The sequence below is a fragment of the Schistocerca cancellata genome, chromosome 5 (assembly GCF_023864275.1).
Source record: "Schistocerca cancellata isolate TAMUIC-IGC-003103 chromosome 5, iqSchCanc2.1, whole genome shotgun sequence".
Lineage (NCBI taxonomy): Eukaryota > Metazoa > Arthropoda > Insecta > Orthoptera > Acrididae > Schistocerca > Schistocerca cancellata.
Window position 1 is genome coordinate 427667714 of NC_064630.1, and position 125846 is coordinate 427793559.

At 42.0% G+C, this 125846-nt stretch overlaps 1 protein-coding gene across 1 annotated transcript; it reads left to right on the forward strand.

Moving 5' to 3' along the window:
• The first annotated feature begins 11195 nt into the window (after positions 1-11195).
• LOC126188581 (pyruvate kinase-like) lies at positions 11196-69660 on the forward strand. Its single transcript, XM_049930183.1, has 2 exons — positions 11196-11759; positions 68659-69660. Exons 1-2 carry the CDS (start codon positions 11196-11198, stop codon positions 69658-69660), a joined length of 1566 nt encoding a protein of 521 aa, XP_049786140.1.
• The last annotated feature ends 56186 nt before the right edge of the window (positions 69661-125846 follow it).

Sequence of the window (125846 nt, forward strand, 5' to 3'; positions counted from 1 at the left end):
GGAGAACAAAGAAGTTGCCAGAAGGATGGAAGAATACCAACACATGAGAAGGGGTACAAGAGAGAGGCAAATAACTACAGAGGAATATCGCTACAGTCAGATACAAGGTGCTGTCAAAACTCTTGCTCAAGAGAGAAGAAGAACAGGTAGAAAGTACAGTTGAAGACTACCAGGAGGGATTCAGGAAGGGATGAGGATGTATAGAACAGATATTTACCCTGAAGCAACTGATAGAACACAGGGCCTTAAAAAACAATAAGACAGTAATAACTTTCGTGGACTTCACAAAGGTGTATGACTCCATTGGCAGACAGACTCTTGTTAGGATCCTGAAGAACACAGGACTAGATGGAACTACACAAGAACTAATAAAAGAAATTCTGACAGAGACAAAAGCAAGGGTGAGATTCAGAGGAGCACCGTCAGATGAATTTGAGATAAAGACTGGTGTTAAACAGGGAGATGGAGTGTCACCATTATTGTTCAATATAGCACTGGATGGAGTGATCAGGCAGTGTAGAGCAATAAATGAGGAAATGGGAATACCAAAAACCGACGTGGGGGACAAAATGGACGACAACAGGGCTCAGGTGGACTGCCTAGCCTTTGCAGACGACATATCAATAGTAAGTGAACCAGAAGAAGAGGCAAAGACACAACCCGACAACTTAAGTAAGGTAGCCAGAAAGGTGGGACTGAGGATCGCCTATGAAAGACAGAGACATTAAATACCACTTCAGACTGGGAAACACCAGAAGGCACTGTGCAAATGGTGGACAAATTTAAATACCTGGGAGAATTTATAACAGGAAGGAACAGGAGCAAGGAGTGAATAACAGAGAGGATAAAGAAGATGAGGTCAGCCATCTGTATGATGAGAGAGATATACAATAAAAAGAATATATCCACAGAGGCAAAGAAAAGCCACTACAATGCAGTGGTGAGGAATGCAGTATTATATGCTACTGAGATGATGACACTAGGAAGAAATGGGGCAGAACAGCTAGAGAAAGAAGAGAGAAAAATACTGAGAAAAATACTAGGTCCCACAAGAGGTGGAGAGAGATGGATGCGAAGACGTAGGGAAGAACTGTATCAGAACATGAGAACAATATCTGGGGAAATCAGACTCAAAAGGGCAAGGTTTGCTGGACGTGTAATCAGGTTGAATATGGACAGAATGATGAAGAGAGTGTGGGAAACAACAGGGAGGGCAAGGAGAAAGACAGGAACCAAGTGCGTTGTTGAACTTCGGAAGGACTTGTAGGAATTGGGAATCAAGATCGAAGGAAAGGAAAATTGGAGGAACAAATATACCGACCAATATGCCAGAGATCATTTTGGAAATTTGTGATAACGTCTTATGGGACCACACTGCCGAGGTCATCGGTCCCTAAGCTTACACACTATTTAATCCAACTTAAACTAACTTATGCTAAGGACGACACACACACACACACACACACACACACACAAAATGCCCGAGGGAGGACTCGAAACACTCACGGAGGAAGCTGCACGGGCCGTGACGAAACGCCTCAGACCGCGCGGCTACCCCACGCGGCACTAGAGATCAACGACAGGGTCCCACACAGGCTGTAACGCAAGAAGATGAAGAGTAAAAAGAATAAGATATGTCAATAATTGAAATCTATCAGTGGCTTTGTTGGCTTTCGACAATACTTATCCCGTTTTCGTCGTATAATTGAAAATCAAAATATCTTTCCTACATGGCACTTAGGTGATAGGTATAGTCGGAACCCCTTGTACCCCTCCCCCTTCCCCCCTTTGGCTATGTCCTTGACTCGTTTCGTAAACGTATGGCCAAAGAGCCCTACAGTTTTACGCCTTCATTGCGTTGTGGCTCGATATTAATAAACAATAACTCACGTCCTGCTAATATGATAACTGTGATTACACATTTGCGCTACTTTGCTATGGAATGTAACTTTTCCTCCTATGAAGTACTCCGATTTGCATCTGCGGCAGCAACAACTCAGTACGATTGTTGTTACTAATAAATAAATGTGTGAAAAGAGATTATTACGTGTAACATTAAAGTTTCAGTATAAGTGTAAACAACAGTGTCATAACAACACCAAAGCCTAACTGTCTGGGTAGTTTTCTCTTCAGGTAGAGTTGTGGTAGATAATCTGGTGTAGTAAGTTAAATGATATAGGTATTGCATTCCATGCAAGTTTCCTACGTTGCATATCCACTGATTTGACTAGAAATGTAGTAAAGAAAATTTGTTGAGTAGATGTACAACGTCTTTCTGCAAAAGGTCAGGTCTTCTGCTATCTACTAGCCACTTCGTTTTGTTTTTGTTTTCTTAAAAGACGACATTCTTCAGCGTCACCTCCCGTGATCCTTAGAAAGACAAATGTGGTGTCATTTTTAGTTAGTGCCGATTTTTATGGCTCTACGTACGGTTCCTATTTTAAAACCTATGTTACAAATCAATATAAACGATGCTATGTTCGCGCTCATCCGCTATCATATTCAGAAGTGTAGCTTTCTGTTCGCTTGGAGCGCTGTTGTCTCAGTGTACAACAAAAACGATCAAGAGTGCCTTACGGGTCGTTTCAACTTGATAGGTTGCCGTGTAAACGGCGCGGGGTTCAAGGCTGTCGGGTAGGAACTTTTCACATCAATACGGCTACCGTGTAAACGGTGCGGTTACTTACGCTGTCAGCACTGAGAGACTGTAGCGACTGCAAGACGTTCAGAAGATCCTAAAGTTGAAAGCAGAACTAAAAAAATTATTTTATATTCGCCTGAACAAAAGAAGAAATAGGACACAGTGTCTTCATCCAATCAAGACACGATCTCTGGACGTTCTTTATACTTGTTGAAGAATTGGAGAAATAATGGTCATAAAATTTTCAGCTATTTTAAGACAGGTGTATGAACGTTTGATGATCTGCATGTAAGAATAAGAGATTAAATCCAAAGCTGCAACACATCCTTTAGAGAATGTGCCCAACCTATACACTTACTGGCAGTCACAACCAGGGAAAAAATAAACATTTTAAATTTTATTGTTACTTATACTCCTGTTTCAAAGACCTCTAATATATTTTACAGCATTATGTATATGAAAGATATTTAACAACCTAGCAGACAAAAATCATAAATTTAAATGTCTAAGAATTTTTTTTAAATATTTAGGTTAGATATTGAATGAATTCAGAGGTGAGGTTTCGGAGTGGTCTGAGGCAGCAAGAGATGTGCACAGTGCCCCTGTGAAGTCTTGATTAACGGGACTGTAAAGTATAGTAGTGGTTACCCCGTGCTGAATGGTGTCCATGGGATGTGCGACGATAAGCAGCCATACTTGCATTTCCTGATTTTTTGCGTTTTTTTTATTTCGTAACCGATTTGTAACACTCTCTGCTGGAATTTCACTAATTCATCGTCGTCAAAACCGCCCAAGGACGGAATTATCCCACTGAAAAACGACGTATGTCGATCTGGCTTTTGCTTCAAGGCACCAAGTAATTCAAGTTCAACTGGTTCTGGTTTTCTTTCTTTCGTTTTTAGTGATGTTTTTTAAAATATTTCAACATCCAACATCATGAAAACAGCTAACAACAAGACATATAATTTCACACAAAAGCTGGCCAATGTGGCCGAGCGGTTCTAGGCGCTTCAGTCTGGAACCGCGCGACCGCTATGGTCGCAGGTTCGAATCATTACAGAGGCCAACCGGCTCTCTGACCGAACACGCTGAGCTACCGTGCCGGCTATAGGTTAGTTAGGTTTAAGTAGTTCTACGTTCTAGGGGACTGATGACGTCAGATGTTAAGTCCCATAGTGCTCAGAGCCATTTCATTTCATTTTTCACACAAAAGAAACACAGAAGTGTCGCAGGCTACAACAGACGTCAAATACCCGCAGGTGTGAGCGCCATCGATGGCCCATAATCCCTGTTCCATTGGTTGGGACTACTGAAGAAGGAGGCGACCAATGCGCCTTGGTTTGCCGTCACCGGCAGCTGGCTTCCCATGGCAGCCATGTGCCGTTTAGCCGCTGCCGGGGAAGTGTAAAATGTCTCACACAGCGGTGTCCGACATGTATGAAAAGACGCAGTTATGTGGTAGACTGAGTTAACACTATGTGACTTTTTCTGTTTTCGTTCCATAGATATTCCTCTTCTATGATTCCCTCCACAGATATTCATCCTCTATGAGTAGAGAGGAAACGTTAGCAACAGCCCCGGACATTTGCACAAGCCCCGTCCATTTACCCCCCTCCACACCAACCAAGAGCGCATCAATATGATCTTTGGTAGTCTCGTCGCTTCGATGTCGCGTTTTTGTTCGTCGTTTCTTGTTTCACCGCGGTTGTTCGTACTAGCAGTATTGTCCTGTTAGTACTTCTTAGCAGTTTGTGTAATACTGTCAAAATGAAACATAGGTATGCACTCTCAATAAAGTTATCATACACAAGGTACCCAATCTTGACTGTTGTGGCCAACTGCTGTCAAAACTGATATCTAACAGACATTAAAGTACGATAAGATGTGTTGGAATGACACTGACGAAATTATGTACATATGTTTAACAATAGGCAGCTCTAAAGCTCTCAACACTGAAGAAGAACTCAAAGTAATCTCGTGTCTGCTATAAGCAAGCAGTCATAACAGTTCACAAGTAAAAATTCACCCATTACACAGGCAAATATTAATGAAGAATGTCACTGAATAAATATCTGACTGCTTGCATTACGCATTTCTAAAGTATCCCTCTCTTATATTCTTTAGTCTTAATGAGGTAATCAGAAACAAACCAAGACATCGACTTTGCCTTGTTTATGCGCAACATTGACTTTAGACAATCGAGATAATGGACAGCATCCTTGGCGATACTACCAATTAATATTTCCCAACAGAATTTCTTACTCTACGCGAGCTGATAGAAATTTGCACTCACTGCAGTTAACAAATATCAGATTTTTTGATATAGTGCAGATGAAAGCTCATAAAATAAAAAAGACAGTGTGGATACCATTTTATTTTTATTTCTTATTGATGATTTTTCAACTCGCATATTCAATGAACATATTTCTAATTCTTTTCACAATGGTACCGGAAAAACTGTATTTCGTACTAACTACTGATTTTCTCCCTTGTTATGACTGGCATATCTGTGATACGAACAACTTTGATGTTGGAACATGCGGCAGACCATGGGCGGAGCTTAGGATATGGATTGGTGTGGAGGGGAGTTATTGGGCGGGACTTGTGCACCGTCTGGGGCTGTCGCTAACGTTACGTGAGTAGAGTACATGATGTCCATGGAGGTAGAAAAAAGAAAGGAGGTGGCTCCACAGACTTACACTATACGTTGTTTTGAAGCCAGAATGGGCGGGGCCTGCCGCCGCTTTAAATACACCAAGACTAGCCGACTACTGTTTACGATTGCTGCTTGTCCGTTATTTCTGTCGTGTGCGCGCAACAAAGGCTTTAAGTACCAAAAATTATAGAGATTACGTGAACAACAAAGTGTCAGAAGGCAATTTCGAATGTTTTTCTGTTCTTGAATGTGTATTTGCTCTTGTAATACGACACATTCGGCCTCCTTCACGTATCTTGTTTTTTTTGCTGCTATATTTCGAATAACCAGAAACAGAAGGAAGTGATGAGAAAAGCGTGCTTTCGTAGTCCATCGAATTCCACTTTTACTGTATTTGCATCGATAGCAAATGAAATTGGAACTCCGAAACCAATGATTGTTTGGTTACTGGTATCGGTACTACTTTTTGTTCATTACATTTTCAGCTTTTATCTCGTATGCACAACATTTTTAGTGTTCACGTTTGCAAAAAAACTTACCTACGTGTTCTTCGCTGGCCCATAAACGTGTGCAATGAGGAAAGAAGTAAGGCATTCTATCGTATCTTTTGTGTGCCAACAAAATGAATAATTATTGAAATATCAAAGAAACAAAAACTGCATGGAGGCATACCTCCATGCAGAAGAGAGCTCTTATTTTATTAGATTGTCAGTGCATTAGTCTTGCTGTAGTTTACCAATCTTCTCACTTTGAAATCTTACCCGAGATGCGTCATTCAGTATGTGGCTAATAATAGCAACTTACAGGGTAAAAAAAAAGATATAATTTTTAAACATCTTCCAGCATTATGGAATCCTATAAATGAGATTAAGGGAATAGTCTCAAACGCTTAAGACCTCTTAAAATGGATATTTTGCGTTAACATGTATGCGAGTAACGTTTTAGTAACGATAGTCTAGCATGTGTAAGAAGTACCCCCACCTCTTCAACAATATTTATCGTCAGTCACTGTGTCAGTTTTTCAGGAATAACCAAATATACTACAATTGGAATGTACGCCTACTTAGATCATCTACTTGATTTTACTTTTGTATTTCATTTTGAGGTTTTCAAAGTAAGTAAGTCTATATAATGCTTTGTGACATACCAATAGTTAGTTTGAAGTTCAATGTATCATTCGCAGAATAGAATGTAATGATATGGAACGAGTCGTTATACACTACTGGCCATTAAAATTGCTACACCACGAAAATGACAGCTACAGACGCGAAATTTAACCGACAGGAAGAAGATGCTGTGATATGCAAATGATTAGCTTTTCAGAGCATTCACAGAAGGTTGGCGCCTGTGGCGACACCTACAACGAGCTGACATGAGGAAAGTTTCCAACCGATTTCTCATACACAAAGAGCAGTTGACCGGCGTTGCCTGGTGAAACGTTGTTGTTATGGCTCGTGTAAGGAGGAGAAATGCGTACCATCACGTTTCCGACTTTGATAAAGGTCGGATTGTAGCCTATCGCCATTGCGGTTTATCGTATCGCGACATTGCTGCTAGCGTTGGTCGAGATCCAGTGACTGTTAACAGAATATAGAATCGGTGGATTCAGGAGGGTAATACGGAGCGCTGTGCTGGATCCCAACAGCCTCGTATCACTAGCAGTCGAGATGACAGGCATCTTCTCCGCATGGATGTAACGGATCGTGCAGTGACGTCTCGATCCCTGAGTCAACAGATGGGGACGTTTGCAAGACAACAACCATCTGCACGAACAGTTCGACGACGTTTGCAGCGGCATGCCCTATCAGCTCCGAGACCATGGCTGCGGTTACCCTTGACGCTGCATCACAGACAGGAGCGCCTGCGATGGTGTACTCAACGACGAACCTGGGTGCACGAATGGCAAAACGTCATTTTTTCGGATGAATCCAGCTTCTGTTTACAGCATCATTATGGTCGCATCCGTGTTTGACGACATCGCGGTGAACGCACATTGGAGGCGTGTACTCGTCATCGCCATACTGGCGTATCATCCGGCGTAATGGTATGGGGTGTCATTGGTTACACGTCTCGGTCACCTCTTGTTCGCATTGACGGCACTTTGAACAGTGGAAGTTACATTTCAGATGTGTTACGACCCATGGCTCTACTCTTCGTTCGATCCCTGAGAAACCCTACATTTCAGCAGCATAATGCACGACCGCATGTTGCAGGTCCTGTACGGGCCTTTATGGAGACAGAAAATGTTCGACTGCTGCCCTGGCCAGCACATTCTCCAGATCTCTCACCAATTGAAAACGTCTGGTCAATGGTGGCCGAGCAACTGGCTCGTCACAATACGCCAGTCACTAGTGTTGATGAACTGTGGTATCGTGTTGAAGCTGCATGGGCAACTGTACCTATACACGCCATCCAAGCTCTGTTTGACTCAATGCCCAGGCATCTCAAAGCCGTTATTACGGCCAGAGGTGGTTGCTCTGGGTGTTGATTTCTCCGGATCTATGCACCCAAATTACGTAAAAATCTAATCACATGTCAGTTCTAGTATAATATGTTTGTCCAATGATACCCGTTTATCATCTGCATTTCATCTTGGTGTAGCAATTTTAATGGCCAGTAGTGTACACTGATATCAATTTTTTTTATAAGTATGCCTACATGCTGAACATTTATTAGTTTTTACGTTTTTTAATTAAAGACAGAGAGTGTTAGTAAGTAATTCCTACCCATCACCATTTACACAAGTGATCAAAATTTTTGATTGCAGCATAGTGAACCCCTGTTTGCGCTACTGACAACTTTAATGTGGTGCAATGAATGTCATTTTGTTCTTCTGGTACTGTAATTATGTACATCATTGTTCCTTTGAAGTGCAGTGGATTATTTACAACGAACTTCAGGAAGGAGTAACTATACTGTGAAACGGATAGATTGCAGCTCACATGCCTACTACAAGGTAGGCACGACGAAAAGAGTGTGTACATAAATTTTCAGCCAAAGCCTTCTTCAGAACAGGAGCACAGCACACATACACATCCGTACAATCATACACACAAAACTCACGCATACATGACTACTGTCTCCAACTGCTCTAGCCAGAATATTTTTTAGAGGGGAAGAAATGTGGACAACGAACAATAACAACTATCGGAGAGGAATTCAGAACATCACATACTCCACAACTATCAGCGCGGTTACGTAGCCGTGTGTTATGCGATGACGAGACCGTTGATACAGTGTGGTTCGGATGTCGGAGCGTTTGCGACTTGGAAGGCAATGACAAACACAGGAAAGAGGAGAAAGAACGGACACTGAGTACTATAAGGCAAATCCAAAGTCAAATGACAGAAATAAAACCATTACAATAAAACTAAACAGTGCAACAATAATTCATGTATATAAAAGAAAATATTGCTATAATTGCTCTAGTTACGAATGAAATGTGATTTCTTTAAACTTAACATTACGATCGGATCGATTAGTACACCTCTAAACAACGTAAGCTGGCATTTTTGATGAAACAATTACGTCTCCATACAGTAAAAGCACCCAACACTCGAAATTGGGTACGGGCACATCAGAGTGACGTCACAGGAAAGTTTCAGCGCGATGAACCTAATGTTTTGGACTAGTTGAGATTTGGACATCGGCTTCAAGTTTCTTTTTTTACCTCCGTGGTGATACCCATAGACCATACATAACAAGACCGGGCATGCTCCCATCTCTGGCGTGTTAAGGTTTGAAACTAACATCTAAGTCACATGACTCAGGGTAGAAAGCCGAGTTCGTGTCTGTACGCGCTGTATGAAGTGGAGCAGACAGTTACAGTTTCTCTTATTTATAACTGAAATCAAGCATTGATTTTGACAATTCAGTGACCTGTAGTACAACTGTTACACATGTAGTAGTGCAGTTAACGTACTTTCTCGAAAATTCCTGATAATAAAGCAATCGTTACCGTTTTTACAAGTGGTCTGTTTGAAACATATTGACAATTCTTTTTAACAAGCGACAGAATAATTGTTATTTAGTGAATACTCTTTCTTGATACTGTGAATTCTTGTAATTCATCACTTGCACAGGAGTGGAAGACAAAATATTAATTCCGCGCGCAGCATTGGTTTTCTAACGATTCCACAAGAATGTGTGTGAAATGATACAGGCTTTTGTAAGAAAGGAAATACGTTTATGTGCATAACGTCAGGTATTTACATAAAATAATGACACATATTTTCTGACTTTTTCTCAATCCATTACAGTTACCGAAACGTTATCACGATAGGAAGTGTAATATATTACAAAACGTTGATTATACTTGTGTAGTGAGCTAGTTGTTAACAATATGTCGTCTTAAAATCAAGTTTTGCATCCAAGGACCAACATCCATCCTAACTTTCAATTCATGGAAATATCTCTGCAAATATTTTGAAATAGTTCCCTTTCACAATTGAGATTTTCATCAGTTCGTGGAGAGTGTAGGGTCAAAACAAGACTTCTCTGGGCATATATTCACTGAAGAACTGTAAACTGACAGTCAGTACGTTTCACCTGGCCACACTAAAAACGATAGCCTTCGCATTAATTTTCGGAGAAATCAGACAAACTCCACTATATGTGTAATAGCAGTAAGACAAATTATTTTCTTGTTAAAACTAATGCTTCATTTCAGCTAAAATGAGAAAAACTGGGTAATTTCCAAGAATGATTGCCTATCGGAAGTCGCTGGGTCCAAACGAAACATATCGAACGTGCTATGGTAAATCGATCATGCGACCCCGGTGACGGGCGTTGTGATCAATTATTTGTGATCGTCATTTTTATCTGTTTTCCGTCGTTCCCTTACTTGCTCTAAATTACATACCTCCGCGAATTATTTGTGAGTTGCCAGGGAGACCCAGACGATTTATGTCGTTACTGAGTGGAATGTCTGGTGTTCGCGACGTTTCTTCGGTGGATTCTCTCACATGGAAGAATCTAATTCCATGTTTATGCAGCGTAGAAAATTGTTCGACTTTTTGTAGCACTACCAGACATGGAAAGAAGGGACTGTGTAGACTGTGGTGGTGCGAAGTGTGTAAAACTCCGTAAGAACAGTTTCGATGCTGAAATACCGTTACAATTTCATTGCTGACAGTGCGGAAAACGAACGAGTATCAGGAAGAATACATAGTTCGACTCTTCCAAATTATCCATCCAGATCACCGTAATGGACTTTCACATGACGACAACACCGACGTCGAGTAAGGTAAGTCGTCTCCTTGTAACGCTCTTCTTTTGTCGTTGCTGTAGTGACCAACGTAAACATACTCAACGCCCGCCAGAGTCGCACGATCGATTTACCATCGCACGTTCGATATGTTTCGTTTGGACCCAGCGACTTCGACAGGCAATCATTCTTAGAAATTACCAAAAACTGTGTCAGCTCCACCCCATACAGTGCGTAATAACGGAAACTCGACGTCCTGTCCCGAGTCACGTGACTTAAATGTTGTTTTCATTGTATTGTCGTCACGCGCAGTCTATGCTATCTGTGGTCTACGGTGATATCGATTGACAGAATAATTATATTCGCCTCATCCAATACTATCATAAATATTCTTTGTGCCACAGTTGACACTTTTCGACGAAGAATGTGATTTCTGAGTTAGGTTTCTAAGAAAACAGTTCGATTTTTCAATTCTTTCTATCATATTTTGTAAAATCGTTCACAGGTGGGGACAGTTTGTAGCATAATCTCACGCTCGGATATATAAGATCTGAGAAGTACGGAACTTGCAAACAACGTCTCGTGTTTATTTAGGCAATAGAAACATCCCAGTGGATCTGAGCAAATGAATTGCCACTATCCGAAATTGAGGTTCTCCGAAAATAAAAGTGAGTGAGTAGTCGAGAGTGACGATGGGGGACGAGCCGCTGCAGCCGCCGTGGTTGTCGTCGGGCGACGGGTGCGCCCGCGGCTGGAAGGACGCGGCGACGCAGCTGGAGCACAACGCGAGCTTGCGGCTGGGCTCCCTGGAGCGCGCGCGGCGCCTCACGGCCACGGTGTGCACCGTGTCGCCGGAGTGCGTCAACGAGGAGGAGATGGACCGGCTGGTGGAGGCGGGGCTGACGACGTGCCGGCTGGACCCGAGCCGCGGCAGCCTGGAGCAGCTGGCCGCCGTGCTGCAGGCGCTGCGCGAGGCGGCGGCGCGCCGTGGAGCGCGCCTCGGCCTGCACTGGCCCATCTCGGCCGCGCTCGTCACGAGCGGACCCGCCATCCACACGGGCCACCTGTCCGGCGGCTTCTCCGCCGCCATACACCTCGACCCGGGAGACGTCGTCACGCTCACCACGGACAGGCAGTACTCCGAATCCTGCTCTGCCGACAACCTTTACGTCGACTACGAGAAGATTACCAGTGTCGTCAACGTCGGAGACACGGTGTTGCTCGACGAAGGGCGCATTTCGATGATTGTCAAAGAGGTAGGTATCGTACACAGTCTAGCGGAACAGTCGTGACCGAGCCCCTACCACGCCGTAGCGGAGAAGCGAGGCAACTGTATCCCAATTGATGGAGCTGATCGCCGCCATTTGCAGGGATGAATCCTAGTACAGTGTGTAAACTTTTAGATGGCAGACCTTTCCCTAGTCCTGAATCGGTAGAAGTCGGTAAACGTCGGGAGGCTTCGGTAGACACGCAGTTGCGACTGCTGCCAACATTACGTAGCTGACTGTGTTGTACAAGGTAGCCATTGTCGTCTGCTTCGTTATTGTTTTGCGCTGTACTGTTCTGCGTGTTTTTATCGTGCAGTTGTGCTAAACATTATCAAAATGAGTGAAGACGCAGTTGCTGGCCCATCTCGGGAGTCGCCAACAACCCCTACCGGTAGGCCTACGGTTAGAAGGAAACCAGTATTACGTAGCGATGCTCGCAAAATTATATTGCGTGTGATTGAATGCTGCGAAAGGGAGCAGAAAAAATTGCTTCCATTACTCTTTTCAGGCGTTCGGAGAACAACTCACCAAAGTTTCATTATAATCGGATGAATGGTTTGAGAATGCATAGTAGACAAACATACATACATTCATTTATGTATATATATATATATAGATTTTAATATACATGACGATTTCAGTTTCGTTTACGAACAACATTTAAAGCGAGTTTTACTTCCAAGCCTTTCGTATGCTTCACCCCCCCCCTCCACCCCCCGGCTCCACTCACCGTGCCAGCCAATGCTTGCTACCTCCTCTCCCCGCACTCCCCACACAACTCTGCCGTCTTACAGTTAACACACTGTACTGGAGTTGTGATTTGAAGTATATGAGACGCAACAAGAGCAAATTGAAGCACAAATTAAGCACATGTTTGTTTAAAAAAATACTAAGTATTCGAGTCTATTTTAAAAGTATACTTAAATGAATGAAGTTACCTAATTTCCGAAATACGCCTGCATAGAGACGCGAAATTTAAGAATGTAAGGCTCTTTCCTGACAAGGTGGAGCGAGTTTACATCGAGCTATTTGCATTAGATAATTACGTGAAACTTTTAAAGTACAGTACGATTATTATTTAATTCACATAATTTTCCTGTCAGTTCCTGTTTGCTTTTTGCCGACTACTGTGTACATTTTGCACGCTTACTTTTGTTTATCACAGTATTGTCTACACTCGAATATTGGTATGATTAATTGTAATAACCCATATCACTTTAAATACCGTAGGAATTTCATTCGCACTGATAGCACCTCTGAAAGTGGTTGAGTTTGCAACATTTGATCAAATATTTGACCATTGACGAAGTATAATCACCACCTGACAACACATGCTAAGTATCTAAACGCAATTATTCGACCTACCTATGATTCATACTTAATATATATTTGATTAAAAATCTAAATACCTATCATGTGCCTAGTTCTTCATTCAGTTCAACTTAGTACATTAACCCTCATAGTATTTTTAGTAATTTATGTGCAAATACAATATAAGTACTTGACATGCAACAAAGTACCTTTGTCTGTAATCTAACACTGCAACTTTTTCCGTATGTAACTTGCAATTTTTGCAGCAGAAAGATTATTAGATACAGTATAAGGCATAAATATAGACATCAGGTTAGGCGGGTCTAGTTTAGCAGGGGATACAACCCGTCGGCTTTGACCAATGATATCAGAATTGGCCAGAGAGCATGTATTACAAAGATGAAAGAGCTGAGAAGAATGTTCAGAAACAAAGGAATGTAAGACAGAAAAACTGTACTTCACATATATAAGGGCCAGACGCATTTTCACGTTAACGATATCGAGTGTTTGTATCTTAGTATTTTTCCGCAAAATACAATGAAAAGAAATGAATGAAATATATTACTAGCAAAGAATACATTGCGTTACGTGTATGTCAGTTGTATCTCGAAACTCTTTAGAACTGTATTGCTTAAGTGCAGTACGGGATACAAGTTCAGCGTACGTCGATTTCTTAGTTTCAACTAGCATTGCTGTCCTGTTGTTCACTTGAACTATGTATCCCCTGCTTCACTAAACCGTAAAGGAAACAACGGATACAAATTAAAAGCTCACTCGAAGTGTGTTGGTTAAGTACAGTACGGAATATGAGTTTGTCGTAAGTCGATTTCTTCGTTTTCACTAGCATTACTGTCCTGTTCTTCACTTGAACGACGTATCCTCCGCTTCAGTAAACGGTAAGTGGAACACGGGATACAAATTGTAGATGTGTTGTTTATTTCGTCTCTGCTATTACTAACAGTCCTTTCTTACGTACATATCAGTACTACTGATGACAGAAGAATCTATGTATGTAATATATGTATACCAGACTTCCGTTGACCTCTATACAGGGTGTTACAAAAAGGTACGGCCAAACTTTCAGGAAACATTCCTCACACACAAAGAAAGAAAATATGTTACGTGGACATGTGTCCGGAGACGCTTACTTTCCATGTTAGAGCTCATTTTATTACTTCTCTTCAGTTCACATTAATCATGGAATGGAAACACACAGCAACATAACGTATCAGCGTGACTTCAAACACTTTGTTACAGGAAATGTTCAAAAGTCCTGCGTTAGCGAGGATACATGCATCCATCCTCCGTCGCATGGAATCCCTGATGCGCTGATGCAGCCCTGGAGAATGGCGTATTGTATCACAGCCGTCCACAATACGAGCACGAAGAGTCTCTACATTTGGTACCGGGGTTGCGTAGACAAGAGCTTTCAAATGCCCCCATAAATGAAAGTCAAGAGGGTTGAGATCAGGAGAGCGTGGAGGCCATGGAATTGGTCCGCCTCTACCAATCCACCGGTCACCGAATCTGTTGTTGAGAAGCGTACGAACACTTCGACTGAAATGTGCAGGAGCTCCATCGTGCATGAACCACATGTTGTGTCGTACTTGTAAAGGCACATGTTCTAGCAGCACAGGTAGAGTATCCCGTATGAAATCATGATAACGTGCTCAATTGAGCGTAGCTGGAAGAACATGGGGCCCAATCAAGACATCACCAACAATGCCTGCCCAAACGTTCACAGAAAATCTGTGTTGATGACGTGATTGCACAATTGCGTGCGGATTCTCGTCAGCGCACACATGTTGATTGTGAAAATTTACAATTTGATCACGTTGGAGTACATACTAACGAAACTACACTCCTGGAAATGGAAAAAAGAACACATTGACACCGGTGTGTCAGACCCACCATACTTGCTCCGGACACTGCGAGAGGGCTGTACAAGCAATGATCACACGCACGGCACAGCGGACACACCAGGAACCGCGGTGTTGGCCGTCGAATGGCGCTAGCTGCGCAGCATTTGTGCACCGGCGCCGTCAGTGTCAGCCAGTCTGCCGTGGCATACGGAGCTCCATTGCAGTCTTTAACACTGGTAGCATGCCGCGACAGCGTGGACGTGAACCGTATGTGCAGTTGACGGACTTTGAGCGAGGGCGTATAGTGGGCAAGCGGGAGGCCGGGTGGACGTACCGCCGAATTGCTCAACACGTGGGGCGTGAGGTCTCCACAGTACATCGATGTTGTCGCCAGTGGTCGGCGGAAGGTGCACGTGCCCGTCGACCTGGGACCGGACCGCAGCGACGCACGGATGCACGCCAAGACCGTAGGATCCTACGCAGTGCCGTAGGGGACCGCACCGCCACTTCCCAGCAAATTAGGGACACTGTTGCTCCTGGGGTATCGGCGAGGACCATTCGCAACCGTCTCCAGGAAGCTGGGCTACGGTCCCGCACACCGTTAGGCTGTCTTCCGCTCACGCCCCAACATCGTGCAGCCCGTCTCCAGTGGTGTCGCGACAGGCGTGAATGGAGGGACAAATGTAGACGTGTCGTCTTCAGCGATGAGAGTCGCTTCTGCCTTGGTGCCAATGATGGTCGTATGCGTGTTTGGCGCCGTGCAGGTGAGCGCCACAATCAGGACTGCATACGACCGAGGCACACAGGGCCAACACCCGGCATCATGGTGTGGGGAGCGATCTCCTACACTGGCCGTACACCACTGGTGATCGTCGAGGGGACACTGAATAGTGCACGGTACATCCAAACCGTCATCGAACCCATCGTTCTACCATTCCTAGACCGGCAAGGGAACTTGCTGTTCCAACAGGACAATGCACGTCCGCATGTATCCCGTGCCACCCAACGTGCTCTAGAAGGTGTAAGTCAACTACCCTGGCCAGCAAGATCTCCGGATCTGTCCCCCATTGAGCATGTTTGGGACTGGATGAAGCGTCGTCTCACGCGGTCTGCACGTCCAGCACGAACGCTGGTCCAACTGAGGCGCCAGGTGGAAATGGCATGGCAAGCCGTTCCACAGGACTACATCCAGCATCTCTACGATCGTCTCCATGGGAGAATAGCAGCCTGCATTGCTGCGAAAGGTGGATATACACTGTACTAGTGCCGACATTGTGCATGCTCTGTTGCCTGTGTCTATGTGCCTGTGGTTCTGTCAGTGTGATCATGTGATGTATCTGACCCAGGAATGTGTCAATAAAGTTTCCCCTTCCTGGGACAATGAATTCACGGTGTTCTTATTTCAATTTCCAGGAGTGTAAAATGAGCTCTAACATGGAAATTAAGCGTTTCCGGACACATGTCCACATAACATCTTTTCTTTATTTGTGTGTGAGGAATGTTTCCTGAAAGTTTGGCCGTACCTTTTTGTAACACCCTGTATATGCACACTGGTAACGAAAAGGTGGAAATAGACGTGTTACGTTTGCAACCTGTACCATAACTGAACTACACGGAGACAAAAAGACGACACAGGTAGAATTTGTATCCCGTACTCCACTATAGGGTACAGTTTTCTTGTTGCCTTGGACGCTAATAGTATCCCATTCGTTACTTGAGCTATATAGCTATACGCAACATTTGTATCTTGCTCGCCAACTGACATATATAGTGTCGGTGTAAAGGCGAAGTGAAGGACGGGATACAAATTTCAGTTGTGTCAGGGGTTTCGCCTGTGATATAGCAAGTAGACATTCGAAAATGTCGTACTGATGCTAGTGCTGGGAAACGAAAGAAGATCGTCAGCTGAGAAATTTCTATTACGAACTTCACAACACGAAAATAGACATATTTGTGGAATAAAACAGTGAAATATGTCAAAATAGTGAAATACAGCGAAAGAAGCGAATGGTAAAGTGAACTTACCGTGTGCATGGAAATATTGAGGAATAACTGAAGCTCGCCTAAACAGACATCAACGAAAATTACATACCCACAAAGAGACAAATCCATTCCTATAAAAGAAAATAAGACAGTATAAATTGTTCTACAATAACAAACTAATACTCCAAATTACCTCAATATCATTGCGAATAATTTTAATGTACAATGATAGCGCTTATCCGGAACACAGAACTGTTTTATTATCTATGACTCGAAGTGAAGACATTACTATCTATGACTAATGTATGACGTCATTGGTCAAAGCCGACGGGTTGTATCCCCTGCTTCACTAGACCTAGTTAGGCTGTAGAACAATCTGCTGTCACCTACATTTAGCATTTGCATTAATTGTCTTTGCAAACACTATACCTTTTTCAAATGAGTTGGAAATCCAAATACTGTCGATATAGCATCGTCCTTCAGTTGACTTCTGTTTACATAATTTTCCATACATAATTTTCAAAATGAAGAGAGCACAGCAAATGATTTGCTGTCGGTTGGAAGTTCTCTCTCCGAGTAGCAACAATCTGTTTCCGATTTAGAAAATCATTTGTAAGGGGAATTCTAAACAAAAACAAACGATCATGATGTGTTATTTCTCCATGAAAATACTATATACAAGTAATAGAAAGTAACAAACAACCAGAAATGACTGACATGTGAGATGTAACATAGTTTCCATCTTCGTATTTGCTTCCATTTTTACTGTTGCAATTAAAAGCAGCACACGAACGAACCATGGTTACGTACTGTTTCCCTGCACATGGCGGCTTCTGTCACGTTCAGTGTGAGGACGCGATACTAGCGCCAACGTGCGGTCTAGTCTATGGGCGTGACACTCCGTTTCGTTTTTGTTACCACGGCGATAGCAGCGTGCCAAGTGGCCGGCAATCGAAACTTCTGAAAGCGATATCGGATGAGTGCGAATGCTATCGTCTATAATGATTTTGTAACATAGTGTAAAAGCTGTGGCTACTTTTTATTTTACAGGTTACTATTCCTTGCCGTGGGGGCCGTGATTTTTGATATTTTTGTCTAAACCAGATGACTGTTATAAGAGTCGAGGGACATGAAAGGGAAGCAGTGGTTGGGAAGGGAATGAGAAAGGGTTGTAGCCTCTCCCCGATGCTATGCAATCTGTATATTGAGCAAGCAGTAAAGGAAACAAAAGAAAAGTTCGGAGTAGGCATTAAACTTCATGGAGAAGAAATAAAAACTTTGAGGTTCGCTGATGACATTGTAATTCTGTCAGACAGCAAAGGACTTGGAAGAGCAGTTGAACGGAATGGACAGTGTATTGAAAGGAGGGTATAAGATGAACATCAACAAAAGCAAAATGAGGATAATGGAATGTAGTCGAATTAAGTCGGGTGATGCTGAGGGAATTAGATTAGGAAATGAGACACTTAAAGTAGTAGAGGAGTTTTGCTATTTGGGGAGCAAAATAACCGATGATGGTCGAAGTAGAGAGGATATAAAATGTAGACTGTCAATGGCAAGGAAAGTGTTTCTGAAAAAGAGAAATTTCTTAACATCGAGTATTGATTTAACTGTCAGGTAGTCGTTTCTGAAAGTATTTGTATGGAGTGTAGCCATGTATGGAAGTGAAACATGGACGATAAATAGTTTAGACAAGAATAGAATAGAAGCTTTCGAAATGTGGTGCTACAGAAGAAAGGTGAAGATTAGATGGGTAGATTACATAAGTAATGTGGAGGTATTGAATAGAATTGGGGAGGAGTTTGTGGCACAAGTTGACTAGAAGATGGGATCGGTTGGTAGGACATGTTCTGAGGCGTCAAGGGATCACCAATTTAGTACTGGAGGGCAGTGTGGAGGGTAAAAATCGTAGAGGGAGATCAAGAGATGAATACACTAAGCAGATTCATAAGGATGTAGGTTGCAGTAAGTACTGGGAGATGAAGAAGCTTGCACAGGATAGAGTAGCGTGGAGAGCTGCATCAAACCAGTCTCAGGACTGAAGACCACGACAACAACAACAAACCAGCAAGGCAAAACAGAGGCCACTACTTCCACCACATCAAGTTGATTTAGTGCTCACGTACTCACACGGAGCCGTGAACACTTCCCAGTTTATCAATGGGGAATAGTTGAACATGATTACTACTGCTATCAGTGCCATACGTGCAATGGTCGTGCCAGGCGCGTATATCGAATCTTTATACTATCGTTAGTGGCGCGAGACCTGCACGACCTTATAGCAACCGTTATAGTTCCGCGTTATTCTGTTACACTTGGGATGAGTTCACGTATGGAAAGAGGGAGAATGTAAGATTTACGGACTCATTTATTGAACAGTTGAGAATCGAACAATAATACAACCAAACTGGGGGTGGGGGGAAGAAAGATTCGAGTTCAGCAGCCTGCCCTAACGTACGTTCATAACACGCCACGATAGCAGGAGGAAGGGAATTTCAGTAACGATCGCCGTATTATCAAATAGAATCCCATTTAGTAAAGGAAGGGGTTGCAGACGTGCAACGACCACCACCAGGAATTAGCCAAAGACTAAGAAGATGCTACTGTGCGTGAATCGCTCGGTAGCCTCCCGTACTAAAGCAATAAAACCCGCAAGACGCGAAACTATTCACAATGACCTATCAGGTTCCCGCTGGGCCGCAGGGCGCGAATCTACAGTGCACGTCGGCGCTCATGCTTACCGAACTTCATCTCCTGGAAGCGGCACCTCCGATCTCCGGCACGGTCACACTAGAGAAGGGGCGGGCAGGAATCCTGCACGTGTGCGGTGCACTTGCACGCGTGCAGTTAACAGTCGTTCTGCGTGCACACAGGGGCAAGCTGGCCACCCGCTTATCTCCCCTCCCCACCATATCTTCTGTCCGCTCCTTCCCCTGCAATGCGTTTTGTTTCCTAGCTTGCTTTATTGAATGAAGGAATAAGATTAGTAGGAGTGCTTGAAAGATATCGTGGTTTGAAAGAGTACCTATTACCTACGATACGTTTTATTTAATTATCACAGTTGGAGTGGAACAAAATAAGGTTAGTAGGAGTGCTTGAAAGATGTGTTTTGAAAGAGTACCTATTGCCTACGATACGTTTTATTTAATTATCACAGGTGGAGTGGAACAAAACTTCTACATACAGACAAACGCAAACAGTTACTTAAATTTTCATCACTGATGTTTCCTCTTAACCGACACTTACTAATTCAGCAAATGGTTTTCCGGCTCTCGCTATATTAAGCGTAATCTTATAACTTGCACCTACCGCTGGGCTATTATTGTTGTCGTCCTGAAAAATTGAAAACAGTGCTCCATAAAATGTTAAATCAGTTAGATGAGAGACATGACGAAAGGATGTCGCAGATCCCTCGTGATCACAGCAACTACGACAGATTCATCTAGTATCGTCAGATCGCTCTTCTTAAGCTCAGTCAATTTCCCCATCCGCTCAGAATCCGACAATAAATTGTACTCGTCCTTCTGAAATTTGTTATAATGGCCTTCAATACTAAACTTCCGCTGACCAGCGAGAATACTGCCACATATTAAACATTTAGAATTTTCACGTTCTTGCACAAAGAAAAAATCATTCTCCCATTACTTTTTAAAAGATAGCAAATCTCCGCTTCTCCGTTTCCTTGTTTCACTCTGCATTTTCCGGTTCTTGAAATACAACGTTCACTACGTGGTGGTCGCTACGCAGCGACGTCCGCAACTTAGCCTGGTACTACACTGCCGCAACCTGCCGGCTGTCGCCACTGCCCCATTCGACGATTGCACGCGAGCAGCACACGTGCAGCGCTGTGTGCTCATGAGCCGCGTGCAACGTTTGCCCGCCCCTGCACTAGAGGCTGCCCTACTGCCCCTTTGTCCACCACCCATCCACGGAGGAGCGGTTGGCGCCCGCCCGCGAAAAACGGGCGCGCACCTGAACTGGCCACTCATAGGACCGGAATTTCACAGGGAGGCGACCTCGCGACGTTAAAATTGAGCAGAAATAGCGTTTACAAGGTTGGTAAGGCAGGTTGGGGAACTGAGAACAGGAGAAACTTTGACCACTACTGAACATTCAAACGACACCATGTGCTACCCTTGCGATCGGAAAAAGGATAGGAAACGGGGAGCCATAATGGCTATTAGGGAGACTGCTGCCCTCGCCCATAAATAAAGAAAATTCCTGGCGCCAAGCTCCTCTCACAGATCAGCGTGAGACAAACTGAATTATTACTTTCCCGAGTACCAGAATGCTGGGATTAGATATATGAAATACGAGCACTGAATGGTGAATGAAGTGCACGTCTTTCAATAATTTTTACAATAAGAGCATATGTAGTACCATAAAGATCGACAATAACAAAAAAATGACACCATATTTGTCATTATTGAGTTTTCTAAGGACCGTGGAATGTATAAAGCAATACATTACAGGACAATTTATTTACGTTTCTCTTGGAACGTGCAGATATTTGTTGAAGTATGTCGTTTACTGATAATAACCAGAAATTGCTATTAAACACTAGAAGACCAGACCATCGGCTCAAACACACAGTATATCTACCCGACAACGTGAAGTTTTGGTCGCTACAGTACCTGCCGAATCAGTGACTGTGGAACGTAGGAAATCTGGATGGAAAATAATTCCTGCATTATTTAACGTATCAAATATGCCAAAACATCTATAGCTGAAGGGAAAACCACATAGATGTGATACTAAAAAGTGAAAAGCAACAAAACTTGTTTCCTAACGCAGATGAAACTAATTCCACAACTTCGGTACATCTTAGCAACAAACAGAAGGAATCTTCAACGCATTCGCTTTTGAAGCAAAAGTAAATACATGTACAAAAATGTCTCTGTATTAGAAAGTCGAGTGATGTGTAAGAATGGACGCATCACTGAAGTCCGAAAACAATTTTTAGGTGTCAAGGAATGCCTGACATAAACATGCTTCTCACGCATGAAATATGTGTTTATATTCTCTTGTTTTCGGCGGAGCGAGCTGCAATTATACTCACATATTCGAAAATGTTTCTTCAACAATAAATTGTAAATTGTGTCACTAAATCAGTGAGTTTTGGCTGATTTTACATTTATTTGACGATAATTCATTTCTCTTGGTAATTTACTAATGCATGGAACGTAAAACATAACTAGTTCGTTAACTAGGTAGAAATATAATTAAAACCTAACATTATTCTTACTACCTATGTCTCTGCTTTCTCACCGCTTGGTGCGCTAGATTCGCTCCAGCTGTCAAACGGTAAACTTTCGCGCTAGAGAATGAGACGACTGTATGTATTAGACTGCGGTATTATACACTGTTTTTCGGATGAAGAGGAAATTGCAATACTAGCCGTCGGTTTAGACCAGTGACGTAGTCACAGTCTAATACACACAGTCGCGACACCTTCTGCTGCGAAAGTTGTTACCGTTTGACAACTGTAGCGACACTAGCTCTCCAAGCGTTGAGGAAGTAGATACATGTGTCGTAAGACTAATGTTACGTTTTAACTATTTTCTGCTTAATCAACGAAATACTTACGTTTTTCTACGTTCCATGCATTAGTAAATTAGCAGGAGACATGAATTTTTGTCAAATAAATGTAAAAACAGCCGAATCTCACTGATTCAATGACATAAGCTACAACTTACTTACGAAGAAACATTTTCGAATATGAGTATGACTGCAGCTTACTCCGCAAAAAACAAGAGAATATAAACACATATTTCATGCGTGGGAAGCATTTCTCACTGTTTTTGTCTGTTCTTATTACAATACGCACTTTTCTTGATACTTAAAATTGCGGACTTTAATGATTCATCCATTCATACACATCTCTCGACTCTCTAAAACACACGAAAATTTTTGTAAATGTAATAACCTTCGCTTCAAAAGCGGAGATTCCTTTTGTTTGTTACTAAGATGTAGGGATAGCTGTGGAATTAGTTTCATCTATGTTGGGGAACAGTTTTATTGCTTTTGACGTTTTATTGTCATATCTATGTGGTTCTCCCTCCTGCTACAGATGTTTTGGCGCGTTTGTTAGGTAAGTAATGTAGGTGTTTTATGCCATCCAGGTTTCCTATGTCCCACAGTCACTGATTTGGCTGGAACTGCAGCGATCAAAACTACCCGTTGTGGGAAGTGTAGACGATAATATTCGCACTCATCATATTCAGAAGCGTCGCTTCCTGGGCGCTTGGTACGCTGCTATTGCAGCGGCTAACAACGAGACGCAATGTCACGACTGTAAACCGGCCCTAGACGCTTAATAACATTGTGCAATGTTATTGACGTTCTCTCTATACAGCTCAATAAAATTGTGCAATTAAACAGTGGTTCGAAAATGTTGACGATAAAGTCGTTGCTGCTGTGATAATTGCTCTACTTCATTGCAAGCAGAAGTCGAAGATCACTCAGCTTACTGAGAGATTTGAGGCTGAAAAAAAAATCGCAACTTTTTGTGTGTTGACGGCCCAACATCTGATACATTACTGAAAATGATTGTCAATATACGTAGGCGTCCCCATACATAGGCAGCCCCCCCTCCTCCCCCAACCTTCTCCTCCCCTTGGAATCTGCTGTACGACCTATTTTTATCCATCGCAAAATTTTTATACACTACTAGAAGTGATTTCCCATGATTCTGCTAAAATTCTCGCTTAGCCAAATGTAGCACCACGTGACTGAGTCTGAGACAATAGTATTATAGCTTTAGCAGTTGCTATAAATTGTTTGTTCTTTTAAGTACAATATTTAAGTAATGTACTTGTAGTAAATACTGAGTGGATAACCGCCTTGTCTCTGGGATATAATGAGTAACACGGGACGAGTAACACGTCCAAAAACCGACCAATTTATTTACATCAGAAATAGAAATTTCAGAGTCTTGCAGTCACTCCCCCCCCCCCCCCCTCACGCTCCCACAGAGGTCAGATTTTTGCGGATGTTCAGATCCCTATTATCAAAAACCAAAACTGTATAGCGAGAGACATAATTTCACGAAGTGTTCGTTTACCTATTATGTATTATGATACAATGTATTGCATGTGGCAGTTCTTTCGAACACTTTAAATTTACAAGTACAGGTTCACCTTATAGTTATGGAAACTTGTCACGCAATAGTGCATGTACTAAACGACTGTTTTCAGATAGGTAATGTATGCACACACAAAAACATCTATATATGCTTTGTAATAATTTTGCTTTAATTATGTTTTAAACATCGTCCTTCGTGGGCTTTCCCTGTATTTTTTGAGCAGCAAATCACACGATTCATTATAAGCATTTCCGTTTTTGTACTCCTCTGCATTAACATCCCATAATGCCGGTAGTTATTTATACATTTTGATGCTCTATAAACATATTGCTCTTTCGTCTTATTTTGAGCTCATTTTCAGCACCGTAACAACAACAAACAATGATATCCCAGAGTCTGTAGCACGCGAGAGACTGACAAGGATATTTGTTAATATTGCCCACAGCACAATATTTCCAGGCAGTGAAAAATATTTGAGAAGTTTTTAAGTGTTATCAATATTATTGCGCAAGCTCTCAGTCTCACCCCTAGACGTTAAATATCGTTGTGCTTCAGGAAAAATAAACTCTACAATATTACTGACCGTTTACGGAGCGCTTCATATTAGACTGTGACGTAGTGAAAGTGCGACAAACTTCATAAACAACACGGTGGCCATAACGTCATCTTGAAAGGTAAAATGCACAGACAGTTTCGACCACGAGTATTATCTGAAGTAGGAAAAAATAGTTCTAACTCCAACTAATATACTCAGTCTCGTAAAATACCAGAAACAATACGTGGAAATAAAACGAATCGATATTGTAAAAACATATTCTACAGATGTAATGGCTATCATGACACACAGTATGGACTAAAAATTATTGTAAATGAATCGTAGCTACTATCGGGAAATGTGCTTTAGCTATACAGCTCAAATGGAGACTCTGATACGCAGTTTCAATGCGTTTACTTGTCAGTGGCAAAATCGAAATAGTTATAAGAAGTATAATATTTATGTATTTACCGGAAAGAACGCGAATCGAGTGTTGCAAAAAAAGTTCTATATCTGTAGGGGAAACCTCGATAGCAGTACGAAGTGAAAATGAAATGTGTATCGTAAAGAAATCGGGTCAAGAGCAAGGTCCGATTCCACCCGTTTGCTTTCACGTCCCGTATGACGTCATTAGTTTACGTTGCGAAGGATGTAAGCGAACTGTTATTAAATATTATCTGCACTTGTATTAGTTTCCTGTGCTATCTATGGTGTTTGTAAACAGGAAGCATAGCTTTAATTGGCGGTGGAGTTAGCGGTTATATTTTTATTTTTTACACAAATACGGAGCGGTTTATGTCTGAATTGAGCACGATTTCCGAGCGTAAGGTTACACAGGAATCTTAGAGCAGAAATTAAATTGCTGCGAGTGAAACAATCAGTGTTCACTGCATTTTTTCGGTTTATTCTGGAAGAATCACCGTACGTCGCTTTTCGATTATGTAATTTCCTTGCAACGTGGATGTCTGCTATTGTTACCTTCGTTTGAGTTATATAACCCCAGCGTATATTGAGATTCCACTTGAGTGGTTTTTGTACATTTTTGTTCGCTTCCGTGTGGGGGAATTTGTTTTTGTTGTTCGTCGAATATGTCGTGGTGCTTTTGTGGCTCTGTGGTTGGTATCGCTGTATTCCTTTGAGCTATATAGGTCTACCGTAAGATGCTATGCCACTTGTTTGCTACTAATAGTGACGTAAGTGCGTTATTTTTGCGAGGCCCACGGGAGAGACCAGCGGTGGCGTGCATGTCACAGCACCTCATAATAGGTGTAAAACAAAGCATAGGACTATGGATGGAGAGATGATGAATGAAACGCGTTTGGATTTAAAGAGAACAATGCGTGAAACCTTCAGTGACTATCACAGCAGAATATTGTCAATCGATATTTCACAAAACCCAAAGAAATTCTGGTCGTATATAAAGGATGTTAGTGCCATCAAAGTTAGTGTCAAGTGTCTAGCGAATGAGATAAGAACTGGAACAGAGGATAGCAAAGTAAAAGCTGAAATGCTTAACTCCGTTTTCAAGAGTTCCTTTACAAAGGAAAACCCAGGAAAATTGCCGCAATTTAATATTCTTACAACTGAAAAGCTGAGTGAAAACAGTATTATTGTCAGTCGTGTTGAAAATCAGTTGAAATAGTTAAAGCTGAACAAAACTCCAGGGTCCGATGAAATCCCTATCAGATTCTGTATTGAATATGCGGCCGAGTTAGCCTGTCTTCTAACTATAATCTACTGCAGATCCCTCGATCAAAACACAGTGTCCAGTAGTTGGAAGAATGCACAGCTAACACACGACAACATGAAGGGTGATAGAAATGGTCCACGAAACTACCGTCCAATATCCTTGACATCGATTTGTTGTAGATTCGTAGAACATATTCTAAGCTCGAACTTAATGAGGTATGTTGAACAGATTAACCTTCTCCACGCCAACCAGCATGGATTCCGAGAACATCGGTCATGTGAAACCTAGCTCGCACTTTTCTCAAAAGTCATAATGCAGGTTTTGGATCAAGTCAGTCAAGTAGATGCAGCATTTCTTGGTTTTCTAAAAGCATTTGACTTAGTACAACACCTACGCTTATTGACAAAAGTCCGATTTTATGGGGTATCAAGTGAAATTTGTGACTGGACTGAGGACTTTCTGGTTGGGAGGATACGGCATGTTATCTTGGATGGAGAGTCATTGTCAGATGTAGACGTAACTTCAGTTGTACCCCAGGGAAGTGTCTTGGGACCCTTTTATGTTAATGACCCTGTGGAGAACATTAACAGTATCACATACTTTTTGCAGATTATATAGTTTTGTGCAATGAAGTGCTGTCTGAAAGAAGCTGAAGCTGCATAAATATTTAGTCAGATCTTGATCAGATTTCAACGTGGTGCAAAGCTTGGCAACTTGCTTTAAATATTCAGAAATGTAAAATTGTACACTTCACCAAACGAAAAAACGTAGTATCCTATGACTATGATAAATACCTGGACGAAATACTTTGAAAGGATATGAAATGAAATGATAATATAGGCTCAGTTGTGTGTAGAGCAGGCGATAGACTTCGGTTTATTGGTGGGATACTGGGGAAGTGCAATCAGTCTTCAAAGGAGACTGCTTACATATCACTTGTGCGACCCATTTTAGAAAATTTCTCAAGGGTGTGGGAGCCGTACCAAATAGGACTAACAGGGGAGATTGAACATATACAGAGAAGGATTGTACGAACAGTCACAGGTTAGTTTGACCCGTGAGAGAGTGTTACAGCGATGCTGAAGGAACGTAACTGGAAGACTCTTGAGGATAGACATAAACTATCCCGAGAAAGTATACTAACAAAGTTCAAGAACCGGTTTTAAATGATGACTCTAGGAATATACTGCAACCCCTTACGTTTCGCTCACATAGGGGTGGTGAAGAGAAGATTAGAATAATTACTGCACGGACAATGGAATTCAAAGGATCATTTTTCGTGCGCTCCATACGTGAATGGATCGGGAAGAAACCCTAATAACTGGTGCACTGGGATCTACCCTCTACCATGCACTTCGTGGTGGTTTGCAGAGTAGGGATGCAGATATGTGATACTGCACGTCTTAGCCGGCCGAAGTGGCCGTGCGGTTAAAGGCGCTGCAGTCTGGTACCGCAAGACCGCTACGGTCGCAGGTTCGAATCCTGCCTCGGGCATGGATGTTTGTGATGTCCTTAGGTTAGTTAGGTTTAACTAGTTCTAAGTTCTAGGGGACTAATGACCTCAGAAGTTGAGTCCCATAGTGCTCAGAGCCATTTGAACCATTTTGGACTGCACGTCTTACGAGTGCCAGCAGCCATATCCTTTGGGGGGCGAGTTATTATTTCAGGCGAGCTTAATAATTCTTGATTGCGTGTTTATGCATGCCAGCTCTCGATACCACACTACAAAGTTAAGTGTGTGTGTGAAATCTTATGGTACTTAACTGGTAAGGTCATCAGTCCCTAAGCTTACACACTACTTAACCTAAACTATCCTAAGGACAAACACACACACACCCATGCCCGAGGGAGGACTCGAACCTCCACCGGGACCAGCCGCACAGTCCATGACTGCAGCGCCTTAGATCGCTCGGCTAATCCCGTGCGGCTACAAAGTTAAGTCCTTTAGGGGAAACGTTTTCGACTGCATATTAGTTTCACGTGAGCCCTGGAGTGTGGCAGACAAGCCGACTAGCATGTCACAAGTTCGTTGCGAGGCCTCAATTTCTCGTGAGCCCCGATTTGTTGTATGAAGTCGTGCACGCTCGATGTTCGAGGGTTACTCCAAAAGAAATGCACACTATTTTTGTAAAAATACAGTTTTCATTCTGCATGTGTGAAAGTTTTTCAGTGTGTAGATACATCCTTCCCACTTGTTTTCGAACTTAGTTCAACCTGTTCCCGTGAGTGGCGCCATCACAGCATGTCTTCAAAATGGCTGCTACACTTGACGTTCGTCAAGAGCAACGTGCTGTCATAGAATTCCTGTTCTGTGAAAATGAGACAGTGGGAAACATCCATAAGAGGTTGAAAAAGGTGTATGGAGATGCTGCTGTCGATTGCAGTACAGTTAGTCGGTGAGCAAGCAGGTTACGTGATGGAAGCGGGCACGGCAATATTGAGGATTGTCCACGCAGCGGCAGGTCTCGTACTGCACACACTCCAGACAATGTGCAGAGAGTTAACGAATTGGTGACTGCTGACAGACGCATCACAGTGAACGAAGTGTCACTCTATGTTGAGATAGGCAAAGGAAGTGTTGCAGATTACTGAACATGTTGGCGTTAAAAAAGGTTTGTGCCAGGTGGGTTCCCAGGATAATGACAGTGGTTCACAAAGAAACAAGAAAAACGGTATGCAGCGAACATTTGGAACAGTATGAGAATGTTCTTGGAAGAATTGTGACAGGTGATGAAACATGGCTCCATCATTTTTCACCAGAGACGAAAAGGCAGTCAATGGAGTGGCATCAAGCAAATTCACCCAAGAAAAAAAATTCAAAAACACACCTTCTGCTGGAAAAGGTATGGCTGCGGTGTTTTTCGGTTCTGAAGGACTCTTGCTTTTGAACATCATGCAAAGTGAAACCACCATAAATTCTGATGCATATGTGACGACACTGAAGAAATTTCAAGCTCGACTGAGTAGTGTTCGACCACATCGGCAAAAACAGGATGTTTTGCTGTTGCACAACAATGCACAGCCACATGTCAGTCAAGAAACCACGGAAGCGATAACAAAACTTGGATGGACAACACTGAAACACCCGCCTTACAGTTCTGACCTGGCTCCATGTGACATCTCTTTGGGAAGCTGAAAGACTCTCTTTGTGGAACAAGGTTTGAAGATGATGACTCCCTTGTGCATGCTGCCAAACAGTGGCTACAACAGGTTGGTCCAGAATTTTACTGTGCGGGTATACAGGCGCTGGTTCCAAGATGGCGTAAGGGAGTTGAGAGGGATGGAAATTATGTGGAGAAACGAAAATATTGTTCCTAAAGGATGTATCTACACACTGTAAAACTTTCAACATGTAGAAAAAATGAATTTTAAAAAAATAGTGTGCATTTCTTTTGGAGTGACTTTCGTATTTCAAATTTGCTTTCTGGAGTAAATGGGGACTTACTATTACGTTTGAGATTTCATCTGTAGAAGTTGTGTCTAGTCTCTCGCAGTAATATGTAATTATGTATTTCTTTCCTTTTGACTTGTAAGCTCTGGTTTTCGGTTTCTTCGTTCTTTGCTTCTTGTTTGTTTTCATATAATTTTCCCTTTGATTTGTGTTAAGAGTGTGTCGCAATATCTAGTACCGTTTGTTTTGTGACGTTGTTCGCCATTTAGTTTGTTTCTTATTTTTTTATTTTTCCTTTTTTGTTTTATATATTTTGAGTTGTCAGTTTTTTGTCGGCAGATTCTGTTTCTCTGAAATAGAATCGTCTGTGTTTACCGTTTGTGTGCATTTTTTTCCCTTGGAGTTGCACTTCTCTGTTGATTTGCGTGCAGATCGGTTTCATTTTGGAGATTTTTGTTTTGATTTTAGACAGTATTTTTCATTCGATAGTTTTCCTTATTTACTTATTTTTATTCTCGAAGCTGCTGGTTTCCGTTTAAAGTTTATTGGTTATTTAATATCGGGTATTTGCCGTGTATTCGTAGGTATGCAACCATCTGTAAAAATGAGTTCGAGATCTCTTGACATTGCTGTGGGCGAAGACGTCTATAGTAACATTAGATTTTCAGTCTGTTGGTCTTATACCTGAACACGTTAGGTGTCGGCAGTGTGGCGAATTTAAGAAGTTGTCTCGAGCCCCTCCGTATCGGACCAGGGCGCGTCAGCGCGGTAACATCTGGAGATCCATTCGCCGAGTTTCGTGGTTCGCGAAATCTATGTTGCCATTGTGTGAATTGTGCGAGTGACGTATTGTTGGTCGTGTGGGTATCCTATATGGTCGTGTTCCCGTGATACAGGAGTGGATCTAAGTTGTGTTGATGATTGGTATTCTTTCTGTAAGGAAGTTTGTACTGACTTTACTAAGTATAGGGGATCTTCGGTGGGGGCTGACTGTGTATGTCGAAACTGAGGAAAGTCAATTTGCTAAGAGAAAATATGGAAATGAGAACAGGCTTGTGGGAGGTTGTTGTTCGTGGGGTGGGTGTTGCTGGTCGATGCACAAAATCGTGTTTGGTAAGACAAATTGAAAAATTTGTCGAGCTGGGGTCTACCATTATTTCTGATTGTTTCTTCTCTTAACATTGTTTCTTTTCTTGGGGCGTCGAACTTACGACCATCTTATCGTCAACCATACTTTGTAATTCAAAGATCAAGAAGTGGGGGCTTGTACGAACACGATCGGGGGTTATTGGCACGCTATTAAAGCCATTGTTGGTAGGGGGGAAAGATGCATTTCTACGTTACAATCTCCCCTAGATGAGTACTAATGGAGGAGAAGTATGCCTGAAAATTTCTGTCCTTTCCAAGCTTTTGTGAGATGAGTTTGTAAAATATAAAGGACGGGGAGGTTAGTTACGGGTTTTAAAGAAGTTGTACCGGATGGGAGGTGGATGGCCTTGGGTTGTGATTTACAGGACCCGCTTTTTTCAATTTTTTCATTAATTTTTTTTAAGTGCAGAGTTTCTTTCTGGGGAAGATGTTTCATTGGTTTTTATGTGTTGCCATCCTTTGTTTTTGTCGTTTTGTTTAATCGTCATGTATATCGAACAATAGCTAAAGGAGCTCTCATATCTCAGTTTTCTTATACGCAATCCCGCATTCTCAATACTCGACGGTGGTTGTCTTGCATCGGGCACGTACATTACACTAGCTCTTTTGGAAAGGAGTGAAAGTTTGCTATACTTCCTGGTACCAATGCCCCTAACTGTGTTAAAGACAGCCACCACTTGGTACGGCTAGTCACACTTGACAAGGACGACATGTGGACATGCTAGCGTTGGTTTTCGCTGAACCTACACTTCAGTATTACAATACCTAAAAAAAAAAAAAAAAAAAAGGCCGTTATCCAATTTAACGTCTGCTTCGTATGTGTATAGCAAGCACTGTAGTTATAAATCGATGTTTAGCACCGACAATAGATCAGTCATATGCTGCAAGACATGATACAACAGTGTCCCGATTTCCTCGTTAAATAATGAAAACTATAGACAGGTAGATAATAATTTGTATTAGATACAATGACTCTTTTTCTTAAGATCTATGATATTGCTTGACGGCATTGTGGTTTAAAAAATATGTTTCTCCTGTTGTTTTAATGTAACGCTTGCGTAGTGGCTTAGGCACTGGCTTACACACGGCGGCAGACAGAATGTTCTGCAGCAAGCTGGGGCTTACAACTGTATTTAGGCAATACATTTAGCAATCACCTATTCGGCAGAAATGCGTGTGTATAGGGACAGCATAAATGAGAGCTGCCTTATCACTACGTATGACGAACAAATACTCTAACATGAACGCCAGTGGTTCAATCTGTCTGTAGGAATCATTAGTGCATAGCATTCGAATATTATTCATGTAAATTCAGATCTATAAGAATGAACGTATTTACACATTAGATAATTCTTTTGTCTGGTACATCTGCATTTTGACATACAACTTTTACCAATTTTCAGCATTGGCGTCGTACCAAATTGCCAATTTTACAAACAATTTGCAAATTTTTGTGTTTGGTAGTTTACCATATCACCAGTCTTACAGCCAATTTACGAATTTCTGGATTTGGTATCCCATCAGTTTGCCAATTGTACAGCCAGTTTTACCAGTTATCGGATCTAGCATCCTACCAAATTGCCAATTATTAGCTAATGTGCCAATTTCCAGATTTGGTGATCTACCAGTTTCGCAGCCAGTTTTGCCAATTTCCGGATTTGACACTCTGCCAAATTACAAATTTTCTGCCAGTTTTACTAATTTCTGCATATTGTGTCCTACCAGTCTGCCAATTGTACAGCCAATACTAGTAGTTTCCGGATTTGGTGCCGCTCGACTAATATATTGCAGATTATGCTAAAACATTATTTCCTGCCATCAAAGTATGCCATGCCAGCTCACCATTTTTAACTCTCCTTCTCAATACAGTGTCATGTAATTCGAATAACAAAAAAATTGTTACAAGAAACACCAACAACCCAGTCCTCTCATGTTTCATATCTTACGAGAGAATGTTCCAATCCGACATGTCGTGAACTATCCTGAAATGTTTTACGCAGGTGGAATACACTGAAAGAAATGTGCTGTCAAAATTTTATAAGCTAAGGCCCACTGCAAATATTTAAAAAAGAGTTGAAGTTACTCGTTTTTGCAATACAAAGAACAGCTTATAACAGCGGTTTGTACAGCTTTTCCTGTCTAGTGCTCGAATCGGCAAATAAGCAGACGTGGCCTTGACGAAAGAACGTAGTGCTGCGAAGCCGAAGTCCAAAGTGCACGCACGTGAACTTTGGACTTTAAGCTCTTAATCCATACCAAAAATGTCTCACATCATTAATTTTTTGAATAACTTGCAGTTACTAACGACATCTTAACTGTTGCAGAAGTAATTGTTACAGACGTAACTAGCAGAGGACAGAAAATCAAGACAGTGTATGATGTTACATTACAGACTGTTTACATCATTCGGGAATTTTAATTGTTGACATTACATGTTTTATAGCAATACCTGTTGCACAGCTCTTATAATTTTTGATTAATGTATATTTTGCTACCAGTGGAACAGTTCCTCGTTTATTCCCTGTTGTCAGCACAAAAATGCGAAAATTCTCTCCCAATTGAATGACGAAAACAAACGTTTTCCTTACATTAGGCGCAGCTGATAAAAGAAATATTAATGCATTCAGGCACTTCCCCTGAACACAGTCAATTCTACGCATTGTGCTGCATATCAGGCATACTTGATTTAATTCTAAAAATGTAATGATGCAAACTGGCAACGCAGAAATTTCTGAAGGTTAATAATACTGTTCCGCTGATAAACCTGAAATGACAAAGAGCTATCGGAAATTACATTGTCCGACAGTTATTTAAAAAATGCTTTAAACTGCTGAAAAATTCTTTTATCGGGAGGCTGACTCCAGGTGGAATCCGAATTGCGTTGACAGTCTTTTTATCGTCCTGTTAAAGACAAAGGTGTCATTATGTCCAAGCCAAGAGTCCAACAAAAGCAATCAATGGACTCCTATTCTGTGCAAATGGTGAGAAGACGTTTCGCATGCTACACTGAAAATTAATCTTTCCCAATTTTTCCAGATTTTGCCGATTACAAGACTTTTGCAGATAAACAGTCCTTTTTTTTTAACTTTTGGTCCAAATTTGCTCGATGTTGCTGAAGAGAGAGAGATATAAGTTGCGGAAACAGTAATCGTCTGATACTTATCACAGGCATTGCTCTATATACGTGGTTCCCAAAGTGGCCTGGGAGACCAGGCGTGGGACCACGTTGGCGGAAAAAAAAAAAAAAAAAAAAGAAAAAAAGAAAGAAAATGGGGGTTCACAAGTTGTAAGTGGAGGTCCACGAAAATTTAACCACCTTAATTTTTTTGAGTACCTAGTGTATTTTAAGGTCAGCGACTGTTACTTGTAAAAACAAGCATATTCGATATTCAGTACAACGCATGTAGAGACTTGCAAAGTGCCGCCCGTGTAAGAGACGAAATACCACTTGTGCTGTACTTGCAAGCTTCACTAATATAAGCATGAATGTCAAGGACAAAAAGTTACTCATTTGTTTCCGTAATTTTGAGAATGAAAGTGTGAGTGAGTCTATTTCAGTGTTGGCCAGTGCCGAAAAAAGGAAGTATCTGCCCATTTGTTAGCGATATAGTAAATTTATAATAAATAGCTTTTCAAGCTTCTCAGCCTTATTGTTTGTATTAACAATAAGAATCAGTACTGACCAATAAGGCGTTGCTCACATTGAGAGCAATACAACTAAATAATAATACAGTCCACTAATAAAGAGAATCTATGCTTATGATAAAGATTTCCAACGATTGCTCTTACATACTGAAGTGCGCTGGTTGTCGAAAGCTGCATATTTATCTAGATTTTACTCACTTTTCGAATAGGTTATAGAATTTCTGTAAACTAAAGATGCAGATTTAAAAGAAAATCTGATGAAATTTAAAACAGACATAGAGTACTTGACGGATTTGTTCAACAAATTAAATGGCGTGAACTTGCAATATTACAAGGGGACAGCCCAAATTTAATAAAAACAAAGGGTGTAGTTTCGGCTTTTCTTGGTAAATTGAAATTTATGAAGCAAAATATTAGTCGGCATGAATTCTCCCAGTTTCCATATTTGTTCATGAAATGGTTGAAATGGCTCTGAGCACTATGGGACTTAACATCTGAGGTCATCAGTCCCCTAGAACTTAGGACTACTTAAACCTAACTAACCTAAGGACATCACATTCATCCATGCCCGAGGCAGGATTCGAACCTGCGACCGTAGCGGTCGCGCCTAGAACCGCTCGGCCGCACCGATCGGCTCCATATTTGTCACCAGCAGAATGTCTTGATGAGGATATTCAGACATATGCTGAACATGTAATTAGTCTGCTACATGACTTCAAAAATAATTTTAAAAAATTCTGACGATGGAAATACCACCATGGAACATAAATCCATTTGATGAAACTGAAGTGGCGAATGTGGTATTACAAGAGGAGCTACTTGAGATTAGCCCAATGAGGAGCTGAAGGTGAAATTTAAGAAAGGCTATCAAACATTTTGACTACAGGCAGAAATCCCGAAAAATATCCTGGGCTGTGGGCAATTGCGAGAAAATTTTTGGGTCTAGTGAAGCAGGGGATACAACTCGTCGGCTTTGAACAATGACATCATTCCTTAGTCATAGATAGTAATGTCTTCACTTCGAGACATAGATAATAAAGCAGTTCTGTGTTCTAATAAGCGCTATCATTAAAATAATTGAATGTGAATCTAAAAGCGATCGCTTGATATTCGCTAAATCATTAAACGTGTGATTTAATTAAGTTAATTGTTTGTTTCTTATTCAGAGGTTGCAAATGTAACGTACGTGTATTTCCACCTATTCGTAAGTAGGATCAGTTTATTCTATCTCGTGAGATTTTTTTTAAAGCCAAAAAACACTTATCAGCTACTGAAGCATCTGTATCTTAGGATCAGTTTATTCTATCTCGTGAGATTTTTTTTTTAAAGCCAAAAAACACTTTTCAGCTACTGAAGCATCTGTATCTTAGGATCAGTTTATTCTATCTCGTGAGATTTTTTTTAAAAAAGCCAAAAAACACTTATCAGCTACTGAAGCATCTGTATCTTCTAATGGGTGCGGGAGTTCAGACTCACACCCACCCACCTCCCCAGGAGTCGGGTGACTAAGCCCAAATTTTTGATAGCGTTCTCCTCGTCATATCTTGTCGAAAAAAGTTTGTGTCGTTACCAGCCTATAAACAAAAAAAATAGGAGCAGATTGAACATCAAAGAACGTGGAGATCTGAGGTTATTCCTTACGAAACTGAAGCCAAATATTGATAATTTGCTGTCAGTTCATCAAGTGCATCCGTCTCATTAAAATTATGACTATTTTTTAAATTGTTTATTTCCATTTTAGAGTTGATTGTTGATGTTTCGTCGATTGTTCATTAGTACGTTATCAGTGTTTAAGTATATAATCATAAGTATTATTTTAATAAATAGGACACAAGAAAATGTGCTATTTTTATTTTTAGCACTCCGAATTTAGGGTTTGAACTCGACCGTGACATATTTTAGAAGCGTTGGGAATATAGTACCGGGTGATCAAAAAGTCAGTATAAATTTGAAAACTAAATAAATCACGGAATAATGTAAATAGAGAGGTACAAATTGACACACGTGCTTGGAATGACATGGGGTTTCATTAGAACCAAAAAAATACAAAAGTTCAAAAAATGTCCGACAGATGGCGCTTCATCTGATCAGAATAGCAATATTTAGCATAACAAAGTAAGACAAAGCAAAGATGATGTTTTTTACAGGACATGCTGTATCATCGGAGTGGTAAAAATAAAAATAAAAATAACACATTTTCTTGTGTCCTATTTATTAAAATAATACTTATGATTAAATACTTAATGTGATTAAAAATAAACACCATCATTCCTCAACAATAGCTGTAGTCGAGGAATGTTGTGAACAGCACCGTAAAGCATGTCCGGAGTTATGGTGAGTCATTGGCGTCTGATGTTGTCTTTCAGCATCCTTAGAGATGTCGGTCGATCACGATACACTTGCGACTTCAGGTAACCCCAAAGCCAATAATCGCACAGACTGAGGTCTGGGGACCTGGCTGGCCAAGCATGACGAAAGTGGCGGCTGAGCACACGATCATCACCAAACGACGCGCGCAAGTGATCTTTCACGCGTCTAGCAATATGGGGTGGAGCGCCATCCTGCATAAACATCGTACACTCCAGCAAGTGTTTATCAGCCAGGCTGGGGATGATGCGATTCTGTAACATATCGGCGTACCTCTCACCCGTCACGGTAGCAGTTACAAAACCAGAATCACGCATTTCCTCGAAGAAAAAAGGCCCGATAACGGTAGATGTGGTAAATCCAACCCATACCGTGACTTTCTCGTCGTGCAATGGAGTTTCCACGACCGTTCTAGGATTTTCGGTAGCCCAAATTTTGCAGTTGTGGGCGTTGACAGGCCCTCGGAGTGTGAAATGAGCTTCGTCGGTCCACAATACGTTACTCAACCAATCATCATCTTCCGCCATCCTTTGAAATAATAAAGCAGTTCTGTGTTCTAATAAGCGCTATCATTAGCAAATGCCCTCCACACAGCAAATGCCCTCCACTTGCCTAAATCGCCAGGTAACAGTTCATTATGCCGATGGATTTTGTACGGATAGCACCGGAGGGTACGCCTCAGTGCCAACCAAACAGTATTGTATGGAATGCCGGACGTGCGACTGCACGAGCGCTGACTTCCCCGTGCATAGACGAACCCGCTACAGTCTCCATTTCTTCCTGAACTGTCTCAGCAACATTACGCCTTGTGCTCTGTCGGTCACTATGGGGTCTATCGTCTAAACAACCCGTGACTTAGAACTTCGAAATCATTCTCGCCACAGCTGCATTTGTCAACGGACCTTTACCCGTTCGAATCCCCTTCCTATGGCGATAGGATCGTAGCGCTGAATTAGCACATTCCCCATTCTGATAATACAGCTTCACTAAAAGCGCCCTTTCAGGTAACGTCAACATTCTGCGACTGCTGGCGCATCTGATTCTCTCTCTCATTACAGCTCCTTTTATACACTATTGTCATGCGCAGTCACTGACGTTTTGCTGTCCAGCGCCATCTGTCGGACATTTTGTGAACTTTGTTTTTTTTTTTTTGGTTCTAATAAAACCCCATGTCATTCCAAGCATGTGTGTCAATTTTTACCTCTCTATCTACATTATTCCGTGGTTTATTAAGTTTTCAAATTTATACTGTCTTAATGATCACCCGGTAGAAATGTAGCAGCAGGGGATCTACCGAAAACAATAAAACTTTCAAAGTGGTCTAAGAGAAAAAAAAAGTTTGGAAACCTCTGCTCTATTCGATGTGTCATAGCATTCATTGACTGCACAAGCGAGTATGTCTTTTTTTTTTTCCCCTCTCGAAATGATGCAGTGCGGTTTGCACGAAACCTGACTGGATTTACACACAGCCTTTAGGGGATAACAAGAAGCGTCGTCTTCACCTCGGCTACTAATTTCCCTATAGTATTTCCTACTAATGAAAGTCCTCTATACGTTTTCTAGAGGTGAACATGGTAATTTTGTAACTTCCTTTTCTTAGTAATTTCCTGAATTTGTTTAACCTGGTTGAAGAAGCCTAGAAATCATTAATGTTCATCTCATTTGCATTCAGAGTGTCCGGTCTCGTAGATCTCCCTTCGAAATGGTGCACTGACTCATATGATCAGCTCCAAATCTTTCCAACAGTTTTTTCACACTTTTGCAGTTTCATTTGGGCGCAATTTTGTACTTCCTGTAATCTTACCAAAAAATATACCGCCTTTTTTCATAATTGTCACTGAAAGCTGTTACCGTCCAATTTTTCTTTGGGCTTGGAAGGTACTCTATTTTTGTCCTGGACTTTATTTAGCACAACAATGATCTTTCCAAGCACAGTTGTCAATAGTTACTTCCTGTTTCTTCTAATGTTACCACAATTTCTAACGAAATGGCGACATCATTGGAAAATATGCCCAAGAAATTAACTAATAAATGACACAAACGTAGGTCTTCAGGAAAAATAGCTGAATTCAGTTACATACCACATTCTTCACATTTTTCTTTGCAAGGTTGAAAACATTAATTGGATTCAACGTTAGCGTGAAATTTTGGAACTTGCACAAAGACAGCTGCTATTAGGAAGCATATACCAACAAATCTCAAAGAAAATTAATTTTATCTTCGTTGTTAAGACTTAGCGATACTTCAAAGGCAACTGCTAATTATTATGGACATTAAATGAGTTGCAAATTCAAGCCAGTAGTAACTGCGAACAATAATGTCAGAGGAACGATCAGCAGAAACTTAAATTCTCTTTACAAATTACGATCATGTAGTTCCGTGTTGCCTGTTTACCGATGTGCCGTCAATGAAGGAAATGCGAGCCGGCCGTTGTGGCCGAGCGGTTCTAGGCGCTTCAGTCTGGAACCGCGCGACCTCTATGGTTGCAGGTTCGAATCCTGCCTCGGGCATGGATGTGTGTGATGTCCTTGGATTAGTTAGATTTAAGGAGTTCTAAGTTCTAGGGGACTGATGGCCTCAGATGTTAAGTCCCATAGTGCACAGAGCCTTTTGAATCATTTTTGAAGGAATGTGCCCGCCGTGTTATGAATGCGGTCTTCTACAACTACGCAGGGATGTACATTTCGCCAGCCGCCTGGCGAGCTAGGAATTTCGTAAATTTCAAAATAAAAGAACAAATACTTGCAGTATTCCTTAGCAGACAAAAATTTGACATTGTGTTTCTTTCGGTATATTCTTCGGTATAAAAAAAAAAAATCAAGGCAGTTTCGACGTGTCGAACTGGACAGTTTCTTGTTGGTTTCATTAACACGATAACGGTTGTATGTGCATTCTTTCCATGTACCTTGCAAAGTTCAAGCCCATGGCGGTGTGTGATACGACGATAGGTATGAGTACAGGCAGCAGTCATATCAACCACGGCCTCAATAGCAATAGTACTGAAACTACTGGGTTGTGAGACTACCCATATTGTATGTTAAAAAGGATTTTATAAACTGCAAGTGCGTAATTTACTACTAATAACTCAGAACTTAATTTGTTAAGTTAAGAGTTCAACTGTTGGCACACAGATTCACCGGTAAGCGTCAATGTATTTCTTTTTGAAAAAGAAGTATAGGTAGCTGGCTAGGACATGGGGGGAAATAACAACAATTTTTTTTGTTGGGGATGTATAGTTTTACTTTACTAACTTAAAATTGTTGCATTGTAGCACAGTGTTCTGCAAATTTGTCTTCCACACTGAGGTGACAAAGTCATGGGATACCTTTTTAATATCGTGTCGGATCTCATTTTGCCCGGCATAGTGTGCTGTGTGCGTAGTGGTCGGTGACGTGGACTCAACAAGACGTTGCAAGTCCCCTGTAGAAATATTGAGCTATGTTGTCACTACAACCGTTCATAATAGCGAAAGTGTAGTCAGTGCAGGATTTTATGTCTTGTAAATGTTCGAAGGGATTCACGTCGGATAATCTGGGTGGTAATATCGTTCGCTTGAATTGTCTATAATGTTTTTCAAACTAATTGAGAACAATTTTGTCCTGCTGACATGACATCGTTGTTTGGGAACATGAAATCCATGCATGGCCTCCAGGTAGCTGAACGTAACCATTTCCAGTCAACGGTCGGTTTCATTGGATCAGAGGGGGATCTGCGCCACACTCGAATCCTACAATCAGCTCTTACTAACTGAAATCTGTACTCATTCCAGCAGCTACTGTTTTCCAGTTGTCTAGGGTCCAACCGATATGGTCACGGACCCTGGAGGGGCGCTGCAGACGATATTGTGCTGTTAGCAAAGGCAGTCGCGTCGTTCGTCTGCTTCCATAGCCCATTAAAACCAAATTCCGCCGAGCTGCCCGGTGAGCACTGACAACTCTACGCAAACGCCGCTGTTCTCGGTTGTTAAGTAAAGGCTGTCGGCCACTGGGTAGTCCATGGTGAGAGATAATACCTGAAATATGGTATTCTCAGTATTCCGAAATGGAATGTCCCATGCGTCTAGCTCCATCTGTCATTCCGCTTTCAGAGTCTATTAATTCCCGTGGTACGGCCATAATCTTGTCGGGAACCTTTTCACGTGAAATACCTAAGTGCAAATGTCAGTTCTGCCAATACACTGCCCTTTTATATCCTATGTACGCGATAATACCGCCGTTTATATACGTGCATATCCGGGGCAGACATAATTTTTTTCTGGGAGGGGGTGGGGGGGGGGGGGGAGGGGGCTCAAGGATTAGGACGGTGAATAGGTCCTTATAGGCTTTGTGAAACTATTTGAAGACTAGAAGTTCAAAAGGGGCTAAGTTCCATTTATGTGAAAAACAAGATTTTGCTGTCGATAGGAGGTACGTGTCAAGGCCATTTACCCGACGATAGGTGTTATGTCCGCAGGTCCTCCCTTTTATGTGCCTGCTCGTAGATGGCGTTAAACCCATGAGGAGTGTTGGTATGCGCTAAGTCGACGTTATACGACTGGTACTCTGCTGCCCATCAGTTGACGTTTGTTAATGAAGATGGGTGAGGTTATGACGCGTTGTGAGCCTGAATACTGTGGTGGTTCAAAAGCAATGAAGAGACAATGTGAAAGTGAAAGTAAGAGAGTGATGGAGAAGAAAAGAAGTGTGTGTACTTTATCATGCAAGACAGGAAAAGGAAAAGAAAGACCTCCCAAGCAACAGCCAGACACATTGTTATGGGATCAGCACATCAAACGTTAACGCTCCACAATAAAAGTATCTACTTGAGAGTCTAATGGTTGAAAACAAATAATGTGATATTGTACTATTATAATGTGTTGTCACCGTCACTCCTCAGCCGAACATAAGACCAACTTGTTTCCTACGCTTTACCAGCAAGATGAGTAGGCATAACATACATTCTTAATGGGGCTCATGGGCCTTATTCCATTAGAACGTCGTCGAAATGCAAAGTACACCAATCCAACGGAGTTGCCGCAAGTGGACATTGATTTTTATGGCTCCTGCTGGTGAGGGTGCACAAAAACAGGTATGTAAAAAGACCTTTGTGGATTTTCTCGGTATTTCAAAGAAAAAAATAGAGATAATGGCACAGAACAAAAAGATAAAAGAAGAGGATCATTTAATAGAAAATACACAGATGAAGATTGGCAGATTGTTCGTGTTCACATTCACGTGTTACCTAAAGATATGACTCACTACAGTAGAAAGCGCTCAACGAAGTAGTACTTAAGCCCCGATCTCAATATGAACAGGCTCTTCACTGCGTTCAAAGTAAAATATCCAGACGGTACTGCGACGAATAAATTTTACAGAAAAGTTTTCCTTGAGGGTTTTCCGCAAGTACTCTTCGGGAAGCCACGATCAGATACTTTCCGAACATGTGACCAATTGGTTCCAGAAGGTAAGGTAAATCACCAGGATGCTGACAAAGCTAAGCAAGAACTTAAACTGCACCATCGCAAAGTCGAAAGGGCGTATCACAGTTAGGAATTGGTGCACTTGCTGCAACGTTACCAGATAGTGATTCTTGCACGCTATTCATAGATCTCCAGCAGATTATGTTCGCACCTTTCCTTACACATTCAGCTATTTCCTAGCTGAGACAATTCTAATGTTACAATTTCGGTGTACATATGCGTGACACTGATGATGCAACAATGTGTATCTGGAATGAGACGGAAGGTGGCAGGGGAGCTAATGAAAACGCATCCTGTTTATTTGCACTTCTCAATCAAGTACCTAGCTTCATAATGAAGAAAAAACTGTGTTTATGGAGTAACAACTGCTGCACGCAAAATAAGAACAAAATTCTTATATTCGTGTACAAGTTTCTAGAGCTTTGCGGGATGTTGGATTGTGTTGACTATAACTATCTCATTTCTTGACACAGCTTCGATTGATTGGTTGATTGATTGATTGATTGATTGAGAGAGTATGGCACCAAACGGCGAGGTCATCAGTCCCGCAACATAGCTTTTCTGGCATGCGATCGAGGTTTTGCAACCAACGAAAAGAGAAAAAAAGACAGTGAAATGTTTTGTTCTGTTTTAGATTAGATTAGATTTACTTTCAGTCCAATTGATCCGTAGTGAGGAAGTCCTCCAGGATGTGGAACATGTCAGAAAAACAACAATACATGACAAATATTTACAACTAAAACAAGTAAGCTAATGTACCATTCCACAGGTCCCAAGTGGAATGATCGTCATTTAATGAACACTATATGAAAGAGTCATTTTACAAATACTAATGCACTGAACCCCCCCCCCCCCCCAACAACCATGGACCTTGCCGTTGGTGGGGAGGCTTGCGTGCCTCAGCGATACAGATAGTCGTACCGTAGGTGCAACCACAACGGAGGGGTATCTGTTGACAGGCCAGACAAACGTGTGGTTCCTGAAGAGGGGCAGCAGCCTTTTCAGTAGTTGCAGGGGCAAAAGTCTGATTGATTGACTGATCTGGCCTTGTAACACTAACCAAAACAGCCTTGCTGTGCTGGTACTGCGAACGGCTGAAAGCAAGGGGAAACTACGGCCGTAATTTTTCCCAAGAGCATGCAGCTCTACTGTATGGTTAAATGATGATGGCGTCCTCTTGGATAAAATATTCCGGAGGTAAAATAGTCCCCCATTCGGATCTCCAGGCGGGGACTACTCAAGAGGATGTCGTTATTAGGAGAAAGAAAACTGCCATTCTACAGATCGGAGCGTGGAATGTCAGATCCCTTAAGCGGGCAGGTAGGTTAGAAAATTTAAAAAGGGAAATGGCTAGGTTAAAGTTAGATATAGTTGGAATTAGTGAAGTTCGGTGGCAAAAGGAACAAGACTTTTGGTCAGGTGAATACAGGGTTATAAATACAAAATCAAATAGGGGTAATGCAGGAGTCGGTTTAATAATGAATAAAAAAATAGGAGTGCGGGTAAACTACTACAAACAGCATAGTGAACGCATTATTGTGGCCAAGATAGACTCGAAGCCCACGCCTATGACAGTAGTACAAGTCTATATGCCAACTAGCTCTGCAGATGACGAAGAAATTGAAGAAATGTATGATGAGATAAAATAAATTATTCAGATAGTGAAAGGAGACGAAAATTTAATGGTCATGGTAGTAGGTGAATATGGATTGGGGGGAAGAAATGAAAGAGGAAGCCGCCTGATAGAATTTTGCACAGAGCACAACTTAATCATAGCTAACACTTGGTTCAAGAATCATAAAAGAAGGTTGTATACATGGAAGAGGCCTGGAGATACTGACAGGATTCAGATAGATTACATAATGGTAAGACAGAGATTTAAGAACCAGGTTTTAAATTGTAAGACATTTCCAGGGGGGAGATGTGGACTCTGATCACAATCTATTGGTTATGAACTGTAGAGTAAAACTGAAGAAACTGCAAAAAGGTGGGAATTTAAGGAGATGGGACCTGGATAAATTGAAAGAACCAGAGGTTGTACAGAGTTTCAGGGAGAGCATAAGGGAACAATTGACAGGAATGGGGGAAAGAAATACAGTAGAAGAAGAATGGGTAGCTTTGAGAGATGAAGTAGTGAAGGCAGCAGAGGACCTAGTAGGTAAAAAGACGAGGGCTAGTAGAAATCCTTGGGTAACAGAAGAAATACTAAATTTAATTGATGAAAGGAGAAAATATAAAAATGCAGTAAATGAAGCAGGCAAAAAGGAATACAAACGTCTCAAAAACGAGATGGATAGGAAGTGCAAAATGGCTAAGCAGGGATGGCTAGAGGACAAATGTAAGGATGTAGAGGGTTATCTCACTAGGGGTAAGACAGATACTGCCTACAGGAAAATTAAAGAGTCCTTTGGAGAAAAGAGAACCACTTGTATGAATATCAAGAGCTCAGATGGAAACCCAGTTCTAAGCAAAGAAGGGAAAGCAGAAAGGTGGAGGGAGTATATAGAGGGCCTATACAAGGGCAATGTACTCGAGGACAATATTATGGAAATGGAAGAGGATGTAGATGAAGATGAAATGGGAGATACGATACTGCGTGAAGAGTTTGATAGAGCACTGAAAGACCTGAGTTGAAACAAGGCCCCGGGAGTAGACAACATTCCATTAGAACTACTGACGGCCTTGGGAGATCCAATCCTGACAAAACTCTACCATCTGGTGAGCAAGATGTATGAGACAGGCGAAATACCATCAGATTTCAAGAAGAATATAATAATTCCGATCCCAAAGAAAGCAGGTGCTGACAGATGTGAAAATTACCGAACTATCAGTTTAATAAGTCACGGATGCAAAATACTAACCTGTATTCTCTACAGACGAATCGAAAAACTGATAGAAGCTGACCTCGGGGAAGATCAGTTTGGATTCCGTAGAAATATTGGAAGACGTGAGGCAATACTGACCCTACGACTTATCTTAGAAGCTAGATTAAGGAAAGGCAAACCTACGTTTCTAGCATTTGTAGACTTAGAGAAAGCTTTTGACAATGTTGACTGGAATACTCTCTTTCAAATGCTGAAGGTGGCAGGGGTAAAATACAGGGAGCGAAAGGCTATTTACAATTTGTACAGAAACCAGATGGCAGTTATAAGAGTCGAGGGGCATGAAAGGGAAGCAGTGGTTGGGAAGGGAGTGAGACAGGGTTATAGCCTTTCCCCGATGTTATTCAATCTGTATATTGAGCAAGCAGTAAAGGAAGCAAAAGAAAAATTTGGAGTAGGTATTAAAATCCATGGAGAAGAAATAAAAACTTTGAGGTTCGCCGATGACATTGTAATTCTGTCAGAGACAGCAAAGGACTTGGAAGAGCAGTTGAACGGATTGGACAGTGTCATGAAAGGAGGGTACAAGATGAACATCAACAAAAGGAAAACGAGGATAATGGAATGTAGTCGAATTAAGTCGGGTGGTGTTGAGGGTATTAGATTAGGAAATGAGACACTTAAAGTAGTAAAGGAGTTTTGCTATTTGGGGAGCAAAATAACTGATGATGGTCGAAGTAGAGAGGATATAAAATGTAGACTGGCAATGGCAAGGAAAGCGTTTCTGAGGAAGAGAAATTTGTTAACATCGAGTATTGATTTAAGTGTCAGGAAGTCGTTTCTGAAAGTATTTGTGTGGAGCGTAGCCATGTATGGAAGTGAAACATGGACGATAACTAGTTTGGATAAGAAGAGAATAGAAGCTTTCGAAATGTGGTGCTACAGAAGAATGCTGAAAATTAGATGGGTAGATCACATAACTAATGAGGAGGAAATGAATAGAATTGGGGAGAAGAGAAATTTGTGGCACAACTTAACGAGAAGAAGGGATCGGTTGGTAGGACATGTTCTGAGGCATCAAGGGATCACCAATTTAGTACTGGAGGGCAGCGTGGAGGGTAAAAGTCGTAGAGGGAGACCAAGAGATGAATACACTAAACAGATTCAGAAGGTTGTAGGTTGCAGTAGATACTGGGAGATGAAGAAACCTTGTAACCTCCCCACAAAATAAAATAAATATTATGGATAATGATTCTGATTTAGTGTAACCTCCCCACAAATTTCCATTCTTTCACATTTGTAACCTCCGTATAGAAATTCATTCACATTTAACCTCCACACAAAATTTCTTTCCCATTTAATGTACCCACAAAGTTCTTTTCTCATTTAATGTAAGCTCGAAACAGAAAAATTCCTAAACCTGGTAATAAAAAATAAATTCAGTAACCTGGTAATAAAACAATGTAATTAACCTCTCAATTAAATTATCGCTCAGTTATGACTTTTCAATAATTCACTGTGAATTTAACCTGGTAAATTTTGAACGACAGCAGTGCTGCGTCATGGCCCTGTAGGATCATTCTGAATAAAAAAGGAAAAATTCTTACCTCAATAAAATTGCCGAATATATCTGCTCTTACAATAAATTTTTCCGGTACAGCTCTGTGCAATGCTGGCCGATAGATTTGTCATTTATGAAAGGAAGCAACTGATTTTTCTTTTGAAACAATCGGAATGATCATGGATTGGTGAAATTAGTAAATTCTTTAAATTGAAATGAATGCTTATTAAAAAATTACTTTATATGACAAAGATTATTATTAGGACATTTTCAAAACATTTACGTGGGAGTTCAGATAACATTACTAGATATGCGCGACGCTGCTTTTTACCTTATACAATAATGCTCAGGCTCCGGCATCGCTGCACCGCGACCGGCCAGCCAACACGATACACCATACCAGACCAGAGCAGACTAGCCACTAGCAACAACTTACTGCTACAGCTACACAGTTCCTACTCAGTCAACACTGCTCTCTGGTCAGCGATTCTCTTATACCTTGCATATCGCAGGCAGCGCATGAGCAATACATCGAAATTACATCTGCTCGGACCTCTTACATAACCCTCCACTGGGGGGGCCAAAATTTGGCAGCGATGATGAGTCAATTGGACTTGCCATGAGCAACACATTTTTCTTAATTAACTAAGTTTACAGTCACAGAGTATATACATATATATAAGTGCAGAACATAAAATGAAATAAAGTGCACATGCACTGAGTACAGAACATATCAAGAAATTACAAAATGTATATGCAATGAGTACAAAACATATTAACAAATGACATAAAGTACACACGCACTGTATATATTTCTACCATTTTACAAGAATTAATATAGGAAAGGGAAGGATTGCATCATGGTTGTGGCACAGTAGGTTGCACGTAGCTGCACTGAAAGTCCATATCTTTCTACAGAAGCACAACACGAAGTGAGACAATCTGAAGTTCTCTTCCCTGAAGTATTAATCAGTGTAGCCAAGACACTGAAATATCGTATTAATATTCAATGTTATCATTTTGGTAGTACATTAGGTACACCAAACAGTGGGACCATAATAACATCTCCATCGTTCAAGGTGGTGGACAGCATGATGTGTCAACACCACACTCTTTCACCAATGTAGAATTAGTGCAAAAACCAAATATGGTGCTCCATGATCATAAAGATGGACAGGACAAACGGATATTGCAGTAATTTCTGATAATTAGGTCAGAAGGTGGAGAGCATTAAGTCGTATGCTAGTCATAATTGAGAATTACACTAGTCTATCAACTGATTTGAGTAATTGGTGGCACTCATTGCGTAGTTACTAAACACTTGTGTACTATGTATGAAGTATTACAGGATATTATTCATAAGTCATCTGATTACAGTGAACATTGGCACTCATTGGCCAGTTACAAACCATTTTTATGCATTATTCAAAAGTGATCATTCAAAGCAAGAGTTAATTAATGGCATACCATTTACATAATTCATCTAGTTATAGTAATCATTGGCACTCATTGGTAGTTACTAAACATTTTTATTCATTGTTCAGAAGTCATCATTCAAAACAAGAGTTAATTAATGGCATAGCATTAACATAATTCATCTAGTTATAGTAATCATTGGCACTCATTGGCGAGTTACAAACCATCAGAAGTCATCATTCAAAACAGGAGTTAATTAATGGCATAGCATTAACATAATTCATCTAGTTATAGTAATCATTGGCACTCATTGGCGAGTTACAAACCATCAGAAGTCATCATTCAAAACAGGAGCTAATGAGTGTAGCATCAAGCTACTGGTATTCATATATAATAGCATGTAAGTGACATAAGACAAATTTAAAATATAAGAAACAGTGGCATTCATTGGCCAGTTACTAAACATATAGTTAGTATTGAATATTACAAAACATTTTTCATCATTCAAGTGACATAGGACATATTTAAAATGTAACACACTGTAACTATTACTCAAGGTCTGTGGTTAGAAAACATCATTCAGTATTACTCAGAACTCTCTTGACTGGTGGCATTATTTGGGACTGGTAATACATTTTTTTGTGCTAGCAATGCATTGCGTTGGGATCGATAATTAATTGCTGGGGCATGAAAATATTTGCTTTTGACTTATTGCTGCAAATAAGGATTAGTAACGTCATTCGTCATGAGTCAGCTGTAGCAAGGTTATGAAACAAGTAGAGTATATGTGATCACATTCATGAATGACACACACAAATGGGTTAAAAAATGCAACTACTAGAACAAGTTTAATGACTAACTGCTTATAGCACATTAATTTCATGAATAACTTCTACTGGGAAAAAAAATACAAAATGGATTATTCAGTTGAAAGAAGAAACGCATATTATGCTGAAAAGTAGTGAACTTCGAATTAACAGGTAATGAAACGTGTACTCTAGCTGTCCTTTCCAAAACATTCAGTCATTATACCTTGTGACATAAGACATACTGTCAAAACGAACTGCAACAAATACTTAAATAACTACATAGCATTTCTTAACTAACAGTAAATATATAAACTTCATCATTATTCTCATCTGCAAAGAAAAACTTATAAGTGGTGCGTTAAGTGGCCATATAAAATTCATCACTATCATCACCTGCAAAGAAAAACTTCATTATTCATATTAGCATATTCTTCATATAACCATTCATCACCATTCATTATCATCTGCAAAAAAGACACTTCATTATTCATATTACCGTTTACTTCATACAACTATTCATAGTATAGAGTTTCTTATTTCTAGCATATTTCATCACTAAAACTAAGATGTGTAGTTCTGTCTGACAGCCTGGATCAATCGCCTCGTATTATGAAGGAAAAAATTAGTTAAGACAGCTATCATACGATGTGTGTAGTATATTCTTGCTAATGCTTGTTAATTCTGATCCATTTACTCTTCATGACGAGGTATTGCATCTTCTTTCGTTCATTCCGAAGGTGAAATTCCCATTTCATAGTAATCCACTGTGGTTTGTTTAATTTATTTCATTTACACATTATTGCTGTCTGAAAATGATGACTAGGGATTAATATCTTGCATTTAAATCATATACTCATTAAATAAAAACTTGTTTCTAGTGATATAATTAAGCATACAGCATAGCATGACAGATAACGTATTATGTCAAAAACATAGACAGTGTTCAGGTGCAAAAATGTACACAGAGTATCATAACGTAGTAGCAAAAAAAATGTAAAATAGTCAGTATGTTGAGATATCATAAGGCAAAATGTCAAAGTCAAATGGTGTTTGTTATATATTAAAGATTTCGTAGTGCATACAAACAAAACAGGAAAACAATCATACATACACGAAAAATGGAAAATGTGCACGGTCTGATATATAACGACAAGAAATGACTTCCTTTGTGTTCAGCTTGTATGTTGTGTAGTTGATAGAGGCGGGAGTTGAAGACTTTAATGGAGAAAGAATTTGATAAAATTAATATGTCACTAGATAGAATTGCATAATTGGTCATAAAATATGTAAGTTTATCTGAAAAAATGTGCACGGTCTGATGTGTAACGACAAGAAAAGCGACCTGCTAATCTTATTTTGCCAGGCACTTGCCAAGAAAAAATATGATAATCATCAGTAAGTAATCACATACATAGAATTGCATAAGTGGTCATAAAATATGTATGTTTATCTGGAAAAATGTGCACGGTCTGATGTGTAACGACAAGAAAAGCGACCTGCTAACCTTACCTTGCCGGGCACTAGCCAAGAAAAAATGTGATAATCATCAGTAAGTAGTTTCATAAATATAATTGCATCATTGGTCATATAAAAAAAAAGAAAATGGCATTACAGTGTGATAAATCATAAAGTACGTTCATTCAATAAAGGGTTTAATATTGGAGATGTGGTGATTGCCTTTACTTTTTCTGGTTCTCAGGGTTTCGACGTGTACTACATTGGGGTGAGGAATGCTGCGAATTCTCTATGGACCTGCGTATAGAAGCTCAAATTTACTGCATCTATTCTTTTCTCTGTTGGATAAATAATGTGTGCGTACTAATATCTTCTGTCCAAGATGAAAGTCACGGCGTGTACAAACCTGTTTTTGCTGTCTTCTCCGGCGCTCTGCGGCACGTTTGATGTTGTTCAGCGCAATGTCAATTATTTCATGGTGTCGTAGTCGACGAGATGTAGGTAAGGATATTAATTCTTTAATTTTGTTAGGTGGTTCAACATTTTTCATTATAACAGTCGGAGATAGCATAGTAGATTCATTTGGTATCGAGTTAATTACATCCTGGAATGACAGTATGTGTGTATCCCAATCAATATGTCTTTTATGGCAGTATATTCTACATAGTTTACCAATTTCTTTCATTAGTCGTTCACAAGGGTTCGAAGAAGCGTGGTACCTCGATATACAGATCGGAGAAATGTTTCTAGCTCGTAACATACGTGTCCATATAGCAGATCGAAACTGTGATCCATTGTCGGAAATTACTTTCAATACATGCCCTACATGAAATAAAAAATGTTTTACAAATGCATTTGAAATCAATTTAGCAGTAGCTTTGCGTAACGTAGTGAAGGTAACAAATTTTGAAGAGAGTTCAACAGCGACAAAGATGTAGCAAAAACCTCTATTAGTTCTGGGAATCGGACCAAAAATGTCTACAGCGGCCATGTGTCTCAATTTAACAGGTACAATGGGATGTAATGGAGGAATATGTGAAGTCGTATCTGACTTAGCTTTCTGTCAGATTTTACATGACGCTAAAACTCGTCGAATACGTTTCTCCATATTGGCAAAATAACAGTTCTGTCTCAGTATAAGAAAACATTTTCTGGCTCCATAATGTGCGTAACTTAAATGAGTATACCAAATTAATTTGTTAACAAGTTCGTCAGAAATGCATAGTAACCAACTGTTGCTGTCAGGGTGAGAGCGGCGAAACAGAATATTATTGCGTACAGTGTAATGGTTTCTAATGGTAACATTATTCCTATCTTGCCAAAGGTGTTTAATTTCTTTCCATACGTTGTCTTTACTCTACTCTTGTGCTATGTCTCGTAATGACGACGAAATGAAATTTTCAAATGCATCTTGTTGAATATACATGATGCTGAAATTTGCTTTGCAGAAGTTGGTTGCGATGTCTTGCTGATTGTTGCTGAGAGAAAGGGATAGTGCGTCTGCTACAATATTTTGTGTACCGGGAATGTGAACAATTGTAAAATTAAATTCCTGTAAATAAAGTTTCCATCTGCTTAACCTGTCGTGTGTAAATTTTGCGGAAAGTAAAAACTGTATAGCTCTATGATCTGTGTAAACGGTAGTGTGTCTTCCATAAAGAAAATGCCTAAATCTCGTAAATCCCCATACAACACATAATGTTTCAAGTTCTGTAACAGAATAATTGCGTTCAGCAGGTGCCAGAATGCGATTCGCAAAGGCGATGTTTTTAATTACTGTACAACCATCTTCTTCAATTTCCTGAAAAATGTGTACGCCTAAAGCGGTGTTAGAACTGTCGGTGCCAATGGAAAAATTTCTAGTAAGATCTAGTGATGCGTTCAACAAGGCTTGTTTCAAATTAACAAACTCAGACTGTGCTTGGCTATCCCAGGACCAAATAGTGTTTTTACCTGTCAATTGACATAAACTAGGGGTGTCTAAAGCAGAGTAATGATTAAATTTGCGAAAAAAGTTAATTAAACCCAAAAAGCTGCTTAGTTGTTTCTTCGTCGTAGGTACAGTAATGTCACGTAAAGCTTGAAGTTTTTCCGGGTCAGGCGCAATGCCTTGTGCTGAAATTACATGTCCAAGAAATTTTATAGAAGTTTTGCCAAAGTGCAATTTACTGAGATTAACTGTGAGTCCTTGTGCACGAAAAGTTTGCAACAGTTGTTGAAGAATCAGATTGTGTTCAGACCAGTTAGCTTCTGCAATAAGAATGTCGTCTACATTCGTTGTGATTCTGTCTTTCATGCAAAAGTGTGTATCGGATGTCGTCAAAAATAATAACATTTTCGTGAACAAGATTCTGTCTATCTGAAGTATTGCTTGCGTTGCTGGAAGATGCAACCTGTACTGTATCTAGTCAAATTCTTTCTGACGTACTGTTATTTTCGGGAGGATGCTGTGGCATTTCAACTATTTGTACTGTTCTGTTATTTCTTCCTGACGTATTACGTTCGGGATGATACCGACTGTCTGGTTCATTCATGATAATCTGTTGTTGCGGATGTTTTTGCTGCTGGTAAGACCGAATGTTATTAAACGTACGCTGAAAATTGTGCTCATTACTTTTACGTCTGTCATGATAGTCATTGCTATACGGCGCGTTGCGATACGAGTTAAAATGATGTGTTTTCTGTACGTAGTTATTTCCTTGTTGCTGTGCGTTACTATATGGCGGAGCCGACGCTATACGTCCAGGCGGCGAAACATTAAAGCTTGGTTGACCTTGCACATCACATTGTTGGTTAGGTATGCTAACCGGCTGGTTTTGTTGCTGTTGTTGGGAAAAACCTCTATTGTTACCAAAATGTGGTTCCTGTTGCTGATAATTTTGCCGATACTGATAATTAAAATTTTGTCTGTTATTAAAATTATGCTGGTATTTCTTGTCATTTCGGGAGTGTCTAATGAAAACTGTCACTTTCGGTAAAACTTGTCATATCAGGTTTTCTTTAGTCATTCTTAATCCTAGATGGATCGATAGTTGAAGAGCTGTTTTGATAGATATAAAGGATAGTAGAAGAGAAGGCAGCAGTGCAGAAAACTAAAGATGAAACAGCACTACCACGGCTCGGGGCCCTGTGCACGCTACGCCACATATTCATCGAAGTGTAACGAATCCCCTGAGGTCAATTACGCGCTACAAATAAATTTTAGTTTCTGCATTACAGGAAATGCCGGTGAAAATTCTAAAGTAAATTGTTGTATCCAGTCGAAAGAGTGAATCTGTGTTCTGTCATTATTAAGCACTTTAAATTTCCTAACAGATAGAAAGTGTTTGTAATAAAAATTATCGTCTCTGTATGTCTGAATAGGTTCAGGATTGTATGAGAATCTATTTGTCTGTGACTGTTCGGAATCTAACTCACGTAGTGTCTGTAAATTACCTAAGTTACACTGGCTGTGTGAGTGTGACAAATGTTCGGAATGTGGCGTATGCTGTGTCGTGTTAGAGACTGAAACATTTTTCATTTCTGTCACTTTAAAACGTTCGTAAATTTGGCTGATCTGTTGTTCAAATTTCTTATCGACTTCCATATCCAGAGTGCGTGAATTTTCTGCTGACATTAATTTAAATTCGTCGCGTATCTGTGTTGCGTTTTCTGAACATTGTTCAGTGACTGCACTAATTTCATCTCTAAGAAATTTCGTTGTGGCTACACGTGTACTACTTAATTCTTGTGCAACAGATCTAATTTCTTCACTACTGTTCCTAGCACAAGTCTTAGTATCCTCACGTAATTGTTCTTTAGTATCATGACGTTGCACGGTAACGGCTGTAATCTGTTCACCAAGTTGTTTGTTCTGTTCGTTAAGATTGCCGTGTGTTTCATTCCACTGTTTGAAACTCTCATTAAGTTGTTTGTTCGATTCATTAAGTTGTTTATAATTGTTCTCTAGTTTTTCACTGAGTTGTTTGAAATAGTTTTCATTGAGTTGAAGTAATAATGCATTAACTTGATCCCAGCCAAAATTAGCGGCTCTATTCTCCGTGCTGTGTGATGGTGTATGTGCATTTGTCACGTTTTGTGTACCGGTAACCATTTGGTCATTGCCGGCCGCGGTGGTCTAGCGGTTCTGGCGCTGCAGTCCGGAACCGCGGGACTGCTACTGTCGCAGGTTCGAATCCTACCTCGGGCATGGGTGTGTGTGATGTCCTTAGGTTAGTTAGGTTTAAGTAGTTCTAAGTTCTAGGGGACTTATGACCTAAGATGTTGAGTCCCATAGTGCTCAGAGCCATTTGAACCATTTTGAACCATTTGGTCATTATTTGATTCACGAAAAAGTTTGCTACTCGGATGAGCACTGTTGGTCACTACATCGGAATCAAATAAATCTGACGTACTTTGGGTACATTGTTCACCTTCATTAGAAACAATTATTTGTTCGTTACGTAAATTTTGCAAATCGGATGTGTCAAGCAGAGCAGCGTTCATTGTAACGGAACGTGCCGCGTCATCGATTGTCGTTAAATTAACAGTGGACACAATTGAATTTGTTTGCTGATCATTAGGATTAAAATCATTACTAGTGGTCGGTACACACTGATTATCTGTAATTAGGGGATTATCACTATTACACTGAGTGTCGCTAGTATTATCTGTCACATTATTCGAGTTGTCTATTTCACTCATTGCACATCGCGATGTCCTGTTAACAGTTATTCGCGGCATTTTCACAGTTCAAAATTAAACAAAAAAATGAAACAAAGACGAAGCAAAAAAATGGAACAAACACAATTACAACAAAGAGCAATAAATTGCCGATGATCTGTGAAAGAAAAAGTGACAAATTAGTAAATGCGTTGCGCCAGATGCAAACTACATTTAAGTAAATAAGAGCAGATATATGACTACTTCTCAGAGATTCAAAAAGAAATACGATCCTGGCCGATTGTCGCCAAGTGTAACCTCCACACAAAATTCTTTCTTTCACATTTGTAACCTCCCTACAGAAATTCATTCACATTTAACCTCTACACAAAATTTCTTTCCCATTTAATGTACCCACAAAATTCTTTTCTCATTTAATGTAAGCTCGAAACAGAAAAATTCCTAAACCTGATAATAAAAAATAAATTCAGTAACCTGCTAATAAAACAATGTAATTAACCTCTCAATTAAATTATCGCTCAGTTATGACTTTTCAATAATTCACTCTGAATTTAACCTGGTAAATTTTGGACGACAGCAGTGCTGCGTCATGGCCCTGTAAGATCATTCTGAATAAAAAAGGAAAAATTCTTACCTCAATAAAATTGCCGAATATATCTGCTCTTAAATAAATTTTTTCCGGTACAGCTCTGTGCAATGCTGGCCGATAGATTTGTCATTTATGAAAGGAAGCAACTGATTTTTCTATTGCAACAATCGGAATGATCATGGATTGGAGAAATTAGTAAATTTTTTAAATTGAAATGAATGCTTATTAAAAAATTACTTTATATAACAAAAATTATTATTAGGACATTTTCAAAACATTTACATGGGAGTTCAGATAACATTACTAGATATGCGCGACGCTGCTTTTTACCTTATACAATAATGCTCAGGCTCCGGCATCGCTGCACCGCGACCGGCCAGCCAACACGATACACCATACCAGACCAGAGCAGACTGCAGACTAGCCACTAGCAACAACTTACTGCTACAGCTACACAGTTCCTACTCAGTCAACACTGCTCTCTGGTCAGCGATTCTCTTATACCTTGCATATCGCAGGCAGCACATGAGCAATACATCGAAATTACATCTGCTCGGACCTCTTACAACCTGCACAGGATAGAGTAGCATGGAGAGCTGCATCAAACCAGTCTCAAGACTGAAGACCACGACAACAACAACAATGCACTGAATTTAAAATAAAGAAGTTTATTTATTCATTTATAAGGTAATAAACATGTAATACAACTACTATAATACTTATTTACAATGAACACATTACTGCACTGAAATGGTGCAGAAGATGGATTGTACTTACACACACACACACACACACACACACACACACACACACACATACACACACATATTTACAATGAACACATTACTGCACTGAAATTGTGCAGAAGTATATATATATATATATATATATATATATATATATATATATATATATATACAAATCAGTTGGTTTTACTGATAAATTCTTCAATGGAGTAGAAGGAGTTGGCCACCAATAAATCCTTTAGGCTTCTCTTAAACTGAATTTCATTGCTTGTTAAGCTTTTTATGGCTGCAGGCAAGTTATTGAAAATGTGTGTTCCTGAATAATGCACACCTTTTTGTACAAGACTACCTGACTTTAAATTCTTGTGAAGATTATTCCTATTTCTAGTATTGATTCCATGAATTGAGCTGTTGGTTTGAAAAAGTGATATATTTTTAATGACAAATTTCATTAAGGAATAAATATATTGGGAAGTAGTAGTTAGTATTCCCAGTTCCCTAAACAGGCTTCTGCAGGACGTTCTTGAGTTTACACCACATATAACTCTTACTGCACGTTTTTATGCCCGGAAAACTTTAGCTTGGCTTGATGAATTACCCCAAAAAATAATCCCATATGACATTATGGAATGAAAGTAAGTATAGTATGCCAGCTTTTTCATTTTTATGTCTGACAAAATTCGCATTGCAAACAGAGATTTGTTAAGATGCTTCAGCAGTTCTATGGTGTGCTCCTCCCAGTTGAATTTATTATCAAGCTGTAATCCCAAGAATTTAACACTGTCCACTTCTTCTATCTTCTTGTCATCATATGTTTGCCATATACTCTTGGGACACCCCTTACAAGTTCTAAACTGCATGTAGTGTGTTTTTTCAAAGTTTAGTGACAAAGAACTGGCTAGGAACCAGTGATTAACGTCCACAAATATTTTATTAGCTGATCTTTCTAAGACTACACTTGATTTGTTATTTATTGCAATGTTTGTATCATCGGCAAACAAAACGAACTTGGCATCTGGTAATGTTACTGATGAAAGGTCATTGATATACACAAGAAAAAGTAAGGGCCCCAAAATGGAACCTTGTGGGACCCCACATGTAATTAGTTCCCAGTTGGATGATGCCTGATAGCTTGATACATGTCTCTTTCCTAATAACACCCTTTGTTTCCTGCCAGAGATATAAGATTTGAACCATTTTGCAGCATTTCCTGTTAAACTATAATATTCTAATTTACTTAAAAGGATATTGTGATTTACACAGTCAAATGCCTTTGACAGATCACGAAATATACCAGTTGCCTGCAATTTTTTGTCTAATGAATGAAGCACATTTTCACTGTAAGTGTAGATAGCCTTCTCATTATCAGAACCTTTTAGAAATCCAAACTGTGACTTTGACAGTATGTTATTTGAGATAAGATGGTTATAAAGCCAACTGTACATTAATTTTTCTAAAATTTTTGAGAATGCTGGCAACAATGAAATTGGACGGAAATTTGATGCTATTTCTTTATCTTCACTTTTAAACAGTGGCTTAACTTCAGCATATTTCAACCACGCAGGAAATATTCCACTGATAAGTGACTGGTTACACAGATAGCTTAATATGTTACTTAGCTCAGAATCATTCTTTAATTAACATTGTTGATATTTCATCATACCCGTTAGATGTTTTTGATTTTAAAGATTTTATGATGGACATTATTTCTGTTGGGGTAGTGAGGGCCAAATTCATATTATGGAAGTTACTTGAAATGTCTGGTCTGAGGTAATCCATAGCAGCATCTACCGAACCTGACAACCCCATCTTTTCAGTAACAGTTATAAAATGTTTGTTAAAAAGTTCTGCAACACTATACACATCTGTCACCAATGTATCATTTACTCTTAATGCTATTTGTTCCTCTTCATGTCTGGTTCTACCGGTCTCCTCCTTGACTATATCCCATATTGTCTTTATTTTGTTATCTGATATGACTATCTTTTCCTTGTAATATATTTGCTTTGACATCCATATTACAGTATTTAATATTTTGCAGTATTTCTTGTAATGTGCTATAGCATTAACATTGGAACTGTTTCGGATTGACAGATACAGTTTTCTTTTTGTTTTACAAGATACCACTATTCCTTGAGTAACCCATGACTTCTTTGTAGACTTGGCTCTAACCTTGGTACGTTTTGGGGAAAACAGTGTTCGAATAAGGTAAGCACTTTATTAGCAAAAGTGTTATATCTTTCAAACATGCCACGAGCACTGTAAACATCAGTCCAGTGAATGTCTCTGAGGAGTGTCCTAAACTAATCAATTTTTGGCTAATTGATTACCCTCTTGAACTCAGATTTAACAGATTTTATATCCTGTTCAGAACTTAACAGAAGGAACTGCATGTCATGGTCTGAGAGGCCATTGACTACGGGTTTTGTAATATAATTTTGTCCATTGGACGTTTCTATAAAGATATTATCAATGGCTGTTTGTGAGCAAGTGGCTACCCTAGTGGGGAACTTTACAGTAGGAATTAAGTTGAATGATAGTGTTACTAATTCAAATAAGTTGTTATTGGGAGAGTCTTTAAGGAAATCTACATTGAAATCACCAGCAATCACTATTTCTTTGTTTTTGGTTGTTAAATGGGCAAGTACAGCTTCAAGGTGGTTTACAACTGCACCTGCAGGAGCTCGATATACACTTAATATAATGAATTATTGTTTCTGAAATTCTAATTCTGTTGCACATGCTTCCATATGATGTTCTAGGCAAAATTTATGAATGTCTATTTTCTTAAATTTATGACAGATCCTGATGAATGTGGTAACTCCTCCTTTCTCCATTTCTGATCTACAAAAGTGAGATGCTAACCTAAATCCTGAAACACTTAAAAGTTCTATACCAGTGGTCACATGATGTTCAGAGAGGCAGATAATGTCAATTGGGTTTGATGACTTTAATTCATCTATGCAGATAGTTAATTCATTAATTTTATTTCTCAGTCCTCGAATATTTTGATGCAATGAAGATAGCTGACATTTCACATTGACTGAGTTAAAATTGGGTAGAGTTAAAATATCTGCTGTCTGTTGAAAATTCTTAACCAATAGCTGTTTATGCTGATGTAATAAGCTGGAATTATGTTTTTTATGCCATCTAATGAAGTTAGTGACTTCATCACATCATGCAAAGCCATTCAAAGTTCTGGAAATACATGAGTCGCACTTTCTTGACTTTTACACAGTAGCAGAAAACTAGATTACCAACAAACTCTTGTGATCAACAGCATAGTGGATTCTAAAAATAGCCCTGGGGGGTCAAAATACAAAGAATCTGTAACAGGCTACAGGAGCAGGCAGTATTCGATCTCCTGAAGGTGGGCAAATTGGTCTCTGATTTCCAAAATATGTAACTAAAGCGAGATGACAACCGCCATATTTACCTGAAGAACACAGGAAGTTTTACTAGGACGTTTGTGGTTAAATTCATGTAAAATGTCACAAGATGGTATTTAGTTCTCTCATTCTGCATCATAGTGCTGTTGTAATCATTGCAAAAACAACACAAGGACAATGGACTGAACCATTTTCCAAATCGTCATTTTCTTTGTGATGCTAATGGCGTACTAGTTGTTCAGTTAAGTCTCTGAGTTACATACCATGTTACAGCTGCCTACAGTGTGACACACGGATGTTATTATTTGTATCAAGGCATTATATACAGAATAAATTGGTTTTCTTTCAGTATCTCGGAACATTCATTTTGGTACTTAGCCCTTTTTGAATTTCTAGTCTTCAATTTCAAAATAAAAACTCTCTCTCTTTTTCTCACTTTCTTTTTTCAGCCTGTCTGGGGGAAGAGTACATGCTCCGTTCCAACCCCCGACCCCCCCTGAATCCGTCTTTGTGCACATCGCTATCCCATGACTTTCATTACATCAGTGTTGTCGTTGTTGTTGTGGTCTTCAGTCCAGAGACTGGTTTGATGCAGCTCTCCATGGTACTCTATCCTGTGCAAGATTCGTCATCTCCCAGTACCTATTGCAACCTACATCCTTCTGAATCTGCTTAGTGTAGTCATCTCTTGGTCTCCCTCTACGAGTTTTATACCCTTTGTGATGCGTTGATGCCTCAGAACATGTCCTACCAACCGATCCCTTCTTCTAGTTAAGTTGTGCCACAAATTTCTCTTCCACCCAATTCTATTCAATATCTCCTCATTAGTTATCTGATCTACCCATCTAATCTTCAGCATTTTTATGTAGCACCAAATTTCGAAAGCTTCTATTCTCCTCTTGTCCATACTATTTATCGTCCATGTTTCATTTCCATACATGGCTACACTCAATAAAAATACTTTCAGGGATGCCGGCCACGGTGGTCTAGTGGTTCTAGGCGCTCAGTCCGGAACCGTGAGACTGCTACGGTCGCAGGTTCGAATCCTGCCTCGGACATGGATGTGTGTGATGTCCTTAGGTTAGTTAGGTTTAATTAGTTCTAAGTTCTAGGCGACTGATGACCTCAGAAGTTAAGTCGCATAGTGCTCAGAGCCATTTGAACCATTTTTGAACTTTCAGAAATGTTTTCCTGTCACTTAAATCTATACTCGCACGTCAGTGTATAATCCTTAAATTCAGTCCGTATTGCACTGAATCCAACAGGCGCAAATACATACACTGGAATACCGTTTGTAAACTCAGCCTCTACACACTTGCCCGGTTCGACACTTCCACACTTTGCTACAGAAGGAATACAAACATCGATACATTTCTCTACTTGTTCCATATTTACGCTGCTATTGTGCAGATACGCAACAAATTCGTAACATGCCCTTCTTACATATAGGTGCCAGTAGCAGAATGTGTCTGTGGCAACTGAAAATGTATAATACAGGTTTTTAAGTTTAACAACACTCGAATGTTTTAGATATATCTTCGTGTTCCATGTATTTAATTCCAGCATTGCCCCGCCATACATGTCAACTATAGATACCTTAAGACCAAGCATGTGAATGACAATCGGTGTATGAGATGACTCATACTCGTCCATCATCTTCTTATCTATAGATTCCACCATATCACAAATACAGTCCCACTCTTACTCTGAATATTGATCTTTAGCACCAATGCGTTGTGTGTTTTCCACTTCTGTTACCACGTCAAAGTCACAGTAAGGTGATAGGCCCACATTAACGCATGTAGACGCACTCGCTGTCATGTTACATGTGTTAGTGAGAAGGATCACTCTTGGGCTTGCCTGCGACTCGGGGAGCTATGGTAGTTGCGGAAGTGACTGTTGCTGATGCAATGTGGCATTGAGTAGATAAAAGACACCAGGCACACTAGGTTGTGAAGACACTCTGTGTAAAGTAACTGCTGCTACTGCTGCTGAGTACGATGCAGAATACCTGCATGTCCTGACCCAGCAGCTCGGCCAGCACTGGATTAACGTCTCTAACAATAATAACAATACCCAAGCATAAACACATTAACTGTACACTAAGGTGACAAAAGTCATCGGATAGCGGTATGCACATATACAGATGCCGGTGGTATCATGTACACAAGGTTTAAAAGGCAGGGCATTTGTGGAGCTGTCATTTGTAGTCAGGTGATTCGTGTGATAAGGTTTCGATGTATTTACAGCCACACGACTGGAATTAACAAACTTTGAACGCAGAGTGGTAGTTGGAACTAGATGCATGGACATTCCGTTTCGGAAATCGTTAGCGAATTCAGTATTCCGAGATCCACAGTGTCAAGAGAGCGCCGAGAATACCAAATTTCAGGCATTACTTTTCGTTACAGACAATGTAGTGATCGATGGCTTCGCCTTAACGACCGAGACCAGCGGCGTCTGTATAGAGTTGTCAATGGTAACAGACCATAGAAATCATTGTGTGGCGTACGACGAGCGTATCCTTTAGGACAGTGCGGTGAAATTTGGCGTTAGTCTGGACTCGAACCCGGGATCTCCTTACATGGCATACGCTTCATCCATCTGAGCCACCGAGGGCACAGAGGATAGTGCGCCTGAAGGGACTTATCCCTTGCACGCTCCCTGTGAGAACCACATTCCCAACATGTCCACACCACTACATTCGTAGTGTGCCTAATGGTATCTGTTCTTTCGGGAACAGGTACTACTGTCATATATAGTTAAAATATGGCTACCCAGCCATTGACCTTCTTGTGCAAATGCACACGCTATGCTCCAACTCGTACTGGACTTGGTAGATTAATCTGCCATGAGTAATGAGTGCGATGGGCAAACATCTATTAGGTGCACTACGAATGTAGTGGTGTGGACATGTTGGGAATGTGGGTCTCATGGGGAGTGTACAAGGGATAAGTCCCTGTAGGCGCACCATCCTCTGTGCCCTCGGTGGTTCAGATGGACAGAGCGTCTGCCATATAAGCAGGAGTTCCCGGATTCGAAACCCGTTGGGGGCACACGTTTTCAACATGTCCCCAATGATATATATCAATGCCTGTTTGCAGCTAGGGTGTTGAATTAATTATCATTTCATTCTAGAGAAGCTGCACTGTCATCAACATCTTTTGGGAACAGATGCTACCTTCATACATCGATGTGAGTGTCTTTGCTAACAACACGACATAGCCTGCAGCGCCTCTCCTGGGCTCGTGTCCGTATCTATTGAAACCTAGACGACTGGTAAATCGTGGTCTGGTCAGATTAGTCCCGATTTCAGTTGGTAAGAATTGATGGTAGGGTTCAAGTGTGGCATAGACCCTACGGAGCCATGGACCCAAGTTGTCGACAAGGTACTGTGCAAGCTGGTGGTGGATCCATAATGGTGTGGTCTGTGTTTATGTGGAACTGACTAGTTCCTCTGATCCAACTGAACTTATCGTTGGCTGGAAATGTATATGTTCGGCTACTTGGAACCATTCAGGCCGCCCGACATGAATCCCATTGAACATTTATGGCACAAGATTGGGAGGTGACATGTTAGATATTTTTCATTGACTTTATGTTCCCAAACAACGACTGAACTTTTAGGATGACAGTGTTTCATGTCACTGAGCCACAATTGGTTGGAAGAACATTATGGACAATTCAAGCAAATTATTCGGTTATCCAGATCACCTGACATGAATCCCATTGAACATTTATGGCACAAAATTGAGAGGTCAGTTCGTGCACAAAATCCTGCACCGGCAACACTTTCACTATTATACATAGCAATAGATGCATCATGGCTCATTGTTTGTGCAAGGGACTTCAAAGTACTTGTTGACATCATGTCACGTCGAGTTGCTACGTTACACTGGGAAAAAGGGGAAAAAGGAGATCTGGCATGATATTAGGAGGTATCCCATGACTTTTGTTACCTCAGTGTGCAGTGACTACAGAAAATGCCATAAAATTATTAATTTATCACTATAGATCAGCATATCTGTAAAATACATATGTACTGCAAAAAAGTGCTTTCCTAAGTCGTACATGAAAGACGTAGAACATCAGCTGGTGCTCCCGTCCAGAGTATTTTATGAAATATGCAATTAATAACAATAAAATCATACAGGTATCGAATATTTCAGTGGAGCTCCCAAAGAGAGGTAAAGCGAAATTTGTGTTTCTGCTAATTTGCTTTTTAACTAAAATAGACAAATGGTAGGATGATGCTACATGTCGATAAAGGATGTCTTGAAATATGACGTGACATGATAAAATATACACAGCTGTACGTATGGCTGCTGCTTGGAGGCCAAGTTTCTTATCTGTTACTTGGATTTTTCAATCTAAAGTCTACATAATGTAATTTGAAACATATAACTTGTTACAATTTTGTTTTTAGTTTTTAAACCATTAAAGCTGGTTACCCATATGTGAATGAATATATATCTTGAATTGACGAAGTACTAACAATAATTCTTTCTAGAATTTCAAACTGTGTAGAAATTACCAAAGCTCTTAGAGCTCCCCTATATCTTTGCATAACATTACTTGTTAAAATAAGATGTGTTAATAAAAATTTTAAGGTGTTTTGCAGTATTCTAGTTGCTTTTCCAGCTGTGAAAACTGAAAAAAATAAAACGAATTACGAAAGGGAAGTGGCCAGATGAATTTTACGTCACACAATGACTTTTTTCTCTAACAACAACCATAACAAAATTTTAGGATGAGTCTTTTAAGCACTGGCAGATATTAGAAAACGAAAATACGAGTGTAGCTTAGCCAAAAACCCTGATGTGGATACTGTCACAGTGAACAGCAGCTTAGATTTCAAATTGAAAACAACTGATGTGAAAAGTTACTTTTCTACTGACGAACATCTGGTCACAGGTCGGCTTCAGTTCATAAGGGGCAAAACCATTCAAACTTAGAATCTATGTACGGAAGAATTAGATCATTGAGTTCTGTGACATGATCCTAAAGGTTTTTTGATTCACTACTGAAATTTATTACATTTCATTGTTAGGTTAATTTGCTTTTTGTATTGTACTTTTAATATGTATTATTTATAAGAATTTTTTCCATATTGAACTGGCACAGCTTCAGACATTTCTACCTTCAATAAAGCCCACTATTCCCCCCAACCTACTGTCTCTTACTTAAAATATTTTTTGTCATATTTGTACTTTTAAAATGTCTAGGTCTACTCATGGCCTCAATGTTGATATGGTATCCTATTTTACATGAGCGACTTTCTCATCTCAGTCGACAACTCATGTCTATTGTGTCGCCCCTATCACAACTAGTTGTTTATGTTTGCCTGATGGCGGCAACATATTGCGTGTTGTGAGACTGTCTGCTGTGTAGTTTAGTACTGAAACATGTAAGTTAAAAGAGGCAATACTTTTAAAAAATCGAATGTAGTAATAGAATTAAAGGTTTAGCATTGTCATGAGGTTTTATTAATGACCAAAGTCAAATTCGCAGTAGATGTTCTTGACAAATGTCTTATCGTAATTGGCTGAGAACTGAAAGAGAAGGAAAAGTGTCGTCCAAACATTTCAAAACTCGACATTTCTTTTCTTGAGAAAATTCAAGGATGTACTGAAAAGTGATGCCTCTTAATATTATGTGTTAAAAATCCTAAAGAATTTCAAATAAAACAAATAACATTCTCCATCTTTATCCTTCATGTCTACATATTTATTTTTCAACATAGTCATTCTGTCGACGAACACATTCCTCCTAAGATACCAGTTTGTTGATATCACTGTAGAACGCCTGGGTTCGGTGTGGGGCGGTGGAGCAGTGAAGTGGACTGCGGTAGTTGTGGTGGGGTTGTAGACCACTGCAGCTGCGGCGGGGACAGAGCCTCTCCGTCGTTTTTAGGTTCCCGGTTAACATACAATACAATACATACAACCAAAAGATGCCAATATTTTTACAGATAGTGGTATAGTTAAAAGTTGTCCACCTCCCTTTTGAATGCAAGTGCAATATTTCGACCTCTGGAATAGAGTAAACAGCTACAACAATGGACAGTTTTATGCAATAATCGATAGTTAGCATTTGAGTTTATTTCATCAGTGAAGTTGGACGTTTCTATTTGTGGTCTGCAAAATGACTTTCTCGACAGAAGAAAAAATTGAAAGTGTGGGAACATGTGTGAAAACAGGTTCGATTAAGGAAACTCGCGAAATTCTCGGATTCAAGCAACCAGGTAAGAGGACAACCAGAAAAGTGAACAATACACAGCCAGTATAAAAATTAGTTCATCTAAAGATCTGTACAAAATGTAAAACAACAAAGAATTCCTTCAGTTTGCGTACCAGAAGTTACTGCAGACATTCGCCGAAGAATTACTCAAGAGCCCAAAGAAGTCTGCATGTAAACCAGCCCAACAGGCGCTTTATGTAGGAGTTGCCAGAGGATATCGAGAAGTCTTAATTTGAAGCCTTGTCGTGTGGTGGTTGTGCAACAATTATGGGAGGATGGCAGTCAGAAACGTGTTGATTACTGCACATGGCTTTTCAATAACATCAACGATGTTCTTTTTTTTTTTAACACTTTCCATTACATCATGAGTGATGAAGCATGGTTTCATCTTCCCAGTTATGTGAATTCGCAGAACACGAAATTCTGGCCAACTTTGAACCCTAACAGTGTGTCAGCGACCACACCATGATGAAAAAACGGCGTTTGGTGTGGCGTAATAGGAATGTGCATCATTGGACCGATATGTTTTGACACTACCCTGAAGATGGTTGCATATAAGGCAATATTTGTACATTTTGTGCTCAGCTCACTGAATATGAAAAACAGTACTGCTTCTTCCACAAGTTGGGGCAACATGCCACACCTCTAAGGTACCCCTGCAATGAGTCCATGATGTCATCACTTAGGAACGAACTATAAGCAAACGTTTATGGCTACTACGTTTGCGGATCTAACAACATGTGATTCTTTTTGTGTGGGCACACTTGAAGAGCAAGGTCTATGAAACAAATCCACACATAATACACAGACTGAAATACAACTTCAGCGGTGAAATTGCCGCCATCAATCTCCGAACTTTACGCCGGGTATATCTGAATACGTTTAGAGGTGCACAGCTATGTATTAACGTTGCAGGAGGTCACTTACAACGTCTTCTATCAATGTATTTTTCACTGTAAGTAAATGGTAAGTCCATTTCAGCTCTTCATTTCTGTAATTTCACTGCATTTCCTTTATCCTTACATGGGCAACTTTTATCTGCGGTAGCCTATGTTTACCCCTCCATCATCACCAATTCCAACAAAATGCCATGTAGTGTGCAACTGATATTTATTGCGATCATATCTTCCTTAAACCTTGTCACGTATTACTATGTTTATGACGTTGCTCATCAAGCGATATACGTTATGTCGCATTCCTAGCTGCTTCTCTCACACAAATAATGATAAAAATTCAGCAATTCAGGGTCGCCACCAGCCCAAGCCCTTCCTAACCATTTAGAAAAAACGGAGCTGGAAAATTATTAGTTTAATTACTTTAATAATTTAATTACAAGTACGCAAATTTCTTTAAGCAGCCAGATAAATAGCACTCCATGTCGTGTATGAAGCAACTTGATTAATTCAGGAATGGAAATCAGAGTAAGGGGGTAAGATCGACACCAAAGAATTTATCTTTCACGTAAATTATTTATTGTAACTAAATATTTGATTGCACATCCTAACTACACATAATTGGTGCCTGAATCGAAATATTTAAGTAAGAATTACGTGAGAATGAAACAGAGCACAATTGAACTACAGCAAGAAGAAACACAGAAGACGGGGGTGGGAGACAATTGTACTATCATCTCCTTTGCATTAATACCATAAAAATATCTAAGTGAGATTTGCATTACGATTCTACGCACGCTCTATTCTGGACAGAGGTTTAACCAATACACAAGGCTGTGCGATAATTATTTAACATACTAACTGCGTCTGCTGCTTGCAAACGGCCGAACTAGAGCACGTGGTGCATTCTGACTCAAACTGTTGTGCTGCTTTGTAGAAAGCGCACGAAAGAACAGATATTCTTGCAGAAATTGTAGCTCATTAATGAAGCAAACTGTTAAAATAAAGCCTATTGCGGTGCCGTGGTGAACCAGATGGGTCATTGATTACCAAACACGTGGCACGAAATCGACACACAAAGACAAAAGCAATTTCAACAAAATATAAGATTAAAAATCATTAAAAAAATAGCTCGCTTTACACGCTTCAGATAAGCTAAAGTTCTTAAGTATTTCACCAGTTAAACATAACGGCCGGCCACGGTGGACGAGCGGTTCTAGGCGCTCAGTCCGGAACCGCGCGACTGCTGCGGTCGCAGGTTCGAATCCTGCCTCGGGCATGGATGTGTGTGATGTCCTTAGGTTAGTTAGGTTTAATTAGTTCTAAGTTCTAGGCGACTGATGACCTCAGAAGTTAAGACGTATAGTGCTCAGAGCCATTTGAACCATTTTGAACCTAAGTTGGTCATCCTGTGGTCTCCTTTGAACCTGAAGCAACATCGTCAGCTCCCAGCAGACGATGACCAATTCAGCGATTCCCACAAAACAAAACCGAAACCCACATTAAAACACGCATATAACAATCAATAGGCCTTATTTGAGTGCTCAGTCTTTCTGGAAGAGGTCACGAATTGAGCTAAAATCAGGTAGTAAAATGAATAGGTTGTACCGAATTCGACAAGCGTCTTACGAAACGACTTCACAGAGACGTTTCAACCTCTCTTAAAATCGTAGTCAGATTTTGGCCGTCTCCCTTAAAACCACGAACACGTTGGCCGTCCTAAACGCACCCGTCACCAATAGTCGATTGTGACGAGAAAGTCGCTCGTTTAAAACCGACATTACTAGCCCTCCTTCACTTACAAATGGCTTTTGTTTCATAATTTAACAGGTGAAGAGGAAAAGTGTAATATGCGAAGTAATGAAGGGCGGCGCGTTGGCAAGTTTCAAGAGTGTAAATCTGCCCGGCGTGACCCTCGACTTACCCGCCGTAACGGAAAGGGATCGCCGCAACCTCCAGTTCGGTGTCGAACAGGGCGTCGACATAATATTTGCGGGCTCCGTACGCAATGCGGAGACCGTCAGGAAACTGCGGGCGGAGCTCGGAGAGAAAGGCTACGAGATACTCATCGTGGCCAAAGTGGAGAGCGAGGAGGCGGTAGAGAACATCGACGAAATTCTCAGCGAAGCGGACGGCATCGCGATAGGGTGCGGCGCGGCACACGTGGAAATGTCGCCGGACAAGGCGCTGCTGGCGCAGAAGCTGATCGCCGCCAAGTGCAACATCGCGGGCAAGCCGGCGGTGTGCGCGGCGCGCACGGGGGCCGACGTGGCGGCGGCCGTGCAGGACGGGGCGGACTGCGTGCTGCTGCTGGAGGAGGCGACCGAGGAGAGCCTGCGCGAGGTGGCGGCGCTGTGCCGCGCGGCCGAGGCGGCGGTGTGGGAGCGCCAGCTGACGCACGACCTGCTGCGCGCCGCCGCCGCGCCGCCGCCCGCAGACCCCGCCACGGCCGCCGCGGCCGCCGCCGTCGTGGCGGCCCTGCTCAGCCGCGCCACCGCCATCGTCGTGCTCACCGTGACGGGGTGGTCGGCGCGCTGCATCGCGCGCTTCCGGCCGCAGTGCGCGCTCATCGCCGTCACGCGCAACTCGGGCGTGGCGCGCCGCCTGCACGTGCTGCGCGCCGTCCTGCCGCTGCTGTACATGGCGCCGCCGCTCGAGGACTGGCCGCGCGACACCGACCTGCGCATCCAGTACGCCCTCTCGTTCGGCCTCACCCAGGGCATCGTCGGCAAGGGGGACGCGGTCGTGCTCGTCTCCGGCTGGCGGCCGGGTCCGGGGAATACCAACAAAGTGCGCATCATGTACGCCCCGCCCCTCAGTGACGAGAAATAGACACTGACAAATTACACCTCACACTGAATACGAAAATGTAGAAAAATTTTAAGCTCTCCTAACGACAATTGTAAAACTCTATGTGACCCATTGTAATTGTAAAGTGCCCCCGACTAGAAAATGTGCAAATATAAAGTTTATAATAATTTTCACATACTTTTTCCAAAGGTTTTACTACATTAGACCTTTTAAACATTTAAGGGAGGTAGGACGTCAAACGGGCCGACTTGGAGCAGGAGAGGCACCACAGGACATTTTGTTTTCTACTGTCTACACTTTTACAAATAAATTCATAAAACTTTGTCAGCATGACTAGGAAGGATTCAGGATTCACACTCATAACAGTGGAAGTGCAAAAACATAACAAAATAAACTTTTTTTTAGATATGAAATTTCATCATTTTTTCACTTACTGTTGGCTGCATTTGTTGCTATAGGTACATTTTTCTTCACCAAGTAAGAGAGATTCTTTGGTGAATTTTGCACAGCATACAAACCATACTTACAGGTCTATGAAACTCTAGAATTTTCCAAATCTATTAAAAACTGCGGTAAAATTTGAGATAATTAACTACAAAATTTGATTTTTTTCTGAACATGAAGTTTAAAACGTAACAGCTCTTCATTTTTTCATAAATTAAATATATTCTAGAGTTTTAGACACCTGTAAGTATGGTTTGTATGCTGTGCAAAATTCATCGAACAGTCTCTCTTATTTATGAAGAAAAGTGTACCTATAGCAACAAATGCAGCCAATAGTACGTGAAAAAATGATGAAATTTCACATGTAAAAAAAAATTATTTTGTTATGTTTTTGAACTTCCGTTGCTACGAGTGTGAATCCTGAATCCTTCCTGGTCATGCTGACAAAGTTTTATGAATTTACTTGTAAAACTATAGATAGTGCAAATTAAAATATCCTGTGGTGCCTCTCCTGCTCCAAGTCGGCCCGTTTCACGTTCTACCCCCTTTAGGACCGATTCACATTAGATGTCAGTGGAATGCAACATAACTTAAGCCAACACCACCACGAAATCGTGGTGTATTCTCACTGTACAGGGTGGTCCCGTTGGGCACTTTGATCACAATAGCCATACATCAACACGATATCGACCTTTTCCCCAATTGGTAAATGGTCAATTTTAGAACGGGTAATGTATCACGAAGCAAGTACCGTCGGCACTGGCGGAATGTTACGTGATACCACGTAGTTATACGTTTGTCACTATTACAGCGCCATCTGTCACAAAGCGAAAAAAGTGGTCCAACTAAAAGATTCATAATCAAAATATCCACGGGTGTACTGCCGGTCTACAGTGTCCATCGGGCACAGTATTTCGGCGATCATACATGTCGTCATCATGAGGTGAACTGACGGACTGAGCTCCTGTGAACATGCCGGCACGGAGATCTCTCAATGGACCACCCTGTATATCTATTCGCAGTTGCAAATACGAACAACCATCAGCTGCAGAAGAGAATGACGACAATGTAAATTTGTGCCGCACCGGAACTTGAACCAAGATTTCACGCTTTCCGCCAGTGGTCGCCTATACTACTGAGGCTATCGCTGCACGACTCACGCCCAGATGCTTCGATATGTCGTCATTCCTGCAGGACAGGGCACACTAATTATTGCATCGTTGTTCTTAGCAACACAGGCATCGCAATATCGTATTTATCCACCGATACCAGGAGGCGACTTTCAATTAAAATGTGTTCCCTTGTACAGAAATTACATAATGTGTGTACGAGTACAGGTTATGACGCAGGAATATCGACATATGGAAGTTTGGGTCTGTCCATTACTCTGCATGGATCTCCAAACCAGTTCGTGTAAAACGGAAAATCCTGGTTCGAGTTCCGGTACGGCTCAAATTTTCGTTGTTGTCACTCCCTTACACAGCTGATGGTTGTTGGTATTCGCAACTGTGAATATATTTTATGTATTTCTTAACGGGTGTAGTCGCCACAGTGCTTATTCCTCCGGACATGCATGAATGTCCAAAGGAACATAGCATAGTTTGCGTAGTTCTTCAACAGCACGGGCACTGAAACAAAACTAGACAGAATTTCAGGACAACGCCAAAACTGAATAGTGAAAGTGAACTTAAGAAAGACCATCTGCAATATAAAAATTCGGAATATATTATCAGAGTCGAGCAACAAGCAATCATAAAAGTTAGTCAAAGAACATTCTTAACAGGTGCTCTCGAAGAAGTTTGTATGCAAAACTGGCGAGAAGTGAAGCCATATTATAAGTGTACCAGTAGTCTAAACATTTTAAAACACTGACATTTACTTGCTAGAGAAATAGATACACAGAAACACGTCAGGCAATACCTCGAACACAGAGCATAGAAAGTTTTTACCTTACGCATCGTATTTTTTCTTTCTTGGTACCAAATAATTGTCCGCAGCTCGTGGTCGTGCGGTAGCGTTCTCGCTTCCCGCGCCCGGGTTCCCGGGTTCGATTCCTGGCGGGGTCAGGGATTTTCTCTGCCTCGTGATGACTGGGTGTTGTGTTATGTCCTTAGGTTAGTTAGGTTTAAGTAGTTCTAAGATCTAGGGGACTGATGACCATACTTGTTAAGTCCCATAGTGCTCAGAGCCATGTGGTACCAAATAAACAACTACACTGCACGACAAAATTAAAGGATTACCATTTCGAATCCCCATAGTTCCCACCCACTGCAACGCTCAAGTTTGAAATTTGGCTCAAAGGTGCCTACAGCCTTCCTCCCTGATGGAGCCAAACCGTGGCGCCCTGCGACGTCGCTCTCTGGCTCGGCGTCGCTTCATACAGCAAGCTACCGACACTTGTGAAAAAAAGACCACAACTCTTCAAGTCAGTGTGAGTTGGAAGATAGGTTAACGATCACACATTGTCACCAAATTTCACCACAATTTTTGCCCAATGCCACAGAGGACGTGTCACACGATCGAAGGGCGTCACACCCACATTTAACCCCTTTCATTGATGCCTCTGCGATGGAGGTCAGGACCGTCGCGCGTAATGTTGAGATCACGCTGTTTCTCACGAATGGACGCGCAAAATATTCCAGACACACCGCTGGAAGGGCGTCAATGAAACCACCCCTTTCCCTTGGGCGTTGATTCCCACACATTTCTCAGTCGAAAATGTCAGCAGTGCGATGAGCAACGAGAAGACGTTCTTGACAACTTTTGATACTGCTGACACCCTCAGGCGTTTCAAATCTTCTCTAAGGATATTGTGGGGCTACACCCCCATCGAACATGATCGCAACCTTTTGGGATGCAATTCGACTTTAATATTTGCTCTCAAGTACAGGTTGGAACCATTAGGGAGTGTTCAAAACATGGCGATCATGTGGAGGTGCGGAATTGACACAGGTGTGAATAAAACAGAAAATGGTCTCTCTGAAACCCTCCAGTTCGGCAAAACTCTCGGTAGCACACTTCCTTCTTTACTGAGAATTTTAAAAACGTACAAACGGAACCTGTGAGGACGTCCTAGACTCTTGTAGACCAACAGTCCCTTTGATACTCTCCTACTGCTGTGGAGGCCTAGTATCAGTCGCAAGAGCAGCAGTGTAGCGGCGGAAGAACAGCGGCATAGGATGCCTGCAGGTGCCTGGTACTTAACGTCACGGGTTCTGTCTGTGCAGGTTGTTGTTGTTGTTGTGGTCTTCAGTCATGAGACTAGTTTGATGCAGCTCTCCATGCTACTCTGTCCTGTGCAAGCTTCATCATCTCTCAGTACCTACTGCAGCCTACATCCTTCTGAATCTGCTTAGTGTATTCATCTCTTGGTCTCCCTCTACGATTTTTACCCTCCACGCTGCCCTCCAGTACTAAATTGGTCATCCCTTGATGCCTCAGAACATGTCCTACCAACCGACCCCTTCTTCTAGTCAAGTTGTGCCACAAACATCTCACCAATTCTATTCAATACCTCCTCATTAGTTATGTGATCTACCCATCTAATCTTCAGCATTCTTCTGTAGCATCACATTTCGAAAGCTTCTATTCTCTTCTTGTCTAAACTATTTATCGTCCACGTTTCACTTCCATACATGGCTACACTCCATACAAATACTTTCAGAAACGACTTCCTGACACTTAAATCAATACTCGATGTTAACAAATTTCTCTTCTTCAGAAACGCTTTCCTTGCCATTGACAGTCTACATTTTATATCCTCTCTACTTAGACCATCAGCAGTTATTTTGCTCCCCAAATAGCAAGCCTCCTTAACTACTTTAAGTGTCTCATTTCCTAATCTAATTCCCTCAGCATCACCCGACTTAATTCGACTACATTCCATTACCCTCGTTTTGCTTTTGTTGATGTTCATTTTATACCCTTCTTTCAAGACACTGTCCATTCCGTTCAACTGCTCTTCCAAGTCCTTTGCTATCTCTGACAGAATTACAATGTCATCGGCGAACCTCAAAGTTTTTATTTCTTCTCCATGGATTTTAATACCTACTCCAAACTTTTCTTTTGTTTCCTTTACTGCTTGCTCAATATACAGATTGAATTGCCTTTCCTTAATCTTTCGTCTAAGATAAGTCGCAGGGTCAGTATTGCCTCACGTGTTCCAACATTTCTACGGAATCCAAACTGATCTTCCCCAAGGTCGGCTTATACTAGTTTTTCCATTCGTCTGTAAGGAATTCGCGTTAGTATTTTGCAGCTGTGACTTATTAAACTGATAGTTCGGTAATTTTCACATCTGTCAACACCTGCTTTCTTTGGGATTGGAATTATTATATTCTTCTTGAAGTCTGAGGGAATTTCGCCTGTCTCATACATCTTGCTCACCAGATGGTAGAGTTTTGTTAGGACTGGCTCTCCCAAGGCTGTCAGTAGTTCGAATGGAATGTTGTATACTCCCGGGGCCTTGTTTCGACTTAGGTCTTTCAGTGCTCTGTCAAACTCTACACGCAGTATATTTTTAAAACTCTCAGTAAAGGTGAGCACCAATGGTGTTGCCGAAGTGGGGGATCTTAGGGAGAACCGTTGCCGTTTTATTCACGAATGTGTCAATGTCGCGCGTCCCCATTATCACGCGATAACAGGACTCAAAATAGAAGCCAGGAGGGAGTAAAACAGGTGGGCTGAAATTGTATAAGCACCTAAGCACCTTTTACTGTTTCGAATCACGTTCAGATTTCGCCGAATCTTTGGGAACAGTCCCTGATGGTTCCTTCCTGTACATTGCAGCAAAAATTGTGCTGACGCAGCACTCCAAAGGGGTGTGATCACATTCAGTGGAGATGAAACCCCATAGTGTCCTCAGAGAAGGGTTGAAAAGTCCTGGGATTTCAGCAGTATCAAATGTTGTCAATAACGTCGTCCTTTTACTCATCGTACTGCAAACTGCCGTTTTCAGCTTTTAAATGTGTGGGAATCGACGCTTCAAGAAAAGGGGTGATTAAATGACGCCATTTTATGCCATCACATGTTGCCTTTTCATGCCGATTCTGAGCGGCCGTATATCTAGAATGTTTTCCCTGGCCAGTCATAAGAAAACCACGTGATTTCACCGCTGGACGTCGTGGTTGTGACCTCCATCGCAGAGATGTCAAACGAGGGGATCAAATGTAGGTAAGAGGGGGTGTGATGACCTTCACATTGTGTGACACGTCCATGGTGGCATTGGCCAAATATTGTGGTGAAATTTGGTGCCAATGTGACATCATTAACCAACCTTACACGGCACATGAATTTCTTAGCCATGGCCCCTTTTTAGCAAGTGTCGACTCCTTGCTGTTTGAAGCAATGTCGAGCCCGAGGATGACGTCGCAGGGCGCCACGCTTTTGGACCATTGCAGAGGAAGGCTGTACGCATCTTTGAGTCTAATTGCAAATTTGAGTGTCGCAATGGGTGGTAATTATGGGGTTCCGAAAAAGTGATTCCGAAATTCTGTTGCGCAGTGTAGATTTTGCACCATTAATAGGACTCAGTATTAACTGTTAAAAATGTCGCTTGATAAAAATTGTTTCAACAGTTTATATTCTTATTAATGCTCAGTGTAGGTTTTATCCTTGTTCAGGTATTGTAAAACCATAACCTTTTACTGCTGTTAGTCATCGGGCTTCTTTTGTGGAAGAACACTCAGGGAAAACATATCTGTGTCAGCATGGAAATTTTTCAATCTATCATGAAAACGAAGCTCACGATAAAAGAAGGGTAAAGACTAAGAAGATACAAAAGCACAAGATCCACTTCCATAATATACACGAGTCCATAAAAAAACATGTTTACTTCCAGTTTCAGCGACCGATACATCGGCCCCCACCCCTCCAATTACAAACCTTGACGTTGACGTCCGATCCCACGACCTGTGTGACTGCCGCCATTTAAAATGTATTTCGGGAACGTTCTGACATTCCTTTCCGACAAGTGTGAATCGACCTTTATTGAGACTGACAGCGTTATCAGATAAAGTAACATTCGTGCCAAGGCAAGACCCAGCCACGGAAAAAGTTTCTGCCAAGAGAGAAGTGAGAAAAAAACGTGGCACAAGAGAGTTGACGTGTAGGAAGAAGAGTAGTATTTGTGACGACTGATAGGTCTTAGAGGCTGTTCGAGCGCCGTCACGGGAATGGCGCCGGTTATGAATCGCGTGTACTTTGCAGCTGTGTGGTTGGCCTGTCGATCCCTGCATCGTACATATTTTTAACAGCACGACTCTCTATCATGATATTCCTGACCAGCTGCGGTTTTTACAACGCCACGGTTGATCCCTGAGGTGGAGACTGGCACGGAAAGTGCTTGGTCAACATTAACTGGGCATACGAGATTCAGACAATGACCATACTGGTTCCAAGTTTGTAACAAAAAGAACATCACACAACTGATATCAGTATCAACAGACCTTCACTATCAATACAATCGAGGTAAATATTCATAATATGCCTTACGTACTGCTTCACATAATTCCATTGTTCATAGTCTTGATTGTAACAGTGCCGATGCAGGATCGCTCCTCCGCTGCTCGCGCAATTCTCTTGTCTGTTCCGAAACTCCACAGACATGATACTTGAATTGGAGTGGCAATCATTAAAACAAAGTCGTTTTTCGTTGCGACGGGATCTTCTCATGAAATTTCAGTCACCAGTTTTCTCCTCCGATTGCGACGAAAAAATTCTGTAGGCAAGCACCTACATAGGGAGAAATGATCATAATGATAAAATAAGAGAAATCAGGTCTCGCACAGAAAAATTTAAGTGCTCACTTTTCCCGCGCGCTGTTCGAGAGTGGAACGATAGAGTGACAGCTTGAAGGTGGTTCATTGAACCCTCTGCTAGGCACTTTATTGTGAATAGCGGAGTAACCACGTAGATGTAGATGCAGGATCTCAGCTGCGGGCGAAATGATGGACAGAGAGGAGGGATGGACGTCCCAAGTGTCCGAATTAATTTTACCTCTCTAATAACTTTTTACAACACTTTTAATGTACGGTTGGGATACACATTTTTTTTAACAATACTGTTACGACGGACCCGAGCATATGTCCATACCCTACCACTTTTCGAAACAAACAGGTGAAGATACCGGAATTAATAAACTGAAGAACGTATTTCTTTTTTGGTTTTATACAGATGTTTCAAAACATTATGCTTGCCACAAATCAACTCGTTAATTTATCTTTGTCAGGATCTATAACCCATTCAGTTTACATGCAGTTTATATGTATAAAAAGAAAAGAACGAGAAAATAATATGATTCGAATCAATTGCCCCCCCACTGTGCACTGACGTCATATGGAGGTGCACAGTGTCTGAGCTTAATTCCCTTTTTGAGGGTTGATAATCCTGGCCAGTATTGTCTTAGCCTTTATTTTCGGCCATTAGAGTTATTTTGAATGGCCATCAATTTTTATGGGCATGTCAGCTTCTTTTAACGCAAACACTCATGAGTTTTCTCTCCTAACAAAGTACTTTCTGTAACCGCATCGTCTCATTGTTGTCAGTCAGCATCTGCACAGTGTTCAGCTTGCGGAACATGCACGCGCAGCGCAACGTCCGTTATCATCCCAGTTCACGCTCACATGTTCAATAAGAGTAGCTTTCACTGCACAAATTCAGGAAGCTCGTGTTCAGTGACGTGATTCTTCGTGAAATCTTCGATGTGGTGACAACTGGTTTCCATATCAGTGGCGTGAGGGATTTATTTCATCTCGTCGCTTTCATTTATTCAGTGGGGACACCAGCCGTACATCTCACATCCGTCGAGAAGGTAAGTTCCTTGCTGCTTTTACGACGTTTTCGAGCACAGAAAATTTATGTGATACGAAGTAGTGCCATTTTTAGTTTAACACGCGCAGTATTGTTTCATCACACGTTTACTTAATAAGTTGCAGCCTGGTTTCGTATATTTTTGCCCTTTGTTTTTGAGCGTCTTTCGTACAGTTGCATTATATAAAGTTTCTATAGTGTCCTTTTCACATACTGTAGACATAACATAAAAAAATATAAATACAATTACAAAATACGCTTATCCTATTCATTTGCTCATATGCCATTATCGTCGCTCATATACAGGGTTATTACAAATGATTGAAGCGATTTCACAGCTCTACAATAACTTTATTATTTGAGATATTTTCACAATGCTTTGCACACACATACAAAAACTCAAAAAGTTTTTTTAGGCATTCACAAATGTTCGATATGTGCCCCTTTAGTGATTCGGCAGACATCAAGCCGATAATCAAGTTTCTCCCACACTCGGCGCAGCATGTCCCCATCAATGAGTTCGAAAGCATCGTTGATGCGAGCTCGCAGTTCTGGCACGTTTCTTGGTAGAGGAGGGTTAAACACTGAATCTTTCACATAACCCCACAGAAAGAAATCGCATGGGGTTAAATCGGGAGAGCGTGGAGGCCATGACATGAATTGCTGATCATGATCTCCACCACGACCGATCCATCGGTTTTCCAACCTCCTGTTTAAGAAATGCCGAACATCATGATGGAAGTGCGGTGGAGCACCATCCTGTTGACCGTCGGCTGTGGTACGTTTAGCTCCCTGCTTGGTTTATTCATCGACTTCCGCAGGCTACGCGTGAAGCTTGCCCGCACGCGTTCAACCGTTTCTTCGCTCACTGCAGGCCGACCCGTTGATTTCCCCTTACAGAGGCATCCAGCAGAAGCTTTAAACTGCGCATACCATCGCTGAATGGAGTTAGCAGTTGGTGGATCTTTGTTGAACTTCGTCCTGAAGTGTCGTTGCACTGTTATGACTGACTGATGTGAGTGCATTTCAAGCACGACATACGCTTTCTCGACTCCTGTCGCCATTTTGTCTCACTGCGCTCTCGAGCGCTCTGGCGGCTGAAACCTGAAGTGCGGCTTCAGCCGAACAAAACTTTATGAGTTTATATACGTATCTGTAGTGTGTCGTGACCATATATCAATGAATGCAGCTACAGTGAATTTATGAAATCGCTTCAATCATTTGTAATAGCCCTGTACATTACAGTCTGTAACATATTCTCTCCCCATTTTATATACAGTGTCACTGCTTGTCATTTTGTTTTCATTTTCGTTACATTATTTGATTCCAACTATTTGAGTGCACATTTTACTCTCGTTTGGTTATACATTCTTCATATAACATTCATACAATAATATATTTGGTTTTCATTCATAGAATAAATTGACATACATTTAATTTCAGTTTATAATGACTACTTGTTGGAGCTTATTTATTAATTCCAAACAATTAAAGAAGAAACAATAGTCTCTACAATAGATACTACGCGGCGCTCAGATAACTACGCATGGCTTCACCTCTAGCATTCTCCAGGAATGATAAACACACTACACGATTGAGGAAATTCCACAGAAAGGCATTTTGTGTTCAGTTACGTCTCGTTGATTGACTTAACTGTGATCCCATGAGCAAAACAGTTTATTGTTTATAAACGTAACTCAAATCTGATCATACCAATCGTATCAAATACTTATTCAGTGTTTAAAAGTGCAGCTCAATATTTACTCGTTATGTGCATTGTATAAAGGATAACCATTCCATGTGTTGAGGTTTACAGTGTTGTATCATCAATACGATAAGTTATGTACAATGAGCGTAAAACAATGTTTACATAAGTAACAATCCTACATAAAAAATTCAATGTAATTCAGGTGTTTGACGCTTTCATGAGTAGTCGTCGCCCACAGTAGTTAGGTTTCGAGCCCTTGATCACTTGGTAGTACTCAACCTTAGTTCAGTATCGTGATATGTGACATACTGCAACTGTTTTCTTCTTCACGCTGTCACATTCATACATATCATAAACCTACAACTACAGGGTGGTCCATTGATCGTGACCAGGTCAAATATCTCACGAAATAAGCGTCAAACGAAAAACTAAAAAGAACGAAACTTGTCTAGCTTGAAGGGGGAAACCAGATGGCGCTATGGTTGGCCCGCTATATGGCGCTGCCATAGGTCAAACGGATATCAACTGCGTTATTTTAAATAGGACCAACCCATCTTTTATTACATGTTCGTGTAGTTCGTAAGGAAATATGAATGTTTTAGTTGGACCACTTTTTTCGCTTTGTGATAAATGGCGCTGTAATATTCACAAACATATGGCTCACAATTTTAGATGAACAGTTGGTAACAGGTAGGTTTTTAAATTAAAATACAGATCATAGGTACGTTTGAACATTTTATTTTGGTTGTTCCAATGTGATACATGTATCTTTGTGAACTTATCATTTCTGAGAATGCATGCTGTTACAGCGTGATTACCTGTAAATACCACATTAATGCAATAAATGTTCAAAATGATGTCCGCAACCTCAATGCATTTTTGCAATACGTGTAACGACATGCCTCTCAACGGCGAGTAGTTCGCCTTCCGTAATGTTCGCACATGCATTGACAATGCGCTGACGCATGTTGTCAGGCGTTGTCGGTGGATCACAATAGCAAATATCCTTCAACCAGTGATGAATACAGCCACTTTCCCCCTGAGGGGATAAATAGTTTAACGGTAGGGGGGGGGGGGGAGAGGACAAAGTTATAGGCTTACAATTTAAGTGATAGCGTTCTAAAGACGTAGCACTGCTGTTAATATTAAAAAATTTTCATGAATAGCAAATATATAATTAAATAATATGTAGTTTAAGTACCAAGCTGTTAGGCTAGGCCTATGTTAATTATATTAAATAATAAAATAATTTTATTGCGTGCGAAAAACTCACATTTACATCAAACTAATACGTCAAGGCTTTTTTACAGCATATCTCTTGATGACGTCATCAATAAAACTTTCTGTTGGCTCGTCGTCCCCTTCAGTTGAAATCTTCACACAAGCTTGGAGCGTTTCCTGACCCATTCTATTCCTTAATTTTCTCATCTCCCTGTTCATTGTACTAAATGACCTTCCCACACTGCAAGTCGAAACGGGAATGCACAGCACACATTCAGCGAGTGTCCGTAGAGCTTCGTAGCCGATGTCGGCTATCAGAATGAAAGAAGCAACATCAGAAGACGTGTCGTCTAATTTATTACTAACAACGTACATGAAAGAATGCAAGTCTACAATAACAGCGTCGATGTTTGTAAGTCCCAAAATCAAGCACAGTTCTTTACAATCATTATCACTAAACTCTACAATTTTTTTAAAACTTTCAAAATATGCACTTAGTTCTATCACTTTTATTGCCTTCTCGTCAAACCGTTGCTCAGTTTCATCGATCATACTTTTAACAAATTTCCTTGCGCTTTTCATAGCTTGAATGTGCTCCTCTACGTACGTGAATAGCACATCTTTAACTTCTGTTGCGTCCTCCTGCAGTTTTTTAATTTTATTAAGAGTTTCATTTTCTGCACTATGTCCATCGCAGTCACAAAGACAGTCGATGTGTCTTAAATGTTCCAGAGTTCCAGAAACAAGTAGAGGGATTTGCGAAATTTTAAGTGATTGTCTCTGTTAAACTTTACATAAGTTTGAGACTGCATTTAACGTATCGTCTAAAATCACTAAACCTACAATGAAATTGGAATTCATCATTTCTAACAAGATTCCTCCAGCTAAACTTGTTAAATCCGCGCCGTCCTTGTGTATATGTTCAAATGCCATTATAATGGACTAGTAGGTTAGGAAAATATCATGAAATGTGCGATAGGTCCATCGGATGTCAACAGCTTCGGGTATTTTTAAAACAGGTTGCTCTAAAGCACACTGAATTTCACGCAAAACATTTTCTCGTTTGGAAGAACCATGAAAAAGTTTGTAAATGTCTTTAACAACATGTAATGTACGTTTTATAATGGGGTGTTTATTCCTAGAGTTGGTGACAGCAATTGACAAAACATGTGCTCTACAGTGAATGTATGGCTGCTTACGGCCCTTCCTCTCTGACAACCGAGCGCGGACTCCTGAGATAGAACCACTAAAATCAACAGCACCATCGAAAGAACAAGATAATAATCTGTCGTAAGAAAGTTTTCTTTTCTTTAGTTCAGTATCAGTTGCTGTAAATATGGATTCAGTTGAAGTGCTTTTCAACTCACCGAGACATAAAAACCTTTCCTTCAATTCAAACGATGGAGACTGTGCAACATATCGATCTACTAAAGACAGTTCACTTTAGTTGGAAACATTTGTAGATTCGTCTGCCATTAAAGAAAAATATTTGTCATGGAGAAGTGTTTCATCTTGAAAGTCTAAAGACTCTCCCAAATAAGTCAACAATTCTGACACAGTATACTTACTAAGATATGTGGACCTTTCACTCTGAAATTTTAACCACTTTTTCAAGATTAATGTCGCTTTTCAGTACTACCTTACGAATTAGAGGTTCATATTTGGTTGTGTGGGGTATTTCTTCCTTACTAAGGAAATACAGACTTCGAATTAACGATGACAGTGATTGGCGGTTTAAAGCTTTTTCATTTTAATTTTGTTTAAATATCTGTGTATGAATTGGAGCGTTCAATCCCTGTAATCTACAATTTTCGAGTGCAACGGTTCTTGCATGTTTTTCTGAGTTGGGGTGCTTTTCTAGTTTTCCCGTGCTTCTGCTAGCTTTTCTAAATTTTGTAAAGGTACAGAAATGAACACTCCTGCTGTTTTCTGAAGAGCTTCAATATCGTTTTTTAAATGCATTTCACACAATTTGCAGAAAGCCCTACCTCGATCGTGTTCAAAGTACAACCAATTGTACTTACACTCCCATTTTCGCTGATATTTAATCTCGCGTGCAATACTTTGTTTAGAATTGCAATTTACGGATGGGCCAGAAATAGCACATTTATCGTTTGAAAACTGTGGAAGGGAAACTGAAGACTTGGTAGACCTACGCAATTTATCGTCACAATCACTAGTACTTCTTTCAGTAGACTCACACTCATCTTTGTCTTTTGCAATACACTGTCGTTTATTACACAACTGGCCATTAAAATTGCTAAACCAAGAAGAAATGCAGATGATAAACGAATATTCATTGGACAAATATATTATACTAGGACTGACAAGTGATTACATTTTCACGCAATTTCGGTGCATAGAAATCAGTACCCAGAACAACCACCTCTGGCAGTAATAACGGCCTTGATACGCCTGGGCATTGAGTCAAACACAGGTTGGATTTCGTGTCCAAGTACAGTTGCCCATGCAGCTTCAACACGATACCACAGTTCATCAACACTAGTGACTGGCGTATTGTGACGAGCCAGTTGCTCGGCCACCATTGACCAGACGTTTTCAATTGGTGAGAGATCTGGAGAATGTGCTGGCCTTGGCAGCAGTCGAACATTTTCTGTATCCAGAAAGGCTCGTAAAGGACCTTCAACATGCGGTCGTGCATTATCCTGCTGAAATGTGGGGTTTCGCAGGGATCGAATGAAGGGTAGTGCCACGGGTCTTGACACACCTGAAATGTAACGTCCACTGTTCAAAGTGCCCTCAATACGAACAAGAGGTGACCGAGATATGTAACCAATGGCATCCCGTACCATCACGCCGGGTGATACGCCAGTATGGCGATGACGAATACACGCTTCTAATGTGCGTTCACCGCGATGCCAAACATGGATGCGACCATCATGATGCTGTAAACAGAACCTGGGTTCATCCGAAAAAATGACGTTTTGCCATTCGTGCACCCAGGTTCGTCGTTGAGTACACCATCGCAGGCGCTCCTGTCTGTGATGCAGCGTCAAGAGTAACCGCAGCCATGGTCTCCGAGCTGATAGTCCATGCTGCTGCAAAAGTCGTCGAACTGTTCGTGCAGATGCTTGTTGCCTTGCAAACGTCCCTATCTATTGACTCAACGATCGAGACGTGGCTGCACGATCCATTACAGCCATGCAGGTAAGATGCCTGTCATGTCGACTGCTAGAGATACGAGGCCATTGGGATCCAGCACGGCATTCCGTGTTACCCTCCTGAACCCACCGATTCCATATTCTGCTAACAGTGATTGGATCTCGACCAACGCGAGCAGCAATGTCGCGATATGATAAATCGCAATTGCGATAGGCTACAATCCGACCTTAATCAAAGTCCGACCTTTATCAAAGTCGGCTTCCCCCCATGAACGGTGGACCTTGCCGTTGGTGGGGAGGATTGCGTGCCTCAGCGATACAGATGGCCGTACCGTAGGTGTAACCACATCAGAGGGGTATCTGTTGAGAGGACAGACAAACGTGTGGTTCCTGAAGAGGGGCAGCAGCCTTTTCAGTAGTTGTAGGGGCAACAGTCTGAATGATAGATTGATCTGGCCTTGTAACCCTAACCAAAATGGCCTTGCTGTGCTGGTACTGCAAACGGCTGAAAGCAAGGGGAAACTACGGCCATAATTTTTCCCGAGGGCATGCAGCTTTACTGTACGGTTAAATGCTATTGGCGTCCTCTTGGGTAAAATATTCCGGAGGTAAAATAGTCCCCCATTTGGATCTCCGGGCAGGGACTACTCAAGAGGGCGTCATTATCAGGAGAAAGAAAACTGGCGTTCTGCAGATCGGAGCGTGGAATGTCAGATCCCTTAATTGGGCAGGTAGGTTAGAAAACTTAAAAAGGGAAATGGATAGGTTAAAGTTAGATATAGTGGGAATTAGTGAAGTTCGGTGGCAGGAGGAACAAGACTTCTGGTCAGGTGAATACAGGATTATAAACACAAAATCAAATAGGGGTAATACAGGAGTAGGTTTAATAATGAATAAAAAAATAGGAGTGCGAGTAAGCTACTACAAACAGCATAGTGAACGCATTATAGTGGACAAGATAGACACGAAGCCCACACCTACTACGATAGTACAAGTTTATATGCCAACTAGCTCTGCAGATGATGAAGAAATTGATGAAATGTATGATGAGATAAAATAAATGATTCAGGTAGTGAAGGGAGACGAAAATTTAATGGTCATGGGTGACTGGAATTCGAGAGTAGGTAAAGGGAGAGAAGGAAACATAGTAGGTGAATATGGATTGGGGGAAATAAATGAAAGAGGAAGCCGTCTGGTAGAATTTTGCACAGAGCATACCTTAATCATAGCCAACACTTGGTTCAAGAATCATAAAAGAAGGTTGTACACATGGAAGAATCCTGGAAATGCTAGAAGGTATGAGATAGATTATATAATGGTAAGATAGAGATTTAGGAACCAGGTATTAAATTGTAAGACATTTCCAGGGGCAGATGTGGACTCTGACCACAATCTATTGGTTGTGAGCTGTAGATTAAAACTGAAGAAACTGCAAAAAGGTCGGAATTTAAGGAGATGGGATCTGGACAAACTGACTAAACCAGAGGTTGTACAGAGTTTCAGGGAGAGTATAAGGGAACAATTGTCACAAATGGGGGAAAGAAATACAGTAGAAGAAGAATGGGTAGCTCTGAGGGATGAAGTAGTGAAGGCAGCAGAGGATCAAGTAGGTAAAAAGACGAGGGCTAGTAGAAATCCTTGGGTAGCAGAAGAAATATTGAATTTAATTGATGAAAGGAGAACATATAAAAATGCAGTAAATGAAGCAGGCAAAAAGGAATACAAACGTCTCAAAAATGAGATCGACAGGAAGTGCAAAATGGCTAAGCAGGGGTGGGTAGAGGACAAATGTAAGGATGTAGAGGCTTATCTCACTAGGGGTAAGATAGATACTGCCTATAGGAAAATTAAAGAGACCTTTGGAGAAAAGAGAACCACTTGTATGAATATCAAGAGCTCAGATGGAAACCCAGTTCTAAGCAAAGGAAGGGGAAGGAGTATATAGAGGGTCTATACAAGGGCGACGTACTTGAGGACAATATTCTGGAAATGGAAGAGAATGTAGATGAAGACGAAATGGGAGATACAATACTGCGTGAAGAGTTTGACAGAGCTCTGAAAGACCTGAGTCGAAAGAAGGCCCCGGGAGTAGATAACATTCCAGTAGAACTACTGACGGCCTTGGGAGAGCCAGTCTCGACAAAACTCTACCATCTGGTGAGCAAGATGTATGAGAGAGGCGAAATAGCCTCAGACTTCAAGAAGAATATAATAATTCCAATCCCAAAGAAAGCAGGTGTTGACAGATGTGAAAATTACTGAACAATTATTTTAATAAGCTACAGCTGCAAAATACTAACGCGAATTCTTTACAGACGAATGGAAATAATAGTAGAAGCCAACCTTGGCGAAGATCAGTTTGGATTCCGTAGAAATATTGGAACACGTGAGGCAATACTGACCTTACGACTTATCTTAGAAGAAAGATTAAGGAAAGGCAAACCTACGTTTCTAGCATTTGTAGACTTAGAGAAAGCTTTTGACAATGTTGACTGGAATACTCTCTTTCAAATTCTAAAGGTGGCAGGTGTAAAATACAGGGAGCGAAAGGCTATTTACAATTTTTACAGAAAGCAGATGGCAGTTATAAAAGTCGAGGGGTACGAAAGGGAAGCAGTTGTTGGGAAGGCAGTGAGACAGGGTTGTAGCTTCTCCCCGATGTTATTCAATCTGTATATTGAGCAAGCAGTAAAGGAAACAAAAGAAAAGTTCGGAGTAGGTATTAAAATCCATGGAGAAGAAATAAAAACTTTGAGGTTCGCCGATGACATTGTAATTTTGTCAGAGACAGCAAAGGACTTGGAAGAGCAGTTGAATGGAATGAACAGTGTCTTGAAAGGAGAATATAAGATGAACATTAACAAAAGCAAAACGAGGATAATGGAATGTAGTCGAATTAAGTCGGGTGATGCTGAGGGAATTAGATTAGGAAATGAGACGCTTAAAGTAGTAAAGGAGTTTTGCTATTTGGGGAGCAAAACAACTGATGATGGTCGAAGTGGAGAGGATATAAAATGTAGACTGGCAATGGCAAGAAAAGCGTTTCTGAAGAAGAGAAATTTGTTAACATCGAGTATAGATTTAAGTGTCAGGAAGTTGTTTCTGAAAGTATTTGTGTGGAGTGTAGCCATGCATGGAAGTGAAACATGGACGATAAATAGTTTGGACAAGAAGAGAATAGAAGCTTTCGAAATGTGGTGCTACAGAAGAATGCTGAAGATTAGATGGGTAGATCACATAACTAATGAGGAGGTATTGAACAGAATTTGGGAGAAGAGGAGTTTGTGGCACAACTTGACAAGAAGAAGGGACCGGTTGGTAGGACATGTTCTGAGGCACCAAGAGATCACAAATTTAGCAATGGAGGGCAGTGTGGAGGGTAAAAATCATAGAGGGAGACGAAGAGATGAATACACTAAGCAGATTGAGAAGGATGTAGGTTGCAGTCAGTACTGGGAGATGAAGAAGCTTGCACAGGATAGAGTAGCATGGAGAGCTGCATCAAACCAGTCTCAGGACTGAAGAGCACACACACTTCAAAGTCGGAAACGTGATGGTACGCATTTCTCCTCCGTACACGCGGCGTCACAACAACGTTTCGCCAGGCAACGCCGGTCAACTGCTGTTTGTGTATGAGAAATCGGTTGGAAACGTTCCTCATGTGAGCACGTTGTAGGTGTCGCCACCGGCGCCAACCTTGCGTGAATGCTCTGAAAAGCTAATCATTTGCATATCACAGCATCTGCTTCCTGTCGGTTAAATTTCGCGTCTGTAGCACTTCATCTTCGTGGTGTAGCAATTTTAATGGCCAGTAGTGTAGAAAAGAAAGAAATTAAAGTTTGTTGTTTCGACATTGTATTTTGGCACTAACACTTCTTTTTATGTTATAAACTGACAAAGACTGCACGTAGTACACTACATAATCACGTCACACTTCCATAGTAACCTGTCGACTGACTGTTACAACCTTACAACAGTTTCAACAATGCATTGAGTTTTATACGACAATGAAAGCTTAGATTATACTCGTAGAGCAGCGTTGCCAAAAGTCCCACTCATGGTGGAATGTACCGCTTCTTTAGGCAAAAATTGTGTATCCCCATTGACACTGCGAAAATTATTGTTAAGTGTACACAAATACGAGTATTTGGTTTGAACTTTTGACTCATCGATTAGGAAAAATCCATATGGCTATTAAATTTTGGAAATATTCCCAATAATGCAATAAAAAAATTAAAACAGTCTTTTAATGTCAGATGCTACTTCCAATTCCGTAGCAATACCTGGGGACGTGTTTTGCGACATCAGGTTTAATCTAAGGGCAAATAAAGTATAGATACGAGTGGCGGATAAGAATGAAGTTCGCAGCGAGGGTGGGCTGCGTAGCTAAGGGATTAGCTTAGGCGTTTGGCCGATTGGAGGTGCGGTGAGGGAAGACATGAGAGAGGAAAGGCTGACTTAGTCCACCATCGGCGTTGCCAACACACCTTGCAGCGCTTAGCTTTACTGCACACTTATTATACAGCAACTGCTAATTTGTTGGTGTTGGCAATAATATTAATATTAACAATAATAATAATAATTCCCGTGGAGGCCCAGGAAAAGAATAGGCCTCCGGTATGTTCTGCCAGTCGTAAAAGGTGACGAAAAGAACAAACCACTAATAGGGCTAACCCCCCTTTTAGTGGGATTACTTGCTTCAGGACAGAACTAAAGAAGCCTCGGACACGCGCCGTCATGGTCGGGGACGACGCTTGAGCCCTATGCCTGCCCACAATGGTAACGACACTCCTAGCCAACATATCAGCGCACACTCCGCTGCAGAATGAAAATCTCATTCTGGAAACATCCCCCAGGCTGTGGCTAAGCCATGTCTCCACAGTATCCTTTCTTTCATCAGTGTTAGTTCTACAAGGTTCGCAGGAGAGCTTCTGTAAAGTTTGGAAGGTAGGAGACGATATACTGGCGGAAGTAAAGCTGTGAGTACCGGGCGTGAGTCGTGCTTCGGTAGCTCAGATGGTAGAGTACTTGCTCGCGAAAGGCAAAGGTCCCGAGTTCGAGTCTCGGTCGGGCACACAGTTTTAATCTGCCAGGAAGTTTCATATCAGCGTACACTCCGCTGCAGAGTGAAAATCTCATTCTGGAAACATCCCCCAGGCTGTGGCTAAGCCATGTCTCCACAATATCCTTTCTTTCAGGAGTGCTAGTTCTGCAAGGTTCGCAGGAGAGCTTCTGTAAAGTTTGGAAGGTAGGAGACGAGATACTGGCAGAAGTAAAGCTGTGAGTACCGGGCGTGAGTCGTGCTTCGGTAGCTCACATGGTAGAGCACTTGCCCGCGAAAGGCAAAGGTCCCGAGTTCGAGTCTCGGTCGGGCACACAGTTTTAATCTGCCAGGAAGTTCCATATCAGCGTACACTCCGCTGCAGAGTGAAAATCTCATTCTGGAAACATCCCCCAGGCTGTGGCTAAGCCATGTCTCCACAATATCCTTTCTTTCAGGAGTGCTAGTTCGGCAAGGTTCGCAGGAGAGCTTCTGTAAAGTTTGGAAGGTAGGAGACGAGATACTGACAGAAGTAAAGCTGTGAGTACCGGGCGTGAGTCGTGCTTCGGTAGCTCAGATGGTAGAGCACTTGCTCGCGAAATGCAAAGGTCCCGACTTCGAGTCTCGGTCGGGCACTCAGTTTTAATCTGCCAGGAAGTTTCATATCAGCGCACACTCCACTGCAGAGTGAAAATCTCATTCTGGAAACTGGAAAATGATGTAAATCCAAATAGAGGTGTTTTGCAGGATATGTTTCCTGCAACCACCCTAGAAGGAAAACAAAGACAGAGGATGAGATGGTCAGATGAAGTTAATTGACTCCTCATGTTCTGTTATTACCAATCAACAAACCTAGGAACTAACACAACTGGATACAGATCACAGGTATACACAACATTTATTACCAGATACCCAGAATTAAAATTTTTAACAGAACAACGTCTAGCTGATCAGATTCGTGTAATAATCAAAAATAACAGGATACCCCAGTCAGAATTAGAACACATCAAACAACAAGTACAACAAATACTGGAACAAAATAATGTGCAATCAGAAGAAGAAGAAAATACGGTAATGGACTGAAACATCCCAGAGCAAACAAACATAGACCAACACGCATCAGTTAAACAATCAGAGGAAAACGAAATCTTAAGAAAGCCACCATAACAGGCACAAATAGAACACGAAGAGACACACATGTTAGATATAGAAGAGAAATTTCAGCTGACATATATAGAATACAAAGACACAAATACACACATTAGACCATTCTTGCATAGACCGGCAAATCACCCACAAGTCGAAACAACAATAAAAACTATCAACACAATCATACACAACAAAATAAATGAAAACACAACTATGGAAGAGTTACATCTACTGGTTTATATAGGAGCACTCACTACACTAAATATACACACTAGGCAGAGATCAGAACAAACCAACACACATAAGAAACCCACAAAACCAGCATGGCAACACAGGCTACAGATCAGCATAGAAAAACTGAGAAAAGACATTGGACAGCTAACACAATTTATAAGAAATGAAATGTCAGAAAAAAAAACGAAAAAGGTTAGGTAAAATCTCACAACAAGAAGCGATAGAGCAATTAGATGAAAAGAAGCAGAAATTACAAGCATTGGCCAAACGACTTAGAAGATACAAAAAAAGTGAAAATAGAAGGAAACAAAACCAAACATTCAACACAAACCAAAAGAGATTTTACCAGACATTAGATAACACACACATTAAAATAGACAATCCACCAAACAGAACAAACATGGAACACTTCTGGAGCAACATATCGTCAAACCCGGTACAACATAACAGGCATGCACGGTGGATACAAGCAGAAACAGACAAATACAAGATGATACCACAAATGCCTGAAGTGATAATTTTGCAACATGAAGTCACCCGAGCAATTAATTCTACACACAATTGGAAAGCCCCTGGAAAAGATAAAATAGCAAATTTCTGGCTAAAGAAGTTCACCACAACACATTCACATCTAACTAAATTATTTAACAGTTACATTGCAGACCCATACACATTCCCTGATACACTTACACATGGAATAACTTATCTGAAACCTAAAGATCAAGCAGACACAGCAAATCCATCTAAATATCGCCCCATAACATGCCTACCAACAATATACAAAATATTAACTCCAGTCATTACACAGAAATTAATGACATACAACACAGAACAAAATTATAAATGAAGAACAAAAAGGCTGTTGCAAAGGAGCACGAGGATCTTAAGAGCAACTGATAATAGATGCAGAGGTGACATATCAAGCTAAAACTAAACAAAGGTCGCTACACTATGCATACATTGATTACCAAAAAGCTTTTGACAGTGTACCCCACTCATGGTTACTACAAATATTGGAAATATACAAAGTAGATCCTAAATTGATACAGTTCCTAAACATAGTAATGAAAAACTGGAAAACCACACTTAATATCCAAACAAATTCAAATAATATCACATCACAGCCAATACAGATTAAGTGTGGAATATACCAAGGAGACTTATTAAGTCCTTTCTGATTCTGCCTTGCTCTGAACCCACTATCCAACATGCTAAATAATACAAATTATGGATACAATATTACTGGAACATACCCACACAAAATCACACATTTGCTATACATGGATGATCTAAAACTACTGGCAGCAACCAATCAACAACTCAACCAATTACTAAAGATAACAGAAGTATTCAGCAATGATATAAATATGGCTTTTGGAGCAGACAAATGTAAGAAAAATAGCATAGTCAAGGGAAAACACACTAAACAAGAAGATTACATATTGCATAACCACAGCGACTGCATAGAAGCGATGGAAAAAACAGATGCCTATAAATATCTAGGATACAGACAAAAAATAGAAATAGATAATACAAATATTAAAGAAGAACTAAAAGAAAAATATAGACAAAGACTAACAGAAATACTGGAAACAGAATTGACAGCAAGAAACAAGACAAAAGCTATAAATACTTATGCTATACCAATATTGACTTACTCATTAGGAGTAGTGAAATGGAGTAACACAGACCTAGAAGCACTCAATACACTTACACGATCACAATGCCACAAATATAGAATACATCACATACATTCAGCAACAGAAAGATTCACATTAAGCAGAAAGGAAGGAGGAAGGGGATTTATCGACATAAAAAACCTACATTATGTACAGGAAGACAATTTAAGAAACTTCTTTCTAGAACGAGCAGAAACTAGCAAAATATACAAAGCAATCACGCATATAAATACATCGGCTACACCACTGCAATTTCATAACCACTTCTACAACCCTCTAGATCACATAACATCAACAGATACGAAGAAAGTAAATTGGAAAAAGAAAACACTACATGGCAAGCACCCGTATCATCTAACACAGCCACACATCGATCAAGACGCATCCAACACATGGCTAAGAAAAGGCAATATATACAGTGAGACGGAAGGATTCATGATTGAAATACAGGATCAAACAATAAACACCAGATATTACAGAAAGCATATTATTAAAGATCCCAATACCACAACAGATAAATGCAGACTTTGCAAACAACAAATAAAAACAGCAGATCACATCACAAGCGGATGTACAATACTAGCAAATACAGAATACCCCAGAAGACATGACAATGTAGCAAAAATAATACACCAACAGCTTGCCTTACAACATAAACTTATAAAACAACACGTTCCCACATACAAGTATGCACCACAAAATGAACTGGAGAATGATGAATACAAATTATACTGGAACAGAACCATTATAACAGACAAAACAACACCACATAACAAACCTGACATCATACTCACCAATAAAAAGAAGAAATTAACACAACTAATCGAAATATCCATACCCAATACAACAAATATAAAGGAAAACAGGAGAAAAAATTGAAAAATACATCCAACTGGCCGAGGAAGTCAAGGACATGTGGCATCAGGATAAAGTTGACATTATACCAATTATACTATCAACAACAGGAGTCATACCACACAATATCCACCAGTACATCAATCCAATACAGCTACATCCAAACTTATACACTCCTGGAAATGGAAAAAAGAACACATTGACACCGGTGTGTCAGACCCACCATACTTGCTCCGGACACTGCGAGAGGGCTGTACAAGCAATGATCACACGCACAGCACAGCGGACACACCAAGAACCGCGGTGTTGGCCGTCGAATGGCGCTAGCTGCGCAGCATTTGTGCACCGCCGCCGTCAGTGTCAGCCAGTTTGCCGTGGCATACGGAGCTCCATCGCAGTCTTTAACACTGGTAGCATGCCGCGACAGCGTGGACGTGAACCGTATGTGCAGTTGACGGACTTTGAGCGAGGGCGTATAGTGGGCATGCGGGAGGCCGGGTGGACGTACCGCCGAATTGCTCAACACGTGGGACGTGAGGTCTCCACAGTACATCGATGTTGTCGCCAGTGGTCGGCGGAAGGTGCACGTGCCCGTCGACCTGGGACCGGACCGCAGCGACGCACGGATGCACGCCAAGACCATAGGATCCTACGCAGTGCCGTAGGGGACCGCACCACCACTTCCCAGCAAATTAGGGACACTGTTGCTCCTGGGGTATCGGCGATGACCATTCGCAACCGTCTCCATGAAGCTGGGCTACGGTCCCGCACACCGTTAGGCCGTCTTCCGCTCACGCCCCAACATCGTGCAGCCCGCCTCCAGTGGTGTCGCGACAGGCGTGAATGGAGGGACGAATGGAGACGTGTCGTCTTCAGCGATGAGAGTCGCTTCTGCCTTGGTGCCAATGATGGTCGTATGCGTGTTTGGCGCCGTGCAGGTGAGCGCCACAATCAGGACTGCATACGACCGAGGCACACAGGGCCAACACCCGGCATCATGGTGTGGGGAGCGATCTCCTACACTGGCCGTACACCACTGGTGATCGTCGAGGGGACACTGAATAGTGCACGGTACATCCAAACCGTCATCGAACCCATCGTTCTACCATTCCTAGACCGGCAAGGGAACTTGCTGTTCCAACAGGACAATGCACGTCCGCATGTATCCCGTGCCACCCAACGTGCTCTAGAAGGTGTAAGTCAACTACCCTGGCCAGCAAGATCTCCGGATCTGTCCCCCATTGAGCATGTTTGGGACTGGATGAAGCGTCGTCTCACGCGGTCTGCACGTCCAGCACGAACGCTGGTCCAACTGAGGCGCCAGGTGGAAATGGCATGGCAAGCCGTTCCACAGGACTACATCCAGCATCTCTACGATCGTCTCCATGGGAGAATAGCAGCCTGCATTGCTGCGAAAGGTGGATATACACTGTACTAGTGCCGACATTGTGCATGCTCTGTTGCCTGTGTCTACGTGCCTGTGGTTCTGTCAGTGTGATCATGTGATGTATCTGACCCCAGGAATGTGTCAATAAAGTTTCCCCTTCCTGGGACAATGAATTCACGGTGTTCTTATTTCAATTTCCAGGAGTGTATTTTCAAGGGTTAACTTTTCTTTTAGCACATTTTCTTTGAATAACAAGCTCCAGAGACTGCAGAGACCTGATTTCCATAATTTTTTTCTACAACCCAATGTTACTTGGTCTGGAAATTGTTCAAAATGTGCATCTACCGAAATAGTAAGGAGGTTGTAATGAACTGTAGTAGTGCTTTATCCACCGAGATATTTTTTATTTGTCCTGTTATTCAAGAAAATAACATTGTTTTATGACTGGAATCTGTATTATTTGTTATTTAATAAGCAGTCGTGGATATAACCTTACAGGAGCTGTTTCACACAGAGGATCAACCATCGAGTAAAACCCGGAGAGTTTTTCTGGGAAACACTGCTTACGGGAAGCAAGCCTACGCAGCCTATAACTCATTCTCGACATTTCTCAAATAGTTCAACAGGACAACATCCAGCAACCACACACACCACAATATCTCGGAGCCAGCCATAGGGAATATCATTTCCCTTCAACTAACACGTACACTATCATTTTGTAGCTGAAATGATGGTACCACGGCGGTGCAGATGGTACTCATAACAGTCAAAATCAAATGTCGTGTGGCTAGGGTCTACTGTCGGATAGACCACTCTCCTGGTACAAGTCTTTTGAGTTGGTGCCACTTTGGGGACTTGCGCGTTGATGAGGATGCGATGATGTGGAAGGCAACACAACACCCCATCCCTCAGCGGAGAAAACCCCCGACTCATCCGGAAATCGAATCCAGGCCCCTTGGCATGGCATTCCGTTGCGCTGACCACTCAGCTATCGGGTCGGATACTGATAACAGATGATAACGTTCACTGGTACAGTTTCTGAACTACACGGTCGAATTATCACTGAAGGAGTTCTCAGTTCCTGCTTATATTGACTGTGAAGATTGTGTGCGTTAGATGCCCAGACTGGTCCTCTATATTAGACGGGAAATCTTGTAAGTAGGCTGTTTAGGTTTTTATATTGTTAACGCCACGTAGCGCTCTGTATGAAAATCACTGGCTGTGCTGTGTGCAGTCTGTGACTGGGTGGCATTGTTGGAATATCCGCTATTGTAGTGTTGGGCAGTTGGCAGTTAACATCGCGTAGCGTTGCGCAGTTGGAGGTGAGCCGCCAGCAGTGGTGGACGTGGGGAGAGAGATGGCGGAGTTTTGAGAGCGGATGATCTGGACGTGTGTCCATCAGAGTCAGTAAATTTGTAAGACTGAATGTCATGAACTGCTATATATCTTATGACTTTTGAACACTATTAAGGTCAATACATTGTTTATTCTCTATCAATATCTTTCACTTGCTAACTATGCCTATCAGTAGGTAGTGCCTTCAGTAGTTTGAATCTTTTATTTAACTGGCAGCATGGCGCTCGCTGTATTGCAGTAGTTCGAGTAACGAAGATTTTTGTGAGGTAAGTGATTGATGAAAGGTATAGATTATTGTTAGTCAGGGCCATTCTTTTGTAGGGATTTTTGAAAGTCAGATTGCGTTGCGCTAAAAATATTGTGTCAGTTTAGTGTTGATCAGAATAGGCAAAGAGCGAAGTGTCTGAGTGCTTTCAGTTCTGCTCAGATGTTTGAAAATCAAATAATGTAAGAGGTTTATCAGCACTGTAATCTATAAATTTTTCTAAGGGGACGTTTCAATTTGTATCTGTTTATTGAATTTACTTTGCTTCACTAGTAACAGTAGCTGGAGGATCCATTTTAAAACAGGAATTCGAAACAGTTCTGTAGAGAATTAACATGGACCAGGTATCGACAATGTTCCTGCTGACCTTGTCGAACGGAGAACAATAAAACTGAGAGACAGGCTATACACACTCTCTCTCTTTCCTTGTGCCTCTGTCCCGCACTTCCGCAGGGTCGGCATTGTTATGGTTGATTTGGCAAGGTTAATTTTAGGGGTGGCCGGATGCCCTTCCTGTCGCCACCCCAGTGGATGAGAGGATGAGGAAGGCAACGCAACACGATGACGTGGATGAGCACAACACAACACCCAGTCGCTGCGTGGAGAAAAATCCCCGACGCAACCGGGAATCGAACCCGGGCCCCTTGGCGCGAAATTCCGTCGCGCTGACAACTCGACTACCGGGGCGGACACCAGCTATATTCTCTTATGTGTTATATAACTGAATGAGGAAAACTGTCCACGACTCCTGAAAGAAAAATTTCAATTTCCATCCACAGAAAGAAGAATGACTTAAAAAGGAAAAAATTAGGGAACATTTAAGGTAGGCGTCCATCCAGCGGAAATAACTAACTTTATATAGTAAACCGATTAGGCTCCTTTCAGGTTACGCTGATACAATAGCTCCCTACTTAGCAATCATATACAACCGCTCGCTCACCGATAGATCTGTACCTGCAGATTGGAAAATTGCGCAGGTTGCACCAGTATTTAAGAAGGGTAGTAGGAGTAATCCATCGAACTACAGACCTATATCATTGACGTCGGTTTGCAGTACGGTTGTGGAGCATATACTGTATTCAAACGTTATGAATAACCTTGAAGGGAACGATCTATTGATACGTAATCAGCATGGTTTCAGAAAACATCGTTCTTGTGAAACGCAGCTAGCTCTTTATTCGCAAGGAAGTAATGGCCGCTATCGACAGGGGGTCTCAAGTTGATTCCGTATTTCTAGATTTCCGGAAAGCTTTTGACACCGTTCCTCACAAGCGACTTCTAATCAAGCTGCGGGCCTATGTGGTATCGTCTCAGTTGTGCGACTGGATTCGTGATTTCCTGTCAGGAAGGTCGCAGTTCATAGTAATAGATGGCAAATCATCAAGTACAACTGAAGTGATATCAGGTGTTCCCCAGGGAAGCGTCCTGGGACCTCTGCTGTTCCTGATCTATATAAAGGACCTGGGTGACAATCTCAGCAGTTCTCTTAGGTTGTTCGCAGATGGTGCTGTAATTTACCGTCTAGTAAGGTCATCCGAAGACTAGTATCAGTTGCAAAGCGATTTAGAAAAGATTGTTGTATGGTGTGGCAGGTGGCAGTTGACGATAAATAACGAAAAGTGTGAGGTGATCCACACGAGTTCCAAAAGAAATCCGTTGGAATTAGATTACTCGATAAATAGTACAATTCTCAAGGCTGTCAATTCAACTAAGTACCTGGGTGTAAAAATTACGAACAACTTCAGATGGAAAGACCACATAGATAATATTGTGGGGAAGGCGAGCCAAAGGTTGCGTTTCATTGGCAGGACACTTAGAAGATGCAACAAGTCCACTAAATAGACAGCTTACACTACAGTCGTTCGTTCTCTGTTGGAATATTGCTGCGCGGTGTGGGATCCTTACCAGGTGGGATTGACGGAGGACATCGAAAGGATGCAAAAAAGGGCAGCTCGTTTTGTATTACCACGTAATAGGGGAGAGAGTGTGGCAGATATGATACGCGAGTTGGGATGGAAGTCATTAAAGCAAAGACGTTTTTCGTCGCGGTGAGATCTATTCACGTAATTTCAGTCACCAACTTTCTCTTCCGAATGCGAAAATATTTTGTTGAGCCCAACCTACATAGGTAGGAATGATCATCAAAATAAAATAAGAGAAATCAGAGCTCGAACAGAAAGGTTTAGGTGTTCGTTTTTCCCGTGCGCTGTTCAGGAGTGGAATGGTAGAGAGATAGTATGATTGTGATTCGACGAACCCTCTGCCGAGCACTTAAATGTGAATTGCAGAGTAATCATGTAGATGTAGATTTCCTGAAAAACATGAAGCCACATTTTCAGAAACTCACTTTGGATCATAAAAAAAAAAGGAAGAAAGTGTAGGACTAGTGATGTTTACGCTGACCACCCACCCACCACGCAGTCATCACACTGGTCCAACGGGCGCCACACGCACGCTGACGGACGTCGCCACTACTGGCCACGCCCCCAGCACAGCCCCAAGTGTTCATCCGTGGCTGTTGAAACACTGACGCTCGCGGAGAACTGGCGGCCGGGTTGGGGAGGGGGAGGTATGACCGAGACTGGAAGACTGCCGTCGGAGCCTCACAGAGGCAGCGTGGCCATACCCGCACCGTGTCATCAGTGAACAAGAAGCGGTGAGGCCCTCAATGAGCAAATTTGTTCAGTTAAACGAACAACTGTCAACTTGGCAGGGAATGGTATATAGTTTATGTTGGTAATTTTGCCAACTTGACTACAGGAACACTGTAAATGAACATGTGTGAATTTTATCCACTGAACTGTAGGTCTTTGTGCTTGTAGTTTAGAATATCGACCTCATAACCACCTCCTACAGCTGCAGAGCAAACAGAATCTGATGAGGAATGCTAATTCACTAATTTTCTGAGTCTTAACGGTCTAATGATAATAGACGAATCTGTCAAGAGGAAAAGAACCAGAGGAACACAGCAGCTGGAGTATCTCATTGAAATTAACACACACACACACACACACACACACCTTAAGAGTTAAACAGACGTTGCTTTAATCCTGTACAATTTTCTTCCTTGTTTTCCACATGCGTAATTCACCCATGACCAAAAAATGAGAAACATAGCAAATTGTTTCTATCTCAGTGTCAGATCACTCGTTCTTCGAGACGGTCCTATGGAACTGGCAAACTTGCGACTGATGAGAGTTTTATGATTCAGTATCTCACAGATTCCAGTGATGTGTTGTGCCGCCTCTGCAACACTATTACTGTAACGCTGGATCCAGTTCACTGACTGGACGTCAAAATGGCTCTGAGCACTATGGGACTTAACTTCTGAGGTCATCAGTTAGAACTACTTAAACCTAACTAATCTAAGGACATCACACATATCCATGCCCGAGGCAGGATTCGAACCTGTGACCGAAGCGGTCGCGCGGTTCCAGACTGTAGCGCCTAGAACCGCTCGGCCACTCTGGCCAGCTGACTGGACGTCAGAACGTGTGGATTTATGTACTGGAGCTCTATTAGGACGGGACTCTGGAGTTTAATGCCCATTTCGCACATATTTCCAGTTCCAGATTGCTTGGTTTGGGGTGTAAAGGGACCAGAATTACAGGGTCATCAGCCCCTTTTCCCTGACGCAAGCAAAGCTCATGGAACAAAAACACCCAACACCACACCTAAACGAAAACGAATGGAACGAATAAAAAACGGGGAAAATATACACCACAACGAAAAGTGGAAGAAGGTATTAAAACCATAGAGCATGTGGTCTGGGCTCGTTGATAACAATAATAAAAGATCATGAGCGAGTCAGTCTACAACAGATTAAAATGTCCACCCCAAAAAGACAAGGCGAGATGAACACATGCAGGGAAAAAACGACCACCAAGACAAACAAATGCAAAGAAAGTGCAACAGAGTTGAAAATAAAGCGAAAGTGTGTAGTGGAATAGACAGCAGACCTGCTTCAGAGGTGCTTTTAAGATTGTGAAGAGGCTGATGGAGCCAATAAAGAATACAGGTTACGTCACAACTCACTACTTCTACACTTCTGGGAAATAGGCGGACACACTTCAGGAAGATTACAAGTTTATCTGTCCGCGACTCGTGGTCCTGCGGTAGCGTTTCCCGCTTCCCGCGCACGGGGTCCCGGGTTCGATTCCCGGCGGGGTCAGGGATTTTCTCAGCCTCGAAATGACTGGGTGTTGTGTGTCTTTCATCAACATTTCATTCTCATTCACTCGCAAGTCACCGTAGTGGCGTTAAAGAACTTGTGGAGCGAGGGGTCTCCCGGCCACCAATGCCATACGCTCATTCATTCACATGCGTATCTCAGTTAGGACTTTCAAATCCTACAGAAAACACACACCGCAAGAACTTAAGACGACAGCGGGCAGAGAGGTGTATTCCTTCAAGTTTGCATTCGCAGATTCATCGACTAAAAAGCCTCCAGTAACAGTTGTCTCTAGCGTCACACAGGAAAAACTGAAGAAAAATTTGCTGCGTGGAATAGAAGCTGACGCAGCAAAGAAGAAAACCCACATAAACCTGTACTTGCACTAAGGCAGGAGTGGATGCTGTAGAGCGACTGCCCCGGACACACTCTACAAACAGGGAGCGGAGGAGGTGGTACTCCACTCTGCTTCATATGGCTGTAGTCAACTCTCACACAAAGTTCAAGAAGAATGTGTCTCAGCCGACTGAAGGGAAATCTAAGGCCAGCGGACTACATCTGCATGAATTAGGATTGTAACTTTTGAAACCATATGTAGAATAGCGATCCACGGACTTGAAAGGAGTCCATTTGTCGATCATTTACGCTATAGGAGATGATATGCTTTAGAACATAAGTAACCAGGCACCCGGAGCTGAGACTGCAAAAACCGACTTAACGGTTCCGAGCTGTGGTTGCCATCTGTGCGAGAGAAATTAAGAATAAGCCCTTTTGTGTGGACGGGAAAAGTGTCGTCTGGAAATGACAGTATTCTCTCTGATTGAAGACAGTTTCTCGTAAGTTTTAAATGAAGCATAACCTATAATTGTGCAAGTGTTTTTCCTTCTGTTTATGAAACTTTCCGTCGCTGGCAGAAATATATTACTCACTTATTCGATCAAATATGTATAGAAAATTTGGAGAGCCGATATCTTCAAGCAAGGAGTTTATGCTTCTAGTTTACACAAACTTTTATTGTCCAAGTTTTGACCACTGTTTGTAATATATGACAAGAGAGAAATGTTGTACGAGGGCAGTTCAATAAGTAATGCAACACATTTTTTTTCTGAAACAGGGGTTGTTTTATTCAGCATTGAAATACACCAGGTTATTCCCCAATCTTTTAGCTACACAACACTATTTTTCAACGTAATCTCCATTCAATGCTACGGCCTTACGCCACCTTGAAATGAGGGCCTGTATGCCTGCACGGTACCATTCCACTGGTCGATGTCAGAGCCAACGTCGTACTGCATCAATAACTTCTTCATCATCCGCGTAGTGCCTCCCACGGATTGCGTCCTTCATTGGGCCAAACATATGGAAATCCGACGGTGCGAGATCGGGGCTGTAGGGTGCATGAGGAAGAACAGTCCACTGAAGTTTTGTGAGCTCCTCTCGGGTGCGAAGACTTGTGTGAGGTCTTGCGTTGTCATGAAGAAGGAGAAGTTCGTTCAGATTTTTGTGCCTACGAACACGCTGAAGTCGTTTCTTCAATTTCTGAAGAGTAGCACAATACACTTCAGAGTTGATCGTTTGACCATGGGGATGGACATCGAACAGAATAACCCCTTCAGCGTCCCAGAAGACTTTAACCATGACTTTACCGGCAGAGGGTATGGCTTTAAACTTTTTCTTCGTAGGGGAGTGGGTGTGGCGCCACTCCATTGATTGCCGTTTTGTTTCAGGTTCGAAGTGATGAACCCATGTTTCATCGCCTGTAACAATCTTTGACAAGAAATTGTCACCCTCAGCCACATGACGAGCAAGCAATTCCGCACAGATGGTTCTCCTTTGCTCTTTATGGTGTTCGGTTAGACAACGAGGGACCCAGCGGGAACAAACCTTTGAATATCCCAACTGGTGAACAATTGTGACAGCACTACCAACAGAGATGTCAAGTTGAGCACTGAGTTGTTTGATGGTGATCCGTCGATCATCTCGAACGAGTGTGTTCGCACGCTCCGCCATTGCAGGAGTCACAGCTGTGCACGGCCGGCCCGCACGCTGGAGATCAGACAGTCTTGCTTGACCTTGCGGCGATGATGACACACGCTTTGCCAACGACTCACCGTGCTTTTGTCCACTGCCAGATCACCGTAGGCATTCTGCAAGCGCCTATGAATATCTGAGATGCCCTGGTTTTCCGCCAAAAGAAACTCGATCAATGCCCGTTGTTTGCAACGCACATCCGTTACAGACGCCATTTTAACAGCTCCGTACAGCGCTGCCACCTGTCGGAAGTCAATGAAACTATACGAGACGAAGCGGGAATGTTTGAAAATATTCCACAAGAAATTTCCGGTTTTTTCAACCAAAATTGGCCGAGAAAAAAGAAATGTGTTGCATTACTTATTGAACTGCCCTCGTATTAACTTACCCATTTTTTGAGCACCCTATATATTCCAAGCATTACGTTTTTAGTTATATTGTCACTGAGCATTTTCAAAGAGAGAAAAAATTTGACAGGGCGCAGAGGATGCTCCACTGAACAATTTGTGGCAAGAAACCTCGGGTCAGAGAAGACAGCTTAAAGAGATAACAGGAATAAAATCACATTACTGAGTACTTTTTTGTTTACATTAGTTACAGTTAACTACAAATACCATCACCGACACAATGAACGTTCCGTTTGTGCTGTATCTTACAAAATGTGCTGAAACTGACTTCCATCAACCTCACTGCACGCATGATATGGACGAACAAGATTTTGACGCACCTTGACAAATATCCCCGGTGTGTTTCGAATAGTAACACAGGCAGCTACAATTCTGGCAACTAATTCCATCTCCGTTTCCACTGGGACCTCATACAATAGTCACCTCAGGTATCCTGTAATCTACCCCCTCCTTCCTAGTTGCAGCTGTTGTCCACAATGTGCAAAGTCTTTTCTGAGGGTTTGACGAGAGCAAGATTGCAATAAACGCTTTAGTTAACTTATCTTTCCTTGTAGGGTTCGCTCCAGTTCTTCCTGTTCCTAGAGGGTCTAACTCTTAAAACTGAAAAACAGACTACCCGCCAACTTAACGCGAAAAATTGGTAACCATACCGGAGAACGACCTTGAATACTTTCTTTCCGTACGGAACTGAGCAATTTTGAAGATTGTAGCTGCGGAATTTTTGCTTTTGCGTTACGTTATTTTGTAACATTTTAGTATGTCACACAGTCTTTTAAATTTTCACGTTAACAAAGCCGAAATTAAAGTGTTTGCCCAAAACACAAAAGTACGTCCGATCATCTCAGACGCATGCTTACTGTGGTGTCACCGCCAGACACCACACTTGCTAGGTGGTAGCCTTTAAATCGGCCGCGGCCCGCTAGTATACGACGGACCCGCGTGTCGTCACTGTCAGTGATTGCAGACCGAGCGCCGCCACACGGTAGGTCTAGAGACACGTCCTAGCACTCGCCCCAGTTGTACAGCCGACTTTGCTAGAGACAAATTACGCTCTCATTTGCCGAGACGATAGGTAGCATAGCCTTCAGCTACGTCATTTGCTACGACCTAGCAAGGCGCCATTATCATTTGCTATTTATCTTGTGATGCCTGTACCGTCAGACCGATGTACACCAATTATGGATTAAAGTTAAGTATTCCAACAGCAACGTACCTTATTGGCTATATTGATTACATTGTCCTGTTGCAGACCTCACGCCAGCCTGCGTGAGCTTAGACGCGTGCCTTTCGGCTACCAATCATAGTGGCTTGGCTGTATTGCCAAATCACAACACTTACTAATACTTCACTCTGCGGTAATAATACTTTGTTTTTAATCGGAAGGTGGCCCCAAATCTTGAATTTTTGTTGCACCAGCCCTGCGGCACTCACAGCACAGCACTCTGAGAAAGTTGCTGACTGTAATGGTGCCACCAACAGCTGTGTGCAAACATTTCCCACGTAGCGAATAAAACAATCACGTACCGACTATCTTTTTGTGGAGCATTTTTTGATGGCGCTCCGGCGGCCTGTTTCCTTAGCCAATGCTGAAACTGCTCGCGCGCACTCAGACGAACAGTGAAGCGCAACGCACGCAGTCGGTGCCCACCCGACCGAAGCACGACGCCGAAACAGAAATGCAGCCAACATTTTAGCTGCGAGGACGGAAAAATCCTCCCCACTACGGGGTGACTGAAAGAATCGAATCGCCGCTCTCTGTTTTATTGTTGGGGTCTACGTATCCACAGATCGTGAGGCCGGTATTGTACCATCATATTTCTTTGACAAAGAAGTATGATCAATTATTCGACAAATTTCCTTGACAAAGATCTATGACGTGGCGCTACGAAGCGCTGTTACACTGCCATCATGTTTTTCACGAGAACCAAGATGGCGGACGACAGCTTGTTATTATGCGCTGCAGTTGCTAGTACCACAGTTGTAGAGATGGGCAAACTGAAACACGTAAATGTTTCGAAACAAATGAAACAGTACAATGTAATGTTTCGATACGGTGTTTCGAAACAGTGAAACTGTTTGTTTTGTAATCTAATAAACCTACACATTTTATCACGTTGAATGTCTACTGTATAAGTATGTCCATACAAACACAAATGAGGTGCGAGAGCGCTAATCATATCGCAGAAAGTATGAAACTATCACTTAGGCGTCTTGGCAGTTTCGTATTTCCTGCAGCAAATGCGCAGCTTTTGTGTCATGTGACTTTCATACTTTTCAATTGGCTGAGGAAAGCCTTAGCTGAAGACAGAAGAACCACCACGAACGGAACTGGAGGTGGGAGCAAACTGCAGAAACAACAGATACGCTACTGGGATTCCCACATTCCATTAGTATGGCTAATATACCCATCCTGCTAATTTCCACGCACACAAAGGGAATCATTGTGGATAATAGACACAGTGACTATAGACTCACAAATAACGCCAAATAATTCGAATATATAACAAAATATAGCAGAAAAAAAATTGTGTTTCAAGGTGTTTCGAACCGTTACTATGAATTTACGATGCTTCCCGTTCACCATTACAATATCAGTGATATGTCAAACAGATTGCTTGCAATTATACCTACATCAAATTTATATACATGTCTAATAACTGTCACTCTACGCCTTTTTTTATTTAAAATGTTGTAGTCTTACTTGCGTTTCTTAATATGATTACTGTACATGAACAGAGAAGCGTATGTTACAAAAAAAGTGTAATTTAACTGAATGATTTTCACATATTTATTATTTTGAATGCAAATAGTATGCGTTGTTTTATTGTTTGGTTAGTGTTTATAAAGCAGATGTTACGCCATTTCGGAATAGGACAGTCAGCTAGAAACGAAGCTTTATTTTCGGATATCTTGAGCTTCATGCTATTGCTTGTCAAAAGATTTCGACACTCTTGAAAGTGTTTCATGAAGTGGTATGTTGTGTTTCAGTACCTGTGCCGAGACCGAATCTCGTCCGACACAGAGCGGAATGAAACATCACTGTTTCGATACAATTAGTCCGTTCCAGGCGCAGGTGGACTGAAACAGTCTTATTTTGAAACAGCGATACAGTTTCTGTGTCTGGCTCGAGATCCGAGACAAGGGCGGAATGAAACACCACTGTTTCGAAACAGTGAACCATAGCCGTTCCGGAACACTGAAACAGTTCCAGGTATCGATACACTGTATCGAAACATAGAAACAGTGGCCAAGTCTACACAGTTGCGTTGTGTGTGTATTTGGAAGAAAAGCGGCGGAAAGAAAGGAGACGTACTTGGATTAAGCCCTAGATATTGCGTCGTGATAGTGAAAGCACTCAGCAAAATTTGTTACTGGAACTGCAAGTTGAGGACGTCAAGGCATAATATATAAATTACTTACGAATGGACGAGAGTGTATTTCAGTATTTGCTCAGTAAAGTGGCTTCTCATATTACAAAACAGAGTACTCCCTTGAGAAATGCTATATGTGCAGAAGACAGGCAAACCGCGACATTGCAATTTCTTGATACAGGAGAGAGCTACTATAGTTTACAGCACAGCACTCCAATATCACGTACATTCACCAAAATAATTCCAGAAACGTGTGAAGTGTTTTATAAAGCACTAGAGGGGGAATATGTCAAGATAAATGAATGTTTAGTGCACTATATGGGCAAGAACAACTATTTTTAATTTTGTATAATTTAAGTAATGGAATTAGTGTTCCATTAACTACAAAGTCAATATAATTTTGTAGTTGTACGAAACAGATGAAGCGCGTTTTAACTTGTGCAATCCAGAGTTCAAAAATAGACAAAGTAGGATGGAATGTTAAGAAATAATTTTTTTTTAAATTTTACAGTGTGACCACATCCTCTGTTCGGTCTTGCTGAAAAGCTGCCTGGATGTTTCTACAGGGCTATTACAAATGATTGAAGCGATTTCATAAATTCACTGTAGCTCCATTCATTGACATATGGTCACGACACACTACAGATACGTAGAAAAACTCATAAAGTTTTGTTCGGCTGAAGCCGCACTTCAGGTTTCTGCCGTCAGAGCGTTCAAGAGCGCAGTGTGACAAAATGGCGACAGGAGCCGAGAAAGCGTATGTCGTGCTTGAAATGCACTCATATCAGTCAGTCATAACAGTGCAACGACACTTCAGGACGAAGTTCAACAAAGATCCACCAACTGCTAACTCCATTCGGCGATGGTATGCGCAGTTTAAAGCTTCTGGATGCCTCTGTAAGGGGAAATCAACGGGTCGGCCTGCAGTGAGCGAAGAAACGGTTGAACGCGTGCGGGCAAGTTTCACGCGTAGCCCGCGGAAAATTGGCTCATGCCACAACTGGAGACCGACAGCGCCGACTTCATCTTTCAACAGGATGGTGCTCCACCGCACTTCCATCATGATGTTCGGCATTTCTTAAACAGGAGATTGGAAAACCGATGGATCGGTCGTGGTGGAGATCATGATCAGCAATTCATGTCATGGCCTCCACGCTCTCCCGACTTAACCCCATGCGATTTCTTTCTGTGCGGTTATGTGAAAGATTCAGTGTTTAAACCTCCTCTACCAAGAAACGTGCCAGAACTGCGAGCTCGCATCAACGATGCTTTCGGACTCATTGATGGGGACATGCTGCGCCGAGTGTGGGAGGAACTTGATTATCGGCTTGATGTCTGCCGAATCACTAAAGGGGCACATATCGAACATTTGTGAATGCCTAAAAAAACTTTTTGAGTTTTTGCATGTGTGTACAAAGCATTTTGAAAATATCTCAAATAATAAAGTCATTGTAGAGCTGTGAAATCGCTTCAATCATTTGTAATAACCCTGTAGATGTAGACATGCATGGCTGTAGCTGTGATTGTGGACATGAAGTCGCCTGTAGCATATTCCACCTGCCCATCAACACACAATTAATACCGTGCTCTGTGATGCTTGCACACCCAGCATCCTAGTCGCAGCAAAATTATGAAAAGAGTCAAAGGAACAAACCAACTTTGAAGCCGTGTTTACAAACACAATATGGAGACGACAAGGGGCTGTAGCGACGCCAGCGCTCGAAGCGGTTACATTTCACATGGCAGTGAACAGAAGACGAACGACGTTTATGATCAAATCTATGGCGAGGCCACAGATTTTATCATATTTATTTGACGACAGGCGAGATTTGACAGAGTTCCCTATTACACGATCAAATTTCTTTGACATAAATATTTCACATATCAACCTTGACAAAGAAATATGATAGTGTAATACAGGCCTAACCGACATGCCGGCTGTGGTCTAAAAGCAGTCCACGCGGTGTCAACATGGCGAATGTTCTGCCCATTGCGCAACGATAGACACATTCTTTAGGGAACATTTGGAGACAACCGGATCGTCGTTCGGAAAATACAAGACACCTTTACATTTTCCAAGCGTAACGACACCTTATTTTTGTCGGCGCGGAAAATTAAAAAGTCTACAGAGAGAAACAGGCGACTCACGAAGAAAACGTACACCGTGTAACACACGTCCACGCTAAATTAAGTCCAGGCGGAGTTCAACACGCGGTGATGAACGTCAGAAATCGCTTTCTGGCGTGCATCAGTCAGTACTCTGGGTCAACACACTGAGTGCTCGATCAAGTTCTACGCATGTCAGTGCCATATCGTCTTTGAAGACTCTTTACAAAGCGACGGAAAATGTGTACAAATCCACTAAAATGTAGTCATTGCCATATTCAGGCAGCTACAAACGAAAGAGTCACTTTGAAACATTAACATAGAACCTAATAAATTTTTCACATAATAAATTCTATAACCATAATGTAATTCGGTAATTTCCGTTTTACGTACCCTCTATTTTATTAATGTTGTGTGCCGGCCGAGTGGTTCTAGGCGCTACAGTCTAGAACCGCGCGACCACTACGGTCGCAGGTTCGAATCCTGCCTCGGGCATGAATGTGTGTCATGTCCTTGGGTTAGTTAGGTTTAAGTAGTTCTAAGTTCTAGGGGACTGATGACCTTAGCAGTTAAGTCCCATAGTGCCCAGAGCCATTTGAACCATTAATGTTGTGATTTAATTTAAATGTCAAAGAACTGGTTCAAACGAAGTAATTGTGATGTAGTGAAAACTGTGTCCTAGTCAGCGAAGTTTACTGTTGTACAGAGCCGTAGCGTACGGCTGAAGTAAGGAGTGTTGTCGGGTGGAGGTAGTGGGCGTGTGTGGTTGTAAGTGGGGACAGTACACCACCACCAGTCACCGTGTCACCGCCGCCGATCAAACTTCGATAAGCACATCGAATGTCCGTACGCCTTCGCCACAGGCGGCGCAGCATCTGTGACCCGCATGCGCAGTACCGCCGCGGTGGAGCATATAAGGCCGCGCTTGGCACCTTGTCGTCAGTCTTGTGACTCGCTCTGAAGATGGCCGGACGATACGCGGCCGAAATATCAGTAGAAGAAATTTTATTTGTGCGGCTGCATGCCCGAAATTTAATGGATTATTCATTACGCCGCGAGAAGTTGAAAATGCACATCAAGTACACCACTATCTGGGGGCACTGACATTCCCGGATAGTAGTGTGGGCCCAAACTTGTTACTGGGAGCGACATTAAGGAGCAGCCTGTTGCCACACGATGTCGACGAACAATGCCTTACATCGCACGAGCAGCAACTCATTAAAGAAAGATCCCACCAGTTTAATCTTTACTTTGTACAAAGCTTGCCAGCGTAGGAGTTTTTTTTTTTTTTTTTAACTGAATAAGAGGTTCAGTGCAGCAACTGTTATTGCCTAATGAACTTTACCTCAATCATTTCCCTAACAGCGTCCCATCTTTTCACCATTACAGACTCCGAGAACACCACCAGTGAAATTGTAGTAAAATATTGGACCTGGTAGCTTACTTAATTTCGATAACAATGATAAACAAGAGAAATTTACAAAACAGGGTGCTATTCAAAACTGTCATTTAACATCAGTTAACTTTCTTGCTTGGCAGGGCAATTAGGTAAAGAATAACAAAGTTTAAGAGCAAAAACATAATTTAAACGGATGTTCATAAAATATTACCACAGAATCATACATTTTATTTTTTTGTGTGCGCTGCAAATTCGACTCATATTTGCAAATTACGTCAACAGTATTTTATTATTATTATTTTACACATCTAGTTCCCTAGGATTAAACTGATGAGCGAATCTCCAAGGACATGCAGCGTGTCAGCACATGAAATTATAGCATAGGAGTAATAACAGATAAAATAAAATGGTTATTAACCCCGAAAAAGACACGCCATAAGTTTATGTAAACGCATTCAACAATATAAGGCATGAATCAGCTGATTTTTTCAAGGAACTCTTCGACAGAACAGAAGGAGTGACCCATGAGAAAACTCTTCAGTTTCAATTTGAAAGCGCGTGGGTTACTGCTAAGACGTTTGAAGTCTCGTGGTAGGTCATTGAAGATTGGCGCACCAGTATACTGTGCACCTTACTGCAACAAGAGTGAAGGAAGTGTAATCTCCTGGTTTTATGACCGACCTTGTCTCTCATAGCCTTATCCGTGTTTCGACGTCTGAGCTAGGATCAGTGCTTCTGGTTCCGTTCCCGCCTGACTGCAGTCCGACGATTGGTTCGTAACTGCAGTCCAGAAACAGCTGTCTGAGCGACCGCCGCTTAGATCGCGGAGACTGTGCGGCCTTAAAAAATTTTTGTTATTTGGTCGAATTTTTACGTTGTTCACGAACTGGAACATCACCTAGATTTCCACGCCATTAAGGCTATGGTCTTTTCAGAATGTATTTTTGACCAAAAAGCTATTCTGGAAGTTGGAGCACAGAGTTTTCCTTAAACACGCCTTTTGCGTTCTTGTGGATATATTTTCATAGCAGCTTTCATCCCCTAACATATTTCTTTACATCTAACAGAGGAGCAAAGTACCAATTTTCATGAATTTAGCTTTGAAACTTTTCTAATGTTACGAAATATTTTCTTAAGAATTTTCATGCTCTGTTGGACTGCCTTCAGGGCTGGATTTTCAGAAGCAATGAAACACGTATTTTTTTTATTTCCTAAAAGAAACCAGATTCCAGTTTTCGCAGTTCTATTTTCAAAATTGCTTTAATAGCGACATTTTTCGAAACATCCTTCATCCCCGTTTCACCCCCTTAGGGCGTAAGACCCGCACACCTGGAGATTTCGAGTTCCTCCCCTTATCGGCCTGGGCTGCGCGATGACGGGTCAGACGCCAGGACATTGCCTTTCATACACCAAGATTAATAATTACTAATGACACAGCAATTTTTGCTCGTCAATTGAGCTGCCCACCGTTCTAAAGATATTTTCAATCTAAAATTATAGCAGATTCAGTTTATTTACTCCATATTTCACTGACTATTTCTTATTTTTACTTTTCGTTCGATCGTTGCCGTGTACAAGCAGTCGCGGAATAACGAATCGTTTATAATTGTATCTGGGCCTTTTGGTATTTTCATTATTCTTCGGAACATATGCCTTGCCCCAAGTAACAGCGAAAAGTTGTCGGATGCGTCATTTAAAAATCCTAATTAAACGGAAGACCAGCTCCGCTATAACTTGCGTAGTTTAGCGAAAGCCGCAACATCGATCCATGTTCAGTCATTCTGCGCATATTTTGGGTGACCTAACACAGTTGTTACCCTAGAAGAAAGATTAAGGAAAGGCAAACATACGTTTCTAGAATTTGTAGACTTAGAGAAAGCTTTTGACAATGTTGATTGGAATACTCTCTTTCAAATTCTGAAGGTGGCAGGGGTAAAATACAGGGAGCGAAAGGCTATTTACAATCTGTACAGAAAGCAGATGGCAATTATAAAAGTCGGGGGGTATGAAAGGGAAGCAGTTGTTGGGAAGGGAGTGAGACAGGGTTGTAGCCTCTCCCCGATGTTATTCAATCTGTATATTGAGCAAGCAGTAAAGGAAACAAAAATTCGGAGTAGGTATTAAAAGCCATGGAGAAGAAATAAAACCTTTGAGGTAATTCTGTCAGAGGCAGCAAAGGACTGGGAAGAGCAGTTGAACGGAATGGACAGTGTCTTGAAACAAAGGTATAAGATGAATATCAACAAAAGCAAAACGAGGATAATGGAATGTAGTCGAATTAAGTCGGGTGATGCTGAGGGAATTAGATTAGGAAATGAGACACTTAAAGTAATAAAGGAGTTTTGCTATTTGGGGAGCAAAATAACTGAGGATGGTCGAAGGAGAGAGGATATAAAATGTAGACTGGCAATTGCAAGGAAAGCGTTTCTGAAGAAGAAAAATTTGTTAACATCGAGTATAGATTTAAATGTCAGGAAGTTGTTTCTGAAAGTATTTGTATGGAGTGGAGCCATGTATGGAAGTGAAACATGGACGATAAATAGTTTAGACAAGAAGAGAATAGAAGCTTTCGAAATGTGGTGCTACAGAAGAATGCTGAAGATTAGATGGGTAGATCACATAACTAATGAGGAGGTGCTGAATAGAATTGGGGAGAAGAGAAGTTTGTGGCACAACTTGACAAGAAGAAGGGATCAGTTGCTAGGACATGTTCTGAGGCATCAAGGGATCACAAATTTAGCATTGGAGGGCAGCGTGGAGGGTAAAAATCGTAGAGGGAGACGAAGTGATGAATACACTAAGCAGATTCAGAAGGATGTACGTTGCAGTAGGTACTGGGAGATGAAGAAGCTTGCACAGGATAGAGTAGCATGGAGAGCTGCAGCAAACCAGTCTCAGGACTGTAGACCACAACAACAACAACACAGTTGTACAACCGCAATAAAAAAAACCGTGCGCGAAATGTGTAGCATCTGGAGCAGAGAACATGTTTTTCAAGCATTTGTCACGAGAACACCCAGGAAGTGACGGACTGATGATCTCCAAAACGTCGCTGCACTGTTGTGTTGTGGTGTTCGGTTACCGACGTGGATTTGTTTCAGTCAGAGACGACACGAACAGAATTTATAATTGGAAGGATAAACAGCATTGGTCGTATTTTTTGTTTTTTTTGTTTTTTGTTTTATTATCCGCAAAATCGAATTTCGGTCACTTAGTGAACATTCTCAGTGCTAGAAATTAAAAATTTCACTTAACGATCAGAGAGTATAAAACAGAAAATCACAAATACACCTGCCTATGAACATAACAGTTGGTAGGAACATACCTGTAATATACAATTAAAATTGGTAGGCACTGGTATCAACAAGCGTAGAGCGATCACATAAACTGAGGCCGCTGTTTACATACACCTGTTCAGCAGACCTTGGTGTGACGGGGCTTGGAACGCCCTCTATGTGACATGTGTCACGTGAAGACTTAAATTGCTGGTTTTGCAAAATACTAACACAAAATAACTCTTGTGCATTTGTGAATCATGAAGTAATTCAAATTTAAAATGTACGTAAAACATATAGTCGACGAAGGGGGAAGGAAACATCTAAAATACGTTGGCGTATCGTTAAAAAAAAAAAAAACTTACAAAACATAAAACAGCTCGATAATAACTTGTCAGAGTGCAGGACAGGTAAAAGAGAAAAAGACAATGAAAAAGAATAATATATGAATAACATGAAACGAGGTTTTAAAAAAACATGATACCCACCATCTGGCGTGGCAAGTTTGAAGTACAACGTTCGTGATTTACGTAAAATGTTACGTTAAGACTAAGGAGTCAAATATATAAAAAACAATAATAGTACGAAACTGCCATTACGTAATAATTGAAATGCCGTGAAACACAATGTTCATTACAAAAAAGTTTGTAGGTGTGGATAAACAATTTTGTTATCATATTTAATGGCATTTGAATTGTTACTTAGTGGCATTTTCGTACTATTACTATTTTTATACATTTGACTTCTCAGTTTTAAGGTAATATTTACGTAAATCAAGAACGATATACTTGTAACTTCCCACGCCAAATGGTGGGTACTATGTTTTACAGTAAGCAACCGTGTATATTTGATGTCATGTATGTATGGATTCTGACCCAGTGCTTATGCGGAAGTGTATAACCACTGTTATAATAATGATAGCTTGTCCAAAGGGACAAACGAGATGTACATCATCATGTCAGTTAAATACACTCCTGGAAATTGAAATAAGAACACCGTGAATTCATTGTCCCAGGAAGGGGAAACTTTATTGACACATTCCTGGGGTCAGATACATCACATGATCACACTGACAGAACCACAGGCACGTAGACACAGGCAACAGAGCATGCACAATGTCGGCACTAGTACAGTGTATATCCACCTTTCGCAGCAATGCAGGCTGCTATTCTCCCATGGAGACGATCGTAGAGATGCTGGATGTAGTCCTGTGGAACGGCTTGCCATGCCATTTCCACCTGGCGCCTCAGTTGGACCAGAGTTCGTGCTGGACGTGCAGACCGCGTGAGACGACGCTTCATCCAGTCCCAAACATGCTCAATGGGGGACAGATCCGGAGATCTTGCTGGCCAGGGTAGTTGACTTACACCTTCTAGAGCACGTTGGGTGGCACGGGATACATGCGGACGTGCATTGTCCTGTTGGAACAGCAAGTTCCCTTGCCGGTCTAGGAATGGTATAACGATGGGTTCGATGACGGTTTGGATGTACCGTGCACTATTCAGTGTCCCCTCGACGATCACCAGTGGTGTACGGCCAGTGTAGGAGATCGCTCCCCACACCATGATGCCGGGTGTTGGCCCTGTGTGCCTCGGTCGTATGCTGTCCTGATTGTGGCGCTCACCTGCACGGCGCCAAACACGCATATGACCATCATTGGCACCAAGGCAGAAGCGACTCTCATCGCTGAAGACGACACGTCTCCATTCGACCCTCCATTCACGCCTGTCGCGACACCACTGGAGGCGGGCTGCACGATGTTGGGGCGTGAGCGGAAGACGGCCTAACGGTGTGCGGGACCGTAGCCCAGCTTCATGGAGACGGTTGCGAATGGTCCTCGCCGATACCCCAGGAGCAACAGTGTCCCTAATTTGCTGGGAAGTGGCGGTGCGGTCCCCTACGGCACTGCGTAGTATCCTACGGTCTTGGCGTGCATCCGTGCGTCGCTGCGGTCCGGTCCCAGTTCGACGGGCACGTGCACCTTCCGCCGACCACTGGCGACAACATCGATGTACTGTGGAGACCTCACGCCCCACGTGTTGAGCAATTCGGCGGTACGTCCACCCGGTCTCCCGCATGCCCACTATACGCCCTCGCTCAAAGTCCGTCAACTGCACATACGGTTCACGTCCACGCTGTCGCGGCATGCTACCAGTGTTAAAGACTGCGATGGAGCTCCGTATGCCACGGCAAACTGGCTGACACTGACGGCGGCGGTGCACAAATGCTGCGCAGCTAGCGCCATTCGACGGCCAACACCGCGGTTCCTGGTGTGTCCGCTGTGCCGTGCGTGTGATCATTGCTTGTACAGCCCTCTCGCAGTGTCCGGAGCAAGTATGGTGGGTCTGACACACCGGTGTCAATGTGTTCTTTTTTCCATTTCCAGGAGCGTATGATAGCAATATTGTTTAACCACACATACAAACTTTTTTGTAATGAACATTGTGTTTCACGGCATTTGAATTATTACCGAATTGCAGTTTCGTACTATTACTATTTTTATATATTTGACTCCTTAGCCTTAACGTAACATTTTACGTAAATCACGAACGTTGTACTTCTAACTTCCCACGCCAGATAGTGGGTATAATGTTTTTTAAAAACCTGTGTTACACCTCGTTTCATGTTATTCATATATTATTCTTTTTCATTGTCTTTTTCTCTTTTAACTGTCCTGCAATCTGACAAGTTATTATCGATCTGTTTTCTGTTTTGTAAGTTTTTTTTTTTTTTTAAACGATACGCCAATGTATTTTAGATGTTTCCCTCCCCCTTCGTCTGCTATGTGTTTTACGTACATTTTAAATTTGAATTACTTCATGATTCACAAATGCACAAGAGTTATTTTGTGTTAATATCTTGCAAAACCAGTAATATTAAGTCTTCCCGTGACGTGTCACATAGAGGGCGTTCCAAGCCCTGTCACACCGAGGTCTGCTGAACAGGTGTATGTAAACAGCGGCCTCAGTTTATGTGATCGCTCTACGCTTGTTGATACCAGTGCCTACCAATTTTAATTGTATATTACAGGTATGTTCCTACCAACTGTTATGTTCATAGGCAGGTGTATTTGTGATTTTCTGTTTTATACTCTCTGATCGTTATGTGAAATTTTTAACTTCTAGCACTGAGGATGGTAACTAAGTGACCGAAAATCGATTTTGCGGGTAATAAAACAAAAAAAATACGACCAATGCTGTTTCTCCTTCCAATTTTATGGTCGTGGTGCACAGAACACTCCACGGAGTCGCCAATCAACGAACAGAATTGTCACTGACATGGAAGCCCTTTACAGTAGCTTCCAGTTTGCGAAGAAAATTTGACATGGGCTACATAGCTTTTATTTCTTATTTTATAAACTGTTATTATGCAGCAAAGGTTCCAGGCCTGCAGAATATGCACTTTGTTGTTACGCGTCTACGTTTCTTGATGCACTGTTATGTACATCTTCCCCCCCCCCCCCCAAATATCTCTCTCTCTCACACACACAAAATGCGACATGGTAACTAACGCAAGAATTTAAAGAGACGAGGTGAACCCAACACAGCACACGACACAGCGTGTCTTACAGTGACTCGCATTCACAGTTTGTGCGGAAGTGTTCCCAGGTTCGATTCCCGGCCGAGTTAGTAATTTCTTTCTCTCGGGGTCTGGCTGTTTGTGCCGCCCCCATCACTTCAGCATGTCTCAACCGCCGCGCAAATCGCCGGATTCGCATGAAAGAGGACGACTTTCTCCTACCGGCCGAGCAACCCAGGGCATGATCATCTCCCGGACAATTCACTTCATTTTCACAGTTCCGCAGCTGAGTCGGCGGTAAACACCGAACCCTTGTTTGACTACACTTGTACCGGAACGAAAAGTCGTACGACGTGTGTTGTCAAACTATGGTTGGTTCAAATGGCTCTGAGCACTATGGGACTTAACTTCTGAGGTCATCAGTCCCCTAGAACTTAGAACTACTTAAACCTAACTAACCTAAGGACATTACACACATCCATGCCCGAAGCAGGATTCGAACCTGCGACCGTAGCGGTCGCGCTGCTCCAGACTGAAGCGCCTAGAACCGCTCGGCCATTCCGGGCGGCTGTCAAACTATGCCATATATATCTATATATATATGTATATATATATATATATATATATATATATATATATAACGAAAAAACTACAAAGAACGAAACTTGTCCAGCTTGAAGGGGGAAACCAGATGGCGCTATGGCTGGCCCCCTAGATGGCGCTGCCAAAGGTCACACGGATATCAACTGCGTTTTTTAAAAATAGGAACTCCTATTTCTTACTATATATTCGTGTAGTACGTAAATACATGTGAATGTTTTTGTTGGACCACTTTTTTCGCATTGTGATAGATGGCGCTGCAATAGTCACAAACGTATGGCTCACAATTTTAGGCGAACAGTTGGTAACAGGTAGGTTTTTTAAATTAAAATACAGAACGTAGGTACGTTTGAACATTTTATTTCGGTTGTTCCAATGTGATACATGTACCTTTGTGAACTTATCATTTCTGAGAACGCATGCTGTTACAGCGTGATTACCTGTAAATACCACATTAATGCAATAAATGCTCAAAATGATGTCCGTCAACCTCAGTGCGTTTGGCAATACATGTAACGACATTCATCTCAACAGCGAGTAGTTCGCCTTCCGTAATGTTCGCACATGCCTTGACAATGCACTGACGCATGTTGTCAGGCGTTTTCGGTGGATCACGATAGCAAATATCCTTCAACTTTCCCCACAGAAAGAAATCCGGGGACGTCAGATCCGGTCAACGTGTGGGCCATGGTATGGTGCTTCGACGACCAATCCACCTGTCATGAAATATGCTATTCAGTACCGCTTCAACCGCACGCGAGCTATGTGCCAGACATCCATCATGTTGGAAGTACATCGCCACTCTGTCATGCAGAGAAACATCTTGTAGTAACATCGGTAGAACATTACGTAGGAAATCAGCATACATTGCACCATTTAGATTGCCATCGCTAAAATGGGGGCCAATTATCTTACCTCCCATAATGCCGCACCATACATTAACCCGCCAAGATCACTAATGTTCCACTTGTCGCAGCCATCGTGGATTTTCCGTTGCCCAATAGTGCATATTACGCCTGTTTACGTTACCGCTATTGGTGAATGACGCTTCGTCGCTAAATAGAACGCGTGTAAAAATCTGTCATAATCCCGACGTTCAAAGTCGTCGCCATGCAATTCCTGGTGCATAGAAATATGGTACGAGTGCAATCGATGTTGATGTAGCATTCTCCACATCGACGTTTTTCAGATTCCCGATTCTCGCGCAATTTGTCTGCTACTGATATGCGGATTAGCCGCAACAGCAGCTAAAACACCTACTTGGGCATCATCATTTGTTGCAGGTCGTGGTTGATGTTTCACATGTGCCTGAACACTTCCTCTTTCCTTAAATAACATAACTATCTGGCGAACGGTCAGGACATTTGGATGATGTCCAGGATACCGAGCAGCATACATAGCACACGCCCGTTGGGCATTTTGTCACAATAGCCATACATCAACACGATATCGACCTTTTCTGCAACTGGTAAACGGTCCATTTTTACGCGTATAATGTATCACGAAGCAAATACCGTCCGCACTGGCGGAATGTTACGTGATACCACGTACTTATACATTTGTGACTATTGCAGTGCCATCTATCACAAAGCGAAAAAAGTGGTCCAACTAAAACATTCATATTTCTTCACGTACTACACGAATATGTAATAAAAAGTGGGGGTTCCTATTAAAAAAAAAACGCAGTTGATACCCGTTTGACCTACGGAAGCGCCACCTAGGGGGCCAACCATAGCGCCATCTGGTTTCCCCCTTCAAGCTAGACGAGTTTCGTTCTTTGTAATTTTTTTCGTTTGATGCTTATTTCGTGAGATATTTGGCCCGGTCACTATCAATGGATCACCCTGTGTATATATGGCCCCAGTGTTTTCCGTATCAGTGTGGAATGTCGCTTTCAAACGATATGAAGCACACGAAATGCGCCGTTACGAATGTACCGGTATACTCTCATCTGCGTAATCGTAATTCGTTACATCACTCCGTATGTTTATGTCTCGCGTACCATCTCCGGCGGTACACCGCAAGGTTGCCGCCCTTCGATAGTGCCATTCCAGCGCTAATCGAAGTGCTAGGTGTTACAGGTGTCAGCCAGGCAGCCCAGCAGAGCCGCAGCGGTCCAGCAGCAGCAGCAGCAGCGGTTCCGGTCCCGGTCCCGGCCTGCAGCAGCAGCAGCAGCAGCAGCTGCGGCGTTCCTGCCACCCGCCGTCGCCGTCGCCGTCGCCGTCGCCGTCGCCGTCGCCGTCGCCGTCGCCGTCGCCGTCGCCGTCCGACCCTGGTCTTCGTCCGTCTGCGTCTTCCTCCGTCTTTGTCTTCGTCTGTCCCCAGTTTGTGTCCTTTCCTTTTCGTCCTGTGCGTTTTTTCTCCTACTGTCCCTACTGTCCCTACTGTCGCCATCCACCCCCGCTGTCCTACCTTACCCCCACAGGCCGTCCTCCTCCTCCGTGAATCCCGCCGTCTCTACTGTGCCTTCCTCCGCACGCATGACCCGGACACCCTACGACGCCACCGGCAACTCCAGCGACACATTCGTAATTTGCTCGCAGCTAAGAAACGCCGGGACTTGCGACAGACATGCACCCGTTTCAATGCTACCCTCCCTATAAACTCGTCCAAGTTCTGGTCAGCCTTCCGTCGCCTTACCGGAACTAAGCCCTCCCCCTACTATCCTCTTCTCCATGATGATCACCCCTTCCCTGACGCCCTTAGTAAGGCCAATCACTTTGCCTCCTACCTGTCCGATGTGTTTTCCATCCCCGATGATCCCCAGTTCGATTACTCCCTCTTCCCGGATATCCGCGATCGAACTGACACCTCTGTCCCTCCCCTCACTCCTGGTTTCCAGTACTTGGACAACATTGCTCACACGGACCTCAATACTCCTATCACTACACAGGATCTCATTGCTACACTCCGCACAAAACGCAACACCGCTCCTGGTCACGATCGTGTCACCTACCTTCACCTTCGTGAAGCTCCTGTCTCTTTTCTCTCTACAATGTAGTCCTGTCCACCGGTTACTACCCCGACCTGTGGAAAACCTCCCGTATCCTCATGTTCCTTAAACCGCCATCCGCCGTCTCCTCCTACCATCCCATCAGCCTTACCTTGGTCTTCAGCAAGGTCCTGGAATCTATCCTCACCCGACGCATCCACCAGCATCTCCGCCAGCACCTCCTCCTTCCCTTTACCCAGTGTGGCTTTCGGCCGTCCTTCTCTTCCGACGATCTTCTCCTTCACCTCACTCATCTCCTTTCCGAACAGCTAAATTCCCGTCACTCCGCAATCTTCCTCTCCCTTGACCTTGAACGAGCTTATGACCGCGTATGGCATTCCGGTCTCCTCTTCAAGCTCCAAACCTTCGCCCTTCCCATTAACTACGTCCGTCTGATCGGTTCCTTTCTCTCCCGCTGTCCTTCCTATGTCACCATCCATCACACAGATTCCTACACCTTTTTCCCCTCCGCCGGTGTGCCCCAAGGCTCCGTCCTGTCCCCCCTTCTGTACCTTTTGTACACGGCGGACATGCCGCCGCCGTCACCCCCCATCCACCTTCTTCAGTTTGCCAATGACACCGCGTTCCTTGCCCTTGCCCCTACCCTGCAACGCTCCCAACACCTTCTCCAATCCCATCTTGACCGGTTCACCGCTTGGTGCAACCAGTGGTTGCTCAAGGTCAATCCTTCCAAAACCCAGGCGATCATTGTAGGCAAAACCACCCCTTCCTTCCGCCTCCTTGATTTCTATCTCACCATCTATGGCCGTCCCATCGCCCTCATCCCCACCCTTAAGTACCTTGGCGTCACCCTCGACCGTCGCCTCTCCTGGACTCCCCATCTCCAGACAATCCAAGCCAAGGCACGTTCCCGACTCCGTCTCCTCAAGCTCCTTTCTGGCCGTATGTGGGGTCTGGACCCCTCCACAATCCTCCACAGCTATAAATCCCTCATCCGCCCTATCCTTTGTTACGCCCATCCAGCCTGGATCTCCGCCCCCCCTACCTTTTATAAATCCCTCCAAATCCTTGAACTCCATGCTCTCCGCCTTGCCTATCACATCCGTCTCCCCTCCCCCACGCGGATCCTGTATGATCTCATCCCCTTCCCCCACCTCCTCCTTTTCCTTGAAAGGATACAGATCCTGTACACCTCCCGTAAACTTGATCCTCCTCACCCGCTCATATCCCCGATCCTCTCCCACCCCCACCTGCTGCCGCGCCTGTATTCCCACGTCCCACCCGGTCTCCATCTCTCCACCCTCCTTACTCTCTCCCGAGGTGGCTTCCGCCAGCTCCTCCTCCCTGATGATGTCCTCCTCCCCTCCATCTACCCCTCCTACCAACATTGACCTTCCCCCCCACCTCCTGTGTCCTTTCCATTAGGCACCCTCCCTCCCTCCCTTCCCTTCCCTTCCCTTCCCTTCTCTTTCCTCTCCCCCCTTCCTCCTCCCCTCTTCCCCCGGGCTCCCCCTCCCCCTTCCTCCCTCCCCCTCTCTCCTCTGCCCATGGCATCTCTTCTCTCCCCTCTCCCATTCCCCTCCTCCTCCTCCTCCCACTCCTCCACTCTTGGCAGGTCCCCGGACTGGTACACGCTCAGTGGACTTTCGCTCGCCGGAGATCATCGCCATCTGTGTGTCGTGTGTGTGCCTCGATTTGTGTTTAGTGTTCTGTCCCCGTCACGCATCAACTGTTCACGTGTGCCGTCGCCGTCATCCGTGTTCTGTGCGCCGTGTCACCAAGTGTTCACTGTTTTTTCGCGTCCAGCGTGAACGGCTTCATGTTTATTGTTTTTTGTATCTCCTTCTTTTTTGCCCGCCGTTTTTACTGTATTGTCTGTATCACCTATATGTCTTGTTCTTGTTCTACTTAAGGCTGAAGAGCAGCGTACTATGCTGCTGACAGCCCGCCTGTATGAGGTGATGAAAATTACAATAAAGGAAAAGAAAAAAAAATCTCGCGTACCAATCAAATCTAAACACGAAGTATTAAAAAGTAATATTGTGATGCAGAATGCATCAAAGGCGAGTTACAACTTGCATCTCAAAAGCTCACGCCACTTTACGGTGTGGGGTGGAGGGTGTTTTGTGCAAAGAGGCCATTCCACGCTGCGCCTAGCCGCTGCGCACTCCTGTCCTTCCCCCCCCCCCCCCTTCCCCCCCGCCTACTACTGTTGACAGCCTCAGCCTGCCACGTGACGTCACCTCCCACCGCTGCCGACCCTGCACTGGTGACAGCTATCTGCTTCCGTGCGGACGCCCACTCCCTGCTGACAAACCGGAGTCTCGCATTGCCAATGCGCGACCTCGAAACGAAATCAGTGAGACGACCACCCCAGCGACGTACGACGTACCACTCGAGGTAAGGCGGCTGGGAGCAGTCAGTGGTAGCAGGAGTACCCTCTGCCACACACTGTGACGCGGCTTGCCGACTGCTGACGTAGAAACAGACGTAGGGGTTAAACTTGGAGGTTGCTCGAAGTCCTACAGCGTCACAACCAGTATAAACCCCGCCCCACGCCAGATTCTGTGAAGACTTCAACTCCTGCAATCGTCAGATTACTTTATAAATGCGTCGCTGTGTCGAGTATTTGACGTTATGCATGGAAGCGAGGCAAAGTTTTGAGAAGGTTTGAGATGATGTTCGAACTTTGCTGCAAGTCGCCGAGTGCTGTCATTCTAAGACAATGGATGAACGTATTGTGGATTATTTGGGCTCTACGAGATACGCTGAACGAGACAGATACGAAGTTTGCCATCGTAGTCATTTGAGGCGGCTTAGTTAAAGCCATAGGTTCGTCTACGTGGATAACTATTTGTAAGAGGCTTGTATAGACCTGAAGTCGGCCATTTCTAGTTCGATGTAGGTTTGCCAATATCAAGAAATTCTATTTAGTGAAGACCGCGTCCGAAGAATCCTACTTATTTCGTCGGGAGTATTTTCAGTCACAGTTTCACTTCTAAACATGGAATAAAATTTCTAGAATGAAATTTCCGCTCTGCAGCCCGTGAAAGGCAAATGTCCCGAGTTCGAGTCTCGGCCCAGCACACAGTTTTTATCTGCCAGGAAGTTTCGTGGAATAAAATTTGTTTCGCGAGAGGCCATGTCTGAGGGAACAACTAATTTTCTTTCATTTCTATTATGTCACTTAGTAGCAAGCTGAATTTATTCTACCAAAATGAGTTGTGAACTGCATGGTGCTGCCTTTAGAGATGACTAGAACAACGAGAAAACTCGTTTGTTTTGAAATTAAACTGAGTACATACTGATAATTATAATAGGTGTCTGTACTTTGCCGCTCTTTATGCTGAATTCCACTACTACTACCGGCAACAATTGCAACATTTTTTTCTAAACAAACCTTACCCCTCCCATTTTGGCCAATGCAGAAATTATCTACTCAGCGCCGTACGTGTAAATCGGATACGATCGTCAAGCCTCGAGCAAATCATAGGATCAGAACGTATCCTTAAACACCTCAGCTGCACTTCCAGAATTACAAGTCCTTTTAACTCGGAATGGTCACCACTTGTATTTTTCATAGTTTTTTTCTTATTTCAGTCTTAACAGAGAAGCTCATAGGTGCCAAATACATAACGTAATTAATTCGTATGATCTGGCCATTCATTTTAGCGATTCAGTTGACTGTGTACTGCTCTGCTATCCATGCAAGAGCTTAAATTTTTCTGTCTGCTCCTTTGTACTGCGCCAAGTACGACGACCGGAACGTTTATTTTGTAGCAGCAGTTTTTGTAATAACCTGTTTAACAGTTCGAAATAAGAGGCCGTTATCTATGCTGTGATTGCCTGAGGGGCAGAACAGACGGAGCAGTCGCCGTATTCGGTTTTATACTATCGGTGCGTTGGTGCCACATTTGCTGACTTTGTATTGAAACTTACGTCCAAAGAAAGAACACGGAAAAACTCTAGTTACCTGCGCGATCGTCTGACACTTTCGAGAGATTTTAAAATTGGCAACAGTAATTTCATTGCAGTTTCCGAATGATGAACACTGGATTGAACAATTATATTTCCGAGTGAAATGGGATGAAGATATTAAACTACCGGGGAAAACAATCTGTGCCCTGTACATCTGCGTTTCGTGTGTCAGGGCAAATTGTGATCGGTAATGTTAACAAAACATTGCATTTTTCTGGTATAATATGTGTAACTAGTCGACAACATGGAGGATATGCTTTGGCGTTAGACATTTCAGTCTTTAACTTTTAACAATAATCATTTCTGGAGGTAATAAACCACGCTGAGTAGTCTCGAGTACGGAATCTCTGTCCCCGCACAACTTCTGCTCCACCGTAACGTTGCTCCTTTGTATCGATTGAGTCCTCTGCAGTCTTTGGTACAGCGTATACACGTCAGTGACGTCACGTGTGACTTGACCAGCGTGCAGTTAGCCTAGGCAACGGCAGGGCGGCCGGCCGCAGCGACTCTTGATGCGTCAGCTGTGTTACGCTGTGGAAGGGGCCGAACCCCATTATTAAGCTTGATGCGTAGCGCTATTGTCTTGGCGTTAGACGATTTGGAATTCTCACGCGGGACGCGTTATCTTTGTACCAGTTTATTTATTTATTTTAATTGCAGAAATGAGTAGCTCGCACTAGCGATACGAAATGGCACCAAGAACAGGAGATGTTGGGTGCACGACATTAATAGCAAGAGAGAAAGCTTAGGAGAATACCATCGTCTGTGTATTGATCTAGGGGTCTGACGAAGATAGGTTCTTCAAATCTTTTCGTATGTCGCGAGAATGTTTCGAGGAAATGCATCGCCTGATAAAAAGGTAGCACCGAGAAGTGCGCAACGAACTGGAGAAAGCCAATTGATACAAGGCACAGGCTAACCATTTGTTTGAGGTACGTTTTACCGTTTGTGGCCTCTTTGTGCTTCAAACAGAAGTCATATAAATTATTCCATTTCAGTTTTGCTGTATCATATGAAAGGTTCGGCGGAAGAAAGTTCTATCTCACAACGTAGTTACGAGTGGAGTGATAAATTTATTTGCAGTGTTTACGAATACAGCAAACGATAGTAACATCTAGTTCCGTATGTCCCGCTAGAGAGACCTTTCTACTTAATAGATTGTTTTGTTTCATCGAATTCATACCATTGTCATTGAATTTAAACAAACATATCTTTGGTCGTTAACTTATCTATTCGTTCTATCGGCATAACAGATTTTAATCTTTTCCAGATACTTGACTACAGGCGACAGTCACCAGACCATAGCTTTTTCTTTTCAGTTAGGACGTTCAACAGTCTCAGATATTGTGAAATAAGTGTGCCAGGCAATATGGACAGTTCTACAGCCCAAGTATTTATTTACATACTCCTACAACAGAGATGTGGAAGAAATCTGAAGGAGGATTTCTAGAACTTTGGGAGTTTCCGGACTGCCTTGGAAGCATAAACGGAAAGCCCATCAGGTTAAAATGCCCGAAGGATAGTGGATCCCAGTTCTTCTGTTACAAACAGTTCTTTTAGCTAGTTCTCCTGGCGATCGTTGATCCATACTACGGAGTTTACAGTAGTTGATATTGGAAGTTATGGACGTCACAGTAACAACACTATTTCTGAGAATTCAGCTTTCTATCAAGAGTATATCGAGGGCAAAAGTATTCTACCTCCAAATCAGGACCGTGTGTATCATACAAAAAGTTGTATTCTCTCACCTCCTCTGTAAGTCTTTGTGTGTCCATGATGCATGCACTACGAGCTGCAAGACAAAAACCGCCTCACGCCGCTGCTTCCAGTGTGACAGCAGAGCAGTTGAGTGCGCCAACAGAGGCAAGCAGCCGCTCCGGCTAGCGGCGAATCTGTAATGTGTGACAACCCGGCGGCGGCCGGTGCGGCATGCTGCATGCCGGTGCGGCAGAGCCGCACTCTGTGTGACGGCCGCCATACAATAACGAGCGATTCAACAGTGTGGCCTGCCGGCTGCGGTTCAAGGCCACAGGCCGGACGGCCAGGCCGCATTCTGTCTGGCCAGGCCTTTAATCCGGTTATCCTGCCGTCTGGACAGCTGCTCCAGTCCCACCGCCAGCAGGCGGT

Excerpts from the sequence above, each read along its gene's own strand:
- LOC126188581 (XM_049930183.1), top strand. The coding sequence starts at position 11,196 with ATGGGGGACGAGCCGCTGCAGCCGCCGTGGTTGTCGTCGGGCGACGGG. Across the intron at positions 11,760-68,658 it reads TTTCGATGATTGTCAAAGAG|GTGAAGAGGAAAAGTGTAAT; the intron begins GTAGGTATCGTA and ends ATAATTTAACAG.